This window comes from Bufo gargarizans, chromosome 7 (genome assembly GCF_014858855.1).
Source record: "Bufo gargarizans isolate SCDJY-AF-19 chromosome 7, ASM1485885v1, whole genome shotgun sequence".
Lineage (NCBI taxonomy): Eukaryota > Metazoa > Chordata > Amphibia > Anura > Bufonidae > Bufo > Bufo gargarizans.
This window is the reverse complement of record NC_058086.1, coordinates 65,894,496-66,038,674: the sequence shown is the minus strand read 5'-3', so window position 1 is coordinate 66,038,674 and position 144,179 is coordinate 65,894,496. Positions and strand designations below refer to the sequence as shown.

The following is a 144,179-nucleotide window of genomic DNA, read 5'->3' as shown; positions in this document are numbered from 1 at the left end:
GTAATTGGCGCAGTGGCCGCACTTGCGTGATGCACTTCCCATTCATTTCTATAGGACTAACGAAAATAGCTTAGCATGCTGCTTGGTTATTTTCAGCATTCCCATAGAAATTAATGGAGGGAGGCCACGTAGGCGCTGTCTGCTCTCCTTCACCTTGTGGGCTTAGTTATAGAGATAAGCCACCAGCGATATGCCACCAATGTCTGAATTAGGCCAACCCCTTTAAGTCCTTAAGGACAGGGCTCATTTTCACCTTAAGGACCAGGCCATTTTTTGCTTACCAGTGTCATTTTTATGTGTGAATAACTTTAAAACGCTTTTACTTATCCAGGCCATTCTGAGAATGTTTTTTCATCACATATTGTACTTCATGACACTGGTAAAATGGAGTCGAAAAAATTCATTTTTATGTATAAAAAAAATACAAAATTTACCCAAAATTTGGAAAAATTAGCAAATTTCCAAGTTTCAATTTCTTTACTTCTATAATACATAGTAATACCTACAAAAAAAGTTATTACTTTACATTCCCCATATGTCTACTTCATGTTTGGATCATATTGGGAATTACATTTTATCTTTTGGGGACGTTACAAGGCTTAGAAGTTTAGAAGCAAATCTTGAAATTTTTCAGAAATTTTCAAAAACCCACTTTTTAATGAACAGTTCAGGTCTGAAGGCACTTTGTAAGGCTTACATAATAGAAACCACCCAAAAATGACCCCATTCTAGAAACTACACCCCTCAAGGTATTCAAAACTGATTTTACAAACGTTGTTAACCCTTTAGGTCTTCCACAAGAGTTAATGGCAAATGGAGATAAAATTTCAGGATTTCATTTCATTTTTTCCAGTAACAAAGCAATGGTTAACAGCCAAACAAAGCTCAATATTTATTGCCCGGATTCTGTAGTTTGCAGAAACACCCCATATGTGGCCGTAAACTACTGTACAGGCACACGGTAGGGTGTAGAGGGAAAGGTGCGCCGTGTGGTTTATGTAAGGCAGATTTTGCTGGACTGGTTTATTTACACCATGTCCCATTTGAAGCCCCCCTGATGCACCCCTAGAGTAGAAACTCCATAAAAGTGACCCCATCTAAGAAACTACACCCCTCAAGGTATTCAAAACAGATTTTACAAATGTCGTTAACCCTTTAGGTGTTCCACAAGCAGGGCCGCCCTTTGGGGTGTGAGAGCTGTGCGCCCGCACAGGGGCGCCATGGCAACAGGGGCGCCCGGCGGCCCACACAGCTCGCAGTCAGTCTCTTACAGCAGGCGGCCCGAGATTGTGTGAGGCAAGCCTGGCGAACTGAGCCGCTGCAGCTGTCAGGTTCCGGAGTGTAGAGGAGGAGCTTAGGGGGTGCAGGCGCAGGGTCCATGTGCTGCACCTTTACAGAGAGCTGCGGAAGGATCCACTCAATGTGTGAGGGCAGCGGCCGGTGCTCTGCAGAGAGGGAGGGAACAGAAGACTTCAAATAGTGAGTACCTGTTCTTATTGTTTTATTTTTTATTTTTTTTTTACCAAATATCTTTCATTAAATGGGGGCAGGGTCTAATTAAGGGGGGCAGGGGACTGGATAAGGGTGACAGACACTGGGTATGATTAAGGGGGCAGGGGAATGGATAAGGGTGACACACTGGGTATGATTAAGGGGGCAGGGGACTGGATATGGCTGACACTGGGTATGATTAAGGGGGGCAGGGGACTGGGTAAAGGTGACAGGGTATGATTAAGGGGGGCAGGAGACTGGCTATGGGTGACACTGGGTATGATTAAGGCCCTTAATCATACCCAGTGTCACCCATAGCCAGTCTCCTGCACCCCTTAATCATACCCTGTCACCTTTGCCCAGTCCCCTGCCCCCCTTAAATATACCCTGTCACCTTTGCCCAGTCCCCTTCCCCCCTTAATCATACCCAGTGTCACCTTTACCCAGTCCCCTACCCTTCTTAATCATACCCAGTGTCACCCTTACCCAGTCCCCTGCCCCCTCAATTAGACCCTGCCCCCTTAATAATACCCAGTGTCACCCAGAGCCAGTCCCCTGCCCTCCTTAATCATACCAAGTGTCAACCAAAGCCAGTCCCCTGCCCCCCTTAATCATACCCTGTCACCTTTACCCAGTCCCCTGCCCTTCTTAATCATACCCAGTGTCACCCTTACCCAGTCCCCTGCCCCCTCAATTAGACCCTGCCCCCTTAATCATACCCAGTGTCACCCAGAGCCAGTCCCCTGCCCTCCTTAATCATACCCAGTGTAAACCAAAGCCAGTCCCCTGCCCCTTAATCATACCCAGTGTCACCCTTATCCAGTCCCCTGCCCCCTTAATCATACCCAGTGTCTGTCACCCTTAATTTAAGGGGGCAGGGTCTAATTGAGGGGGCAGGGGACTGGGTAAGGGTGACACTGGGTATGATTAAGAAGGGCAGGGGACTGGGTAAAGGTGACAGGGTATGATTAAGTGGGGGCAGGAAACTGACTCTGGGTGACACTGGGTATGATTAAGGGGGCAGGGGACTGGGCAAAGGTGACAGGGTATGATTATGGGGGCAGGAGACTGGCTATGGGAGATACTGGGTATGATTGTACTTGTTTGCACTTGCACTTAAATTATCTGTAATAAAAAAAAACAGTTTGTTACAAAGATTATTTTTCTCTTTGTGTATATTTAGGTGAACGGGGGGAGGGCCACAAGATTAGCTCGCACAGGGCGCCTGAACATCTAAGGCCAGCCCTGTCCACAAGAGTTATTGGCAAATGAAGATAAAATTTACGAATTTCTATTTTTTGGCAAATTTTCCATTTTAATCCATTTTTTCCAGTAACAAAGCAAGGGTTAACAGCCAAACAAAACTCAATATTTATTGCCCTGATTCTGCAGTTTGTAGAAACACCCCATATGTGGCCGTAAACTACTGCACGGGCACACAGTAGGGCATAGAGGGAAAGGTGCGCCGTGTTGTTTTTGGAAGCCAGATTTTGCTGGACTGGTTTATTTACACCATGTCCCATTTGAAGCCCCCCTGATGCACCCCTAGAGTAGAAACTCCATAAAAGTGACCCCATTTTGGAAACTATGGGATAAGGTGGCAGTTTTGTTCGGACTATTTTTAGGGTACATATGATTTTTGGTTGCTCTATATTACATTTTTGTGAGGCAAGGTTACCAAAAATAGAAATTCTGAAATTTCATCTCAATTTGCAATAAACTGTTGAGGAACACCTAAAGGGTTAATAAAGTTTGTAAAAATCAGTTTTGAATACCTTGAGGGGTGTAGTTTCTTAAATGGGGTCACTTTTATGGAGTTTCTAGTCTAGGGAAACTCTAAATCTGCCTTCCAGAAACCATACGGCGTTCCTTTACTTCTGTGCCCTGCCGTTTGGTCATACAGCAGTTTACGAACCACATATGGGGTGTTTCTGTAAACTGCAGAATCAGGGTAATAAATATTAAGTTTTGTTTAGCTGTTAACCCTTACTTTGTTACTGGAATAAACGGTTTAAAATGGAAAATTTGCCCAAAAATAGCTGTTTTGGCACCGTTTTTATTTTATTTTTTTGACCGTGTTTAGGTTTAGGTCATGGGGTATTTATATAGAGCAGATTCTTACGGACGCGGCGATACTTAATCTGTCTACTTTTTTATTTTATTTAGGTTTTATACTATATTATCCTTTTGTAAACAAAAACTAAAAACATTTTTAATATCTCCATAGTCTAAGAATCAGTTTTTTTTTTTGTTTTTAGCCGATTATCTTAGGTAGGGGCTTATTTTTTGTGGGATGAGAGGACGGTTTTATTGGCACCATTTTGGGGACATATGACTTTTTGATCGCTTGCTATTATACTTGTGATGTAAGGTGACCAAAAAATAGCTTTTTTTTGCACCGTTTTTATTTCAGTTTTTTGACCGTGTTCATCTAAAGGGGTTAGGTCAAGGGTATTTTTATAGAGCAGATTCTTACGGACATGGCGATACCTAATATGTCTACTTTTTTTATTTATTTTAGTTTTACAAGATAATATTTTAAAAAATAATAATTTTTAGTGTCTCAGTTCTGAGAACCATAGTTTTTTTCCGATTGTCAGTGGCTAAATGGAATTAAAATTGGGGAAGGGAAATATAAATTAAGTGCTCTATGGAAGTGTTGTACTCCCTGAAGCAACCGTCAATGCACAGGAACGGATGATCGGGGCACGTGTCACACAGAGTTGTGGTGTCCTTCCGTATCCCCCTCCTGTGACACACTCTGCACCTTTTTTGGGTCCGTCCCTTCTTTCCAGTATGGGGGACCACACCTGGAAAGTGTTGGCCAGGGACGATCCGGGCGCCTCCAGTTCCCGAGGTACTCCGGCCTGCTCTTTCCCGGTCAGAAAAGATCAGGGCCTTGAGGACTGCCTCATAGAACTGCAGGAATTTGTACCATGCCCGGGTTTTGCGCATGGCATTATATGGCTTGAGCACTTGATCAGAGAGATCAACTCCTCCCATATACCGATTGTAGTCGATGATACAATCGGACTTGAGGACCGTTGCCGCGGTACCTCGCACAGGGACAGAGGTGATGCCGTTACCGTGAATTGTGGACAGTACAAGGACATCCCTCTTGTCCTTATATCTGACCAGCAACAGGTTTCCACTGGTAAGGGCACGGGTCTCACCCCTGGGAATAGGTACCTGGAGGGGTGGGTAGGGAGGCCGCGTTGATTTTTCCGCACCGTCCCACAAGCGGACGTGGATCTGGCGGCGAGGGACTAGAACAAGGGAATACTAGTATAAAAGATATCCACATACAGTTGGGAACCTTTATCTAGCAGTGGGTGCATAAGGCCCCACACAATTTTCCTGCTAACACCCAGAGTGGGGGGACATTTTGGGGGTTGAATACGGGAATCTCGCCCCTCGTACACATGAAACTTGTAAGTGTACCTTGAGGTACTCTCACAAAGTTTGTACAGCTTCACGCCATACCTCGCCCGCTTAGAGGGAACATACTGGCGGAAAAGGAGTCTCCCCTTGAAAGCAATGAGAGACTCATCAACCACGACCTCCCTTCCAGGTACATAGGCCTCCAAGAATTTGGCCCCAAAGTGATCAATGACCGGCCTGATTTTGTACAAGCGGTCATAGGCAGCATCACCTTGGGGGGGACATGCTGCATTATTTGCATAATGTAGGCATTTCCGGGTGGCATCAAAACGGGTACGTGTCATGGCCGTACTGTAAAGTGGGTTCTGGTAGAGGACGTCCCCACTCCAATAATGCCTGACACAGTTTTTTTGACTAAGCCCATGTGCAGCACGAGGCCCCAAAATGTCCTCATCTCGGCTGCAATGACCGGATTCCAGCCACTGGCCCTAGCCAAAAAGGCGCCCAGGTATTGAGCAATGAACTGTTGGGCATACAGGTTTGTTTGCTCCACCATCAGATTCACAAAGTGGTCACTGAAAAAAAGACTAAAATGGTCATATTCAGTGAAGCCCACTGTGGGAATCTGGATTCCTGGTTGGCCTACAAAATCAGGAATCACAGGCTCAAAATGCTCTGGGGTACACCAGACTAGTTCACCGGTAGGGGGCTCAGGTGGCCTTATCTGGTGGGCCGGAAAACTAGTACGAGCCCCAGAGCTGCTCGTACTAGTGTGGGCCACAGGGTCCCTAGCATGGCGGTCCCCTTGCTCCACCTGGCAGCGTCTCGCCGCCTTGGTGGCTCATCATCGATAGATGATGAGGACGCGGATGACAAAAGGAAAGTGGGGTCATCCTCGTCCTCACTCGGGCTCTTGGAGTCGGAGGCAAGCAGGGCGTATGCCTCCTCGGCCGAGAACGTCTGGCGGGCCATAGGGGAGTGTGTGCGTGCGTGGAAAACTTTATTCAGTGTGCGTGTGTGTGGGGGACGGGTGTTCACGGACTTTGCTCTAAAAGAAAAAAAAGATTCAAACGCGCTGATCAGCGGGACTTATACTTTTTAAACATTGAGGGAATGCCCAACTGTGAAAGTAATGGTGAAACGTTCACAGTCTACTGCTATAGAAAATTTAATAATGTGGAAGGGGAGCAGTAGTAATCATTAAAACATAACTTTTAATATATAAAGGCAAAAAAAAAAAAGCATATAACAATGCCCCACGGCTTCAACACGTGATGGGTGGGGGCAGGGACCTATTCTGTTCCTAGTAGTTCCTAATCAAGCTGTTAGACCCTAATGACCTCCTAATACAGAGTCATCGCCCTGAAAATAGCGGCCCCATCCGGAACCTTGTCCTGATCTCAAGGCCCTAGGCAACCCTCACGCTGTAGTACAATATACATGCTGAAAAGGTGGTATTTTGGATAGAACCAGAATCTCACCCAAAGAAAATAAATAACAAATATAAAGTGCAAAGAAAACAATAGAGAAGTGCAAAAAGAAACCTATAACGTGTTCCAACGCATTTCATCTAATTATTGTTAGCCCCAGAATCATCAGGGGATACGGGGCTAATGTCTCCTGAAATACAAACATATAACAGGAGAAAGATAGAATAATAAGTACTGGGTATCTTCATATAGGCAAAAAGGTATATCCATATTCCCCTATATAGAAACCAGCAATGCACTTACTTATAGCAAGGAGTGTAGGTAATCTCAGAAGTCCTTAAAGGGGATGCAGAGTCGCAATCCCACTTATGTCATAGATTTGAACATGCATGTTATAATGCTCTTTAGGTAGGTAGGACGCTACCTGGTTTTGAGTGTCCCTAGTTAATTGGCGTCTCTAGCAGCTATGAGCCGTGCATCGCGCTAGTTTTAAACAAACAGGCCCGCCCCCATTGTGTCACATCAATGCGCAAACGTGTTGCAAAAAATATGTGAATAATAATGAAGGAGGTCAAAGGGAGTGTGAACGGGAGCGTCAAGTTACTGAACAATTGAAGAGGGGGGGCGGTACTCAGATGTAAACACATCCCTCTCACACTGCCCTGTCATTCCGTGGGGCTGAATCATTATAATGCGTCTAACTGTCAAATAACATGAAAGGCGCTATGGGCAGATAATAGACATTAGAAGGCCGGTCCTCTCGCTGATTGCTCACCACAAGACGTGGTAAAGATGTGGAGATAAAGAAATAAAGTAGTGTCTCAGATAAAACACCCAAAATGAAGTTGTTCATTAAGACCCAACTCTCCCTTTGTAGTATACCTTTGTCCCAATCACCACCACGAGGTGATTTACGGACGCGTTCTATTCCCTTGAATTTGATGGCGGTTGCTCTCCCCTCGTGGACAGCATGAACATGTCTGGCGATTGGGGACTCCTTATTGCAGACATCATTGACATGTTCCCCAATACGGCGACATAGTTCCCTACGTGTTTTTCCCACGCATTGTATGCCACATTCGCACGTCATTAAATATACAACTCCCATTGTAAAACAATTTATGATTCACGTATATAATGAATATCTTCCATGTTGTTACTGGTAAAGGATTTCCCAGGTTGTATAAAGTTTCAGAAACTGCAATTACCGCACCTAAAGCAGCCTTTAACTGATTTCTCAAGCCACATTCGTGGTCTATCCTGTGACATAAAGTGGTTATGTCCCTATTAGTCTAATCACATTGGGAATCTCTTGATCTGAAAGTGCCGTAGGGTGTAGTAATGTTGTACGAGTTTGTTGTAATGCCCGCTGGTAAGATGTACGTACAGTTTTGTCTGGGTAACCACGTGCCTAAAATCTCGCTCTAAGATCTCTAGCCTGATGTATAAGCTTGGTTTGATCAGAGCAATTACGTCTCAGTTTTAAATACCGTCCAGTGGGAATTCCGCGTTTTAGTAAGGTGGGATGGTTGCTTTCCCATCTTAGGAGAGAGTTTGTCATGGTGGGTTTACAATAAATGGTAGTGTCGAGGCCCCCCTGGTCATTTATGGAAATTAAAATATCCAGAAATGGTAGGCTATCTTTCAAAATCACAGACGTGAATCGTAGGTTCACATCATTCATGTTTAATCTCGCGACAAAACCCTCAAAGTCACTCACTGTCCAGTTCCAGAAACAAAGATGTCAGCTATGAAGCTGGACCAGAGGACAACGTTGTCAAGTCCCTCAATGGGGACCTCTCTGAATACAATAGTCTCCTCCCACCAGCCCATGAGTTAATTTGCATACGATGGTGCACATGAACTACCCATCGCGGTACCCCTGAGCTGGTGGTAGAGACATCCGTCAAAAAGGAAATAGTTCCTAGAGAGGATAAATCTCAAAAGCTTTAATACAAAAGCATTATGAAGTAGGAATTGTTGACCCCTGGCCTGCAGATAGTATGCGGAGGCATGTATACCCTCCTCATATGGAATTGAGGAGTAAAGTGCCTCCACATCTATCGAGGCCAGAAACCAATCCGGTTCCACAGTAACCCCCTCTAGTTTAGTGAGGAGGTCCCCCGTGTCTCTGATGTCTCTGATGAAGGTAAACTCTGCACAAAGGACCGCAAAATTTGGTCTACATAGACTCCACAGTTCTGCGACAAGCTGCCCACTCCTGACACTATAGGGCGGCCCCTCAATAGGGTGGTGCCCTTGTGTACCTTTTGGGAGGCAGTAAAACGTTGCAGTGACTGGATGGAGAAAATGAAATTCTTCCCTCAGTCAGCAGGGAAGAGCGAGCATCGGACGTCACTGGGCTCGGCGCATGCCCAGTGACGAGGATGAAGCTCCTGCCCTCAGTCTCCTGCTGATCGCACAGGCGCAGCCCTCAGTGGGTACTGCGCCTGTGCGAGAGTTCGTTCGGCGTGAGGGAGGGGGAGGAGAGGGAGGAGAGGCTGTGGCAGGCTGGGGGCGGCGGTTAGACAGTACAAGGAAGGCGGGCTGGGCACTGAAAGAGGGGCGGTACTGGGCTCTCTAAGAAGAAAAAAACGCCCCTCTGGGCACCTTCAGGACACATTTCCTTATCAATCAAAGTCGTTTTTTGCAGTAACTGCTGGACGGATTTCAAGATAAAAGAGCACATCCTAATTCAGGTAAGCTGTGCTTCATGGCTGCTTTAAAATCGTTTTTTGGCTTAGGGGAGGTGACAGAATCCCTTTAACATATTGCCATGGCAACTGACCCTCCCCACACAGTAGACCCTATATAATGTCCACCAGTCCTCATAACTTCCTCTTTCTTGGCGAATGCCACCTCTACCGGAACCGATACTGGAAACTGCAAACCCGCAGAACTGGAAAGCCGGAGGGACAGCCACCAACTCCATTCACGGAACAGACGGAAACAAGGAGTCCTCCGTAACTGCCGAACTGGAACAGGCAGAAGGCACCCCGTATGAACACCTGGATGTAAATCGCCATCCTATTCAACCTGCAAGAGAATAAAAATGCATAAAAGGAAATGTTCCATCCGCATCAGAACACCTGCAAATATGTTAAGCAATCAAACGACAGTAACATGAATCATCCAAAATGACACTGTACATAATAAATAATCAATAACCCAAGTGAGGGAAAACACAAAGGGAGGGCAATACTCGCCTCCGTGTCTTTCATAAAATCATGACTTTACGTCATAGACTAGTAAAATCCAACAATTTTATTCCAAGACACGGAGGCTCCTATTGCAAGTTTAAAGCTGCATGACAACAGAGGAAAAAGCATGACTAGCAGGGCGAAAGTAAAATTCCTTAAAAGTTGAAACTCGAGACCAGTCGGCAATCCTCATAATGTCCTCCAAGCGAGCTCCAGACACCAACATAGAGGTGGAAGCTGCACTCCTAGATGAATGAGCCGTGAACACCGAGGTATCCACGCCTGCCAAAGACATACACCATTTAACCCAACGAGCCAGCGTGGGAGTCGCAACCGGAGCAAAAGGGCGCCGATAAGAGAGAAACAACTGAAAACTGTCAGCCGACCTATGCAAAGAGGTGCGAGCCTCATACTCTTGGAGACAAGCAACCGGGCAAAGGTTCGGAATGGACGGAAAGCTGGGATAAGAGACCGAGCGAATATGCGTTTTGGTTCGACGTGAAATATTGAAAGTGACGCCCTCCGGGGAAAAGGACCTGGCATCGAAATCCAATGCCCTGACATCGGAAACCCACTTGCAAGATACCAGGCAAAAAAGGGTAACCAGCTTGGCAGAGAGCTGGCGTAGAGAAAGCAGAGAGTTAGACGGCCAAGCCGTGAAAAGAACCAAGACCAAGGAAACGTCCCAGGTGGAAGAAAAACGCGGCCGAGGGGGCCGCGACATACGCGAACCTTTAAGGAGACGACATACCAGAGGATGTTGCCCCGCAGGACGACCCTCAAAACCCTGATGGAAGGAGGAAATTGCGGACCGAAAGAGGTTGATGGTACGGTACGCCTTACCCGCCTCGAATAAAGAAGTCAAAAACTCTAAGACGTCAGAAACAGGAGCTGAAAGGGGATCCACACTCCGTGTGACGCACCAACTAGTCCACGATCCCCAGGCCGCTCTATAGGCTCTTCTGGTGCCAGGAGCCCACGACTGCTCCAAGAGTCTTCTAGCCGCGTCCGAAAGCTCCTCGCCTTGTCTGAAACGCCTGATACTCTGCATGCTAGCAGGCGGAGAGATCCCTCCAGCAGGAGCGGGTGTTGCGCGCCCCCGGCGCCTAAGAGAAGCCCTGGAAGATCCGGTAGGAGCAACGGTGGTAGGATGAGCAGGTCCAGCAGGTGAGGGAACCATGACTGAGAGGTCCAAAACGGGACAATCAATACTAACTCCGCTTTCTGCCAACGCACCTGAGACAGGACCCGTGGAAGCATCGCAAACGGTGGAAATGCGTAAAGTAGAGATCCGTGCCAATCCTGCAGGAATGCGTCCACAGCCTCTGCGTCTGGATCCGGGCACCAACTGAAGAAGCGTGGCAACTGAGTGTTCAACCGAGAGGCAAACAGGTCGATACAGAACGGACCCCAGAGGGAGGAGATGTGTGAGAACACCAGACCATCTAACCTCCAATCGCTGCCATCCCTGAGATACCGAGAGTTCCAGTCCGCCAGGACGTTCTGCAGACCAGGGAGATACTCCACCACCACCGTAACCTGCTGGTTGAGACAGAAGGACCAGAACTCCTTGGCCAAGTGAGATAACATGCTCGAACGGGTACCTCCCATGGAGTTGACATATCGGACAGCCGACACGTTGTCCATGCGGAGGCGAATGCAGGCACTGGCACTGTCCCTGGCAAAACTGCGGATGGCAAAAGAGCCGGCCAGGAGCTCCAGGGCGTTGAAATGGAGAGAGGCCTCCTCCTGAGACCAGGGACCTCCAGTGGAAACTCCGCCGCAGTGGGCCCCCCACCCGAGCAGTCTGGCGTCGATGGTGAAATCCGGACGAGGACCGCAAATCGCCTTCCCATTCCACGCCTGAAGGTTCGAGATCCACCAACGCAACTCGTCCCGAGTCTCGGAATCCAGCGAGATCGTATCTGCGTATGAAGCTCCGGTCTGAAGGTGAGCGTGCTTCAAGCGCTGAAGAGCTCGGTAATGGAGAGGAGCCGGAAACACCGCTTGAATGGATGAGGAGAGGAGTCCTATAATCCCCGCCAGGTGGCGAAGCGTAATCCGAGAAGCAGCCAGCGTCTTGCGGAGCTCTTTGCATATGGACCGGAGTTTCGCCAGAGGGAGGCTGAGAGTCTCTGAGACGGAATCCACCGAGAAGCCGAGGAATTCCATAACTCTGGAGGGGTCCAGGGAGGACTTCTCGTAGTTGATGAGGAAACCTAAACGGGATAGGAGGTCCATAGTTACCTGTAACTGTGAGCGGAGAACAGCGGGGTCCTGGGCCATGAGAAGGAGGTCGTCCAGGTATATGATCAACCTGATCCCGCGACTGCGGAGCCAAGCAACCACCGGGCGCATGATCTTGGTGAAGCACCAGGAGGCCGAGGACATGCCGAAGGGGAGACAGGTGAAACGCCAAACCTGATCCCTCCATAGGAAGCGGAGGAGATCCCTGGATGGCGTCGAAACCGGGACAGTGAGATAGGCATCCTTCAGATCTAACTTCACCATCCAATCCCCCTGAAGAAGGAGATCTCTGAGTAGGTGAATACCCTCCATTTTGAAGTGCCTGTAACAAACAAACCTGTTCAGAGGTTTGAGGTTTATGACGGGGCGCATCTGCCCCCCTTTCTTTCGAACCAGGAAAATACTGCTGAGCAGACCCACCGAAGGGTGCGGAACCAACTCGATTGCGCTCTTGAGGAAGAGGTCTGTGAGTTCCTTGTCTATGGCTAGTGACGCAGCCCCGGAAGCTGGAATAGGTGGGGGAGCAGGGAGATGAAAAGGGGACTGAACCAGTTCTATCTGGAAACCCTGGATAGTGGCTAACACCCAGCCGTCCGACGTGATTGATTCCCAAGCATGAGAAAAAAGTCGGAGTCTGCCCCCTACACGAACTGGAAAAGAACGAAAATGAGAAACACTTACCAAGGGGACGACGGAACCCGGAACTTCCTCTGAACGGTCTTCGGCTAGGAGTACCTCTGGATGGAAAGAAACTCTGTGATGGCCTTGCGTCCTGGAAGGAGGGTCGTTGAGTAAAGGGTCGTTGACCGTAGGAGCCTCTGCCCGAGCCCCGGGCATGGAAGGAGGAGCGGCCGGCAGAACGGCCCCTGAAGTTGCCGGCCCTTGAGGAAAAACGGCCCTGGAATACCTTCCTCATGGAAGATTGGGCCTTGTCAAGAGCCGTAAAGGCTCCCACGAATTTCCCCATGTCCTTAATAAAGGAATCCCCGAACAGGAGACCCTGAGCAGCACTTCCGGCCTCAGTGAGGGACAAGTTCACTAATTTGGGCTCAATCTTAAATATAATAGCCTTACAGCGTTCAATAGACAGGGAACTGTTCACGTTGCCTGCTATACAGATGGCCCTTTGTATCCACCCCCGGAGTTCCTCCGGGTCCACAGATGTGTTGGACTCTCTGGCGATCTCAGCCATCTCGAAGATTTTGGCCAGTGGGCCGAAAACGTCCAGGAGCTTGTCCTGGCACGCTTTTAAGGCCGATTCCAGGCCCCTTCTGGGGTTCCACCCTGATTTTGATAAGAATTGGATCATTTTTGGATCCACCGACGGGGTCTCACAAACCTTATTCGCCACAATGAGTCTAGGGCATTCCGCTTTCATCTTGTTGCGAGCCTCTTTAGACAGAGGGCAACGCACCCGAGCCTCTAGGTATTGTGCCACATGATCAATGGGAAGCCATTCGGCAGATCTAGGGTGGTGGAGACTGTCGGAGTCAAAGAGAGGTTCTCCAAGAGGGTCGGTTAGGATGCCCGAAGGCCCTTGTATAACGTCAGAGGACGAAGCGCCCGGAGGCGTCGGGGTGGGAGCCGAAACAAGGTCAGCAGGGGCAGAATCGGACAGCTCGTCCTCAGGGAAAACCATGTCCTCAAATCTCACCTCCTCATCAGAGTCGACCTCAGAGTCGATCCCAAGCTCAGGGTGTGTTCTCGCACACTTCCAATTCCACGCCCGTTCTGCCCGGCGGGATGAGGCTCTTTTGCGCGATAACGGGTGGCATTGGACTCACCAATCACAGTGGTTCTGAAGGTGTGAGGTACAGGTAATTCAGCTTGTATTGTGTCACTAGGGACACTAGGGCGTGCTGAAAGGGCATCAGAAATGGACCTAGTGAGGGTAGTGGTAACAGACCCCATAGCAGCCATGATGGCTTCAGAGACGGACCGCTGAAAGGCTTCCGCAGAGAATGCGGTGCCAGCAGCTGCAGGTGCAGGAGAAGACATCAGTGCGTCTCTCCCTGTCTCAACCGTCTGTGAGGGATGCCCAGTATGAGACATGATGTTGTAGAGAGGTATATCTATATGTGCCCAAGATAGTGGCCAGCAAGAAATATCAGATGGGTGATATATGTATATATGAGGCAGGTCAGCGCAAAGGGGGGAGGAAAAAACCCACCTAACAGCAGCAGAACCGGAGGCACACAGGGGGTAGTCAGCCAGCTAGTGTGCGCGCAGAACAGCGTAGGACCGGAACGAACGCAGGGCGGAAGTGGGCGTGGCTACAGCCGGAGAAAGCGCCGCGCCAGAGGGAAGAAATAGGCAGGAGCCGAAGAGAAGACTACAAGAAAATGGCCGCCGAGAACTCCAGCGGCCGAAGTCCCGCGAGATCGCGGCCCAGCACCAGGCTACCGGCTGGATACGGGGAAGACAAGCGGTAAGTGATAGACACAGAGCGGGCGCTTGGCCCCCACCAGGAAAGAGAGGGGGGAGACGGGGGAAGCCGGGGAGGGGGAGAAAGGACAATAAATTTAACCCCTACGACCCCCGAACCCGCTCCCAGAAGGGAGACAGAAGCGGGAAGGGCACAGGGAACAAGATGAGAAAAACGGCAGATAAAACCTAAAAGAAAACCTATATAGGAAATTCCTAATATAAATAAATGTCCCCCCCCCCCCCCCACACACAACAAGGCTAATGGTGGAAACACAAGCACAAAAAGAATTACAATACTTCACATAGATGCTGCAAGATCAGAGTATACTTAGCTCTTGGCAGCAGCAAAGAAAGAGGAAGTTATGAGGACTGGTAGACATTATATAGGGTCTACTGTGTGGGGAGGGTCAGTTGCCATGGCAATATGTTAATGTGTTCCATTTTTTCTTTGCTGCTGTGGTTGTCAGTAAAGGAAGATAAAGCAATAGGAGCCTCCGTGTCTTGGAATAAAATCAGACATCACATAGTACATTACAATCTCTATCTAACAAAGCTGGAACCAGCCCTGTACCTCACATGGATCCAGAGATCTCCCCAGTCATTGCTCTGCTGGCAGCTCAGGGGGCGTGTCCATTGTGCTGCAGCTCTCTTCCTATCACAGCTCAGGAGGCAGCTGAATGCAGGATGAAACTGAGCATGACCGAGCCGGACAAAGAGATAAGAAAAAAAGCAAACACCAGGTGGCGCTATACAGATACATTTTATTGAATAACATAGTGGCTATACAAATTTTTTAACTACATGCAATCACAAAAGTATTCAGATTCAGGGGCTGGTTCGAAAACTGTAGAATATTATCCATGGGACAACCCTTGTAACCCTGAATAGACACCAAAGTCTTCTGACTTTAAAGGGCATCTGTCAGCAGCTTTGCACCCATGACACTGACTGACCTGTTACATGTGCACTTGGCAGCTGAAGGCATCTGAGTTGTTCCCATGTTCATATGTGCCCGCATTGCTGAGAAAAATGATGTTTTAATATATGCAAATGAGCCTCTAGGAGCAACGGGCGTTGACATTACACCTAGAGGCTCTGCTCTCTGCAACCTCTGCACTTTGATTGACAGGGGCATACAGTGTAGATGTCGTCACGCCTGGCCCTGACTTCTCCTAAAGTCTCGTGCTGTATCATGCGCTTCAGTATCCAGCACAGGCGCAGTACAGGAAAGAGGCGCACAGTGCAGAAGAGAACGGCTGGTGATCCTCTATCCTGTACTGTCCCTGTGCAGCACAGTGTGATACTTTAGAAGAAGTCAAAGCCAGGCATTATGGTGTTTACACTGCCTGGCCCTGTCAAAGTGCAGAGAGATCAGAGCCTCCCCTGTTGCTCCTAGAGTCTCATTTGCATATATTAAATCATTTTTCTCAGCAATGCGGACACATATGAACATGGGACCGACACAGATGCCTTCAGCTGCCAAGTGCACATGTAACAGGTCGGCCAGTGTCATGGGTACAAATCTGCTGATTTGTGCAGGACACAAGATCAGCATTCAGGGACCGCATGATGCCAATGTCTGTAAACCGTAGCGGAATATGTCAGCGCTATAGACAGTGAGTGAGTAAAATAAATATTACTGTAGAAACTATACAAAGAAATAAAAGGGGAATGAAGTAGATTTACTGTATCTACTCCACACTCGTCACTACTTTCTTTAAAGAGGGCATGGTGAGGGCAGGGCAATTAGTCCCTGCACATTTATTATCATTTACGCTAGTATTCTGGAGTATATGATGGCTATAATTTAAGCCAGTTACGAGCTGGCATAGATTTCAGTAAGACGGACACACTGCCAGAAGATGCGCTTAAAGGCGGTGTTTAATATTGATGACTTATCTTCGGGATCTGATCGGTGGGGGTCTGACTCACTGCACCCCCGCCAACCAGCTGTTTGAAGAGACCGTGGCCTGTGACATCAAGTCCATTGATCAGATGGCCTGGGCTCAGCTCAGTCCCATTCATATGAATGGGACTGAGGTGCAATACCGCTAACAGCCACTATGCAATGGACGGCGCTGTGCTTGGTATGCTGTGAGGAGGCCGAGGCGCTCACCAGCTGATTGGCATCGGACCCCCACTGATCACATACTGATCCTGAGGACAGGTCATGAGTATTAAACACTCAGACAACCCCTTTCGTTTATGACCTCATCATTAATAATGTAATATGCGATTGATGAATTATACCAAACACTTATGTCATGTATAAAGCCTGTGATATGAGACCCCGGTAATGCTGTAGGTAGGTAAACGTGAAGACGCCATTCATCCCCCCCTTTCTCCGCCACCACCACCTTAATCTTCTGGCTGAGACGCTGACTGTAAACTGCAAGGGAAAATGTAAGTTACATTGCATGGTGACAACTACAACATATTACCGCCGTCCTATTACGCCCGTTCTGCCGTAAGGTAGAAATCAAACGGTCTCATCAAATAAATCACATGCTTCATTTTGCTTGGATGGGGAACGAGGACGCAATTACACTTATGGATACAGGAATGGCTCAGGGACATTCCAGCACCACGGACAGCAGACGCGCTGGATGCACTGTACATGGCTAGCAGAGCTTGCAGGCACATTACTCATTAGGTGGAAGTGACTATGCTGCACAAAATCCAGCTCATTGTCTGACGGGCAAATGATGTGAGTACCAGTGGGATAGGTAGGGGGTCTGGTTTATGTACACGTGAAATGTTGGCGTACGTCCCTGAGTTTGTGTATGAATGATTAGCTTGGTTGTTTGTGCTTGTGATAGGGTGATTGAAGGCCTTGCTCAGAGGAAGGGGCTGATCTCTCAGTGGTTCTAATATTATTTCCCTTCATTGGACAAATCCTAAAGCTGGGGGAGGGGTGGATACTGCACATTCCCATGTTTCTGTCTTCGGTGAAGGTGGAAGCAGCTGCATACAGCCTGGGAAGGAGGATGCATTGACCTCCCTTGCAACAGGAGAAGAAGCAGACATTCTCTGGACGCAGGTGAGGAGCATGTTTCACAAGGATGCCGACAGCCCGAGTGAGTTTATGTTTCTGTCCGACATGGCGTTTGTTTCTTCTTCTGTCATCGTTTCATTCTTTCTTGCATTACAACTGTACAATGACATAAAATTCACATCTGGCCTTATGCATTCACTAGACCCTACTGTACATATTTGCAGTATTAACCCCCTCCACCACCGCTGCCCGATGCCTGTGCAGATAGGAGGTTGTAGACTCAAAATTGTTTATTAACCAACATCGTTAGCAAAACGGTAAAGCAACAAAGAAGAGGTCATTCTGATTGATCTACCAAATTTGAAATGGAGACAGAATAATATATAGAATTCATGAGTATAGTCCACGCAGTAAAGCTTGATGTGAAGGAAGCATGCCAAAATCTAGAGGAGAAAGTATAGTCAAGGCTCATGCATCAGATGTGGCACAGATATCTTGCTAGTGTGTAGTTTCCTTAGGTTTTTCTTGATCTTGTTTCTTTCATATATTTAATTTTAATGTGATTACACATTAGACATGAACTGAAATGAACCGTGCCAGTTGTGTTTCTCAAGTCTGGAATCTTTAGCTGTCGCTGGACATGGCCAAATTGTTGTGCCAACTGAAAATAATAATGCTGGTAAATTCGAAATTGACCAACTCACTGATTTCCAATCTCTAGTAATAGATACAAATTTACAAATGATCCTCAAGTTGGACAGATAGGTCGCTCATGACTAGTTGTGCTCTTCTCAAATGAAAGTTCGTATCGACGTGACATATGGTGGCAGATTTATCATAGCCTGGTGGCGTATGTTGGGCTATGATAACCAGGTGCGATGCCAGATGCTATGTCTGATTTATGATGAGGTGTACCCCTTTTACCCATTTGGGGATGAAGTACAATACCAGGTACAACCTAAGCTGTGTCTGAACCAAGGCACTCCACCAAGTGTCACTGCCCCTTCCTTCTTCTACTCAGTACGAGTCCCCTACACATTGATGTCCTCTCAAAGGTTGGACCATCAAAATGTATTCCTTTATATGTGGTGGGCAACAAAAAGGTGAAAGGGACCACATATTAAGCAATATGCCTTGCTCCTAGTTCTGATCTACCCCCACCAGGGGCAGATTGGCCATAAACCTTACAGGGAAATTTCCCAGTGGGCCAATGCCCAAGGGGCCACCGAGCCCTCCTCTCTGCTGCTGACCGGGTACATAATGAGCTCTCAGTGGTAATTAACGCTGTGAGAATCAGATACTCATGTACCTGGCTGGTGAGCGCACATGCCCTCCTGAATTCAACTGCTGTGCCCGCATCTCACCTCCTATGCCCCCAGCTCCATATCTTAATCAAAGAGAACTGGATGAAGAGTGCAGAAAATGGCAGCTATTGACCAGCTCTTGAGGCAATATATTGTGTTGCACTGTGGTATATGGTTCTGCTGGGACGGTATTTTGCTCTATGGTATTGCTGACCCAGCTCACTTGTGTTGCCCCACCTTCTGTTAATTTGGACCTTCCCTACAACATAGTGGCCACTTTCAGGTTTTTTTCCAGGGCAATTTAAGTTTCCAATCCATCCCTGCCCTCCACCAAGGATGGGTAGACATAATCGTTAATATTTGCTTATTGTGATAAGGTAGAGCCAAGAGTAGGATCACACCACCCATTGGGGAAGGTGATATGGGCTACCTTTAACTGTGGTCCCTTTTCTGTGGAGCCACTATTAGCCTCAGAGACTATGTGTATGGTTCTTGGAAACCATACACATAGTCTGAGTGTTCTTGGAAATAAGTGTATTGATCCTATAAGAAGGTTTGTGCTTCTAGGCTAGTGAGAACAGGGTATCATAAGGCCTCATGCACACAACCTTTGCTTGGGTCTGTGTCGGATTTGCGGATAACACATGGACCCATTCATTTTCCGTAAAAACAAAACGCGTCCATGTGCTGTCTGCATCCGTGTGGCCGTTCTGCAAATTATAGAACACTTCCTATTCCTGTCCTATTTACTGACAAGAATAGGCAGTATGTCCGCAAAATACATACATCGTGTGCATGAGGCCAGAGAGCATGACTTTAACATATCATTTGTGTCAGGGAGACACCATACAGGATGAAGATGGAGAGGGAACAAGGAAAAAAAACTAAAAGCTAGGGAAGAAAGAAGGACACCTCCTAGTCAAATCCCTAGCTGCAGTCCTGACTGGCTATCAGTATGAACAGACCCCACAGGTAGATGAGCTCATACGCAGGAGTACCTAGAGTCCTAACTCACCCTATAGGACCCTGGCTATAGTGACAGGACTGAGATTACCTGTTCCTCCAGAAAGGAAGGACGACCAGGAGTTTCCCTCAGGTCTACAACAAATGGCAGGGGAAAAATAACACACAGATAAACCAAAACAAAATGCAAAAGAGAAAGGAAACACCAAATTTACCGTAGCTATGGCAGTAGTTACAGACTGCTACCCTTAAAATGTAGCCAGGTTTTAAGGGTGGCAGTCTGTGACTACTGATTTTTCCTAAACCACCTTTGTAATATTATACAGTACCCACAGACTGGTGTTTGTCTGAACTGTGAATCCAAGTAGCTATGGCAGCAACAGGAACTCATCCGAGAACCAAACATCAGTAGACCACAGATACCACTGAAACTATAGACCGCACAGTATTGTGGGAGAAGCAACTATAAATAAGGAAAGTTAAATGACCACAATAGCAACACCTGGAGGTTAGAGGTGTGGCCAGTATCAGAAACAACACAGATGCCTATTAATCCACAAGGAAACCTGTCAGATCAAAGCACGTGTTGCCAGTCTCACAGATCTTCCGTCACCCACTTCGTGGGGACGTCCATATGTCTAGATACGTCCGTGACAATCAGATTGCTTCTAAAGCAGAGAGCAGTTTTTATACACATCACAAATTTTTCTGTTCCAGTCACAGGATAATGTAAATTCACGTACAAGTATGTTCATCCCCACCTGAGTTCATCTCCTGAAGTGGATATAGTATATAATAATTATATCCTACTTACAAGTCAAACAGTTTCCTGTATTTCCTGAACATCAGTCTGCATGGACAGATTTGCGTAACTAAAGCCCATGGGTGAAGATCTTAGTGCTCACAGCCGCACTCTGTGCACGTGTCACACGTAATATTAGAAATCTGTGTAGCTTGCTCATTCACGTCACTGAACAGATTACGCTCCTTTCATCCTACACATTGCGTCCACAGTTCAATTCAGCTTACATCAGTTTAATCTGCCCCAAGAGTTCATTCTTCTTTGCTTATTAAATGAACAGGCACGTTGTACAAGTAGTGACTATGCGTCGACCTCTGCTTCTATAAAAGGAAGCCTACTAGGTCTGCAAAATAAGGCCTGTCCGTGTATGTGGCCCTTAAAGAGCACCTGTCTGCAGGATCAACCCTATTAAATCAGGTATACTGCCCTGGAGGGTTGATTAAAATGAGACCTGCCTTCGGTTGCAGCGTTTCCATCTAAAAGCCCTAATTTGCATAAATAATAAAAGTCATTTTTTTCTCTGGAAAACTGATTTGAATGAGGTATCCTTTTAATCAGCATGCAAGAGGACAGCCTGCCGAAGTTCATTGTATCTGGCATAGACAGCTACAGCCTTTCCCTGCTGGAGCCCATTGACTATAATGACACCCACGGGGATCCCGCCTGTTTATAGCATTAGTGCCGAGAATCGGACAAACAAAAACTAGTGCCAAATCCCGGCACCAATACCGGAAACGGGCCGGATCCCCATCGGGTATCGTTATATAGTCAAGGGGACCAGGCAGTGCTGGATGATTTTAATGCTAGTGTGAAACGAGCCCTACCTGTAACCATTAATTACAGCAGCACATTTTCTAGTAATAATAATTTATTGCATTAAAGGGGTTGTAGGGATTTAATAAACGTGGCTGCTTCCTTCCAGAGACAATGCTGCTGCTGTCTATGGCCTCCGTCCAGTATTGTAGCTCAGCCCCATTCAAGTTAATAGTGTCCGACTCCCACCAATCAGATACCCATTACCTATCCAGAGGTTAGGTCATCAGTTAAAAAACACCTTTAAAAACCCCTTAACCCATAATGCTGTATATACACGGCGTTATGCACCTGCGAGTGTATGGAGTGGGCCGTTGCAGCGGGTGCTGGCTGTATCATATAGCCGGCACTCGCCTTATGGTGGCACCGGCCCCGGCTACAAAAAAAGAAGGAAATGTATAAATCTCTCTAACTTCCCCAAACTGCACTGTGTGAACAGCACTGAAACATTTAAGCCTTATTTGCAGTGTATCAACTTTTCACCCTTAGGCCTCATGCACACGGCCGTTGTTTTGGTCCGCATCTGAGCTGCAGGATGTCTTCCGTTCCGTCCCTCGTACGGTATTTGACCGGACAAAATACTATATTTTTTCTGGACAAAATCCTGGAACAATTCCACACTTGCCGGATCTGGCATTAATTTCCGACTAACGGATTCGGGAAAAAAAGCTATCCGTTTGTATGCGGCTTGCCTGATCCAGCAGGCAGTTCTGTTGCTGGACTAGCTAACAACACTAGTGTGAAAGTACCCTAGGGCTACATGCACACGACCATTGTGTATTTTGAGGTCCGCAAATCGATGGCGTCCGTCCGCGTTCCGCAATTTGCAGAACGGCACGGACAGCCTTTAATATAACTCAAAGCGTGGACAAGAATAGGACGTTATATTTTTTGGGCGGGGCGACGGAATGGAGCAACGGATGCGGACAGCGTGGAGCCAAAACTGCGGCTCAGATGCGGACCAAAACAACGGCCGTGTGCATGAGGCCTAAGGGTGAAAAGTTGATACACTGCAAATAAGGCTTAAATGTTTCAGTGCTGTTCACACAGTGCAGTTTGGGGAAGTTAGAGAGATTTATACATTTCCTTCTTTTTTTGTAGCCAGGGCCGGTGCTACCATAAGGCAGACCAAGCGGCTGCCTTAGGGCGCACCCTGGGGGGGGGCAGAAAAATGTGACATGGAGGGGGAGAAATGTGACATGGAGGGGGAGAAATGTGACATGGAGGGCTGATGTGACATAGGGGGTGATTTGGCATGGAGGGGAAGAAATGTGACATGGAGGGCTGATGTGACATAGGGGGTGATTTGGCATGGAGGGGAAGAAATGTGACATGGAGGGCTGATGTGACATAGGGGGTGATTTGGCTTGGAGGGGAAGAAATGTGACATGGGGGACTAATGGCTTACGTGATGGCATGATGGATGGAGGCTGATGGCTGACATGGTGGCATAATGGCTGACATGGGGGGCTGATGGATGGGGGCTGATTTCTGACATGGGGGTCTCATCTGAGGTCTGATTAACATTGGGGGTCTGATAGGAGCTGTGAACTGAGGTCTGATTAACATTGGGGTCTGATTGCTGATCTTTTTCTTATTATCCTCTTCTAAAACCTAGGTGTGTCTTAAAGGGCTAAAAATACGGTCCTCAAACCAGCGATTGTCTGAAGCAGAGAGAAGATACCAGGACCACACAGAGGAGAAGGGGGGGGGGGGGGAGCGCCAAAATGTAGCTTCGCTTGTGTTGGCAAAAAACCTTGCACCGGCCCTGTTTGTAGCCAATAATATGGCATAACGTAAAGTTGTAACTGAATACTAGTATAGATATGTAGTGAGAATTCCACTTTCATGACCCCGCTGTGTTAGACAGGGAGCTGTCTCTTTAATAGAGTGCTCTGATTGGATGATTGCGACTTCTTTAAGCTACACCATAATATCACCTTTTCTGCTCTCTGCTGATGCAAGTCCCCAGACACAAGATATGCTCTTGATTGATGTTACAGGAACGCTAACATTTGTACCTTTCACTTCCTATCATGTGCCTGACTGCCCTCCGAATCTTTCTCGATAACTCGCCCCGATCAGAGCTCCCTGGAGACCGAACAACCATTTAACAATCTCTTGCCAAGCTTTCAAAAACATCATAGTACATTTTCCACGCTACACTACCATAACTCTTACATTTTTTATATCCCATTTGTAGACCAGTATACATTGGAGCACTGGTATGTAGTTTAACTGTGCATGAAGATGGAGAAGAGCATCTTCATGTAAGGCCTCATGCACACGACAGTTCCGTTGTTCCGTGATCCGTGGCCGTTTTTGTTTCCGTGTGTCTTCATTTTTGGAGCATCTCCAGACATGAAGGAAAGTAAAAAAAAAGCTAAGTCAAGTTTGCCATGCAAATGATAGGAAAAAAAACGGACGCGGATGGCAATCTTGTGTGCCTCCGTGTTTTTTCACGGACCCATTGACTGGAATGGGACCCATTCAAGTCAATAGGTCCGTAAAAAAACACGGAACCGTTGTCTGTGAAAAAAATAGGACAGGTCATATTTTTTTCATGGACTGAAAACACGGATCAAGGACGCGGATGACAAACAAAGCATTAGTGGAGTTTTCCACGGACCTATTGAAAGTCAATGGGTCCGTAGAAAATCATGGAAAACGGAACAACGGACACGGGACACAACAACGGTCGTGTGCATGAGGCCTAAAGATGTCCTTCAGCATCCATTGGGCTGCCGAGTTTCTGTAAAGGGGTTGTCTCACTTCAGCAAGTGGCATTTATCATGTAGAGAAAGTTAATACAAGGCACTTACTAATGTATTGTGATTGTCCATATTACCTCCTTTGCTGGCTGGATTTGTTTTTCCATCTCATTATACACTGTTCATAGCAAGAGGTTATGACCACCCTGAGATCCAGCAGTGGTGTTCGTGCTTGCACTCTATAGGACAGAGTGCCAGTCTATGCCCACTCTCGCTGTCTCGGCTACCAGAAAGGCCGACAGTATGCAAGCACAACCACCACTGCTGGATTTTAGGGTGGTCGTGACTCCTGGAAACGAGCAGTGTATAATGTGATGGAAAAATGAATCAAGCCAGCAAAGGAAGCAATATGGACAATCACAATACATTAGCAAGTGCCTTGTATTCTCTTTATCTACATGATAAATTCCATTTAAAGTGAGACAACCCCTTTAAGGGTCCATTCACACGTCCGCAATTTCGTTCCGCATTTTTCGGAGCGGAATTGCGGACCCATTCATTTCTATGGGGCAGCACGATGTGCTGCTCGGATACGGAATTGCGGACCCGCACTTCCAGGTCCGCAATTCCGTTCCCGAAAAAAATAGAACATGTCCTATTCTTGTCCTGAATTGTGGACAAGGATAGGCATATTCTATTAGTGTTGGCAATGTGCGGTCCGCAAAATATGGAACGCACATTGCCGTGGATCCGCAAAACACGTTATGAACGTCTGAATGGAGCCTAACTCAGTTACACAGTGCAGATAGACTTCTAGCATTATGTACCAGGGGGGCAATGATGTTCCTACAATAGACAACTGGATAAATCTACTATAAGCAGGACAGTAAGAAGACGATGTCAATGTATATATATATACTGTATATAGGTTGACTTAGGGCTGCAATTCTCCTTCCACCGTAAATTATTCTCATTTTTTTCTACCAAGTGGGTCAGCTGCTTCTATTCCTTCAAAGTCATCCCTAATCCCAGTAGGCAGATAGAGAACTGTGAACTCCTGCATCTATATTGGTTAGTCGTACCTTGTAAATGCAATGTCCTCTGTTTTATGTGCCATATGAGCAGACAAGTAAAAGAGGGTCTCGCCATAACCACAGCAAATGGATCTAACAGCCATTTCCTAATTTTCCGCCCCAATGAATTAACTCCACCAGTCAGAAATGCCCATATTCTCCATGAACTCTCTTTATCAAAGCACAAATTTTTTTTCTTTTCTTCCATTATTCTGTATTTCTACATATACAGTACCTGGGCTAGATCTTGTCTTTCAATACGATAAAGAGAAACAACGCGTTTGTCCATCTCTTGTTATATTCTGATAACTATAGCTGCGGGGGGCTCATCCGCCACCATGCCGCAGACACGAATAGCAGTGTACTGAAGTGTGACATCACTGCTTATTATTATATCTGTGCTCATTACCTCTATACTGTGACATCACTGTGTGCATTATCCATGTACTATCCATTCCCCTTTTAGTTGCTGTCTTCCCTTCCCTGGTGTTGGAAGGGTTAACTTCCTTCCTAGTGTGTGTGCACTGGGTGTGTCTGTGTGGGTGTGGCTACTTGGGCCTATATAGCCTCTGCTGAGAGCAGTAGTCAGAGGGGTACTTCAGCCATGGTCTGCTGGAGTCGGCCTCCTACTTTATACCATCTGCCAGTGAGGGCCACCCTTGTGGTCATAGATGTTTATATGTTCAGTTGATGTTGTATTTTGTTATTTAATGCAGCTATGGATCTGTGTTCCTGTGTGTGTATGTGTGTTGGCTGTGTCCATTTAAGTATGGTGTGGACATCAGCATGTCAGCACAGGGATCCAGTCAGCAAGGCTGTGGCAGGTAGGTGGAACTAGTGCAGTTCACCTGCCATATCCATAGGTCTGTTTTTGTACCCCTTCTCCTTGCAGCTTGGCCAGTGAGACTCCGGTTCCTCCGTGCCTAGGAGGAACAGGTCGTCTTACCCTGCTCCTTGTTCCAGGGCAATCCTGAAGGCTAGCCGGGAATATTAGGTTCCAGTGTATGAGCCCTCCTACCATCAGGGTTGGCTCATATGGTTAGGAGTCAGGGTCAGGTTAGTGACCTGCTCCCTAATTCTGTCGTCCTGGCCGAGCAGCGACTAACATCTTCTGGCATCGCACGGCTGAGGTTATGGTGTAGGCAGGTATGGTGGGAAGCTAAATCCCAGTTCCTGGTGGGGCTTCTATGGTGGAAGTATAGGAGGGATGCTAATCACCTTTATGACTGTGGCGGGTAGACTGGACATTGTTGGTAATGGTACATGAGGTCATCCACAGGTGGCTAATATAAAAATAATTTACCTTAGGCCTCTTTCACACGACCGTATGGCTTTTCCAGTGTTTTGCGGTCCGTTTTTTTTAACAGATCTGTTGTTCCGTTTTGTGCTTCCGTTTCTGTTCCGTTTTTCCGTAGGGCATATACAGTAATTACATAGAAAAAATTGAGCTGGGCATAACATTTTCAATAGATGGTTCCGCAAAAACGGAACGGATACAGAAGACATACGGATGTATTTCCGTATGTGTTCCGTTTTTTTGCGGACCCATTGACTTGAATGAAGCCACAGAATGTGATTTGCGGGCAATAATAGGACATGTTCTATCTTTCAACGGAACGGAGAAACGGAAATACGGAAACGGAATGCATACAAAGTACATTCAGTTGTTTTTTTTTGGAACCATTGAAATGAATGGTTCCGTATACGGAACGCAAAAAACAGCCCGTAAACGAAAAAAAAAATGGTCATGTGAAAGAGGCCTTAGGCTACATGCCCACGACTGTATGTGTTTTGCGGTCAACATTTTTGCGGATTCATTGTAATAATGCCTATCCTTGTCTGCAAACTAGAAAAAAATAGGACATGCACAATTTTTTTTGCTGACCCATTGAAATGACGGAAACAAAATACGGTCGTGTGCATGAGGCCTTAGTGTGACTGCTTGTATTCAATGGCGCTGGATCACAGACACCTGTCCGTGTGCGCGCCTTTTTAAAATGTATGGGATCCCGGGAGCGCTGGTCACGTGATCCGGACGTCCCACGACGCCGGCGGCACTGACGTGCGTTCCACCTGTGCGTCATCTGGCTCCGGATTCCGCGTCCAGCGCTCCACGGGACCACACAGAGGAAGTTAATGAGGGATTATACAACATGGACGTCTCGTGATGAGAGTGGTGCTAGAACGCGTTCCCCCTGGGCGCCACGTGATCCCAATCTATATGTTCTGTATACCACTGTGGTTGGCAATAAAAACTAGATAGTAGGGTTAGATTTATGTGTCTCTGGGTGTATACAGACAGTGCTTCTGCTTATATATGGTATACACGTAAGGAAAGCCCAAACTGGGAAGAAAACAAATATTGATAAAGCATTGAGCACATGAATGTATAATATTGACATATTTCATATTGGAACAACCATATCCTACACTGAAAATACCCTAAAGACATTTCCTGATTATAAGGATAGGTCTGAGCCCTCCCTAGGTCTGAGCCCTCCTTTTGGACAACCAATGGCAGTCGTCAGGGATGTATTTTGTGCTGCTGAGGCAGTATATTGAGATGCACTGTGATATTTGGCTCTACTGGGGTGGTATAACGTGCCACCATATGGTATTGTTGGCCCTGCCTTCTGTAAATTTGGACAAAATGGGTCCACTTTTATTTTATTTTTTTTCAGGGCCACTTTCCGTTCCCAGTCTGTACTGTTGCGTGATTGCTATTCCTGTTTTGTCTTCGTACCGTGACATAACTGGGACTATCATGCCTGTTCTGTTACTTCACTCTGCTCATTACCTATGTGCTGCGACATCACTGTCTTCATTATCCTTCTGCAGGTAATGAATTAAATTAATTACATTTAATTAACCTTGTATTATGACATCACAGTTTTTTATCCACGTGGGATCATTTTGTCCATAATTAAGGTTGCTTGTGCAGTGACATCACTATGGGCAACTTTAGGGGAGTAATTATATGAGGTGCAACAGTTTGACTAACGGTTCCTCTGCCAACCTAATACTATAAATTACAAGTTGGGGGAGTAAACACTTTGGGGGGTTATTTACCAACAGAAATACATCTATATTAGATGTATTTCTGGCGCAGATTGCGGCGCAAAGGTTTTTTGCACTGCAGTGTGCAACTTTTCCCCACTCACACAGGTCTAAAAAAGTGGCTGTGGCGTCGGCAGCCCTGCCCATCTCATTCATCATTTTCTATGCTTGTTTTTCTATGTTGCATGGTCTAACGCTATGGGAGTTACAGCGCAGGGTTTTTAAGACCGGCATTTTAGACCCCCTTTGTATCTGATGGAGAAACTAAATGCTACAGTATCAGATTTCTGGTATTGATTGCAGCATTTGTAATATTACTTAATTATTGGTTCACCTTGCATGGACAGTTTCAATTTCAGATTTGTTCCGAATGTATAATGTCAAATATACCAAGGTTCTCAACAGATAATGTACAAATCATGAAAATACAGTCAGGTCCATAAATATTGGGACATCGACACAATTCTAACATTTTTAGCTCTATACACCACCACAAAGAATTTGAAATGAAACTAACAAGATGCACTTTAACTGCACACTGTCAGCTTTAATTTGAGGGTATTTACATCCAAATCAGGTGAACGGTGTAGGAATTACAACAGTTTGCATATGTGCCTCCCACTTGTTAAGAGACTAAATGTAATGGGACAGAATAATAATCGTAAATCAAACTTTAACTTTTTAATACTTGGTTGCAAATCATTTGCAGTCAATTACAGCCTGAAGTCTGGAACAGACATCACCAGACGCTGGGTTTCATCCCTGGTGATGCTCTGCCAGGCCTCTACTGCAACTGTCTTCAGTTCCTGCTTGTTCTTGGGCCATTTTCCCTTCAGTTTTGTCTTCAGCAAGTGAAATGCATGCTCAATCGGATTCAGGTCAGGTGATTGACTTGGCCATTGCATAACATTCCACTTCTTTCCCTTAAAAAACTCTTTGGTTGCTTTTGCAGTTTGCTTTGGGTCATTGTCCATCTGCACTGTGAAGCGCTGTCCAATGAGTTCTGAAGCATTTGGCTGAATATGAGCAAATAATATTGCCCGAAACACTTCAGAATTCATCCTGCTGCTTCTGTCAGCAGTCACATCAATAAATACAAGAGAACCAGTTCCACTGGCAGCCATACATGCCCACGCCATGACACTACCACCACCATGCTTTACTGATGAGGTGGTATGCTTAGGATCATGAGCAGTTCTCCTTCTCCATACTCTTCTCTTCCCATCACTCTAGTACAAGTTGATCTTGGTCTCATCTGTCCATAGGATGTTGTTCCAGAACTGTGAAGGCGTTTTTAGATGTCGTTTGGCAAACTCTAACCTGGCCTTCCTGTTTTTGAGGCTCACCAATGGTTTACATCTTGTGGTGAACCCTCTGTATTCACTCTGGTGAAGTCTTCTCTTGATTGTTGACTTTGACACACATACACCTACTGTCACGGCTGAGGATGGGGATAACCCTCAGCCGTGCGATGCCCGAAGATGTTAGGCTGCTCGGCCAGGACGACAGGATTAGGGAGTAGGTCACCTCCTAGAGCGTCCCTAACCTGACCCTAACTCCTTGCTGCATGGGCCGACCTTGAAGGTAGGAGGGCCCATACTCAGGAACCTCGGATCCCTAACTCACCCTCCGACCGATACCTGAACTAGGAGTCAAGGTAAGACGGCCTGTTCCTTCTGGACACGGAGGAACAGGGGTCTCACTGGCCAAGCTACAAGGAATGGGGAAACGCATACAACATTTACAAACATGACCTCGTGCACAACAAACAGACAAAGGAAGTGCACACAAACACACGTTGCCAAGGGCAACCGCACGCATGCCTGTTGTCCGCGGCAACGCACCTGAGGCAAACCACTAAGTGCCCCCAGCTGCGGTCGACACAACACCAAACCGCGGGCAACTGCATGCGGCTCCCAAGGAGTCACGACCATCACCAAGGGTCGTGACACCTACCTCCTGGAGAGTGTTCTGGCCAACTGTTGTGAAGGGTGTTTTCTTCACCAGAGAAAGCATTCTTCAGTCATCCACCACTGTTGTTTTCCGTGGTCTTCCTGGTCTTTTGGTGTTGCTGAGCTCACCAGTGCGTTCCTTCTTTTTAAGAATGTTCCAAACAGTTGTTTTGGCCACGCCTAATGTTTTTGCTATCTCTCTGATGGGTTTGTTTTGTTTTTTTCAGCCTAATAATGGCTTGCTTCACTGATAGTGACAGCTCTTTGGATCTCATCTTGAGAGTTGACAGCAAAAAATTCCAAATGCAAATAGCACACTTGAAATGAACTCTGGACCTTTTATCTGCTCATTGTAATTGGGATAATGAGGGAATAACACACACCTGCCCATGGAACAGCTGAGAAGCCAATTGTCCCATTACTTTTGGTCCCTTAACAAGTGGGAGGCACATATGCAAACTGTTGTAATTCCTACACCGTTCACCTGATTTGGATGTAAATACCCTCAAACTAAAGCTGACAGTCTGCAGTTAAAGCACATCTTGTTCGTTTCATTTCAAATCCCTTGTGGTGGTGTATAGAGCCAAAAATGTTAGAATTGTTTTGATGTCCCAATATTTATGGACCTGACTGTATATCACACAGAGGCTTTTAGAGTCTCTCTAAGATACTTATTCTCCTTGTGAAGGAGACTTTACAGCAATGCTTCCTGGGAAAAATAGCTTTTCTACCTCCCGAAGAAGCCAGCCATTGAGTTGCATGGTGGGAGGATGCTGTCTGAGACTTTTCTCCTGAACGTTACCTGCATATAAAGACATAGGGTGTGCTGTGATCTGGGGCTGCTGCCTTTTGAAAGAAAACCAGAGTACGAAATGTTCTTAGAACTGATTCTATAGAGAACTGCATTGCAGAACGGAACGAGCTGGCGGGGAGTAGAGGAACAAGAGGAAAGGTGAATTAAGGAGGATGGATTGGTATTAGTGTGAAGGCCATTGAGAAAGATGTCTAGTAGTCTAGACAGGATGTGATGGGGGCATGCACTAGCATTGTTGTTCGGGCACAGGGACTGGCAAAGACTTTGACATGTGGTGTGAGAGAAGAGGAGGAATCAAAGGTAATACAGAATCAGCGAACCTGTGAGCATTTGTCAAACCCTCTACACAAGAAAAGTGATGCCAAAAAGCGACAAGTTTTTCGCAAGCCCCCTTTAGTGCACTTGTATTGGTCCCACAGTCTGGCTATGTTAACCCACCTACAGCATAGTTTTTTTTTGTCTAGGGTCTATTTACACTTCAAATCAGCCCATGAATATAGTATTCCAGCGGACCCTGCATTTGAGACCTTATTGTGGTTTTTGCTGCTGTATATGGGACATTTTTCCTGCCGTATTTGCACACAGTGAGAGGAATTTATCATTTACTAGTTGAAAAAAGTTGCAAACCTTGTGTTTGCAACTTTTTAAACACACTGTGCCTAAATTTAGATGCAAGTGGCGTTTCTACGTTACCCATGCCACTTTCCCAAAAAGAGGGAATGGCAAGGGTGGGGAGTGGTGAGGCAAGGGGGCCCAGCAAATGTATCTTCTTTTACACCAGTTTTCTGGCTTAAAGAAGACTGAAATCTACGGCAGTTGAGAGGAGCATCCTCTGGCAGTGCAGGGGATTATCACTGACCAACGTAAAACACCATTCTATGATAAACTCTCCCCAGTGTGTCTTACCAGTCATGTTTTCTTCATGGCATTTTTCCCCTGTAGAGAGGAGATGTCAAAATGCTTTAAAAAATTGCAAAAGCTCTAGTATACTGCATTTTTTTTAAAAGGAGAGAGACAAAAAATGCCACCTAATTATCAAAAATTCCAGTAGCTAAAAAGAAAGTTTATGTGCTGTGTTTCATATTTCCATAAAATATATATAACATGCCCTTCCTACCAGCAGTGACTGAGGATTAGCAGTGATGTGGTGTTTTTGCACATGTGACCGCTGAGGCCCATAAATGGCTGCAGCCGTCTCGTGAACAAGAACGAGTCTCCGTCATTTCCAGTCTGCCAGTTATCACCGGCAAACTGGAAGTGTTTTTTATTTCGACAATACTATAAGGTTTAAAATTAAATGCCATATATTGTCTTGTAGCAGTCACCAGAGTGATAACGCTCCTATAAAGATAGGTAACCCATTCTCATTTGACTACTGCTGTGAGGGGCAGCTGTTATCTGTTAGAATATTAGTAGGTGTAAAATTGGGATGACAACATGACAACTCTATTTTCTTCTTTATAGTCCTAGATAAAGATGTCCACAGAATAGCACTGCACTTACCAGTGTAACGTGTGACCAGGGGCGTAACTACCATAGCGGCAGACCATGCGACTGCTATGGGGCCCAGGGCAAGAGGGGGCCCAATTGGGATCATCAACTCTTCTACCAGGGGTGAAAACTTGGTCAGGACTCTACCCTCTAAAGGAAAAACTGTTAGCAAATGATGCAGTGGAAAAAATGGCCCAAGGGTGAATGAAAGGGGTTTAGGTGGAAACCCTTCTGTTCTGTGTGGGAGGCCTGATTAGATTTTTGCTATGGGGCCCTTACTTCTCTATGTGACGCTCTAACTGAGTCACTAATCCCATTTCCTCTCTGGCCGCAGTGAATGGTCTGACTAAGAAAGTCAAGCGAGGCCGTTTGCTGTGCTTAAAGTCTGAATAAAGGAGAAAGATAAAGAGCCAGGACAGGAAGTAGAATACACGGAGTAACTTCAAAAAGGATATCCAGAAAACCATCCGCACGTTTTCTGTAAAAAAATAAATAAAAATACATAGAATATTCACTAGAGATGAGGGAATTTCCCATTTTGAAATTGGTTCACACTTCGTTTGGTGGTAAAAGGTGAATTGCGTTATGGATTCCGTTACCACGGACCGTAACGCAATTCCAGGTCAGTTTCTAGGAAATTTTACCAACAGGGACGAACATTAAAAAAGCGCCCCCCCCCCCCCAAACATCAAATAACACTGACTTAAACAATGTTGTATAGCATACACAGCACAGAAAAGGTTTTGTCTGTCCATGGGCTGTGCCTGGTATTGCAGCTTAGCTCACTTCTGTTGAATGGAACGGAGTTACAATCACATCCATATCTCATCATAGGTAAGGGTGGTGGAGTTTCTAAACATGGACAGTGATGGTCAGTTCGCAGTGTTCGTCAGCGAACACATGCGGGCTGCCATCTTTAGTAAGGTACACTCACCCGTCCAGCGATGCACAAGTAGGCCCTTACCTGTGCCTGTGCTGGGAGCCGGTCTGAAATCAAATGTGGTCAGCGGGAGCTGGCAGTTCCGAGAACAGCCGCCGGGGGCCTTCATCGGGCTGTTCTCGGAACTGCCTGCTCCCGGTGACTGTATTTGATTTCAGACCGGCTCCTGGCACAGGCACAGGTAAGGGCTTACTTGTGCATCGCCGGACGGGTGAGTCTACCTTACTAAAGATGGCAACTGACCATCACTGATTATGGACAACCATTTTATGTATTTCTTTAAAAAGTGTCTGTAGAAACACTTATGCAATAGATTGTTTTCTAACTGTGTAGTTGTAGTCCAGTGGGTGTAGTAGTTCAAATGATGCCGTCCAATTGGCGTAGTTCAGAATGTGCCGTCCAAGTTGTGTTTCCACTCCTGATACAGAACCCGAGGATATGGAAATGCTACAGCTAACGCCAACGCTCTCTCCCACCGCTGAACTATACAGTCCAGTACCCTCCACTACGATCAGTGTTATTAAAAAAATATGAAAAGTGATTGTCTAGGATTAGAAAGAAACACATGCTTTTGCCCAGATTTTGTCTGTCCATGGGCTTTGCCTGGTATTGCAGCTTAGCTCAATTGTGTGAGGGCTTGAATTTTGTGTGACGCCTTGTGGTTTTTATTTTGGGGTACATAGCGCTTTTTGATTTCTTTTTGTTCCCTTTTTTTGGTGGCAAATAAACAAAAAGCAGCAATTCTGTCAATTTTTTTAAGCCATTGTTCACTGTGGCAGTAACGCAGCCAGCTGCTCTGACATGAATGCTTGCCTGTTGGCCAGGCTAAAAATGCTGCAGCATGCACTTGTTGTCTGGATGAACACCGACGAGTTTATGTCAGAACTTGTTGTGAGTGTATAAGCCCCTGCCTTGCACTGGCTAGCATTAGGCTACCTGCATACAATGTGGGTAGCATTGCTGTTTTCTCCATGGATTCTTGTGTGGAAAAAGCTGCAGCTTAAGGGCTCACAGTATACAGCGGGTCCCCAGTATACGGGCCCTAGTCGTTTGCGCACCGCATCACGAATGAAAGGTGTGGTGCAGAACGGAGGCATGGAACCCCACAGAAGCAATATGGAGTAGCGCTTCGGTGTGGTTTCTACCGCACCATAAAAAAATAGAACATGTTCTATTTTTTTGTGTGGTGTGGATGGATCAGTGGAAACCGCACACAAATTGCGGTCCAAATGAATGGAATGACTGGTCAACAGCTGTATGTATGAGCCCAAATACAGTACAAGCAATGCGTATGAGATTAGAAATCTCATTCATGTACACTATGCTTCTGGGACTGTATGATGGAGGGGCTGAAGGGAGGGAGGGGTAATGTGATTTACATGGGGCTGCATTGGAGGGGCTGATGTTATATACATGGCACTGTAATATAATATATATATATATTATATGCAGCATAAGTATACATATATAATATGAATATGCATGCTGCATAGCTGAATATATATATATAGTTAAGGCTGTTATCAGCCTGCATTTGTGGGAGCGGCGTCTGGCTACTTATTCCCCCAGCTATCGCTCAGCCAGGCGCCCGAGCCTCACGCCCCTCCCTCCCGCCCCTTTTTTCAGCTTCCATCGGGTATGCCCCCTTTTCCTTGGTGAACCCGCGCCCGTGGCTCCCGGCACAATTCAGCCACTATGTTCAGGGCAGGTTTCTCTGCGTACACCGACGTTTTTCCTAGCCCTGACCATAAATATATATACAGACGTGGACAAAATTGTTGGTACCCTTTGGTCAATGAAAGAAAAAGTCACAATGGTCACAGAAATAACTTTAATCTGACAAAAGTAATAATAAATTAAAATTCTATAAATGTTAACCAATGAAAGTCAGACATTGTTTTTCAACCATGCTTCAACAGAATTATGTAAAAAAATAAACTCATGAAACAGGCATGGACAAAAATGATGGTACCCCTAACTTAATATTTTGTTGCGCAACCTTTTGAGGCAATCACTGCAATCAAACGCTTCCTGTAACTGTCAATGAGACATCTGCACCTCTCAGCAGGTATTTTGGCCCACTCCTCATGAGCAAACTGCTCCAGTTGTGTCCGGTTTGAAGGGTGCCTTTTCCAGACTGCATGTTTCAGCTCCTTCCAAAGATGCTCAATAGGATTGAGGTCAGGGCTCATAGAAGGCCACTTTAGAATAGTCCAATTTTTTCCTCTTAGCCATTCTTGGGTGTTTTTAGCGGTGTGTTTTGGGTCATTGTCCTGTTGCAAGACCCATGACCTGCGACTGAGACCAAGCTTTCTGACACTGGCTAGTACATTTCTCTCTAGAATTCCTTGATAGTCTTGAGATTTCATTGTACCCTGCACAGATTCAAGACACCCTGTGCCAGACGCAGCAAAGCAGCCCCAGAACATAACAGAGCCTCCTCCATGTTTCACAGTAGGGACAGTGTTCTTTTCTTGATATGCTTCATTTTTTCGTCTGTGAACATACAGCTGATGTGCCTTGGCAAAAACTTCGATTTTTGTCTCATCTGTCCACAGGACATTCTCCCAGAAGCTTTGTGGCTTGTCAACATGTAGTTTGGCATATTCCAGTCTTGCTTTTTTATGATTCGTTTTCAACAATGGTGTCCTCCTTGGTCGTCTCCCATGTAGTCCACTTTGGCTCAAACAACGACGGATGGTGCGATCTGACACTGATGTTCCTTGAGCATGAAGTTCACCTTGAATCTCTTTAGAAGTCTTTCTAGGCTCTTTTGTTACCATTCGGATTATCCGTCTCTTAGATTTGTCATCAATTTTCCTCCTGCGGCCACGTCCAGGGAGGTTGGCTACAGTCCCATGGATCTTAAACTTATGAATAATATGTGCAACTGTACTCACAGGAACATCTAGTTGCTTGGAGATGGTCTTATAGCCTTTACCTTTAACATGCTTGTCTATAATTTTCTTTCTGATCTCTTGAGACAGCTCTTTCCTTTGCTTCCTCTGGTCCATGTCGAGTGTGGTACACACCATATCACCAAACAACACAGTGATTACCTGGAGCCATATATATAGGCCCAATGGCTGATTACAAGGTTGTAGACACCTGTGATGCTAATTAGTGGACACACCTTGAATTAACATGTCCCTTTGGTCACATTATGTTCTGTGTTTTCTAGGGGTACCATCATTTTTGTCCATGCCTGTTTCATGAGTTTATTTTTTTACATAATTCTGTTGAAGCATGGTTGAAAAACAATGTCTGACTTTCATTGGTTAACATTTATAGAATTTTAATTTATTATTACTTTTGTCAGATTAAAGTTATTTCTGTGACCATTGTGACTTTTTCTTTCATTGACCAAAGGGTACCAACAATTTTGTCCACGTCTGTATATAGTGTACGGCAGCCATTAAAAAGCAATTTCTTAATGCATTTAGTTTAGATTACATGTCACATAAAGCATGAGTGTTAACCCTGCTACATCCATACATACAAAGTTGGAAGGTTGCCTTGGGCATTAGAAAAGTATATATATATATATATATATATATATGCCGCATAGCTAATACATATATTTATTAATGTGACAATATATGTGTCAGCTATGCAGCATCTATGTGTGTATATATAGCAGGCTTATACACCTGCATACTTAGTACATATGTACCATTATGCTCAGCACTGTAACTGTACATATAAAGTATAATTATACTCAGTATATTATCTATAGTATTATCTGAGACTGAGTATAATTATATATACAGCAATAGCACCGAGCATAATTCTATATATGTAGATGTACTATGCAGCTGTATATGCCTGCCATACTGTATTTTTATCCTAATACTCCTGAGGACCAGAGGCTGACTCTGAGACCCTGGATTCTGTGCCAGTGAGTGAGCAGAGAGAGACTAAGAAAATGGCACCTGCCGCACTCTTCTGCTCCCAAGTTCACTCTTCTGCTCCTGCCTGAAGTAACGGACGCACGGAGCAGCGCTGTGACGTCATCTCGCACAACGCACTAGGCGTTACGAACATGCTGCTGCCAGGCCCTGCCCCTTACAACTTGTTAACAGGGCAGCCTGCAGCCAGAGATTAGCGCGATCCGCCATAGCGGAGCACAGTGGCACTTTTAGCTTAGCCTGTAAATAGATGCTTGAGACACGCGCCCCCGTGCGGTCGCACCCTCTCGCCCGGCTATAGAAACGGCCCTGCGCAATTCTATGACGGAATGCATAACGGAATGCCTTTAGAGACATGCTGTTATTCATTCCGTCATTATAGAAGTCTATGGGCTGCAAAACGGATCTGTCCCGTTTCCGTTATGCAGGGAAGTCCTCTCCATTATATCTCACTCCACCGCAAACTAGATCAAGTCTTGTCTTAAACTTTAGTCTTCCCATTGTGGCACATACATTATTTCCCGGTTTTCAGACATTTAGTTTACTTCTAACTCCTATATGTCAATGACGTTCCATTCTTCCTAGGCCTCATGCACACTGCAGAGCAATTTTCACGGAGGCTGCACAGCGGCCCATGTATTCCCGCAGCAGCATACTACCTAGCTGCAGGCTGTCATATGGGGAGCAGCGCCATGTATAGACAAAAGAAATGGTGCGGTAGTGTCATAGAGACATCAGTAATCAAAGTTCTGGTCCTCGTTTTGAAGGGCAATATCCGCATGGGGTTGTATGTTCAGGGCGGGTGTGTGTGTTACCTCTTGGAAATCTGGTTTTCTTCCATGCTCTGAAAACATAGGTAAATGGACACCTAGTACAGTCAGGTCCATAAATATAGGGACATTGATACAATTCTAACATTTTTGCCTCTATACACCACCACAATGGATTTGAAATGAAACGAACAAAACGTGCTTTAACCGCAGACTGTCAGCTTTAATTTGAGGGTATTTACATCCAAATCAGGTGAACGGTGTAGGAATTACAACAGTTTGCATATGTGTCTCCCAATGTAATAGAGGAAAGTAGTGAAATCATCAAGTGATTGGAATCTATGATAATAGCAATCTAATGATTGCATATTATAGTTCCCTATGGGAACTATAAAAAATACAAATAAAATAACTAAAGAAATAAAAAAAATACACATCACAATAAAAAGTGATCAAAAAGTTAAACACACCCCAGAATGGTATTTCGCTCCACAAAAAATGAGCCCCCATACAGCTCCGTACACATAATTAGAAAAAAGTTAAAAGGGTCAAAATATGGCGACAAAAAAATTACACTGATTTTTTTCCCACTTTTTTTTTTTATTATCACAACGTAAGAAACACTATACATATCAGGTATCACCAGATTTGTACTGACCTGTAGAATAAAAGTAACCGGTCAGTTTTATCGATTGGTGGGGATCGAACTTCGTAAATAAAAAAAACTTAAAACTGTGGTGGAATTGCTTTTTTTGCATCCCACTACATCATATGCAATACTAAATGGTGGCATTGGAAAGTCCAACTTGTCCCGAAAAAAAACAAGCCCTCATATGGCTATGTGAACAGAAAAATAAAACAGTTATAGCTCTGGGAAGGCAGGGAGCCAAAAACAAAAGCGCAAAAAAAAACTCCGGGCCTTAAAGGGTTAAGAAATGGTGTTGGTGGTGGTACCCAGGTGTAGGAATGGCCTAGTGGTATAGGGTCGCCTACAATGTCCCTTAATGTTTTGTGCACGTGTCACAGTGCTCCTACCTGGATACGCTGGACCCCAGGAGTTGTCGTCCCAAGCATAAAAAGGTTAAAAGTTAACTTGGGGGTGAAGAATAAATTGAGTCCAGACCTTGTGATGAAGTTGAAAAGCTGCTTTACTTTGCAAACGATTTACAGACTTTATCTTGGTTCCAGCAGGCTTTAGCATTAAAACTGTGGCAGGCAAACTCCTCTCTGCTACACCTGTTGATCTGCTGTACTGACAGGCTGGCTATAGAACTCAGCTTCTTCTTTATGCTGTACTTCACTTTGTAGTCTGGTCTATCTCTAGAATTGTCCAGGAAAAAACTCCTAGCTTCTGAGGCTTTAAGCTGTGGCCTCCATGTCCTAGCAGAGCTAAAGGTTCTCTAGCTGACTTGCCTTGCTTAGCTGGGGCACGTCCAACGGCGACGTGCCCAGCCCTTGCTTCCTTCCGCTAGCATGGGGTAAGCTAGACTGACCTCTAACTAACTAGTCCCCTCCCCTCCTAAGAGGGAGAGTTAGAATGGAAAGAAGGGTTCCATTCTCTCTACCTGTAGCTCTGCCATGCTTGCTGCCACCTACTGGTGAACCAGGTAAACTACACTTGAACATGACAGTTGCAAAATAGGAAATGCACAGTGTTTGGACCTGGAATAAATATATAGGTGACATACAGATTAACCAGTAAAGACAGTAGCAGGGTGCAGAAGTGGTAATGACACTCTGGGGCGTTACACATGCGCACATGTAACAGGTCAGCCAGTTTCATAGGTACAAATCTGCTGACAGGTGCCCTTTTGAAGAAGACCTGTGTGAACACCTGACAGGTCATTTTGGAAATCTCTAATGTATGTGGGGGCCTTCCACCTCTCTTCCAGAGAAAGAAAATCTTGGAAAAAGAATGATTGCATATGTTAGATTACAACCTGCCCAATCCTTTGTCCCTACAGGTGTCTGGCAGTTAGTCTGCTGTGGGGATTTGCTCTGGTAGGCGAAAACAAGGCTACTTTCACACCTGCGTTAGGTGCGGATCGGTCTCGTATCTGCACAGACGGATCCGCACCTATAATGCAAACGCTTGTATCCGTTCAGAACGGATCCGTCTGCATTACTCTGTCAAAAAATAGTCTAAGTGTAAGTCAAACGGATCCGTCCTGACTTATATTGAAAGTCAATGGGGGACGGATCCGTTTACAATTGCACCATATTGTGTCAATGTAAACGAATCCGTCCCCATTGACTTAAATTGTAAGTCAGGACAGATCCGTCTGGCTCAGCACCGCCAGGCGGACACCAAAACACTGCAAGCAGCATTTTGGAGTCCGTCTCCAGAGCGAATGGAGGCAGAACGGAGTCAAACTGATGCATTCTGAACGGATCTTTATCCATTCAGAATGCATTGGGGCTCAACTGATCCGTTTGGGGCCGCTTGTGAGAGCCTCAAACGGATCTCACAGGCGGACCCAGAAACGGCAGTGTGAAAGTAGCCTTAAACAGTGCAGTGTTTATTTACATAAACAGAAATGACAGTTCGTCGTCTTGGTGTTCATTCACACAAGTACACAGAACAAAAAACATTCACCTGGTCATCGGCTTTGGCAGTAGCAGTCCCCAACAGGCGTTAGAGCCTGCTTCCCAGCAATGCGGCTTTTTACTGGCTCTTACCTCACCGAGGCCAGGAATCTCGGTGACACATACCTTCCGTCAATGACGGACCCTTGCGCCTTCCTACACTGCCCATTGAAAACAAATATATATTTGCATGAGCCAAGCATGCAAGTAGAGGAGTCAGCAAGCCTAGCACACAGCTTTCTAAAGTCTATGGGAAGCCTACTACGGTTAGTTACTCTTAAAAAGGCTTCTGTCACCAGAATCATTGTAGTGAAACAGGTTGACCTGAGACATGTGTGCAGGTCAGCAGAAGCTTGCAGTCTTGGTCCCATCCCCACCTGTGGCTTTATTTCTGAGAAAACTAAGCTTTTAACGTATACAAATGAGCCTCTAGGAGCAACGGGGGTGTTGCCATTACTCCTAGAGGCTCCGCTCTTCCTGCCGCTGTCGTACCCCCTTGCACTTTGATTGACAGGGCCAAGCAGTGTAAACGCCATCACGCCTAGCCCTGATTTCTCCTTGTCTAGCAGCAGTGCCGTGCACAGTACAGAGGAAAACGATGATACTCTCTCCTGTACTGCACCTATGGCGGGTACTGCAGCGCATGCCAAAAGTGCAAGACTAGGAGAAGCCAGGGAGGGGTGCGATGACGTTTACACTACCTGGCCATGTCAATCAAAGTGCAGGGGGTACAACAGCAGCAGGGAGAACAGAGCCTCTAGGTGTAATGGCAACGCCCCCTTTGCTCCTTGATGCTTATTTGCATATATTAAAACTTCACTTTGGATGGGGATGGGAACAAGACCGCTAGCTTCTGCTGACCTGCGCACATGTCGCAGGGCAACCTGTTTCACTACAATGGTTCTGGTGAACGCACAATTGTGTTTTTCATCTTCGGCAAGGGCATCAGATACCTCAGTTCAGAGGCGTAGCTACAGGGGGATGCTACCTTACTTTCCCTTCTTTGTACGGTGGGGGGTTTCCCTCACTTCCCACCATGACAGTATGTCCCATAAAGGCCACTCTGTTTTTTGCCTTTGGAAGAGGGCTCAGCTGTATCCTCCGGAGGGAGGGTAAAGAGGAGTTACCGTTAACGGCGCGGTTCTTGGTAACAGGTGTTGCCATTGTTGTGAACCGTTGCTTGTGTTGGTGTCTCCCCTCTTCCGTTCTCAGTGGTTCCTTGCTCTTGGGCTGGTTGCTGGCACCATTCCTTTGGTGTGCTGGTTGGGGAATGCTTGCTGGCACCATTCCTTTGGTGTACTGGCTGTGTGCTGGTTGGGGAATGCTTGCTGGCAGCTGCCAAGAGTGTGAACTGTGTCTGAGATGGATGCAGTGTTCAGTACGGTTTCTCCTGACTGCTTGTCGGCTGGCTGCCAGGGGCCTAGTTGGTGGTCCTGGCATGCTGGCGGCAGTTTTGAGGGACGTGCTGACACCGAATCTGCACATTTTTTTCCTCCGTTATATTTTGGGGAGGGCTTTGAGGGGAAGCTTGGTGGTAGTTTGCCGTGACACTTTCGCAGCGCATGATGGTTGCCGGTGGCAACGTGTTGTTTGTTATGCATGCGTGTGCACTTCCCCTTTAAGGCTGTTTCCCTTCCCATTTCTGGTTTGTATAGGGTTAAGACGTGTGCAAGGTGGAGCTGGGTGTGGCCTCTTGGCTCAGATACCTCAGTTGCATAGCTACAGGGGGCACAGAGGTGGCAGTCGCTACCGGGCCAAGGAACCTAAGGGGGGCCCAAAGACCCTTGTGCCACATAAGAAGACAATGGTATTATAGAACGTGCATGCAGGTCAAGGTACACCTCTGGCTGGAGAGAAGGGGTAAGGTCAAGAATTTGGCATGGGGTGGGATGCCGTTTAAATTTTTGCCCCAGGCAGCACGAATGCTCTGTGCTTCTCTGCCCCTGGCCACAAAGCACTAAGGGAAGGGGGGCCCAAGCAGAACTCTTGCACCAGGGCCCATGAGCTTTTAGCTACACCCCTGTCACCGTTCATACTAAAATGTCTATTCCTAGTACAGAATGTAGCTGAGATGTTTTGTCACGGCTTGGTGGTAGTTTGCCGTGACACTTTCCCCATGCACGATGGTTGCTGGTAGCAACGTGTTGTTTGTTATGCATGTGTGTGCACTTCCTCTTTAAGGCTGTTTCCCTTCCCATTTCTGGTGTGTATGGGGTTAAGGTGTGTGCAAGGTGGAGCTGGGTGTGGCCTCTTGGCTCTTATTGTATCAAATGGAAATAAGGTGGCTCAACTGCTCAATGGAATGGCTGAGGTGCTGAGCTGCTGGTTTTGACTCACCCAGTCAAAAAAAGAGAGTAGAAATTAAGGAGATAGCAGGCATACTCATAAAATTGGATAAAATATGGTAGTTTTTATTTAAAATACTAAATTAAAATAAGTAGTGATATTTGGAGGTGAGTAGGTGAGAAAATCTGGGCACTTTGTGTGGGTGCCAGATAAGGGGTGGCTGGTACCAGGTATTTAATAAAAATAGATCCGTGGAGAAAAAAAGGGGAAAAGGAAAAATAGGTAGTGTTTAGTCCATTGAGGTAGGTGGTATAAAGAGGTTCAGTCTTTTCTGGTGGGACTCTAGTGGATGGGATATCCTTTCCCAGCAGTTAGTGGATATAAGTTGCGCTAAAAAGAAAAAATGTACAGTCCTATACAATAAAATCATGCACCATATGGTCCCATAGGTAGCGCTAAAAGGAAAAATGTAGAAGATGGGGAAAAAATGCACTGTCCTGTGCAATGTAAACCTTATGCTTGTGGAAAAAATACGACTCCTGTGGGGGAATTGGTGCTCTGAGCCTCGGTACGGCGTCCCGTACTGTCTTAGGTGATGTCTTCTGTCAGTGCTCCAACCAGTTGTTGCTTGCGGCTCTGTTCTCCGGCTGTCGGCGTCCCTCGTGGTATCCAGGCGCGAGCGCTTGTTGTTAGGTATATGCTGTGCACGTGACCTGGTGTTGGTCACGTGATCGGGATCTGCCGGGCCGTTTCGAGGGTAGCAATACAATTGGGGGAGCGCTTCTACTTCCAGGTTTTTCTTTATATGCTGCTATTGCTCTGTTGGCAATGTTCCTCCGTACTCCTTAAACGCGTTTCGGGACTTCACTTGGTCCCTTCATCAGTAAGTGGAGGACTTGCGGCGTCTGTCTGGAATTTATTGGCTGACCCATTTTGAATTAATCAATCAATTTAGGGTGCAACCCATCACTTAGGGTTGATTGGAAAGTGGGTTGTTCCTTGGTTGATTGAGGTAAATGTTTCATTCTAAAACGTCAGGATCTGACAGTGTAGAACCAGGAATAAGGTCTCTTGCTCTTATTGTTCTGAGTTGTGAGTCTGAGGGCAGATTGTCTTCAGTGTCTTGAGGAGCTGGTGCTTTTCCATCTGCCCAGTCCTTGAGGGCCACCTTATGGGACATTGATGTCACCTGATGTCTTCTGATAGCACTCCTTTGTGTCTGTTTCAGTTACCCTACCTCACTTGTATGTTTCTTGTGGGTTTATGTTTGGGGTTGTTGTTATGTCTGGTTTGGTGTTTCATGTCTAGCCTGTTTGGTGTTTCAGGTCAGCATGGATGCCACACATATCCTTTGTATGTCCTTTCCTCCGGAAGGGTGTCCATGGAGTTCCCCGGAGGGGGAACTACAGGCAGCTCGGCCTGGTGCCGCCATGGTTCTTGCCGCATGGTGGTCATGGTTGTTATTTCTGGTGTTTGTGTTTGGTGTTCGTGCTGAGTCCTGCCTGGTGTGTGTGTTTGGGCCTGTTACAGCTGTTTCAGGTAGGTGTCCATGTTGGTCCTGTTGGCAGTGGTGTTTTCTGCCTCTGGACACTTACCTGTCATGTCGAGAGTATGAGCCCCCCCTACCATCGAGGGCAGCTCATACAGTCAGGAGATCAGGGATAGGATTACCAGCTCCCTTTTCCCTGTTTCCAGGCCCAGCTGCTACTTTATAATCCCCATATTGTACAGTGGGGGGTTTCCCCCACCCCCCACCATAACATGTATTTGTTGTTCTAATACAAACCTTGTGATTTGTATATTGATTTATAGAACACTCCTGGACATCTATAGAATTTAGCAGAGGCTTTTCTGTGATCCAAGACAATCTGGCTGCTCTTCTTCTGCATCCTAGGAGCTTCAACCCATCAGCTCTACCTTGACCGCCAGTATTTGTGGTATGACTCATTTCTGCAACAACAATCATATATCTTTATTACGGTACAATGTAATTACCCCATGTTTATTGCACTAATATGTTTAAGCCAAGCAAACAATTCATGTTCTTCCTTAGACAAGCCTGTAGTGACTTCATGAAATAATATAGCAAGGGTAAATCAGTGCACCCAAGGAGACAGACTACATCTTCTCTCATGGGAAAAATGATATTTCTTAATGCAGGGCTGTATCCAAACAAACTAGAACATATTATAAATCTGAGAGAAAAGGCAGATTGCTATTGTATTCTTGGCCTTCATAGGGATCGTGTCAAGGACATCCGCACTTCATGAGAACAAAATTTATGTGGGAAATAATATTTATTAATGCATGGCTGTATTGTATTAAAAAATATAAAAATAGAAGAGGTAGATATTCTAAATTTGTAAGAAAAGGCAGATTGCTATTGTGTTCTTGGCCTTCATAGGGATCGTGTCAGGGACATCCGCACTTCATGAGAACAAAATTGCAATATCAGCAATCTACTGGAATGATCTGCACATCCAATACATTACAAACAGCAAGATAATGTTCTTTTCACCTATAGTAGCTCCTGAAATGTTCAATAGAAATTCAGTTGCCGTCAGGCCTTCCTGCACTCGGTTGCCCTCAGGCTTCTACATGAAGAGCATATTGTATACCTGATTAATGGGGACTTTCAGCCAGGAATACGGGTTTAATAAAGTCATGGTCAAGGAGAAGAAGCCACACTAGCAATAGTCAAGTCTTTATGCATTCTCATGTATGTCGCAAGTCGCTGAGTGCGTTTTAAGCAAATTTAAAATCTAAATTTTTGAAATGGTATCTTAACAGGATTTAACTGAATTGCTAGACACAGTGTCAGCGTACCAAATGGCAATTTAGCAATCTTAAATACAATCATAAATTCAGATTTAGACAAGTGACTCATCCTTATTGTTTTAAAGTTATCTAAAATATTCTGACTCAGTGATCATTTTGTAATGGACATTTAAGCCAAATTATAGATGATTACTTACTCCTTAGTACATCCTGGATTATAGACATCCCCCAAATGGGTTGAGAAACACCATGATGTATTGGAAGTATCTAATATGAGTGATGTGGATGAGATGTAACTCTTCTGTCTGTGCATGTGCTCAGCAGGTAGCAGCCAGCGGCTTTGTGTACTCTCCATAGTCTTATTTATACTGGATGCATTCATAACAGCTATGCATTGCAAAAAAGTATGTGTTTGTTAGTTTATCCTAGATTTAACTGTGAAGCCATTTAATATTTTAGTTGAAACCTGCTTTCATCAACTATGCTCCAATTGCCAAATCTGCATACATTTTAGGATAAAGATTTATTAGCCCCTCAGTTGTCACACATTGTTGATTGCCTCCAACTTGCGATTAGGGTTTTCTGGGCATCAGAAGTGCAAATTTTTGGCCTCTACAGCCATATTATTGGCTTCACCATCAGACTGAACAGAAATATCAGGCCCTATATGGGCAGTTTTTGATATGACTCCAACTTTTGTTTTTTGTTTTAGTATGAAAATATAATAACAAATACATTGTTTATATTTTTTCCCACCGTTGTGTAGATTCTAAGGTCCCATAGCAATAAGGGCTCATTCACACAACCGTATTTATGGGTCCACATCCTTTCTACAATTTTGTGGAAAGGACGCGGACCCATTTCAATGGGGCCGCAAAAGATGCAACAACATACCGCGTGCTGTCCGCATCCGTACTTCCATTCCGCGGCCATGCAAAAAAGATAGAAGATGTACTATTATTGGCTACAATTGCACACAAGAATAGGCATTTCTATCATATGGCTGGCCGTGTGCTTTCCGCAAAATGCATACGGCCGGTATCCTTGCTTTGTAGATCCGCAATTTGTAGACCGCAAAACACATGTTTGTGTGAATTTACCCTAAATCAATCTGAACAGAAAATAGTTAACCCCTTTCTTTTCATGCATTTTACACTTTTGTGACCAAGTAATTTTTTTAATATTTCTTTTTATTGTTGCATTCCAAGAGCTATAACTTTTATTTTTCAGCCGATGTAGTTGTACGAGGGCTTATTTTTTGCAGGACAAGTTGTCGTTTTTAACAGCATCATTTTGGGATACTATTAAATCAATGATTAACTTTTATTAACTCTTTCTCGGGAGGGATGAAAAAAGCCAGTAACACCACCATTGAGTTTTTATGTTGTCAATTTTGCAACGTTCACTTTTCAGCATAAATAACATGATAACTCTGTTCTCTGGGTCAGCACGATTACATAGATACCAAACAGATATACATATTTTTCCCACAAGTTTTACTATTTTTTTGCGTTGCTTTAATTTAGCTTATCTTAAAGGGGTTTTTCAGTATTTTGATACTGAAGACCCAGCCTCAGTACACTATCTGCCAGAACGTTGTAACTCTTGTAGATATATTATTAAATGCATATTTTTTATATTTAGGTTTGATGGGGGATTGTTCGGATGACAGCTGGAACTGTTGTGATCACAGGAGGAATCCTAGCAACTGTTATACTTCTATGCATCATCGGAGTACTGTGCTACTGCAGACTTCAGGTGAGTATTACCCAAGTAGACACCTTCTATTATTCATGTCCTGTCTATATAAACAAAATCCAGCTCACTGTATCTTGATGACCCCTCGTGCACGGAACAAACCAGGCAAGTCCACCAGACGTCAACAATAAGAAAAAAGTTCCAGCACTATAACATAAGTTTGTTGTAATTGCCTTTATTTCCAGTTGCACATTGACACATAGGGACACATCCTTTCACTCATGCACCGTTGACGCGTTTCAAACAATCTCGTTCTGAATGGTTACGTTTAAGAATGAGATTGTTCGAAGCGCGTCAATGGTGCATGAGTGAAAGGATGTGTCCCTACGTGTCAATGTGCAACTGGAAATAAAGGCAATTACAAAGAACTTATGTTGTGGTGCTGGGGCTTCTTTCTTGTTGTATTCATGCCTTGTGTCTGCACATACTGTAGCTCTTTGACACTTAAAGCCAAGGGACTGACCCTATTACATTTTTTCCTGTATTCTATACAGTATTACTGCTGTAAGAAAGACGAACTGAATGGGGAGGCAGAGGAGGATTCTGGTGACCGATCTCACTCACACTTTCCTTGCCATGACTGCTCTTCAGCCCACCTGGATGGAGGGTTCCCTCCATACGCAACCCCAACCTACTCTCCCTACGGCTCTCCATATATCATACGGACTGCAGATACCATGTGTAATGGGAGAGAGAGGGATTCATTCACTCCTACTCACTATACAGAAGCAGGACCCCTTCTTGTGATGGGGGGCACCCCTAGTCTTTCCAGAGGGCTGCAGGCTCTCAGTACACAGGTATGAACTGGAAATGACCAACACAACACGAGAGTTTCTATGTTCTGATCTTGCCAAGGATTTTACACCACTACTGTGGATCCACACAGGCCAGCTATTTTCATCGGCATTCCCTGAATTTTTTTGGGAACTAAAAGTTTAGTTACAATATGACCTGTAAAAATGGTAAATGTACATAACACCGCATTTCTCGAGGACAGGATTAACATTGCCATTCTGATCATGTGGAAGTTCAGGTGAACTGTGGAGAAGAACTCGTATTTCACTACCAGATTTGTGTTTGACTTTATTTTTTTCATGGAAAATGGAACAAAAGATACAACGTTTATGGGGTTTTTAATTCGACATCATTGGGGTGAATATGAATATTATATAGAACATTATGTAGACTTTTTCTTCGGCAACTAGACTGAAAGTGTGCATTGATCAGCTATAGTTGGCCAACTATCAGCATGGACCACAGTTATCACTTGAGATCTGATCTCAGTATGTATCAAAACAAACCCTAACAATCTACTAGTACAGGCATGCTCAACCTGCGGCCCTTCAGCTGTTGCAAAACTACAACTCCCATCATTCCCTGACAGCCTACAGCTATCATCCTACAGAAGGGCATCGTGGGAGTTGTAGTTTTACAACAGCTGGAGGGCCGCAGGTTGGGCATGCCTGTGCTAGTATATAGTGAGATTATGGTGGATTTCCTATACACCTATTGTGGACAGCGCATTTGGTGAACTTAACCAGTACTAAGCAGCAGCTGAACAATATAAACATAGCAAGTTAATATCACATCGTACATTGTAAAGCCACTTTGATGATAGCAGTTGAATCGGTCACCCCAAGTGAATTTATAGGCTTCTTCCAAATCATTTCATATATTAAACTACCCGATAATCTTGTTGAAAATATTTTATTTCAATAGTTTAGACCTGGACTAGATGGTGACTTCTGCTACATAACTCCCAAAATAAAGACTCAGCACAAAGCATAACCATGTACAATGGACTGTACAGGGACACAAGACGTCTACTGCAGCTCTGCATTAGGGAGGCTTCATGTGGGAACATATGTATGTTGGACATATTCTGTCCTTAAGTGAGGTTAGGACAAGTTTAAAACTCATCCCCTTACAACAGGATAGGGGATAAGCATCATATCGGTGGGTCCCATTCCCCCATCTGAATGGAGTCAGGTCACACATATGTGCTGCTGCTCTTTCCTCCTCTGTGAGACTGCTGGAACAAGCCAAGCGCAGTACTCTACTATCTCCAGCAATCCCATATAGAATGAATAGAGCTGCTCCATTCATATGGTGGTATTGGACCCGCTTTCGCGATTGCTAGGAACCTCAGCAGTCAAACCCCTACTGATGATCCCTTTACACTGCTCAGCTGAGAGAGACCTGCTTGTCAGTGAATGAGACCACTGGATTTACATGCAGCGATCTCCTCCACAGTCCTCCATTGCTCACCCTCATACAGAATCATTGTTTGCCTGTAGCAGAGGCTGTTTAGACATAAAGATCTGCTGCCGGCAAACAACGATTTAGGCGTCCGCACGAACAATCTTATTACCGCTCGTTCATTAGCGCTAATGCCATTGCTCACCCTCATACAGAATCATTGTTTGCCTGTAGCAGAGGCTGTTTAGACATAAAGATCTGCTGCCGGCAAACAACGATTTAGGCGTCCGCACGAACAATCTTATTACCGCTCGTTCATTAGATAATTGCCGGCACCTTTACATCGGCAGACAATGGCAAACGAGAGTTCCTACGAACGCTTGTTAGCGATGATCTGCCCAGTGTTCAGGCAGTAGAAAGAGGCCTTAAGGCAATGTCTGTAGGTGACAAAACCTCTGTAATATGATATGCAATAGAGCATGTCGCAGTTTTTTCTGTCTGATTCCATATGAAAGCGACATTGTTAAAGTGTGTTTCTTTGTGATGCCTTAAATGAAGGAGACACAGGTGTTCTGAGAGCTTGCCCTTTTCTTTCTTGCACATAATTCTAGTTAGCCAACAAAAGGTATTGCTTTAAGGCCTCACTCACACGTCAGTCTGTGATGACATCCGTGACAAGACGGTTAGTGGTTCATCTGTGAAGATGTCCATGAAGGATCCTTGCTTGGTCCATATTTCCATTTTTTGCCCCCCCCCCCCCCATGTGTCACCGATATTCCATGGACACTGCTCAGTTGAAAGAGCATCTCCTAGCATTGATCTGTGAAACGCAGATGAAAAATGGATGCCATCCATATTTTATCATGGACTTATAGACTCTAATGGGTGTGGTGGACAAAAATAGGGCATGCTTCTGTGGTGTAACCCTGAACCCCCAGACCTTGGTAAATCATGGATGTGGAGAACACGGACAGCACACATTCGTGATTTACTGACATCTGAATAAAGCCTAAATGAACTTTCATTAGAGGGTTTAGTCCCAGATAATTAGAAATCTCGGACAAGTCCTGGAATAGCCTAAAATAAAATAAAATAAATCATCTTGTACTCACTAAGTTCTCCAACATTGATCTCTGCAGCTCTGGTCCAGTCTTCCTGCCTCTGCTTGTTCACAAACTACAGTGAGGATGTGCCAGTATATATCCTCAGCGTGAGGACAGTGATTGGCTATAGTGGTGACATTTTCTACAACTGTACGTCACTGTGACAGGTATGAGCAGTTTGTACCTGATGAAGGGGTGTTTTCTGCCCTGAAACGCATTGTACCACCTGCCAAATTATTAAATCAAGTTTATATCGTTTTTTGTGCCGTGGGAGTTTCTTCTCTTTACTTGGACGTCACTGTGACATGGCACTGCTGAAGCCAATCAGCTCCAGCTCGTAAACAAGCAGTGGCAGGAGGACCGGACCAGCGCTGCAGAGAATGGCACTGGAGAAAGGGGTCAATATAGGGTGATGTTTAAAAAAAAAAATTTTAGGTTATTGCACAGCTTGTCCAAGATTTTTATTATTTCTGATGACCCCTTTAATGGCAAAGAAAATACAAAACTCTACTACTTATTGCATTTGAGTCAAATCAGAGCTACACTCAAGTACAATAGAGCTCCACTGAAGACTAGGAATGCCCTATTAGGCGCCATAAAATTTGGAGGTCAGCTGTGATATTATTATTATTTATGGCCATGTGTATGAAGCCTTATAGACAGTCATGCATTTCAATTCACTCTATGTGAATCATGTAACATTTGTGCGATATTTTTTCTGTGTTACGCTTTAATGTACATCATTTAGGTTTGTGATATTAAGTTTCCCGAGAAATGTCATGCAGCCAAAGTCACCATCTGGTCTGGGTCAATATATAACCATTCAGGGGGTGTTTGGTGTTATTTGCCCAGGTTCCCAAGATTTAAACATAGAAAAATATTTTAAAATATATTGCTAGATTTATGAATAAATGATATATTAAATGTATTTGTTTTCAGAGTGTATTCTTCAAAAATATAAAGTCGATTTTTTTATTTAATGTAGTTGATTTGAAAAAAGGCTAAAAAATAAATAAAATTAAAGGTGTTGTCCCATCTCACACACTGGTGGCATATCGCTAGGATATGCTACCAATGTCAGATAGGTCGGGTTTCGCTGTACCTATCTCTACAAAGGGGGCCCCCAAAGGAGAGCACGCCGTGCATGTTTTCAGCTTTTCCCAGGGCTCCCATAGAAGTGACTGGGGAGAGCCTGCTGAAGCGCAGTAGCCTCTCCATGTTTCATAAATAGTCAATTCAGCACTTCCATAGAAGTAAATGGAGGGTGGCTACACTTGTGCAGGTGTGCCCTTGTTCACTTTGGGGGCCCGATGTACAGATTAGTGCACCTATCGAATATTGGTGGCATATCCTAGCAATATGCTACCATTTGGTTCATAGGTTATACATTCTTAGAAATTCTAAAATTGTATTCTGTAGCAGAATATACAGGAATGGCAAAGACTAAAAACCTAAAAATCACAGGATATAGAACTTACTAAAAAGCAACACAGTAGTAAAAACATTTCAAGCTAAAAAGGACTCATTGACTCCAGCACTAAGGAGCAAAGGTGATCTTTATTAGAATTAAAAAAAAAATCCCAAAATGTTTAAATAGATAACCAATGTATATCTTTACGGAATACATCTCCTTATTGTAATTTCCAATAAAGTTACATCAATTTTCTTAAAGGGAATCTGTCACCTGGTTTGAGCATATTAAGGTGTTACTACTGCCATGTACAATAAAATACCTTATTTCTTGCTGTAATCTTCATTTTTAGTTTCATGGTTTCATTATCGATAAAATCTTTTTATGTTATGCAAATGAGTGTCCAAGGTGCCCAGAGGGGCGTTCTTATGCTCAAACCAGGTGACAGATTCCCTTTAAGTATGTTTGTGTCAATGAAGGTAAAATTTAAAGCATATCTCATTTCAAAAAATGACAATCCGTCCATGCATCTGGATATTTATGTGCAGTTACTGTGTGCCATTACTCTTGTATGTGTTGGGATCTTCACCACCCGAGGGTCCTTCCCAGGTGGGTTCTTCCAATCCATTGTGATTTGAAAACTAGTTGGCTTTCAGCACTCTACCCCACCATTCACCTTGTAGACCTAGAAGTCACTGTTTATGTAAGTAGTGGATACACTGCGTACTTCTAGGACCTCACTTCTCAGGAAACCTGGGGACACCTGATGGATCATTCATTACTCCTATATACAGCTGACCAAAAAGTGTAGAGAGAGGCGACCACCCATGTGCATGGTTCTCTGCACTAAAGCCTACAGGAATCTCTGTTTATTGTCTCAGTAGGTCCCATAGAACGCTCTCTCTTATGTGTGGCCACAAAAGGTGGTCAGGAGAGGTCTAGAGGTGGGATGAAGTCCTCCAGCAATTTTTTTTGCCAATGAGCCTCCACCAGCCTAAATGCCCTACTACATTGCTCAATGTTCAGGGAGGACGAGCGCCGATCGACGATAAACAGGTGGGCACTTCTTCACCTACCGGGACAAGCCCCACAGGTGAAGAAGTCCTGCTGATGAGACTAATTAATTCATTAGAATTGATTTGCTCTTCTCTAATGTGGACCAATTATCGGAAACGAGCATTACTATGAACACTTCTTACTGATAATTGGCCCAAAAATCAACCAGTCTAATAGGCACTCTGGTCCTGAGTAAGCCCATTTTGTTACAGTGTGCCTCAGGAGCTGGATAGACACACAGCATGTAGTAGTAAACTGTATGCTCAGCATAACCATTCAAATTTTCCAGGCTATCCCTCTACCATAGTCATGAAAATCCACTGCATTCATAGACATAATTCTTATAAAACAGTACAGGACATACTTTTACAAGGCCTAGCGTTCATTTAACTGTACTTACCATGGTAAAGAAATACAGTAACAGTTTTACTTGTAGTAAATGTTATTTAAAAAAAACATAGTCAATCAATACAGTAACTAAAATAATGGAAAAGCCATAGGTGCAGTGAATGAACAAGATAAAATATATGGAAAATGTCCTTGCAGTAACATAATATTGTTATACAGTGAATAAAATTACCAACACATAGTACATTAATTCAGAATAATACTGCTATATAATGGATACATATCCCTGTGTAGTGACCAAATAATACCACAATAGTCAAGGGCATAGCTAGAACTGACTGGGCCCACAACAATTTTTTTTTACAGGCCCCCCTTTCCTTCAGCCGCTTCCCCAATAGCTACACCACTGGCATTAGTGATTGTTTAGTACAACTATAAAGTAACTAAAAAATACTAACATTGGTATTTTGCTGTGGCTAAATAGTAGTCACCTATGTGTAGCTGAATACCAGCATACAGTGACTGAATAATACAACCATCATACACCACCATACAGTGACTGAAAGGTGGAATCCCATTGACAGAAACCAATACAGTATTGTGTGAGGGTGTGGAGATAAACGTTATACTAAAGTTGATGAAAATGGACACTTTCAACCATAGCGATCGTTCATCAGGCGAAAATTAACAACGAACACTCAGTTTTAGGCTAGTTTCACACTAGTGTTTTAGAGCTCTGGCAGTCTGTTCTAGCAGCTGCCTGAATGCCCGCTGGTCCCAATAACTACAGTGGGGACCGGTGGAGATCCAGCTGCAAATCGGCAAATGTGCAGAGAAACGGTCGGACTAAAACCACTGCGCGGAAGAGCCTGCTCGAGATCTCAAACGCTAGTGAGAAACTCGCCTTAGTCGACCAATGATATAGATCATTATCATCTGACAAGAAATTGGCTGTGTTTGAAATTTTAGTCCAATAATCAGACCAAAGACCTTACGTTCAAAGAAAGATTGTTTATGGATGAAAAATCCTTGAACATTCCCAGAAAGAGCTTTCACCCAAAGCCCTCTCTCCTTGAACATGCATGGCCAGCTTGAACAACTGTAATGGCCAATATGGACTAAAATGTGTATGGCCGTGTCTGCAACAAGATCGTTCACCAGATGTTTGTTCAACTTATAGCCACCCTTACACTCCAAAGTTCAACCATCCTTCTAATAATAAAGGTCCGTTCACCTGTACCCTAAAAGCTGTGGATTTTCCAGACAAATTTGTGCATGGAAAATCCAGAGTATTTACCAGTATCAGCAAAGGGGATGAGATTTTAACAAATCTCAACCATGTGCTGCAAACAAATTTCCACGTGTAAATTGATGTGTGGTGCAGACCTTTCTGCAGATTTCCTCCACAGGTTTCCCCTTCTGCAATGTATAGGTTGAAATCTGCAACAAATTATGTTAGTAAAGCCGCAAAATTCACAACTGGCTTTTTTGGTCTCCTGTGGATATAACCTAGCAGATGATTTAACGGGGTTGTCCAGGTTCAGAGTTCAACCCGGACATACCCCCCATTTTCACCCAGGCATCCCCCCATTTCATGCTCCAATGCTCTCCTTTGCCCTGCGATGAATCGCGCAGGGCAAAGGCAATTTTTGGAGATCCGGTGACGTACTGGGCTCTCCATAGGGACTGCTACGCGGAGGCTTCTGCCCAGCAGTGAGCCCTGTAATGTCACTGGCACTAATGGGCGGGCTTTTAGCACTGCCCTAGCCTTTAAAACGGCTAGGGCAGTGCTAAAGCCCACCCATCAGAGGGAACACTGATAGGCAGAAGCCTACACCTACTAGTGTTAAAAACATAAACAAAAAGCCCTTGCCCTGCGCAATGCAATCAGGGGGGCCGGAGGGGTGAAAATGGGGCTATTTCCGGGTTCAGCTCTGAACCCCGACAACCCCTTTAAGTACAGATAACCGAGTTCCAAACCTGATACAGAATGGAGAATATATTCTCTAAGCCATGAGACCTTACTATGGAAGGCAGTGCTCCCAATGACACATCACCTCCTAATTATCTAATCATTGATTACTGAGCAACCTGAGAAGAACATCAGAACATGTTTAACGGTGGCACTGAAAACACTTCCAAGTAAGTGGTTTGTGGTTAGCCTCCCTGGCCTTCCTTGAGGCTTGGTCAGTGATTCCCCAGAAGACACTTTCAGCAAGAACTGTCACCTTTACTGCACTGCGGACAGCAACCTCAGCCTGCATGTAAGAGGGTTGAAAATGATTGCACCCTCTTTTACAAAAATCGTATCCTTTGACTGTTTTTCGTCTACTTTATCTACTGTGAAGAATGGCAAGTGATTAGTATTTGATATGTTACCTCATGTAAATATGAGGCACTTTAAAATATCACGTATGATATGCCATTTTATGTGCCTTCATGTGTCTGGGAAGATGAGCTTGGTGTCTAATCTGCAGGTGTAGGCACCATAATACAGAGCAGAAGGAACTGGGCAGATTGATATATAATTTATGTAACTCTAAGACAGTAATCAATGGTGGATATTACTGGTAGACATTCACAGAAAGATACTGCAGAAAGACCTTAAAAGGATATTCCACTTTTAGACACTGATGACCGATCCTCCAGATAGGCCATCAATATCAGTTCAGTGGGGGGGATGACACCCAGCACCCCCAAGGATTAGCTCTTTTCAGTAGCTGACAGTACAGGAAACCAAACAGCTCATATATAGGTTTTCGAAGATTTTTTTACTAATGATCTTTCCTCTGGATAGGTCATCAGTATCTGATCGGTAGGGGTCCGACACCCGGGACCCCTGCCGACCAGCTATTTGAGAAGGCACCGGCGCTCGCAGTAGCGCAGCAACCTTCTCACAGGTTTCTCTAAGCCATGTGATATCACGTTCATCAGTCACATGGCCTAGGCACGGCTCAGCCCCATTGAAGTGAATGGGGTGAGCTGAGATATCGAATGGACGGCGCTGTGCTTGGTGAGCAGAGAGAAGGACGTGGCTAAGGATAGGTAAAGATCTCAGAAAACCCTTTTAAGCGGAAGGATCTGTCTACTGTGTAATGGCCGTGCTGGCATAGTGCAGCTCAGCTCCCATTCAAGTGAATAGGGAGATTACTACAGAGATTATCACCAGTTACTGCCACCAATCTAATATCCCTGACCCTACCTCACACACGGGCCAATTTCTACCAGATAACTTCCCTAGACTATCATTTTTTCATTGACCACCAGGGAGGCAACATGTTGTCTTGTCAGGAGGTTCAGAAATTCTATGAGCTGCCTGTATTCACATGGGTGCTGTAAGCAGTATTTATCTGGGTGCTGTAAGCAGTATTTATCTGGGTGCTGTAAGCAGTATTTATCTGGATGCCACGTATCCGGCTGCTGTATGGCAATTTTGTACTCAGTGCAGAAGTATTCACAAGGTGGTTTTTTAAAGCTGCCCATCTCGGAAACAGCGCCTAGTTCCAAAACTACCCTGCTCGTTACTGGCTACAGAGGGGAAAGTGGTTTGGGGTCACAGTCGCCATATGTGTTTTAATTATAACACACACAACATTTGACAGACTGCAAGAAATAACAAAGCCAAGACAGTAGGATGAGGTGATTTACTTGAAACCTAAAATTTCTGGCGAGGCTACAGTTGACTCCATTTCCCATCCTCTGCTCATAGTCAAAGGGGCCCAGGTGAGATATAAGGAGCTATTTTCAGAGTTTTTTAACCATAAACTGATTGACATAGCTGTCTCTCTGCCTGCCTGTTTTTTGACCAACAAGATTTTACAGTGAAAAAAACACCATGAAATAAATCACACTCTTCAGTTTGTTTATTTTATTTTGAATAATAAAATACATCTCTTACAGCCATTTTCATTAAAGAAGGAGTCACTGTCTCAAGAATATAAAACTAGAGTCTGCCATGGGCTATACAATAGGATGATGGAGCATGAAGATTTTGTTCTCATCTGTTAAAGATTTGTAGGTACTCCACCTGCATACAATCTGCTTCTCTCATGAAACTTGAAGCAGCTCTGTCACCCGGATCAACCCTATACAACCAGGCAAATAGCCTGGTAGGGTTTCTGACACTGATTAAAACAATACCAATCTGTTATCTGTAGGTAGCAGCGTTGTGGAGAAATTCAAAGTTTTCATAAAAAGCTAATGAACTGTTAGAGCACCAGGAGGTGGGCTTATGGGGTTCGAGCACCGCCCCAGCGACGCCCCTGGTGCTCCATAAGGACTCCTCTCTCCTTCAAATAAGGCTCCGCTCTCTTTAGATTGACAGTGCTAGACATCTGGTCTAGCGCTGAGATCTCGCGCCTCCACAGTATGAAGCTGAAGATGTGTGCACGTGCTGTTCTACAAAGTGAGTGCGCAGGCTGTCAATCTAAAGGGAGGGTGCATGATTTGAAGGAGAGAGGTGTCAGTATGGAGCACAAGGGGCGTCGTTGGAGTGGTGCTCAAACCACATAAGCCCACCTCCTGGTGCTCCAATAGCTCATTAGCATATTTATAAAAGTTCAAACTTCTCCACAACGCTACTACCTACAGATAACCGATAGGTATCGTTTTAATCAGCGTCAGCAACCCTACAAGGATTTATGCCTGGTTGTACAGGGTTGATCCGGATGACAGAGCCACTTTAAGGACTAGCCAATGGTCTGTGTACAACACTTGAAACTGGAGAACTCTGCTTGTTTACTAAAATCTCCAAACTTTTAACAAACTATGCATAAATCAATAGTACATGTGCAAATAATAAGCTTTGTAATATATATTATCAAAGAAAAATTATATTTCTCCATCTAGCAGCCAGGCTATGGGCAGCTATAATCTGATCCTTTATTCAGTCTGTCTTTCTTTCAAGATGCATTTAGCAGAGAAATTTACCGTAGGTTGAGGGGTAAGATAAGTGAAGTGGCATTTTTCTTAGGTAATATATATTACAAAGTTTCTTATATTCAACTGTACTATTGATTTATGCAGAGTTTGTTAAATAGTTTTTAACCATTTTACATATATTTTTTGTAAATCTCTTACCGTTAGACTCTACATTTATGTTCATTTAACATGTTTTTTGTACTTAGCCAGGACATGGTCAAGATCCTTAAGCTGCCCAATATCAGGGATCATCATTATGGTGATAATGTATAAAAGGCATTTATTAGCTGAAGCACTTTTAGGGCTCTGATACATAATGCATTACTAGGTGAAACCCAAGCATAAAAGATGCTTCAGTGCCCTTACCACAATCCATCCAGCACAGTGCTAGAAAGATAATCACTGAACATACTGCCAGTAAATGGCTACATAGTAGTCTATTCTACATGACATACACATGACTATTATCATGCTGTGCATGTTGTATGCCCAAAAGCAAAAAACATCTGTGAAGCTGGGTTCACATCACGTTTTTCCCCCATTCAATTAACATATACAGAAAACGTATACATTAAACAGATGCCTCAGACTGATGACATACAGCGGCATCCGTTCACCATAGAGCTCGATTGTAAAAAAAAGTATATGTTTTTTTCAATTGTAAAAAAACTAACAAAAAACAGACTCTGCAGGATACAAAATGTGGTGTGCTGCGTTTTTGTATCCTTTTTTCCTAACGTATACATCAAATGGAGGCATAAAACATGATGTGAACCCACCCTTAGACATGGTTTGCCCTTACACTGTAGATCCAATAAACATAACTCAATCAATGAAATAACATCAAATACATTTTAAAGGCTTTTATTGAAGGAGAATTCAGGAAATGGTAGAAATGATGTTTCCCATTGTAATTACCCAACAAAGAGTCCTTAAATGGAACCTACAAGGGCAAATTACGATTTGTTTTCTGATCATGTCCCCATACCTGCATTATGTAAAAAAGAAGTTTGAAGATAAATGTACTGCATGAAAATTCCCAGTAAGGAGTCATGGAGGTGGTACTACTACTGCCTGAAGAGTCACACTGGATTGGTCCCTAGGTAAACACCTCCTGGCTTGACTGATATCCCTACGGGTACGGATATTTTATTACAAACCTGCCCCAGAAGCATACAGCACATGTACGGCAACGGGAGATGTTCTGGCTGCCAGATCTGGTTTGTAAATCATCTCAGCCTGTTAGACATCAATCAGGTCAGGAGGGCATGGTTAGGAACCCATCCAGGGTGACTCTTCAGGCAGCAGCAACACAAAGGTGACATCTTACTGGTAATTTGCATGCAGCCAATGCTGGCTTCAAACTACTTTTTTCGATAATGCAGCAAATAATAAACATAGGGACACGTTAGTAAAAAGTCAACTGTGAAAGAATAAGTCTGGGGTGGCAATGTCGTGGTGTAAGCTGTCTTGACCACCAATCTTTAACAAGAAGTGTGGATAGCTTGGCCTGTTAGGATGCGGTTGTGTGAAATCAAAACGGAAAAAAACGCATCTGTCACTAAGTACATTGAAAGTCAATGGGTGACGGATCAGTTTTTTAGGCTCCTATAAAAATGGATCTGTCACCATTGACTTACATTGTTTTCAGGGCCAGATCCGTTTTTATGACCGGACACAACACCGCAGCAGTTGGAATGCTGCCGGAACAGATCTCTTTCCCTTCAGAATGCAAGAGGACTAAGCGGATCTCAATACCGGAAAACAACAACGCAATTATGAAAGTAGGCCTAAGACATAGTTATTCTTAGGGTATGGTCCTACACAGCCTTGGCCACATGCAGCCAGAAGCTACTCCCCTTTGCAGTTTTAAAATATACTGTTAATAGGCAATATCATGCAGCCATTAATAAATCTCATGTTGGTGTGGTTGTAGGTCACATGTGGCCAGCGACCATACCCTAACTAAAAAATTGTATCTACAAAAACTTCCCATTGGCACATGCTGGGGAAGATCATGATTTAATGTCCCTGACATCAGCACCCAACTTTGGTGACAATAAGAACAATATTACTATTATGCTATAGGTATTACAGCTTTCATTATTTTTAAAAACTTTTTGTTAATTTGGAGCACCTTAGAGCAGTAGGTTGCATTCAGTGGTTGCCCAGGTAAAGCTTAGGCAAGCGCTGATTTAAGCAGATCTTAGATAAGGCTTTGGTATAGAGTCCCTCTGCATGTGACATGTATACATCAGTAATAGCAGTGGTTGGCATGTTCTCGTATGACAAATGTTCACTAGCATGTGCAAGTAAGCAGGAAGCTAGTAAAAAGTAACACAACAGAGATCAAGACAAGACTACAATATAGAGAACTGTATGTTGGTAAAAATTTTATGAGTTTATTTTAAATGTATGTGGTATTATAATTTACGCAATCAAATTCTCTATGTATAAATGCACTTTAAATAGGTTATCCGAGATGCACCAAGATCCATGCGGCCACCACTTCCATGATCGCATGCCATACAGTCTAAATCTCTCATGCTTTGGCGAGAGATTCAGATTCACGCATGCGTTGCAGATGTAATCTCAGGTTGGGATCACGTGCCCAATGTATGGCAGGTCATCCCGGAAATGGCAGGCACGGAGGGTCCTGGCACACCTCGGATAACCCCTTTAAGGGTATTCTAGACTAAAGCATTTCTCACAAATCCATTGGACAAATGATACACCCTAGATCAGTGGGAATCTGACTGCTAGGATCCTCATAATCACTAGATCCCAGTTCCTTGTGCCCTAAAGCCACAAGACCACAGCTAGAGGAAGTATAAATCAAGCAGCAGTGGAGTATGTGCCCTGCCGCTCCATTCAAAGTTCATGGCACTGACAAAAACTGCCAAGAAAGGCGCTTAGCTGTCTTCACCAGACCAATGGATACTGAATGGAGCTGCAGGTACATGTTGGATCTCCGCTCCTTTCAAACTCTTCCTAGCAGTAGGTCTTGCAGCTGGCAGAAATAAAGGCTTGGGGTCCCCTGTTCCGGTAATGGGTGGGGATCCCAGCAGTCATATCTTCACCAAGCTAGCATTTACCTCCCATCCAATGGATAGGTCACAAAAGCTACAAGCTGGAATACCCTTTAACTGTTTAGACTCGATTACATGGAAATAACATCGAACTAACATCTCACTTCGAAGACACATATATAATACCAGGAACAGATTTGATTTGGCTATTCCGTGGTTGCTTAGTTAAGAATTGCTACACAGATTCTTCACAACCATTCTTATTTTCAGTTAGTCTCCCAAAAGGGGACCTGGAAGGGAGCTGATACTCACATAGAGACCACTGGTCTCCATAATGCAGAAGAGGACAGAGAAGGAAAAGCCAAAGATGTTTTTTCGTTCCTCTGAAGGGCCAGTCTACGTGAGTTCTACATGATCTCACAAGGCCCGGTCAATTCTAGCCTCTGTCTCCATCCAATACAGAACAGAATGGGATGCACTAGGGAACACTAATAAGCACACTGGCCACAGAAACTGACTAGAAATGCAAGATGTCTTTGTGCCTGCTATAATATAATGCCCATAGTAATATGCAATAAAAATAATATGTGAATATAGTATTTGTCCTTTAAAATAGCACCTTCAATGTCAGAAAGATAATGCAGCTGCTTATTGACTCCCTTGGGGTACAGGGCTGACACGGGCAATCTATGAGTCTCCTGAGCTCCAGCACACAGGGAGATGAAGATACACAGGTAGGGAAGATCTAGTGCAATAGAAGCCTCGTATTCACATAACAGCAGGTTGATGACTGCGCACCATTATTTATATTTTTTTATATAAATGAAGAGGTAAAAAAATAACTTCTGCCAAACACACCTTGTACTACCATCTAATACACCTCAAAGTATGGCAGCAGGGTTATCGCAATAGGAGCACCTGGCATCATCCATAATGTACAGAATTCACAAAAATAAGGGACAAACACTTCAAGAAAACCCAGTCAGGAGGTTTGTCCCCCGCAGGCTCGGCAGCAGGCCTTCCGGTAATACCAGTGCGAGCAAAGCTTCACCTTTAACACCAGGGAACAGTTAGCGGTTGCCTTGTCTTCACAGGTTTCATCTGGAAGAAACAAGACCATCGATGATCAAAATGTTATTACAATTACAGTGAGACATTTTTGAACTGAACAATTCAGTTTGGCCCTACTTTCCTTCTGATATTTTTCACTGTTGAGATGCTGGTTGCTAATTTTAACATTGCAAAGGATTTAAAGGGTTTATACATTTCTTTACTATAGATAGCCTATCCTCAGGACAGGACACATTCATATCTGATTGGCAGCGGGTCTGACACCCCACACCTCCTCCATCCATTGTTTAGAGGATGACTCTGGTAATTGCAACCCTGTTCTCTAAGGTATGCTCAAACAGTCCTAGGGACTTTCCTTGTTATTGTGTACAACTGGTGTCTACTACGTTGTAGCAACCACTAATGATCATTTATATGGTACCAAAGTAAGTCATTACTACTCTTCTGATGTGATATGGGCTCCTAGTTTTAAATAGAAGAGCACAGATTGGGAATAAGAGTGCTTACATATTGTTAAAGAGCATATTGGGAATAAGACTGCTTAGATGGGTCAATTCCAATCCTGCACCTTATACCAGGCTCCACATGTAATGACCTGAAGAGTCTGCCCAGTCTTCTTATACTTTGAGGGGGGAAAATAGGCCAAATGCTCAACATGTAAAATGAGTCTGGCACAGCAAATTTTATATTCACATTTAGCAGAGAATGTCATGTTCCTCTCAGTGTGATCGCCATTGGAATCATGCCAACCACAAAAAATACTGGGCTTGTATCTGATATTGCCAGACACATCTCAAGAACAAGAGGGTTGCTCTTTCTGGTAAAGTAACACAGTGGCTTTTCTATGCTCTCATGACCTGTGAGAACACTATGAGACCGTCCTGCACCAATCACAACCTAGACCCCCAACACAACACCTTTAAACCCACCATTCCGTAAGAAAGCCATCATGGTAAGCAGGTCTTTCCATATTGTAGACACAGGAGAAGAACTTACTAGCTGGAGTTGGTTGTGAGTAACAGTCTACATCACAGGGGGATTAACCTCTTTGAAACTGTGGTGAAGAGCGATCATGGCGCCTAAGGGTATAAATTAAGGATAGAGAGTCTATTTTTCACATCATCGGCAGCCCGTGCAAATAGCTTCTATGGGAACATAATTCATTTCTCAGAGGAGCTATAAAGCAGGAAATGGAATGCCTAAGGGGGCATAATATAAGGCACAGAAACTTTGTATGTCACTGTACAGGGTTTGAGGAAAAGTAATAGACAGAGCGGCTGTACTGTCACATTGATTTATTATGTGGATAGATAAGAGGGTAATGCATTAAATTGAGCAAACGTATTACTAAGGGCCCTTTTACACCGGCCAAGAATCAGGTCCAATATCAGAAACCAACACTAAAACAAGCACCTAAATCGTATCGGCAGCACATCATCCTGTGTAAACAGGGGAGATGCTGCAAACACTATGCAACATGAACGACTGTCGTAATGATTGTTCATAACCCCTTTCACTTAGCATCAGACCATGTTGAAGCATTTTAAACAACCACTGATTGACTTATATGTCGCCAATCCACGCTCATTTATTGCCCGGCACCAGCCTGTACGAGAGGACCTTTCATTTATTAGATACCTTTTTAACTTTCTCAGGAAAACTAAGGAAGGTTTCTAGTTTCACTCTTTAATCTCTGGATGCTGCATATAAACAGATATTGACCAAAGTCACTATATTGATGGGGACAAGGCTGTCACTGACCATTTGAATAGTTACTTTTGTTAATTATTTTTTTCAGAACGTCGCTTTTCAAATTGTAATTTGTATTATCATGAAATTACTGCTAGCTGCAGTGTTTTTGGAGGCTGATGCTTTTGGTGAGTGTACTTTCACACTTGCGTTGAGAAAATCCGGCAGGCAGTTCTGTCGCCGAACTGCCTGCCGGATATGGAAATCCGTGTGCAAACGGATAGCATTTGTAGATGGATCCGGGTGGCTAACGTTGTACCTATCCACAAGAAGGATAGAAGAGATAAAGATGGAAACTAAAGACCAGTTAACTTGCTTGACCTCAGTAGTAGTAAAAATAATGGAAACCCTCCTGAAAAATATGATGGTTGACCACCTAAAAACTAGCAACTTGTTGGGCCCAAAAAAGCATTGCTTCATCAAGGGCAGATCATGTCAAACTAACCTTACTGATTATTTGACTATGTCACAGCAGCTATGGACAAAGGTAGTTCCATGGATGTTGCCAACCTTGACTTCAGCAAAGCCACTGATACAGTGCCACATAAAGAGCTGATAGATAAATTATTGAACACTGAACTTAATCCCTCAGTGGATTTGCAGTTGGCTGATGAATAGACACCAAGGTGTTGTTAATGGTGTGCATTCTGAGGAGAGACAAGTTACAATTGGGGTACACCAAGATTCTGTCCTGAGTCTGATTATTTTAATATTTTTGTAGGTGACATGGGAGAAGGTTTGGTAGGCATCATATTGGCAGTTCTGTGTTAGCCAAGACTTCAGAAGAGAAGGATCTTGGGGTCCTGATATCAGTCAGTTTCAAAATGAGTGCTCAGTGTGGGCAGGCAGCTGGAAAAGCAACTTGGCTGTATAACAAGAGGTATAACCAGGAGGAAGAGAGATATTGTGATCCTGCTGTAAAGAGTGCTAGTGAGACCATATCTGGAATACGTGGTCCAGTTCTGGAGCCCCCACCTACAAAAAGACATAGATAAAATAAAATGGGTGCAAAAGTAGGCGACAAAAACGGTGGTGCGTCTGAAGCATAAGTCATATCATGAGAGACTTAAAGGACTTTGGGGTTCATTTATTGGTGTTTTAGACCCCATGCGACAACCACTTTTTTAGGCCTGGTGTGAGTGGGGAAAAGTCGCAGATTGCTGTGCAAAGTTCTCGATAGTAAATGACCCCCTTAATCTGTATAGCATTGAGGAAGGAAAGAATGATGAGGACATGACTGAAACTTTTAAATATGTTAAAGACTTAGGAGTGAAGTGTTTTAAAGGAAAAAAGTCAACACAAGAAGAACAAAGGGGCACAATCTATTATTAGTTGTGGGGTAGATCAGAACCAATGTATGTAGGAAATATGTTTACATCAAAAGAGTAGTTCAGGCTTGTAACAAACTCCCATCAAATGTGATTGGGAAATTGACAGTACGTGAATTTAAACATGCCTTGGATAAACACTTGTCTATCCTAAGATTAAACCCTTCACTACTGGACCACTTTTTTTACCTTAAATCCAGACCAATTTTTGCAAATCTGACGTGTCACTTTTTGTGGTAATAACTTTGGAATGCTTTTACTTATTCAAGCCATTCTGAGATTGTGTTTTCATGACAGTACAGTACAGTACTTTGTGACAGTGGTAAATTTGAGTCGATATAGCTTACCTTTTTTTATAAAATAATCAAAAATTTACCAAAAATTAGAAAAATTTAAATTTCTTCACTTTTAAGTCAGATAGTAATACCTCATAAAATGGTTATCAATCAACATTCCCCATATGTATGCTTTTTTAGATGTCATTTTTTTTTTTTAGGACGTTAGAAGGCTTAGAAGTTTAGAAGCCATTTTTTTAAATTTTCAACAAAATTTCCAAAAGCATTGTTTTAAGTACCAATTCAGATATAAAGTGATTTTGAGGGGCTTATGTAATAAAAACCACCCATAAATGACCAATTTTAGAAACTGCACCCCTCAAATTATTTAAAACTGATGTTACAAACTTTGTTAAAGGGATTCTGTCATGACATTTTAGGCCTATAACCTAAACATATGGCCAGGTCCGTACTAATACCCTGAATCCGAAACTGTCCTTATTAAATCTGCCTGTGGCTCTATTAGCACATAAAACAGGTTTTTATAACCTGTCATTCACCTACCTAAGGTGCCCAAGGTGCCCAAGGGGACGTCGCTTCATACAGTGTGCCCGGCTGTACTCATCTCCATCTGGTGCCCAGCGCCGCCTTCCCAGTTGAAATCACCGCCTTCCTCACCTCAGCGCCGCCTCCGCAATTGTCCGGTCCCTCTGCCAGATCCCGCGCATGCGCACTAGGCATAATCTGAGGGACTGGGCGATTGCGGAGGCGGCGCTGAGGTGAGGAAGGCGGCGATTTCAACTGGGAAGGCGGCGCTGGGCACCAGACGGAGATGGGTGTAGCCGGGCACACTGTATGAAGCGACATCCCCTTGGGCACCTTAGGTAGGTGAATGAAAGATTATAAAAACCTGTTTTATGTGCTAATAGAGCCACAGGCAGATTTAATAAGGACAGTTTTGGATTCAGGTTATTAGTACGGACCTGGAAAACTACACCCTTTAAAGAATATATTCAAATGGGTACTGACAACTTTGACCCCCTAAGCGTTTTACGGAAGTTGGAAAAACTTGGCTGTGAAAATGAAAAGTTTTGTTTCTTCCAGTAAAGTTGCTTTTGCCCCAAATGTTTTAATTTTCACAAGGGGTAACAGGAGAAAGAGCACCCCATAATTTGTTACCGATTTTCTAATGAATACGGCAACACCCCATATGTGGTGGTAAACTGCTGTGGGGGCACATGGCAGGATTCAGAATTGAAGGACACAGTGAAAGCATTGTTAAACAGAATAAAATCTTGTTTTTGTGTTGCCAATTTTTTGGGCGATTGTCTTAGGTAGGGGCTTATTTTTTGCAGGATGAGATGACGATTTGATTGATATAATTTTGGGCTAAATACGCCTTTTTTGATTGCTTGATATTACACTTTTTGTGAGGCAAGGTGACCATAATATGGCCTTTTTGACACTGTTTTTATTTTTTATTTTTTACAGCGCTCACCTGACAGGGTGGATCATGTGATATTTTTATAAAGACGGTCGATACGGACGCAGCAATACCTAATATGTCTACTTTTCTTTTTTTCCTTATTTTTTTCAAAAAAAATTTAACTTTATTTTGGCAAAAGAAAGCTTTTTTTTTTTGTAAAACTTTTTTTTTTACTTTATTTTTTTGTGCCACTCTGGGACTTCAACTTTTGGGGGTCTGATCCCCTTTACAATGCATTACAATACTTCTGTATTGTAATGCATTGGCTGTAAGTGTATTCGGGCTGCCTTCCCTGCCATTATATGGCCGATGGCCACCCCGCACCCAGCAGGATACCGCACATGTGCAATGGTTAATGCACCAGCATCGGTGTTTTCACCGATGCCGGCACATACAGCAGGGGTCCGGCTATCAGTGACTGTCGGACCCCTGCAGCTGATTGGGCAAGCGCAGCTGTACGGCGCTGGGATTTGTGACCCTGAGTCCAGCGCAGTATATGTACGGCGCTGGCATCCTACTGGTTAAGTGCAGAAGTGAGCAACCTTGATGTAATTTTCTGCTGTCAATCTTCTATGTTTCTATATGTAACTTAGTAAAAGTTAACTTTTTGCAAACACATAACTAATCTTCTGTAGCCATGTGTCTATAATTTCCTGTTGTTAGCTGGTATATCACAGAGTCTAGAAAGAGTACGTTGATGCATTAATAATATTACAGACACGATATTCTCGGCGACTTTGAGAGTGTGGGACATTTTCAGTTCTTTAGAATATTTGAAAGGTTAGAAAGTGGAGGTCACTGTTGGCAGCTATTCGAAAGCATGTTTATAAGGTGAACTACAGGGAAAATCAGATGCTACAGATCAGCAAGGAAGAGATGCATCAGGCTGGGATTATACAAAGAATCATGTACTGGGCTCTGACTGGCATAGGATACATATTAACAGGACCATGGGCAGATAGCACATGGCAGGTATGATGGTAACAAGTAACATAGTTTTGATTTAAAGATATATGACACTATCATTGTGATAAACCAGGCATCCTCAAATTGCGGCCCTCCAGCTGTTGCAAAACTACATCTCCCAGCATGCCCGAACAGCCTACAGGTATCAGCCTACAGCAGGGTATTGTGGGAGTCGTAGTTTTACAACAGCTGGAGGGCCGCAGTTTGAGGATGCCTGTGATAAACAATGCATACTTCAGCCATATGCTCTAATAACACTGACAATTACCAGATCTATGCCGCCACCTATAGCTGTAGTACCAAGCACCGCCACTATGAAATAGATGGAGCTGTGCAAAACAGCTGATCAGGGTCCTGGGTGTCAGACCCCCACAAATCAGATACTGATGACCTATTCACTGCTGGATTTTAACAATAGCTCGTAATTAATATTGACTCCATACACAAAATTTTTGGCAGGAGTATAAGGGCCCCACAGCAAAAGGGCTCACCCAAGTAAGATCTCAAACGAATTTAAGTTTTTTTTATTACCCGGAATCATTTTTTATTTTAAAAGAAATCACACTCCACCTCACCCTCATGCCTCATAAATACGGAGCTCATTCTGAACGCCAAAGGGAATCAACAAGGTAAAAGAGGAGAGAATATTTAAAAGAAGAAAAACTGCTACAAGAGGACATAGTTTTAAATTAGAGGGGCACAGGTTTAAAAGTAATATCAGGAAGTATTACTTTACTGAGAGAGTAGTGGATGCATGGAATAGCCTTCCTGCAGAAGTGGTAGCTGCAAATACAGTGAAGGAGTTTAAGCATGCATGGGATAGGCATAAGGCCATCCTTCATATAAGATAGGGCCAGGGGCTATTCATAGTATTCAGTATATTGGGCAGACTAGATGGGTCAAATGGTTCATATCTGCCGCCACATTCTATGCTTCTATATTTCTCAAGGTATTTATACCAGACAACTGGCAAAAATACATTGATAAATCAGTCCCCTTCTTCTCTTCAGTACTTACGGTAATAAAAACTGTCTGCCAGCAGCCACCACTAGATGGCGCTGTGTGCACTGAAATGTATAGAGTTACTACTGAACTCAGTAGCAGCAGGAAAAAGCTGTTTGCACTGTGTTCCATCTTGTGGTGGAGAATGCCGTTTTTAGGAGTTCAGTGCTAGGACCTCTCTCAGCCCTGGCCCCATAGCAATCAAGTGGTCCGCAGCCATCGTTCAGTAAATACGACACAGATTTTTTTATTTTTTTTGCACAATACGGCCAGAAAATGGAGAGAGTACGGTAACTATAATCTATAGTAAAATCTGATTTATAAGTCATAAAGGTAAAATATGACCAGACCCTAATTGTTCCATTTTCTGCACGTGCAAGAAAGCCACCTAGCCTCCAGGCACTGCTGTCCAGGCTCCATGCTCATCACTCTACTTGTGGTCATGAGGCATTTTTCCTTAATAAATGTTTAGACAACTACAAGCACCAGGTAAAGGATTTTTCAGTTTCAGTTTGCAAATTTTGAGATTTGGGATGGATGAAGACTGCGAAGAGGCAGGAGATGACTGCATGGAAAAGAACTGCAGGCAAATAAGATCACAGTACATATTTTGACAATACAAATGAAGCATAAAGACTGATAAACTAGTGTGCCCGAAGACAAATTTGCTGAGAATACACCCATGAAATTCAATGCATGTGTCTTATTTCCTCTGGGATATGTCATGTCAGTATGTTTAGATGTTGTCTGCGCACATTACCAGTATACAAACTGTTTAGTTTCCACTCATGTCATGTGTGGAGTGAAGCATCCAAATCTGTTTACTTGTATTGTCGTCCTTGCAATGTGTGTGGGTGTAATCTCCATGCACATCTCTCATCAGGTTCCGTCTCAGGCTCAGGGTCCGACTGGCCCCCCATAGAATTCTCCAGTGGGCCCAGTACCTGAAGCCATAGTGGGCCCCAAAGGTCCAGGGGAAAAAAAGTACGTTTGGAGCCACTTCCATTTAAGGTGACCATACACATTAAACTAATGATAGCCGAACTCTCGTGCATAAGCGTTGTCAGTCACAACGAAGGAGCAGCGAAGGAGGAGCGGTTACCGTGACTTGAAACAAGGAGGCCGCTGCCACCGTGACTTCAAGCATGTGTAGAGAAGCGCGCCGGGCAGGGGATAGAACAACGTTTTTAGTACATAGAAACATAGAATGTGTCGGCAGATAAGAACCATTTGGCCCATCTAGTCTGCCCAATATACTGAATACTATGGATAGCCCCTGGCCCTATCTTATATGAAGGATGGCCTTATGCCTATCCCATGCATGCCTAAACTCCTTCACTGTATTTGCAGCTACCACTTCTGCAGGACGGCTGTTCCATGCATCCACTACTCTCTCAGTAAAGTAATACTTCCTGATATCACCTTTGCCCCTCTAATTTAAAACTGTGTCCTCTTGTAACAGTTTTTCTTCTATTAAATATTCTCTCCTCTTTTACCTTGTATAAAAGTTTCTATCATATCCCCTCTGTCTCGTCTTTCTTCCAAGCTATACATGTTAAGGTCCTTTAATCTTTCCTGGTAAGTTTTATCCTGCAATCCATGTACCAGTTTAGTAGCTCTTCTCTGAACTCTCTCCAAAGTATCAATATCCTTCTGGAGATATGGTCTCCAGTACTGAGCACAATACTCCAAATGAGGTCTCCCTAGTGCTCTGTAGAGCGGCATGAGCACCTCCCTCTTTCTACTGGTAATGCCTCTCCCTATACACCCAAGCATTCTGCTAGCATTTCCTGCTGCTCTATGACATTGTCTGCCTACCTTTAAGTCTTCTGAAATAATGACCCCTAAATCCCTTTCCTCAGATACTGAAGTTAGGACTGTATCACTGATTTTATACTCTGCTCTTGGGTTTTTACGCCCCAGGTGCATTATCTTGCACTTATCAACATCAAATTTTAGTTGCCAGATTTTTGACCATTCCTCTAGTTTTCCTAATTCCTTTTTCATTTGGTGTATCCCTCCAGGAACATCAACCCTGTTACAAATCTTCGTGTCATCAGCAAAAAGACACACCTTACCATCGAGGCCTTCTGCAATTTCGCTGATAAAGATATTAAACAATATGGGTCCCAGAACAGATCCCTGAGGTACCCCACTGGTAACAAGACCTTGGTCTGAATATACTCCATTGACTACAACCCTCAGTTGTCTGTCCCTCAGCCACTGCCTAATCCATTCAACAATATGGGAGTCCAAGCCCAAAGACTGCAATTTATTGATAAGCCTTCTATGTGGGACAGTATCAAAAGCCTTACTAAAGTCTAGATAAGCGATGTCTACTGCACCTCCGCCATCTATTGTTTTAGTCACCCAATCAAAAAAATCTATAAGATTAGTTTGACATGATCTCCCTGAAGTAAACCCATGCTGTTTTTCATCTTTCAATCCATGGAATTTTAGATGTTCCACAATCCTCTCCTTAAGTATGGTTTCCATTAATTTCCCCACTATTGATGTCAGGCTTACTGGCCTATAGTTGCCCGATTACCTCCCTACTACCTTTCTTGTGAATGGGCACATTTGCTAATTTCCAATCTTCTGGGACGACTCCTGTTACCAGTGATTGGTTAAATAAATCTGTTAATGGTTTTGCTATTTCACCACTGAGCTCTTTTAATAGCTTTGGGTGTATCCCATCAGACCCTGTGACTTATTTGTATTAATTTTAGACACCTGACTTAGAACCTCTTCCTCTGTAAAGACACATGCATCAAAAGATTAATTATTCCTCCTCCCTAACTGAGGTCCTTTTCCTTCATTTTGCTGCATCTGCCTTCAGGAAGAAAGGCATCATCAGAAACACTCTGCTGGCTACACGCAGGTACTGCTGGCGGCTTGGGATGGTTTTGGGAGGTGACAGGTTCCCTTTAACAAAGAGTTCTACTCCACAAAGATCTTGATCCTATTATCTTTGCTATGGTGCCAAACTCTGTCCTTACATTATGTACTCACAGCAGCCTTAGTTGTAGGACTTTGCCATTGGGAACCTCATAAAAACCTCTGCTACATTCTTTACAGGTTCACATAAAATGGAAAAACATGTTTATAACAAGAACAGAATGCCATTCTTCTCAACTAGTATTTGAAAATACAATTCGGATGCCTTGCCAAATTTTACAAAGAAAATTGCTTTATGACGAATTACTTCACGTCACAAAGCACATTGTGGGTGCAATGACAGGGAGAGGCGATTGTGCCGCTTCCAGTCATTGTACCCCTCAGATGCCGCGTTCATACATGATCACAGCATCTGATTTACATAACAGTATAAAAAATATTAAAAAAATAATACTTCCCTGATCTATTTGCTTGCGACGGGGCCAGCCGCCATCATCTTGCTAGAAGAGCTGGCGTGAAATCTCACGCGGCCCAAGATGACATCACCAGCGCAAGGGATATTGGCCGAGTTCTTTAAGCAAGATGGCGGCGGCCAATCTGTCACGAGCAAATGGAGCAGGTAAGCATGATTTTTATTTTATTTTTTGCACTATTTCAGGTAAATCAATTTGTTACCATGAAGCACAAGGAAATTCGGCTTTGTGGCGAATTGATGGTATCCTGAAATTTGATTCGCTCAAAACTATTCTCAACAATGTCACAAGACTGGGCTCAGCCTATACACCATTCTACAAAAAGTGTGCAACTCAGGGGACATATTCAACACATAGTTCACAATGATTACATTAAAGAGGTTTTCTGGTAATAAATACTTTTTATCTAATGCTTGCAGCCTGCCTGCTGAAACAGAAAAATCATGCTTAGCTGCTTCCCGTCACTCCAGTCCTGCGCGCTGCCTCCACTGTGTCCATGTTCCAGTCCCCAGAACATCTGGTGCTGCATGGGCATGGTCACATATTATGCTGCAGCCAATGACTGGCTGCAGCAGGGATGTGTTGCTTGTGGCCACATCAACACTAAGGCCAGTTATTAGCTGCAGCAGAACATGTGACTATGCCCATGCAGCACTGGATGTAAAAACTCGGGACAGGCAGCACAAAGTGGTGGGGAGCAGGTAAGTATGAATCTTCTGTTTCAGGAGGCAGGCAGCCAGCATTAAATAAAAATTCTTACCCAAAAAAACCTTTAAAGAGAACCTGTCACCTGGATTTTGGGTATAGAGCTGAGGACATGGGCTGCTAGATGGCCGCTAGCACATCTGCAATATCGAGTCCCCATAGCTCTGTGTGCTTTTATTGTGTCAAAAAAACTATTTTATATATATGTAAATGAGGTATGTAAGAAGCCCAAGGAGCTGTTAATAACATCTCCGGAGCCCAGCCACGCCCACTGTGAAGTAGAACCAGCACCGCCCCGCATACTCCGAATCTCCTCTTTGCTCTCTGACATCACAAAGCTATAGCGCCGTAATTTTGCGATGCGCGAGCTAGCGCATGCGCAGTGTCGGCATAGTGTTCCTTCCCTGTGCTGGCATCAGCCTCAGGGAACGAACTGCGCATGCGCTAGCTTGCGCATCGCGAGATTACGGCGCTCTAGCTTTGTGACGTCAGGGAGCAAGGAGGAGATTTGGAGGATGCGGGGCGGTGCTGGTCTCCTTTTCAGTGGGCGTGGCTGGGCTCAGAGTCGGAGAACGCTGGACTCATCCCTGAAGCATGGAGGAGACAGGACTCATCTAAGGTTCATTTACATTTCTATAAAATCTTTTTTTTTTTTACACAATAAAAGCACACAGAGCTATGGGGACTGGGTATTGCAGATGTGCTAGCGGCGATCTAGCAGCCAATGTCCTCAGCTCTATACACAAAATCCAGGTAACAGGTTCCCTTTAAATAGGAACTTCCAGAATGAAAGACCGATGCTGCAGCATTGGGAAATATCAACAACCAGTTGTCAATTTATTCACACATTTTCAGGAGAAATAACATAATGACACAACACAGACTTCTAAGAAAAGGTACTCCAGCATTATTACTTCACGAGATAGGCAAGTATTTACAAAATGAGATACATCAATAAAATAAATTGACAACTGGTGAGTCAATATTGGTGATTAAAAAGAGTAATCAGAACGTAATAATAAAAAGAGTGATCAGAACGTAATAATAAAAAGAGTGATCAGAACGTAATAATAAGTCGTATTCCAATCTTAGACATTTCATAGGATATGCTATAAAGGTCTAACAGATGCAGACCTCACTTCTGGGACCTGAACCAATCTCCAGATCTGGGGTCAGGGGCGTGCACACTTGCTCGTCTGTTTTCCGATCTCCCACAGAAGTGAATGGAGAAAAAGGCACAAGCATGGCCAGCTCTCCATTCACAGTGGCTGCCTCACCAGGGTGGGATAGAGGTTGGAGGACTCCTGCTTTGGAGATGGGTAAGGGCCCTAGAGGTGGGACCCACATCTGTCAAACATGTGAAGAAGATGGGACTACCCCCTTGAAGAATCAGAGGTATGGCATGGGTTTTCTTACCAGGGGCCTCGGTGGGACATTGGTTAATATTGCAGACCTGTCCACTCTCTGGTTTAGCAGACTGGTCACATCCCTGGCTCAGTTCTTCTCCTTGATAACACTTCACATCTCTAAGCTGGTGTCCTGATCCACACGTCTTACTGCACTGTAAAAGAGACATAAGAAAAATACACCCACCTTTAAACACTGCAGGAGCTCTCATCTAGTAGGAGATACAGAACATTTATGTCAACCAGATGCAGTTCCATGCTGTGGGAACCAAAGTTCTCCTTTTCTCATAGAAGAGGTAAAATATGGGCACCCTGTGAGCAGAAAGCACCTAAAAAGACACTGGTGTACCGTGAGCCTACGTTATTAAAGGGGTCATGTCACTTCAGAAAATGGCATTAATTATGTAGAGGACATTAATACAAACTACTTCCTAATGTATTGCAATTATCTGTATTGCTTCCTTCCCTGGCTGGATTCATTTTTCCATCACATTATACACTGCTCATTTCCATGGCTCCGACCATGGTTTAAACCATCAGTGGTGGTTGTGCACTTTTTCCTATAGTGTGCAATCATGACCACCACTGATGGATTGCAGGCTGGTCGTAACCATGGAAATGAGCAGTGTATAATGTGATGGAAAAATAAATCCAGCCAGCAAAGGAAGTAAAATGGACAGTCACAATGCATTAGTAAGTGCCTTATATTAACTTTCTCTACACGACACATGCTATTTGCTGAAGTGACACAACCCCTTTAAGTCATATGTATGGCAGGGAGCCCGTGGGGCATCACATATGGAAGACAATTAGTTCAGCTCTCTTCACAAGTAATGTGGACAGATGACTTTTGGCGGGCCACAAATGAAGTGTTACAGTACATATAGAATAAAAGCCACCCTTTTTGGTGGAAGCTTTAGAGCAGATTTGTGCAATTAGAGACCTGATCTCTTCCCCAAATGTTTACATAGAGGAGAAGAACAACCAGATGTGAGCTGCAGACCTAAATCCTGCTTTTTGCATATCTCCAGCAGGTGCTAGAAGGGAAGAGATTAAGCTTATGTAAGTATACTACACCTCCTGGTCAACAGTTGGTATGCACTTAAAGGTCTTAAAGGACTGTGCACCTTTTTGGAGGGGGGGGGGGGTGGCAACTCCCCCTCTCCTGGGCAGACACGCAAAGAGAAGCATAGTACCTGCTTCCCAGCGCTGGATCCTTTGCCCCATGGCCTCAGATGTTCCTCTGGGCTCTGTGGATGTAAACTTACTGATTGACGCCGGGGGGTATTATTCTTACTGGGGGCACTAATGGGGAGCATTATTAATTCTGGGCGGCACTAATAGTGGTATTATTCTTAATAGGGGGTATTATTCTTACTGGGGGGCACTAATGGGGCATTATTCTTATTGGGGGGCACTAATGGGGGCATTATTAATTCTGGGGCACACTAATGGGGGCATTATTCATTCTGGGGTGAACTAATGGGACCATTAGTCTTACTGGGGGGCACAAATGGGGGGCAATAATTCTGGGGTGCACTAATGAGGGCATTACTATTACTGGGGGGCACTAATGGGGGCATTACTATTACTGGGGGCACTAATGGGCCAGTATTAATTCTGGGGGCGCTAATGCAGGCATTAATATTATTGTGGGGCACTAACAGGGGCATTATTAATTAGGATTAGGATTTAAAAAACAATGCGTGTCACAGATAGGGATCTAGAGGGGGGGCAGGTAAAAGGAGAAATGTTTCTATCCAATTTGGATTCCTCAATGAAGTGTATTTTTTCTGGAATTTTTAGCACTGCCAGGATGAGGCTGGATGATATGTTGGCATAGTCTGTTTCTGAAGGATGTCTAACCTGGCCCATAGTAGGATTGGTACAGATTTTCAAAAGCTAGCAGGAATCTGGTGGGCTGCTATTTAATACCCATTAGTGTAAGACCACACGATGCGGCTGAGCACGTGCAGCCAAGCCCATGGAGGTCACGGCAGAATGGCAAAATCTTGAAGCCATTAGCCACCGATGTAGGCCTTGCTCAACTGCGTTTAGCCGCACCATGTGGTTTTACCTGTATCACACTGTATAACCCATTAAGAACACTCACCGGCCCCCATTCGGTTGTTGTCCAGTGATGATCACAGGGTGGGCCCAGGCAGGGCTTCTCACTTGGAGGCTTGATGCTTTCATCACACTGGTTGGATTCTGCCGAGCACTTCACTTCTCTCTTCATTACTCCCTCAGTTCCACAGGCAGCAGAACACTGAAAACATAGGGTACAAAAAAGTTATATCTGTGGTATGGTGAGTTTGGAAAAGAAACCAGTGAGACTAAATGATGATGATAATATGATCCTTAGATGAATCCCAACTGATCCAATGTAAAAATATGCAATAAAATTGTGATTTACAGGAAAAAGGGCAATATACTATACTATAGTACAGTATATGTCACCCATCATGCCAATGTAGTGGTATCAGAAACAAAGGAAGAAAGACAGCAAGCCCCGTTGAAGCGGAGCGGAGGATGGGAGTGGTAATGGCTGCAGCAGTTATTCACAGTGGCAATCCTCACCCTGATGATCCGTAGGGCCAGACAGTGACAGAAGGGTAGACCCTTCCCTCCCTCGGGGCACGCCCCGCTGTTAGGGCACCTGCCTGATGGCAGCTGAGGTGCCCTTGGTGTTATGACTGGTTGTACAGGTGCAAGGCAGGAGATGTAGGTTCTGTGGCCAGCCTATGGTGCTGGAGTCAGTAACCAGGCCAGTTGTCGAAAATAAACAAATCTCTCTTTAGTAAAGTGCAGAATGGGAGTTTTAGTATATTCAACAGTATCAAAGACAGTCCCAAACAATTCACATTCCTAGATAGCAATGTATGGGTAGAGGCCAGGATCTGGACTGGGGTCAAAGTGTACCATCGCATTAGACACAGTATCTAATAATAAATAGGCAGGGACACAGCATGAGGTATACAATCATTGCCAGGAGTTACTGTATATACTTACATTACTGTAAGACATACACTTCCAACCGCATTTCACTGCTGTGAGGTCTGAAATAACGGGACACCGCTGCGCTCAGCCCACAGCTCACACTGCCGTCACATCAGGCACAGTATCCAATAATAGGCAGGGATACACCATGCCGCATAATAGTCAGCATTTGTATATCTAATAGCGTTTACCACTTCTTCTTGCCACATCCCTCACTGCCAGTATAGCCAGCGAGCGATCCCCGCACACTTCATACAGTAGCCAACAATAACAAGCAGAGATACACATGCCGTAGCATCAGCGGCATTTACATTATACAGAACTGCGCTGAACACCTCTCCCAGCCTACATAGACAGAGATACACATGCCGTAGCATCAGCGGCACTTGGATTATACAGAACTGCGCTGAGCACCTCTCCCAGCCTACATAGACAGAGATACACATGCCGTAGCATATGCGGCACCTGTATCATACAGAGCTGCGATGAACCCCTCCCCCAGCCTGTCCAATCCCTTACCATATCGCTCTCCGTCAGCTGAGTCATAGAGCAATCCTCAGTATCCAATAATCAAAGATAAATAAATAAAAGACACAACACTTGGCACTGGCACAATACAGTGCTGAGCACCTCTCCCTGCTAACACTCTCCCCTCCCGCATCCTCCTTAAACAGTTAAAATCATAGAGCGATCTCCGCTACATGAAATAAAATAAAACACTGATACACAGATAAATACAACAGATCGATTTATTCACTTATCCACCGACTCATTCATTTAAATTGTCTATCGATGTCATCCTCACAGTTCCAGCGTTATGTGACAGGGCAAGAGAGGAATGTCAATTACCCCGACCCTAACACACCCACGATCCTCCCCTTGGGCTGCGAAACCCATCTGTGTACATAGTCCTGACAAAGGGGGCAATCCAGCCCCAGAAACGCATAGACTGTTATTAAATAAAGGTCATCGTTTATTATTATAAACATCAATCCTGAAGTTTTTATTCATCCGAAGTTTTAAATTAGAGGGGCAAAGGTTTAAAAGTAATATCAGGAAGTATTACTTTACTGAGAGAGTAGTGGATGCATGGAATAGCCTTCCTGCAGAAGTGGCAGCTGCAAATACAGTGAAGGAGTTTAAGCATGCATGGGATAGGCATAAGGCCATCCTTCATATAAGATAGGGCCAAGGACTATCCCTAGTATTCAGTATATTGGGCAGACTAGATGGGCCAAATGGTTCTTATCTGCCGACACATTCTATGTTTCTATGTTATGTCCGAACAGCGCCTGAAAAGATCCTGAACCAATTTTTTTAAGTTATCCACTTTGCCTGTTGATTTCCCTGGAGCGAGCACAGAGGACCACGGCTGAAGCCTAGGACAACCGCCCGCTAATCGGGACACGAAATAAGCAGCCAAGCGATCTACAGTTGTTGTGACTCCTCACAACAACATCCGGTAAGCACATCCTTACCTTTTAACCTAACACCAAACAACTGATACCGCACATGTGGCGCCCTATTCTCCCTATTTTTATTTTTTCGCATACTTGAACTGGAATACTCAATCCTGAGACACCGGAGGACTAAAAGTCCCATCCTCTTTTTCTGGGAAGACCGAGCAGCCTGTGAGCGGTACAGTACACCAACCACCTACTATCCGAGTTAACATGGAATACTTTACCAAGAGAATACAAAATCTGATAACCCAATACACGACCATAGACAACAAAACCCACAAGGATATATCCAAAAGGAATAAAGTAGAGACCTTTGGGAGGGAGGATACAAACAAAATGCTAGACTTATTTAAGACTTTTGAAAACAACCTTAAAAATGAACTATTCCACCAATTAGATGTTCTTAAGAATATATTTACAAGAAAATCTAGCCGGGGATTAAGACTAGCCATACCACCAACATTTCCTGATGATACTGTCTTTAAATACAAGCGGAATGACTATCTAGAGAGCAATGTGCAGCGGGCCTAATCAGGATGCTTATGAATAAACGAGAAAAAATAACATTAACATAACATACATCAAAGATATAGAAACAAACATCCAATCTCTATCACAATACTCTAAACACCCTGACTTCATCACCATAAACCACAATCTTACAAATAGAATCTATCAGACACAATAGCCACAAAATCCCATAAACTACAAAGAGACAGAAAGGACAAAGATCAAAGATTCCTACCGTAATTGGAAAAAACAGAAACCATACACATCAGATGATGCTCCACAATCACTTAGTCCACATAACAACGAAAACATCACACAAATACGGGACAATAATCCCTGACACCATAATAATCCTACATTAAACTATCTGAGCAGGAAATATCCCACTCCTCTCCAACTTAACCAAAGGAGCCGCCACTTCACAAATCAGAAATATCATAAGCCACAAAACAGGGGCCAAAATAGACCTGCCAAGACTAATACCACCAACCCCACCAGGGGGGTCCCCCACACTACCCAACCAACACCACCCTGCGAGACATCAACTATGCCCCACCCAAGCCAACATCCAGAAAATACACACTCTCATCTTCTCCCCCCATCCAAAACCATACATAATTATCATAAGACAGAGACCTCCCCACCGAAAGAAAACACTAACACATCTACTCCAAACTTGGAACCTCATCCATCAATTACCGAAACCACGATACAGATTTATTTCTGGAACGATTTAGGGCCCTCAGGTCAAAATACTTAGAATTTAAGAACCGAATCAGAGAGGGCACATCCCAAAAAAAACTCCAGCAAATCCCATAGAGGACACACCCCATCTCATTGAATTTCCCTCTACTACCCTAGATTACTCATTAAAGCTACCAGAGGGAACCCCAGCTATAGATCTCACTCTGCATCTCCCCCCTCCCCTACCAGTCCCCAACCCCCAATCCCCACTGACCCATCAACATAGCACTTTGACAACACCTACCGTAAATACCATTGCTATCGACAATACCAGCTCAGCATCCTGCACTCTAGTACCTTTTTTATGTCCGGCTATTATGAACCAGTGCTCAACTCCAATCAACAAAAAAAATAAAACCCCAAGATCACACACTACTACAAACCAACACCCGGAAAAAAAGAAAAATAGACCTCGAGGAAAAAGAGGAGGCACACAGAAAACAAAAATTAGAAAAACATCAATAAATCCCACTACCATCAGACCAACCACAGACAACAATATTCAATCTACCATTAAGATCTTTAATCTATCCACATACAGACTCACAGCCCATGAAACCAAACTCTTACAAAAAGGCCTATCTTTTTACCCCCAAAATAGAGCAAATCCCCTAGAACTATAACTACATTTTGAAATAGAAAATACCAAAAACCTTCAAAATCATACCACAGAAAACAATCATACCAGTCCAACTTACAAACACCTATACATTAGCCCAAAGTCATAATTTTTCCCCCTACAGAGCCAGGGGCACATCATCCCTACCTTTTTCGAGCTAATCTCCCAGGAACTCAAAACAAAAATCAATGACAGTGATACCCTAAATTATAAAGGAAATCTGAGAAAAACAGAACTAACAGCCTTAAACAACCTAAAAAAAAATAATGACATAATCATACGCCCTGCCGATAAAGGCGGAGAAATCGTAATGCTGGATGTTCATGACTACGAACAAGAAGCCGAAAATATCCTCGGGGACCCCTGTTACTATGAAAAAATCAAGAACGACCCCTTCCCCGAAGTAACCAAGAGACTAAATCTACTAGTGAAAAATGCCTTCACCAATCAGTATATAAAGAAAAAAGAAAAAAACTTCTCAACACCCAAAACACCATGCATCCTATACTTCTACCATTTACCAAAAATACACAAAAATACTACACACCTGCCAGGACGACCAATAGTCTCAAACACAAAATTTGCCACTAGTAACTTATCACAATACCTTGACTTATTCTTACAGCCATAGGTGAAACAGTTGCCAAGCTATCTACATGACTCCAGCCAACTCATCCGGGAATTACAATCAATAGAGTGGCTGCCTGATTATGGTCTCCTCACACTTGATGTTACCGCCCTCTACTCTTACGCCACGAACTAGGGATCCATTGCGTTAAAAACACTCTCTCCAAGGATAAATCCCTTAAACCACGCCAAATAGAATTCTTATCAGAAGGTATTCGATTCATCCTAGAGAACAATTATTTCATATACAATAATAAAACTTACCATCAACGCACCAGGACTGCTATGGGGACACGAGTAGCACCCTCGTTCGCTAACATTTTCATGGGCAAATTCGAGAAACTACACATATGGGGGCACCAGACATACAAAAAGAGGATCGTCTACTACAGAAGATACATAGACGATTTGTTCATTATCTGGAATGGTGATGAGGGATCCGCCCTTGATTTCTGCAGTAGCCTCAAACTTACCAACTGGGGCATCACCTTCACACCCAAATTTAGTAAAGAAACAATATAATTTTTAGATATCATCATTTCCAACCAAGAGAATAAACTGATCACCAAAACATGTTTCAAAACCGGAGATACGAACAGTTAAATCCAATACACCAGCGTCCACCATAAAAAATGGCTTAAAAATATCCCCTACAGTCAATACAAACGCATTAGACGAAACTGCACTAACGATACCAACTTCACTACACAAGCAAAGAAACTGGAAAAAAGATTCAAAGAGAAGCAATATCCTGAGAAGATCATACGTGACGCATACAAAAAAAGCCTACAACTAACACAAGCAGAATGCCTCAAACCAAGTACAAAAGAACCAACCACTCTGAAAAACCTCCATTTCATCACACAGTACAACACATCAAACTCCATCATCTTACAGATCCTTCAAAAACATTAGCACATCCTACTGCAAGACCCAAAGCTCAAACAACACCTCCCAAACAAACCAAAAATCACATACAGACGTGCCCCTACCATCAGAAATCTATTAGCACCTAGCAAACCAAAACACCATCAGAAAGGACACGACCCCAAAAAGGACACGACCCCAAAAATACTAACAACGTGGGAAGCTACAAATGCAACACCCCACGCTGCCTCTGCTGTACAACCATCACACATAACAAAACATATTTCTCTTCAAATACGAACAAAACCTCCTTCATTATCAAACACCATCGAACATGCCAATCCTCATACGTTATCTATATGATCGAATGCCAATGTGGTTTGCAATACATAGGACGCACAACCCAACCATTACATTTTCGCTTAAATCAACACCGCCGCAATATACAAAAACAGTATGTCAAACATAGTCTATCCAGGCACTGCGCTAACACTCCAGAAAAAGAACAACAAAATCACGCCAATAGATTTTATACCCCTAAACCCATACAATAGACATCAGAAACGAGAAGTATGCTGGATCTACCAGTTAAACACACAATTTTTTCTAATCTAATTTTATTTTTATTTCATATTTATTATTTCGATTTTTATCCAATCTAATGTCTACCCTTCTATTGATTTATACATCTTCAACACCATGTAACAAACACACACACACTTACACCATATACATTTTCAATCTCATGTCACTGTTGTGAGGTATATACTTATCGCTGTGAGCTATATACTTACACCACTGTAAGACATACACTTCCAACCTCATGTCACCATTGTGAGGTCCGAAATAACGGGACACCGCTGCGCTCAACCCACAGCTCACACTGCCGTCGCATTAGACACAGTATCCAATAATAAATAGGCAGGGACACAGCATGAGGTATAAACTTATTACCACTTCTTCTTGCCACATCCCTCACTGCCAGCATAGCCAGCGAGCGATTCGCACACACTTCATACAGTAGCCAACAATAACAAGCAGAGATACACATGCCGTAGCATCAGCAGCACTTGGATTATACAGAACTGCGCTGAACACCTCTCCCAGCCTACATAGACAGAGATACACATGCCGTAGCATATGCGGCACCTGTATTATACAGAGCTGCGTTGAGCACCTCTCCCAGCCTGTCCCCTCCCTTACCATATCGCTCTTTTGATGCAAAGCTTTAAGTTAGGAGAACATATAGCTCCTCTAACTTCCGTAGCTAACACGCACGCTGACTGAAGTGGCGAACCTAAGTCCATCACCCAGATTTCTACAGGCATAGAGTCATGACTGTTAACTCTGACTAATCTATACAGAGCTAAACTGGGTAGTACAATACATTAGAACATTATACAATAAGAAACAATTTGCAAGTACTCTATTTTGGGATACTGAAGAGGCTATATCTCCAACCTCTGCATCAAGAAGCTGTTGGCATATCACTAGGATATGCCATTATTTTATGATAGGAGGGGAACCAACCTCTGGAACCTCAAAATAATTAATTAGCATTACAGCCGCATCAATGCGCAAGGAACTGCAGCTATCTCCACTTACTGGAGTTGTGCAGCAGGACCCCTGTCCAGTAGACATCTGGGAGCACCACTGTGCAGGGAAAGAGTGTAAGGGAGCTGCAACACTGAATCGGCACTCCTGCCCCTTTGCTCTAAGGCTCGTGGGGTCTCATAGGTCTGCCCCCATGATCATAAAGTGGTGCCATAAACTATTGTTATGCCATCACTTTATCAGATGGGAACACCCCTTTAAGCATTTATGTCTAATCAATCACCAATAAATCTGTCTAAAGGCATGTAAGGTCTTAAACATACCTCTGTCCAGTCTGAGACCTCCCATTGAGGTCCACATGGTTTATTCTTACATGCTTTCTTCTGGGGTGGTCTTGCTAGTTGGGCACCTTCACATTGCTCATCATAGACAGAACTGTCAAGCCCCGGAGCAAGCATCTTCCAGCAACGAACCGAGCGTACTTGGACTCCTTGACCACAGGTTCTTGAGCACTCACTCCAACCACTTGACTCCCATCTCCAAAAATAAATGAGAAAAACGAATGTAAGCCAAGAACCGAAGTACCTGCTGTAGAAATATGAGAGTCTTGCATAATTGCAGTCCTAAAGCTATAAATTGGTTAATTAAATGAAGTGGCTCACTGCTGACAATGGACGGTATGGTGCTACAAACTAAAGGTTGAGGACGCCACACCTCAATTGGAAGAGTACTTAACAAGAATATGGAAGCGAGCACTCAATTCTATGGCACCACTCAGATTTTATTATTAAAAATCACTAGTTAAAATAACATTAATAAAATGACATGAAATCAATAATGGTTAAAACAGTTGTAAAATATAAAACAATTACAATGGTCGACCGTGTAGACACTGAAAGAATAAAAGCTCCTACAGCATAGATTAAGGATTCCAATGGTGGTAGGTGAAAAATATGGGTGAATGAATAAATAAATAAATACAATGAATTAATTATATAGTGTTAAGATATAATACATAAACTTGAATGTGATGAATTCGTGAAAAAATAGTGAATAGAATAGGTGGACACTACTTGGAGTCCGGCGCGGTATAGCGCAATATGCTGAGTTGGTTCCTGTGGGGAAAATGAATGGGTCCGAGTCTATGGTGTTATACACCGCAACACAGAAAGCTTGGCTGTTTGGTAGTGCAGTCCCATAGCACGATGGTTATCTCGGCTGTAATCTTACCTCTATCTAGAAGGAGCCGTCCAGGGTCTGGTCTCCTATGATAAGGTAAAGTTTCTTTAGGACGATGAACAAACTGCTGGAAACGCCGCTCCGTCTCCGCGGCTCACAAACTCTGACGATCTCGCCCAAATCTCGTGATAATTCAAGCGGGACTTTCGTCCAGTGACAGCGCTTGCTCAGATCTCCCGGGCAGTAGAATCGACTCGAAAAAGCAGTTGTTGAATAATTATTCTTTAAAGCATGGCCATGCACAAAGTCCTTGTTACGCAGGTAAGTGCGGAGTGTCTATTACCCAGACGCGTTTCGGGATATTCCAATCGCTTCTTCAGTGGACACCACTGAAGAAGGGATTGGAATATCCCGAAACGCGTCTGGGTAATAGACACTCCGCACTTACCTGCGTAACAAGGACTTTGTGCATGGCCATGCTTTAAAGATTAATTATTCAACAACTGCTTTTTCGTGTCGATTCTACTGCCCGGGAGATCTGAGCAAGCGCTGTCACTGGACGAAAGTCCCGCTTGAATTATCACGAGATTTGGGCGAGATCGTCAGAGTTTGTGAGCCGCGGAGACGGAGCGGCGTTTCCAGCAGTTTGTTCATCGTCCTAAAGAAACTTTACCTTATCATAGGAGACCAGACCCTGGACGGCTCCTTCTAGATAGAGGTAAGATTACAGCCGAGATAACCATCGTGCTATGGGACTGCACTACCAAACAGCCAAGCTTTCTGTGTTGCGGTGTATAACACCATAGACTCGGACCCATTCATTTTCCCCACAGGAACCAACTCAGCATATTGCGCTATACCGCGCCGGACTCCAAGTAGTGTCCACCTATTCTATTCACAATTTTTTCACGAATTCATCACGTTCAAGTTTATGTATTATATCTTAACACTATATAATTAATTCATTGTATTTATTTATTTATTCATTCACCCATATTTTTCACCTACCACCATTGGAATCCTTAATCTATGCTGTAGGAGCTTTTATTCTTTCAGTGTCTACACGGTCGACCATTGTAATTGTTTTATATTTTACAACTGTTTTAACCATTATTGATTTCATGTCATTTTATTAATGTTATTTTAACTAGTGATTTTTAATAATAAAATCTGAGTGGTGCTATAGAATTGAGTGCTCGCTTCCATATTCTTCTAAAGCTATAAAGCTATGAAAAAGTGTAACAAAAGGGGAGACAGAAGGGGAGAAGCAGAATAGAAGAAAGGGATCAGGGTTGGACTAGCTCACTGGAGTACCAGAGAATCCTCCAGTGGGCATAGCCTCGGAAGTCATAATGGGCCCCAAAGGCCTAGGAGAAAAATTATATTTGGGGAAACCTTTGAGCTAATCACTTGGCACTAGGGTCTAAGACGTTATTTATGATATAGGGGTTTTGTCCCAAGAATAATTTCCTCTAGTGGGCCCAAGGAACCCCAATCCGACACTGGAAGGGATGTTGTTAGAAAAAGGTTGCCAGACCATCTCAGCCCACATTTTATCCATTTTCTCTTAGGTATGTAATCCAGGAGGCTACATCCTACAATTAAACATGATAGCAATCCAGTTATCCAGGTAAGTTCAGATTTAACCAGCTTAGTATTCATTGCTGGAGAACGATGAATGAAATCAATCTATCTGCACCTTTTGAGTCTTCTGAGGTGTTCAAAGTAGGTTGAAGTATATTACCAGGGCATAAAGTAGTAACCCTAATACAAAAATATGAGACTTTGGGACATTGACATCAGATGTGAGTTCTCACCCTCCTGACCATGCTTCTCACTGTTTATTGAAAAAAAAATTAAGAGATAGGCCAGGTGCCCCATAATAAGATGCTGCAGTTGCGAATTTTCTACCATAAGCATCCTTCAATATACTGAACATCAGCATTAAAGGGATTTTTCCTATCTAGACATTTATGGCATATCCACAAGATACTTTGCATTTTACACAAGTCCCAAAACAGTGACGGAGAGAGCCTCACATGATCACATCTATTGGGCATTTGTGGTATATCCAGTGAATATGCCATAAATGTCCAGATGGGACCACACTTTTAAGCTTCAATTAGTTAGCAATTTGTGGATTTCAAATGTAGTTACGCTATTATTTTTGTTTGCAAAAAGTATGTTTGGTTCATCTTTCACACATGAATGGTAAAGTACAGTGTACCCTTCTCCCATACCGTGGCATACACTCTCGTCCTATACAGAATTCCTGAGTAGGTTCTGGCCTTGTCAATGGATCGCAGTGTGACTCGTCTACTTCCCTTCCATCATAACGGATGCATAAGGCATATGCAGAACTGAGACCTGCAAACACATCAACAAAAATGGTTTCAGATGTTCAACCAAGCACAACCAAGATGTAGATCTTCGCCAAACTGCGCAATAAAGTGCATTTTAGGGTCGTAGCTGGAGGGCAACCAAGACTTGTTTCAAGGATGCCGAGAGCCAGTCAGTTTGCCTTGGTGAGGGTATTTAGATACAGGGATAGTGCAGCAAGCTGAACCTTTGCCCCTGGGGAAAGCTTAAAGGCTATGTACACCTTTAGGGGCATTTTTTTTTAAAATTATTGCATTGTACTCATTTTGAGCTAAAAAATAATTCTTTCGATTTTCTGTCTTTGCCGTCAGACCAGGAGCTGACGGCTCCTTATCTCTGCTCTATGCCATTATAAACACTCATTAAAGCCAGTTCAATTCTTATCTTACTGATAAGAATGTAGCTTAAAGAGGACCTTTCACCGATTATTACATTGTGAACTAAGTATACAGACATGTAGAGCGGCGCCCGTGGATCTCACTGCACTTACTATTATTCCCGGGCGCCGCTCCGTTCTCCTGCTATGCCCTCCGGTATCTCCGGTCACAAAGTTATGGTAGGCGGAGTCTGCCCTTGTTCTTCTGTAGCGCTGGCCAATCGCATTGCAGAGCTCACAGCCTGGGAGAAAATAACCTCCCAGGCTGTGAGCTCTGCGCTGCGATTGGCCAGCGCTATAGCAGAACAAGGGCAGACTCCGCCTACCATAACTTAGTGACTGAAATCTCCGCCTACTATAACTTAGTGAGCGGAGATACCGGAGGGAATAGCGGGAGAACGGAGCGGCGCCCAGGGATAATAGTAAGTGCAGTGAGATCCCCGGGCGCCGCTGTATATGTCATGATACTTAGTTCACAGTGTAATAATCGGTGAAAGGTCCTCTTTAAATAAGTGTTTATGACCTTAGGTTCATTAGATGACCAGCACAAAGCACACAGCTAGAAAAACAGTTAACCCTTTGAGACAGAACAGCTCAATATTTTTAATAAAGGCCAATTGAAAAAATTATTTTAGCCAAAAATGAGTAACATGCAATCATAAAAATATGCCTCCTAAGGTGCACATAGCCTTTAACTTTGGCTCTCAGGGCCGGCGTCAGCACCCAGCAAACCCAGGCCACTGCTCCTAGGGGGCCCACTCAGGTCTACGCGGAAGATCGCTGTACGGTGAATCCCCCAGTGCTACTGAAGATCGCTTTACGGGGAATTCCCCAGTGTTACTGAACAGACAGGACTCTAGTTCCCGGCTTAGGAGTCCCTGCTCTGACTCCATATATGGCTATGTCCATATATAGAGTCAGTGCTATGAACATAAATAGGGTATCCCCAAGCATTGTCAGTATGCTTGAGGACACCCAGTGTATCTAATTTAGCCTCTATTTATGAAATGTTTCTGCCAGGATTTGAAGCTCACAACCTTCTACATTAGAGGCAAGAACTTTAAGCACTGAGCTATGGAGCTCAATGCTAAACTGTGCTAGAAAAACCTCATTGTAGTTTCTCATGTATTAGGTATTCCTATATAGCAGAAGTATAATTTTATAATTTTTTTTTTTAGTAATTGCAAAAAAATGTATGGCACAAAATAAATGTGCAATTATAAAAAATATACAGTATTTTTCGCCCTATAAGACGCACCGGCCCATAAGACGCATCTAGATTTTAGAGGAAGACAATAAGAAAAAAATATTTTTCATTACACCTAAGGTCAGACCACCAATCAGACCCCCAATGTTAATCAGACCTCAGCTGACAGCCCCAATTAGACCCCCAATGTTAATAAGACCCTCAATCAGGCCTCAGATCAGACCCCCATGCACGCAGCCCCCAGCCTCATGTATGCAGCCCCCAGCCTCATGTATGCAGCCCCAGCTTATGCAGCCGCATCTTATGCAGCCCCAGCTTATGCAGCCGCATCTTATGCAGCCCCAGGTTATGGAGCCCCAGCTTATGCAGCCCCAGTTTATGCAGCCCCAGTTTATGCAGCCCCAGCTTATGCAGCCTCAGATCAGATAAAATAAAATAAAACACTTTCCTCTCCTGCTCCTGGACACCACCGCTCCACACCACCCGCGATCTTCTTCCTCCTGCTGCCGGCTGTGCTGTGAACCGGCGCGCACAGCGTGACATCACAGAGCGCCTCACGCTGTGCGCAGCCTGCACAGCCGACAGCCGAGGACCAGGATGCGGTGAGTACAGAGTCTTCACCGCTTCCCGGTCCTCCGGTACTAATGAGCGCTTCCATAATGGAAGAGCTCATTAGTATTCACCCCATAAGATCCAGGGACATTTTTTCCCCACTTTGGGGGGGGGGGGGGAGTGCATCTTATGGGGTGAAAAATACGGTATATATATATATAAAATAATACTTCTGATATATATGAATGCATAATATGTGGGAAACTACTGAGGTTTTTAGCCATAATATATGTACAGCAGGCTAACATGAAGCGCTATAGCCCAGTGGTTAAGGTTCTTGATTTTTTATGTACAAGGCTGTGGCTTCTACATTAAAGTAGAATCATTTCATTAAAGAAGAATCATTTCATTCAGCAGAATCATTAAAAAAATAGAGGCTAAATAGACACACCAACCTCTTTAATTTGTGTAACTATTATTTTTTGTTGGGAAAGGGGGCAACCCTAACAGAACCCCTGCTCTCCGGTGACCCCCATAACTTTTTTATAGTTATGTCCACGGAGATGTGTGGGGGCTCATTTGAGGGAAATCTGTCTTTTTTGACAATACCATTTTGGGGGGTGTATGACATAATCACTTTTTAATAAACTTTCTTGGGAGATAAAGTGATGAAAAAATGGCAAATCAGACTTTTTTTTTCTGTTATATCCTTCACCATATGGGCTAACTTTTAAAAAAAATATTTTATTAGTATGGGTGTTTTCGCATGCAACGATGCCCATAATGGTATTCTTTCTTTGTTCATTTTTATTTTCGGGAAAGTGGGGTGATTTTACAATATTTTTTTTTTTATATTTTCAAAACTTATTTTTTACTATTTTTAAATTACTTTTCATCAGACTGCAACTTATACAGAATAATGGAAGTTGCTCCATTATTCTTTATAGAAATCAGTATTTCACAGTTTAGTGCTGCCACCTAGTGGTCCTGAACTGGGATATACTAACAATGAGCCTGGAAGCCTAGTACAGGCTGCGGCTCATTTTTAGAACAGGGTGCTTTTCCTGATCTCTGCTAGGGGAAGGAAGCCCGCTCTTCCGTTTTTTAACACTCTCAGATGCCGTGGTGACATTTGACAAATTAGGGCCGTCTGAGATTTATCGAGCAAGGGCCCACATGAACCTGAAGCCAGGCCCTGATGTATATAATCACATAATACATATTCATAAAAAACTGCATAAATCAAGTGGTACTCCACATTTCTATTATATAGTCTATGTTACTCTATGCGCATATCAGTTGTCTATAAAGTCCCCACCGCTCATCCCCAATGCAGCCTATGGATACAGCACATCTTACTGCGCCAGTATTTCACCTGTATCTGTGCTATTCCGAAGACCCATTACCTGAGCTGCAAGTGGAGCTGCATGGTGAATAGGCAGAAAGTTTCCAGCGATACATATCGGCCCGGCTGATATCATGACTTGATAGCAAATCACTACAAACAAGAATATATGTGGAGGTCAGACAACAGGAACTTGCCATATGGGTAGACTCTAGAATTAAACATTTTGATTACTACGATGAATAATGATCCTTTAAACTCATTACTTTTTAAACACCTTTAATGATGGCAAACCTTCCCAAAAACCACCCCTAACAGAAGACCAACTCTTTAACTAATCCAGATTTCAATGATCGATTTTCACATCAATTTTATACTATGCATACTGACTGAGAGGACCATCCCTTTAAAAGAACATGTCTTAATGTAATGTTAAAGGAAATGTTTGATCAGAAAATGACCTGTTGTTTAAATCAAGTTTTTATGTTAAACATATTTTTTTTGTTGACTTTTTGGTGATTTTTTTCCCCATATTACTGTCTATGGTTAAATAAAAATTCTGCCGTTTTGACACTAGCCACTAGACCTAAAATATGACTTCCTATTCCTTGAGAGCAGTCACACAGGCCATAGACACAATGGACGGGAGGGGACATTGACTTCTATGGGAGAGATTTCTAGGCACTCTCTTTGACCTGTACAGTCAGGAGGGAGGAGATAAACTGCGATATCACACATTATTAATGGTCGATCCTGTTATTTTTATAGAGGTGTTACTTATTGTAATTTTGCGGTTGAAAATAAATACTGGAAAGTTACCTGAACAAAACAGGGAATCAAGATGTATTATTAGGAATAGTGGCCAGTGCATAAATTGCTGAATTCTATACATTTTTTAATATAGACACATAGAAAATGTAAAAATAAATAAATTTAAAAAATCTCATTAAAAATTCTATTAAAAAATATATATTCAAAAATATATTTAACATAAAATGTGATTTAAAGTGTAACTGCCATTTCACTACCAAAAATGAAATTCGTAACATATTTAATGCTGAAGGGAAGATATTCATTTTTCAGCTAATTTTACCTTTCTGATGTCTGTAGCTGTAGATGTAGCCCTTAGCAACCATATTTCTCTGTGCCTCTATTTCAGCAACTTCCTAAGATGGCCTCTGCTGCTCTTCCTGTGATGATCTTTGCCCTTCCTTGAGGCCATCCTGTATCTCCCTCACTTCCCATAAACCCTTGCTCTCCTCACATCAACTAGCAGGACCAATCAGAACACAGATAACTTCCCACAGTACCCAGAGCAGTGTATCCTCACATACAGCTAACCAGAGACAAGCCGCCCTGCAATTACATTAAATCAGTAAGCATTTCCTTTAACCTCTTAATAGCCAGCTTATATCTCTGGTTTGGTACCAGCTAGAAATATGGGCTTTGTATTGTCTGAAAGCTGACGGACAATACCAGAATGACATAAATCTGTTCAGTACAGGGGAAGATATCAATGATAGAAATCGGGATGCTGTGAATAAAGCTTGAAAGTAAAAGCAGATTTTACCCGTGATTATTCCTAACTCTATTTCTAACAGTGATTTCTCCTCTGTTGCTTTGACTAGAGCTGTCATTCTGGTCTTGTATGAAAGCCTGGACTGTCAGCTTGCAAACAAGACCAGTTGCATATTAGTTGCTACCATTGAGAAGATATTACCACCTAAAGCAGCCCTCCTTCCTCCACTTTCTGCCTCAGTCCAGCTCCAGGCTGTCAGGGCTGAGCTCCTCCTCCCAGAGCTCATCCCTCTTGTTATAATACTGAGAAGACGGACTGCACATGGCAACGCTGTGAGATGAGAACTGCTGAATAGGAAAGTAGCATGCATTTGTGGGAGTTATTAGCAGGTAAAACTGAAAATAATCAAATTTTAAAGCACAAAAGCACTTATACAGCAGGGTGTACTATACCATTAGGGAATAAAAAATGAAACGGCAGTTACACTTTAAACAATAGGTCATTTTCTGATGAGATGACACATTCACATTAAGTGGTCATCTCAAAGAAGTTCACTTGATATAGAAGTTTTATTACATATTTTACTATGCTGCTGAATTATATACGTAACGAATGGTTGGAAAGGGTCAAAGTGAAATAAGTCTCTAATTCTTGTAGTCAAGTACTTTTCATCAAACGCAGAATAGTCCTTCACAGTCCTTCAGAGTTGTCTTTCTAGAAAACTCCTAAAGACGTCAGTGATGGTGGCAATGGCCACATGATGTATCACGTGATCACTAAGTCCATAGTGTCCCCTATCAGTACATGCACAGACTTATACAAGCTGTCACCAAGGCCTCATGTACACGACAGTTGTCAGCCGATGTCCGTATTGAGGCCTGCAAAAAGCGGGTCTGCAATAAACGGGCAACGGCCGTTTGTGCACTGCATTACGGATGGGAAACCATTCATTTGCTTGAATTTTTTTTTAAAAACGTATCCGTTCACTATGGAACTCTCTGCCTGAGGAGGTGGTGATGGTGAGTACAATAAAATAATTCAAGAGGGGCCTGGATGTATTTCTGGATGTATTTTCATGGCTCCTAAATGGGAATTATTACCGTAGGGCCTGGATGTATTTCTGAAGCGTAATAATATTACAGGCTATAGCTACTAGAGAGGGGTCGTTGATCCAGGGAGTTATTCTGATGCCTGATTGGAGTCTGGAAGGAATTTTTTATTCCCCTAAAGTGGGGAAAATTGGCTTCTACCTCACAGTTTTTTTTTTGCCTTCCTCTGAATCAACTTGCAGATAACAGGCCGAACTGGATGCACAAATGTCTTTTTTCGGCCTTATGTACTATGTTACTAGTATTTTAAAAAAGCGTATACGTTTACTGGACTCTGCAGGATACAATAGCGTGGTGTGCTGTGCTACAAGTGCCAGTTAAGGATGGGTTCACATCACGTTTTTGCCATTCGTTTAATGGATACCTTTTGGATGCTTTTGGATCCTGCAGAGTCACGTTTACTGGACTCTGCAGGATACAAAAGCATGGTGTGCTGCGCTTTTTGTTTCCTTTTTTTTTTTTTACAACGTATCCATTAAATGGATGCCAAAAATGGGATGTGAACCCACCCTTAACTGACACTTGTATATGTGTGCACCTGTGGAATAGCAAGGGAGGGGCTGGAGAGGCGGTGGCCCTGTGACACCAAATTGCAAGGGGTGTCTGGAGCTGGCAGGCCTGGTGTAACGGGCCTGGGCTGACACTGTTAAAAAGTGACTGCCATAGGCTCCCTGCCCTCTCGCAGGCTGCAGGCCTAAACCAGCCTGTGGTCTATGAGAGAGCTGGGCACATGAGTCATCAGGACGCATGCAACTGGCTCTCTCGTGGGCCACAGGCCCAAACTAGACTGCAAATAAGGGGCTGTGGATAGGAAACTCATAGGAGGAACACAGAGCAAGGGGCGCAGGGAGGGGGCTTGTCCGGCTGGGGCCTAAATGGGAAGACTTATTACTCAGTGGGGCTGGAGGCATGGCTCCTAAATGGGCATTATATTCAGTTGGGCTGGGCCCTAAATGAGGAATATTTTTAGTAAGTGGGGCCTAAATGTGGATTACTACTGAGTGGGGTTGTGCTCTAAAATGTGCATTATTACTTTGGAGGCCTAAATGGGAAGTATGGATCCAGACGGTGGGGCATGGTTCTATAAAAAGACGAGTATCCACAGGTTACAGGGAGCAATTCTTAGCTTACCCCGGGTGCTGGCAATCCACACTACACCACTGGTGTGCACATGCGCAGCTAGAGGATGCTATGGAAGGCATGGTCGTGATATATTATGGTACTGTCACCTCCATCACCACCGCCTGCAACTCTCTTTTTTAAGGCATACACCAGGTCTGTTTCTTTAGCTAACCAGCCCCTTTACATTTGTTGCCTGTCTATGCTGTATGTGTGTACTAGGACTGAATAAAATGAACTTGTTGACTTAAATGTTAATATATTAGGGATATATAAAACACACACAGTATACCCATTTATGTCCAAGAACACTGTGCACAGCTGCGTACCTGCTGAACCCGGGAGCTTGGAGCGGCTCTGTCATGGGAACTGATCCAAGATGTTCATAAGCAGCTGGCAACATCAGGCTGTCCCTGAGTTGTTCTGCTTCCTGTGTGGACTCTGCAAGGGTTGGACCCCCAGGACTGCCACCAAAGAGAGACTGGCAGAGAGCAGAGTGGCTGTGTTGATCACAAAGTCTCCATAATTCACTCTGCAGTAATCCCTGAGGAGCATCTGTGCTGGTCTGGAGGCCTGAAACAGGGAAATGAAGGAGTGATGACATTTGCACAGTGTTTGACATTGCATATGGAGAAGGGTGAATCATTTCGCAAAAAAATCCAAGAGGAAAGGCCAATGTTCTTGAATACTGTACAGTGAACGTATCGGCATGTGGGTTTTATTTCTTTCAGAGATAAACAATATGAATCTACTTGCTGATGAACATGTGGATATGTTTCTAAGAGCAATGCTGCAAGAACTTGGGGGGTCATTTATTAAGACCGGAGCTTTAGACACCAGTCTTAATACCCCCTTTAGCTGGCGATGGATGCCGGCCTCTACATAACTTCGGCGTATTCACCACCTGTCTAAATCTACGTCAGCTCCCTTGCTGGCGTACATTTAGACCATTTTCTACCCCTAAAACAGGCGTAGAAAATGATAAAAGAGACGGCTTGGTCAGTAAGGCCAAAAACAGGCTGGTCACTAAGGGGTCCTATTCACTTCAATGGGAGTAGGGCTGCAGTAACTACAACATAGACGGAGCTGTGCAGTTTCAGCACCAGAGTTACCACTAGGTTCAAATCCAACCAAGGACAACATCTGCATGGAGTTTGTATTGTTGTTGTGTTGTGTTTGTGTGGGTTTGCTCCAGTCACTCTGCTTTCCTCCCACACTTCAAAGACATACTGATAGGAAACTTATATTATGAGCCCCATTGGGGACAGCTTGATGCTGATGTCTGTAAAGCGCTGCGGAATATAGCAGAGTTATATGAGTGCATAAAATAAAATGTATGAGGATGAATGATCGTAGTAATGAATGTTCAGCCCCAATCACTGCAAAATGTAAATGTAGCTAACAAGTGGGCAATGATAAGGAACAAACATTCATAGCAATGGTTGTTCCTGATCACTGGGCTTCATGTTTCCCAGACCTGAATCTAATAGAGAACCTCTGGGACATTGCGTATCAGTGCTTCCGACTTTGCCAAGTAGTGCACCAGACTGTCTAGGAGCCCACCGATATCCAGGTCTTAGAGGAGATCTGCCACACTACCATCAGGAGCATGCCCAGACATTGTCTGAGGCACATGGAAGCCGCCAGACACACTACTGCAGGCATGGCCAACCTGAGGCTCTCCAGCTGTTGCAAAACTACAACTCCCAGCATGCTCAGACTGCAGCAGGGCATGGTGGGAGTTGTAGTTTTACAACAGCTGGAGAGCCACAGGCTGGCCATGCCTGCACTACTGAGTCATGTTATGAGTTGCCATGAAGTAATTCATGCAAAAAAGATCTGCCTGTTATATGAATTCTTTTTTTACTTTGCTTTTTCAAGGTGATTTGAAATGTGGTCGCTGATTTTGGTTTCCACTGACCATTCATATTTCATCTTGTTCTTAATGAATGACACAATGTATATATCACGGGACGCCGATGAGGCGCCCGCTCTCCTTAGCGCCGTCGGTGTCCCGCCTTTTTGCAGGAGCAAGGACACGTGCTGCTTCCTCGTCTCCTAAGTAATAGGGGGCGGGACGGGTCTCCTCAGCGCGGCTGGCGTCCTCAGTTCCCCTGGCAACCAGGGGAGGTCTGAGCACCAAGCTGGCATGCGGTGCTCAGCTGTATTCAGCAGCGTGGGTCATCCACGTCATATGACCCCAGCTAGTCAGCATTTAACAGGCAGCCTGCTCGCCACAGGTCGCCTGTTAATTAGGTTCATTTGCGATTCTGTAACCTGGTATACTTACCTGTTCCTGTGTTCCCTGACGATCCTCTGCCTGCTCCTCGTGTACTGCGCTGCTCTCCTGGTATTCCGACCCCGGCTTCCACCTGACGATTCTCTGCGGACTCCTGTGGTACTTTATTACTCTCCTGGTATTTGACCCCGGCTTCTCCTGACTATTCTCTGCTTACTCCATTTGTACTTTGTTGCTCTCTTGGTATTGACTCGGTCCGTTCACTATCCGTTATTTGTCTTGTCAGTCCTCCCAGCAGGTATTCTAAGCTAAGGACTGCCGTCCAGTTGTCCCCTGTCATCGGGACTTGCGAGTCAAGTAGGCAGGGTCAGGGGTGAGGGTGGAGCGCAGTGGTCACTATCCTTCCCCCTGTGTGTGTGTGTACGTGACCGTTACAGTATATTATTAGAGATATTCAATTTGAATCTTTCATTCATCAAGATCCGATGTATGATTTAAAGGGTTTTCCAGGCTACAGATATGGACGATCCATCCTCTAAATAGGTAATCAATATTAGATCGGTCCAACATCTAGCACCCCCAACGATCAGTTGCTGTGGGTAGTCGCCAGCTCCGAAAACTATATAGTGGACAGAGCTGGAGGCAGACAGCTCTGTAGACAGTGTAGTGGCCATGCTGGGGTACTGCAGCTCCATTTAAGTGAAAGGGAGCTGAGCTGCAGTATGCCAGTGCTGAAAGCTACACAGTGTATGGAGCATTATGATCTGCTCCACACACTGTATAATCTCTAGTGCCGTGGCTGCCCAAAACAAGCTGATCAGTGGGGTGCCAACACCCAGCACCCTACTGATCTGATACTGATGGCCAATCCTGATCATAGGTCATCAATATATATAACCAAGACAACCCGTTGAAGTCCCCTTTTCTTGAACAGTGCATGACCTTTAGAGTTTATGCTCCATTAATGAATGTTAAAGAAGCACTCCCACAAAATGTTTTATTCTCTGAACTGTTAGAGAAGTACATGTAAACTGTGGCGAAGGTAACTTTCCTACCAGTGACTGTATTTGTGAGTTATAACCTCCCTTCTGATCCTTAGCTGTGTCATGTGACCAACGCTCTGATCTCCAACTGACACAGGACAGAAAGTCAGTTATTTCTCTAATCATTCCTATGAGACTGACATTGAGGCTCCCATAGGAATACTGTACATAGAGAAACTGTCCTTCTGTCCTCACATAAGATGCTGTGTTTTTTGGAAAGTCAGAGTGTTGGTCACATGACATAGCTGAGGATCAAAAGGGAGGGTATAACAAAAAATACAGTCTCTGGTAAGAAAATTACCTTCAATACAGTTTACATCATGTTTCTTTCTAACAGGTCAGAGAATAAAATTTTTCTTTAAACTTACCGTCTGTTTGGTCTTCTGCTATCTCTTGTTCTTTCACAGCTCCGTCTTGATGTACAAATGATCTTTCTGTGTCCTCAGTGTTCCCCCAGTTAAAAGTGTCAGTAGACTCAGGCAGATTGCTCTCAGACTCTCCCTGAGCTCCACTTTGTATATTACTTGGAGACTGAGCAGCAGACTGTATTGGTTCGGAAAGAAGAGGTAGGGGTGCTTCTGGGGCACGAGGTACCGTGTATTCATATGTAATGTGTGGACTCTTTCCATTGAAGTTATAATACTGAAAAAACATAGATGAATTAATATTTTGTAAAGATTAGTGATGAGAATAGAAACATTTACCAAACATTTTCATTTTTCTACAGCAAAATATCATGGAAACGTGCCATGGACATATACCATAACCAGAGGTGTCCACAATTATATATGATGTTTGCATCCTCATTACTCCACCCACATAGGATGATTGACAGCTTTTTGTGTAGAGGCACTGATACATGGAGAGCTGTCAATCACCCTGTGCGTAGGTGGGGTAATCAGGACTTTCACAGTGTGTTCTAGGAGTCCTGTCAGGATTTACTCTGCTCCAAATCACATAAACCTATATATTCCAGAGCTCAGCTTCTCTCCTTTCGTCTGTTATCACAGGGCAGCAGAAATTTATGGCATATAGATGGATAGGATATGCCATGAATGTCTCATAAGGATGCGTCCCATTTTAGGGACCCATTTCTTATCTCCAGAAGGGGGCCCAAAGTGAAAACAGAGCAAGCCGCGCATGGCAGCCACCCTCAATTTACTGCTATGGGATGTCTATAACACTGGCTCAGCTATTTTTGAAAGTCCCACAGTGGTGAATGAAGGGGTGGCTGTGCTTTCACAGCTTGCTCTTCATTTACTGCTATGGGACCTCGATAAATAACCAAGCAAGGTCGGTGTGCTCTCCATTCACTTGGGGACCCCATTCTTGAGACTAGAGCGGGTCCCAGAGGGGGGATCGCGCCTATATAACATTTATGGCACAACCTAAAGTGTCCTCGATGGGACAACCCACTTAAATTTTTTGGGTAGGATGTAAGAAGCTGCTCTATTACTCATTTACATGATTTGTTGGCCTCTAAAGCAGTTGGTAATGTTCTGAGAGTTTGTTCTCTCTGGCAACCTAACCACATGTAGCTAACAGTAACTGGATGGCAACTTGCCATAAGGAATGTCAAATCTTCTACAAACGTTCTATACTCATAAGAAATTTCCCAAACTTAAAGATCTAGTGTAGAATATAAAACGGTTAGAGCGATCTCTTTCATTCTGTGACCCAAACAGATCAGTATGAGTACCAACACATTGTAGTTCTCCGGCAAGAAAATAACCATTAGTATTGTCACATATGAAACCATGCTCTTCAAAGATCTTCTCAAGACTGTATTGAGAAGTTCTTAACATCAACTACATATCTGATTTTATGTTTATAAGCTTGCAGATAGGCTGGGGTCTCACACACACACCATGACACTGAGGGACTGGTTGGTTGGCCCTGGTGTAGTTAGGTATTCCAGTCCCTCACTGTGTACATTTGAAGGTCGTCGATACTTGACCAAGGTCCCTGCAACGCGAAAGTTCTGAGGATTGTCCATCATCATGTTTCCATTAATGTAGAAATTTCCAGCAGAGTCTGCAAGAGCTGAGAAGATGAAAAGTATATGAAATAGAATAAGGAAGGGAAATAGTAAGAAATAAAAATAATATAAAATGGATGTAACGTAATAAATGCTTACACCAACTTGTCTCCATGTGCCCAAGGATCCCCAGCCCTGACTTCAAGATCGCGCTTACCTGTTTCCGCATGGTGATTATTAACACTTTCTGTACATTTAAAACATGTTAGCTCAGTTTGAGATGTCAGGAACCTCAATGCATGTTCCCATGCAAGGTCAGGCTGCAGCACAAGAGTATCAGAGGACCCTTCGATAGGCACAAGTTCAGACAAAATAATAGGCTCCTACAATAACAGGGGCATTTTAGGGTCTTTCATTTAGTTAGGCCCAAGGTACTCCCCCTGGAAAAATAGGTGTGCTGGCTTACACGTGCACGTTGATGCAAAGAGAATAGAGGTTTGCCTTTTTAGTAGTAAAAACATGCTGAAACAATTAAAAACCAATTAGGAGCCATAGAGAACCCCTTTAAAAACAAGGCTAACAGAACTAAAAATGGATAATTAAAACAAATGGAGACCCTTGGAAATACTTCAATATAATTAAAACCCCTTATCATTAGAAACACTGTCTCTCTTTCACAAATGTCAAACAAAAAACCTCAAACAGCTGATTGGCGGGGGTACCGGGAGTTGGTCACCCACCGATCTCGTAATGGCTAACAGAAATAAATGCTGAAGTGTACATCTCTGGACAAATATATAGCGTTCACTGCCTGAGAAAGACGTTATCCAACTGGTGTGTGGGTGGCGGCAATACAACTCTAAACGCCAGTGGTGGGAGAGGGAACCCAGTGATTCTGGTAATTAGTTCCCTCTAAGTGTGCAGGGACAATGCCCAGTGCAAGCCCCTCTGGTAGAAGTGTGGTGATGCTTGCTGTGCATTCACACAGTGCTAAGTACGCACTAAACCCCACCAAATTATAAAGCACCCCTCACAGAGTTGGCTACAGACAAGGGGATACTGAAAACCTTCTACTCAATTACCCCAGTAGTGCTCAACGCGTTTCCATTGTATATAATTTCATCAGGAGCATAATCTATGGGGAATATAAGGGAGAAATCAGGAGGGAGACCGCAGCACTAGTGGAGCACAGCGGCGTCCAGTGGAAACGCGTCAAGCACTACTGGGGGTAACTGAGTAGGAGGTTTTCAGCATCCCCTTGGCTCTAGTCTCGTAGCCAACTCTGTGAGGGGTACTTTATAATTTGGTGGGGTTTAGTGCGTACTTAGCACTGTACGAACGCACAGCAAGCATCACCACACTTCTAACAGGGGGGCTTGCATTGGGCATTGTCCCTGCACGCTTAGAGGGAACTAAATACCAGAATCACTGGGTTCCCTCTCCCCACCACTGGTGTGTGAGGTTGAATTGCCGCCACACACCCACATTGGATACACTGGGGTGTGTGATAAACTGGTTGGGCCAATATACCCCTATACTTTACAGGTGACTCAACCCCTTACGCTTTTGTTCTTTCCTCCAGTCCCTCCAGCAGTTACCGCATAGCTATCTATTATGTGCAGAGTGGCTACACCATTGCTGGTTTTACATTGGGACTTGGAGAATAATCACTGCCGGTTGTAAATATTCTCCGTCTTTTATCAGCAGTTATACCAATAAAGATTTATTATTATTTTTTTCTTTTAACGTCTTTCTCAGGCAGTGAACGCACCCACCGATCTCCTACCATATTGACGACCTATCCCGAGGATAGGTCATCAATATGTAAATCCTGGAGAACTTATTTAATTTTACTATCTGGACAGAGAATTTCAGTCTTTCACTCTCACCTAGAATATTTTCAGTGTTTCTCTTTTCTGTGATAAGAATGTCAAACGCCCCGGCAGGAATTGTTGTAATAAGTGCATAACCTGGAATATAGAAGAAAAAATATATAAAAGCAATTGCATAACGTGATGTTTAAAAGTTTGTGAACCCTTCAGAGTGTCCATATTTCTGCGCATATTTGACCCTAAAACTACATCAGATTTGCGCACAAGTCCTAAAAGTAGATAAAAATCACCAAATCAAACAAATGAGTCAAAATATTAGACTTGGTCATTTATTTATAGAGGAAAATGATCCGATATCATAATTTTGTGATTGGCAAATTATGCTGGCTTGAGATATTTTTATTGTACACTGCCCATTTCCAAGGGTTGCGACGACCCTGCAATCCAGCAGCGGTGGTCGTGCTTGCATTCTAGGAAAAAGAACTGGCCTCTCTGGTGGCCGGGACAATGGGAGCGCACATAGGCACGCATACACAGCAGCTTCCATCCTGGCCGTCTCATATCCGTGCTGCAGCAGTGGCCATCACCCCTGGAAATGAGCAGTGTATAATGCCCTGGAAAAGTGCATGAAGCCAGCAAAGGAAGCAATATGGACAATCACAATACATTAGTAAGTGCTTTGTATTAACTTTGTCTACAGAATAAATGCCATTTGCTGATGTGAGACAATATTTATAATGATGATACTGTGTGTTTCCACAAAATGATATTGTCTCAAATGCACTGACACAAAACACATTGATGGCACCTGGAGAAATTGATCTTTGCCTAAAGTGAATATCCACTTTTTAATACCATATCATTTTTAGGCCCAAACTACTAATTTCTTATCATGCCTTTATTGCAGTTGGCAGTCCAAATCCCATACGTAGCCATAATGTTAAAAGGGGTTGTGCCAAGTATTAAAGTTATCTGCTATCCACAGAATAGGAGTTGACTAACTGATTGGTGCAGGTCCAACTATTGGGTTCTCTACCGATTCCAGAACAGAGGTCCTATTCCCCCAGTATGAGTCGAGTGACAGGTCTCGCTTGCTCCCTGCTGCTCCATTCACTCTCTATGGGACTGCTGAAGATGGACTGCATTCAGTTATTTCCCCATTCCCATAGAGAATGAACGGAGTGGAAAAGGGTGGGGGAAGAGGACTGCCGTTCTCGGAATCTGTGGGGGTCCTAGTGGTCAGAACCCCACTGATAAGTTAGTTATCCCCTATCCTGTGCATGACTTCAGTACTTGACACAACACCTTTTAAACGATAAAATTAAATGCAGCAACCACTAGGAGGAGCCTGGGAGATTACTGTATACTGCTTTACTATTAAGTTCCTGAACTTGCCCTAGTGGTGGCTAAATGTTATCATTTGACTCTATGGGGAGATTTTTTTTTTATATTTATGCTATCCTGTGCCTTGGGGGGATATTTGCCAAATTTATTAAGAGGCAAAAGCCACAATATCCCATGACTAATGTAAAATATGGAAATCAGACATCATATAGTACATGGCAGTTTCTTTCTATCAAGGCTTCAACCAGCCCTGTACCTCACATGGATCCAGAGATCTCCCCATTCATTGCTCTGCTAGATTTATATCAAGCTCACAGCTCAGGGGGGGGGGGTGTCTTTTCTGCTGCAGCTCAGGGGGCGTGTCTGTGCTCTCCCTATCACAGCTCAGAAGGAAGTTAAAGGATGAAACTGAGCATGTGCGGCCATCTCAGACAAAAGGAAAAAAAAGCAGGTGGCGCTATACAGATACATTTTATTGAATAACTCAGTGCTTATGCAAATTTTTTAATTACATGTAATTCCAAAACAATTTAGATCCAGGTGCTGGTTTGAAAACTGTAGAATATTTTTCACTGGACAATTCCTTCAATATTTTAGGAGCATCTCTGGCCCTCCATTCACAAGAAAAGTCAAATCTACACCACCCAGGCACTGGTATAGCGCTATAATTTACACAAGTTTATGGTAAATTTGCTGAGCCACAGGAGGCCCTGCCCTTCCCGCTAAGTCCCAACACTTCTCTCATCAGTTTTGAAAAGTTGCAAAATTTGCCATAATTTTCCCCTTTTTACACCATGAAAGTGGCAAGAGTAAAGTAGGTAAAACTTTAGCAAAGAATTTTGGACCAATATAAATTTTTTGGTCTAGTTAAAGAGGATGTCCCATTAAGACAAGGATAGGATATAACTGTCTGATCAGCAGGGGTCTGACCATTGGGGCCCTCTTCTAACACGAGAATGGGGTCCCTTGCTCACCACTGAACTCAATGTGAGTGGGTGCAGCCCTGAGTACAGCGCATATGGGTGGCCGCCGCTCCATTCAAACTGGGAAGCACAGGCCCATGTTCTTGTGATTGCCACTCAGACACATACCCTACCCTGTGGATAGGGTATAAGCTGTCTTAATGGGACAACCTCTTTAAGAATACCCGGGTAAACAGGCTCATTGATGCTTTGCTGGATTGACACTTAAAGAATGGGCATTCCGTCCATTCATTCCCAATACCAATATAACACTACAAGAAAGCCATAAAGATTCTGATCAGTGTAATAAAACAGAAGGACACATTACACTAAATGTAGAAATTACACTGTACTTTGATTGACAGGGCAAGGCAGTGATAACATCATTACACCTGACACTGTAAATCACATTAGAGATAGCGCTGCAGTTGCAGAGACAGCAGAGCCTCTAGGTGTAACAGTAACGCCCCCATTGCTCCTAGAGGCTCATTTGCATATATTAAAACATAATTTTTCTCAGCAATGAGGACACATATAAGCATGGGACCAACACAGATGTCTTCAGCTGCCAACTGCACAAGTAACAGGTCAGCCAGTGTCATAGGTACAAATCTGCTGACAGATGCCCTTTAAAATATTTTTTACTTTATAGCACTTAACTATTACATTTTGGTGTCACGCAGTTGCAAAACTTACCCAAGACACATTTCCTAAAGCTTCCCGAAACCCTATAGCATGTACTTCCATCACCACCGCAAACACCACATCTGTCCAGGGACCTGGATGAATACAGCTTTCCATCACATCCTACTGGCTGCACATAAGGAGAGATACATGTGTATGAAGTATGAAAACCACAATATTGACTATAGAATATAGGACATAGACATCAAAAATATTCTAAAATCTACAGATGTGTTCACTGGGCAATTATTACATCTGTCAACAGAATTTCCTGCATAATTTACAGGCAAAGTATGAAATAGGGTAACTTCATTCTGACATTATATACTATACACCTAAGCGTTGCATTTTTTCAGGTAAAGTACGAAATAACCATGAACCTTTAGGGCGGGTTTACACGTCCCAATGTAACAGCCGATTGCCGGGACAGTCGGCTGCTTGTTCAGTGGAGGAGACCACTGCATTTACATGCTGCGAACTCCTTCACTCTATGAGGAGGAATGATCGCTATTGCAATCGCTCATTCCCATACAGCTGCATTGTTTCTGGGCAGCAGATCGCTGTTTACACAGCACAATCTGCTGCCCAGTAATGATAAATGGTGTTCCTGCATGAATGACAGGATCACCTGATGAACGAGCGTTCATCTGGTGATTGTCAGCACATTTACAAGGGCAGATTGAGAGGAATGAGTGTTCACAGGAACGTTCGTTCCCAATAATCTGCCCAAATATCTAAATCCACCTTTAGTGTGTGCTCCACCGGCTCTAACTATATATAATAAAGTTTAAAGGCTAGGTGGAGGCAATTATATTAAAATAAACTAAAAAATAAATTCAATTGGTCTTTATTAAAATTTGTGAGCCCCTTTCTCTGTACAGCCTTGAGATTCTCTAGTAACAGGGTCTGTATTTTTACTGTTTCCAGTTAGGCAGCTCCTTATCTATCTGAATTCTTATCTAACTTAAAAGAATGTGTTTTTGACCTTTTAGTAACTTAAAGAGAAGGTTTATTAGAAGACCGGTACAAAGTGAAAGTACAATGTACACATCTAGACAAACCGTTGTGACAGAACGGCTGAATATTTTTAATCAAAGACCAATTGAAAAAATGATTTTTAGCCCAAAACATAAAACATTTCCCCCGAAAGTGTACATAGTCTTAAAGGGTTTGTCCACTTGCAATAAAGAAGTGTTCATTATTTACCTGGCATATTCCACCACAGTGCTCCAGTTCTCCTGCCAGGATCTGTTTACCTGGCTGCAGCAGTGATGTCCAGTCGACAACACTTGACCGCTACAGCCAATTACTGGTGAATCCCCTGAGTTGTCTGATTTCCTTCAGGAACCAGACAATCCCATTAACTCTCCACATAAGAAATCCTAACCCTGAGGTAGATTGTGTTATACCTGACGAAGGAGCCCATCTGGCTCTGAAATGCGTTGTTTTTACACAATGAAGCATCTATATTGGAATTTCCTGATGAGTGCCTCCCTTCAGCAGCACCGTATCTGTTCCCTAAAACCTCAGGTAGTGAGAGGCAGTGGATAGTATCCCTATATGGCACAGAAAGTGTCCCTAATTGGCATGCACATTGTCCCTAATTGGCAAGGATAGTGTTCAGAATTGGCATAGATAGGGTCCCTAATTGGCGTGAGTATTGTCTCTACCTGGCATGGACAGTGCCCTTAATTGGAACAGACAGTGTCCATAGTGTTCACACCAATCAGGGACAGTATCCAAGCCAATCAGGGTCACTATTCATGCAAATTAGGGAAAGCAGCCACGCCAATTAGGGACAGTATCTATGTTGTCTCCCTATCTTAGGATCAGGATTTCTTGTATGGGGTTCCACCAGCTCAGTGTACGTTAATTATCTGTATTAGGTACAGACAATTAACTTATACTGAGCTGGTGGAGCCTGATTTTCTCAGTCCAGCTTTCTATTTTATTTTTCATTGGTTGGGCTTTCACAAGTTCCAATCTCTTAATTTATCAGAAAATTTTTGTTTCATTTAGGTCTCAGATATCAGTTTGAGTGCAGATGTAAAAAAAAAGTGCCCAAGAAATGTCTCTGTTAAAAAAAAAATGTACTAATTAATTCAAAATGTCGAATTTTAGACTAGACTTTAGAAGACTAGAATCTCTGCAGTCTATTATATTTTTAATTAGTTTGAGTTTCCCAAGTTTCATTTAGTTAATAATAAATGGCGGTCTATTATATAATCCTAGGAAAACCTGTGTAAAGTATATATTTGCAGAACAAAATTAACTTATTTTATACTTTGCCTAAAACTTGCGACGGATTGAACATAGGTCATCATGCCACTTATGAGCTCCACAACCCCTTCTAACATCTGATCGACAGGAGTGCTGGGAGTCAGTTCCCCAACAATTTGAAATTAATGATCTGTTCTGAACATAGGTCATCAAGTTCTTGGAAGTGGAAAAACCCACATGAGCTTTGCAGTCCCTTCTAACATCTGATTGACAGGGGTGAAGGGAGTCAGATCCCCACCAATCTGAAATTGATGACCTGTCCTGAAGATAGGTCATCAAGTTCATGGAAGTGGAATACCCTGCATGAACTCCAAAGCCCCCCTTCTAAAATCTGATCGACAGGGGTGCAGGGAGTCAGATCCCCACCAATCTGAAATTGATGACCTGTCCTGAAGATAGGTCACCAAGTTCATGGAAGTGGAATGCCCCACATGAGCTCCACAACCCCCTCAAACATCTGATCGACAGGGGTGCAGGGAGTCAGTTCCCCACCAATCTGAAATTGATGACCTGTCCGGAATATAGGTCATCAAGTTCAAGGAAGTGGAATACCCCGCATGCGCGCCGCAGCCCCTTCAAACATCTTATCGACAGGGGTGCTGGGAGTTAGATCCCCACCAATGTGAAACTGATGACCTGTCCTGAGGATAGGTCATCAAGTTCATGAAAGTGGAATATCCCTTTAAAGAGTTTAAGCTGATCATCAAAATCTTGGTAACAGATAAAGCTGGCTTTCACTGTATGGATGTATAAAATAACCATTCACAAAAGATGCTTGTGATGTATACAGCCCCAGAGGTACCTCACATTTGCCGTTGATACAAACTCCCTGATGTGTCCGGTCTCTACAGCTTGTTCCATCATGGGCTGGTACCAGTAGTTGTCTCTCTCTGGTGGTACTGGTGCACTGAAGATCACACGGCTTGCTGGAAATGCTGGTGTAGTCATCTAATAAGGAGAAAGTGTCATTTTCTGCTAATTAAAACGTCACAGATTTCACAGGCCTCCCTCATCAAGTCCCTGTTTCTGAAGGAACTATTACCAGTCTGGGTCAGTTGTCACTAAAGAGGTCAGCCAAGTCAGTTTTTGGCAGTGAAATCGCACTATTTGACTTGAGTTGTTCCCATACCCTTAAAAGTTGTCACATTCACCCACCTGGATATAGTGGTACCCAACGGTGATACAGTTTCCCAAAGGCCTTAGCATTGAAGGCAGAGCACTGATACTGTTTGAAGCTTGCAGATCCAGAAGGACAAAACTGGTGAGAAAGAGCAAAACCAATGTTACGTTTTAGGAACTACATACATTCCTCATGTGATAACAATTGTGGAGCATCTATTCTTATGACTGTTGTGCCGTTCCCATGAAGTTGTGCCCGTCATACCCAAAAGCATTCAAAGAAATATTATGCACAAATTGGCGTAGCACAGCTTGCAATTCTGTAAAAGGGGCGAATTAATACAAATCTTATTCCACTTCAAAGGCCCCGCAGAAATCTGTGGCATGACTCCAGGCTACACATGCTTGTGAATGAGCTAGCCGTAGTTATGCGGTGTCCATACAGTGATATATGCGTTGGGCAGGATTATATGTGGGTAATTACATGCTTTATGAGGAGTAATGACAGGGCTACGTGTGGATAATTACAGGCTTGTACATCACAGTTATGTAGAAAGCGTAATGGCTAACAATCGCATTACACTCGCTCATTCATTCGCCCGAGTTACAATGATCAGTTACAAACAGTTGTCTGCAGTTTACAAAGGACCCAGACCATTTGCTTATTTAGTGATAGACACTATAACGACTTTACTGTAATACCGCTCACGTTTCACTACAACCCCCCACCTCCCAACTTACTACTCTGCAGAAAATGTTGGCACCTTACAAAAATAACTCTGTTTTGGGTGAAGAGGAATGCAGACTGTGCTATGTATAGTTTATACATGGGTTGGAGGGGTCATAAAACAAGTATACGGATGCTATAAAGGGGCACATGGTGATCTTATAGTAGATATGCACTTTCTATGGCTTAAAAGCAGCCCGTCTCCTATTACCACTGAACTAGGGGCTACCCGTGGTGAAAACAACCACCGCAGTTCGAAGTCTATGGTAGCTCTGTGATCGCAGTGACTTGTATATATAATAGAGGGTCTACAACAGATTATAATGAAATAAAAAGAAGGAGCTGCAGATCAGAGGTGGTTTTTGTTAATGTGATCCTGTGACCAAAGATGAAACGCGTGCTGTAGATCAGGGGTAATGGAGAATTGCAGTTCAATTTTCTTGCTGGACATCACTGACATGCAGTATGTCCTACATCTTTTACACTGGTAATACCTTAGGGTATTTAGAAAATGTATCTAAAGGTGAAGCTCCACTTTTTAGTAACAATGATTAAATAGCATGTGTTCACACCACAATGGGGCAGATTTACTAATCCTATAGATGGGGTAAACTTAAAGGGGTTGTCTCATCTGAAACAATGGGAGCATATCGCTAGGATATGCCCCCATTGTCTGATAGGTGCGGGTCCCACCGCTGAGACCTGCACCTATATCGAGAATGGAGCCCCGAAAGTGGTGGAGGGCGAACTGCACATGCGCACCCGCCCTACATTCATTTCTATGGGTCCGCCTAAAATAGTCGAGCACTGGCTATCATATCACACCATACGATAACAAACTATAAATAAAAATTACATTATAAATAAAACTGTAAATAAAAATAAAAGTATACCGACGTTGGCTTAAGCTAGGTTTACACCTGCGTTATGGTATTCCAGCAATCTGTTTTGGCAGAGGAGGAGACTACTGGAATTACCATATCTGGCACAGCCGGACACTCTCGTGGCCCACTGTATCCCAATTCACTATAATGGGATCGATCCTGGCTTCAGCATGAATGCCAGTTTTTACTCTGGAAAAATACTGCTGCATGCTTTTTTTTTTTCAGCCTTGCTAGACATCTTACATATACCATTATAGTGAATAGGTATCCGGCGGGCCACGGCAGTGTCCGGTTACGCCGGATACAGCAATTCCGGTACTCTTCTACTCTCCCAGAACAGGATGCTGGAATGCTAATATGCGAATGTAGACATAACCTTGCTTTGAGACAGAATTTTACACCGAAATTGTGGTGCGATTTTGGAGTAAGATGTTGTAACTTACAGTAGGCCCTATCCCTGAAAAGCCCTCTCTACTTTCCTGCTATACACTGTTCCCATTTTGAAAGAGTCAGAAACATTTGGAGAAACTCTAGTTCCACCAAACTGAGCCAATTTTTAGACTGGAGCAGACACATTAGTAAATCTGGGCCAATGTGTGGGCTTCAAATCGTTATACAGCACAGTCTACTTAAGATGTGCATAGAGCTTCAATATCTCCTTCAGCTGATCCCAACACCCCCATACTCGGTTCGGCTCAGCATGTATGTGTTCTTATATATATAATAGGTACTGCGCGACGTATACCCCCTTAGTTTTCCCTGCCTCTCGGCATTACAAAGATCAGCAGTATATATTTAAACAGAAACTAGTAGATGCTCCACGTGAGCACGAGAAAGCGGTTCTTTTCAAACAGCGAGCTTTGCCACCGGCCGGGGCAAGCTCTGAAGTCTACGTACTATCAACCTAAAAATATTTTAATAACTACTAGGGTCCAGCCCCCTATACCTTTCCCCATCCCCGACGGCACTATAGAATAAAGAAAAAAAGAAGACCCAGAAAATCAAGAAAGACGCAGGAGAAACAGCCCTCGCAGATGAAAACCCAAGATAAGGTATTCAAAAATCTACTAGTTTCTGTTTAAATATATACTGCTGATCTTTGTAGTGCCGAGAGGCAGGGAAAACTAAGGGGGTATACGTCGCGCAGTACCTATTATATATATACTATACACATCATTTATTTGATTCCCAACGGTGGCGATACCGTTGCGGTACCGCAGCGTCAGTTACATTCACTGTGCCAGCGCCGGTGTATTTCCAATGTATGTGTTCTTATTGGGGAGAGAAGATAAATCTGCTATCCGACACCTCTGAGGACAGCTTAGTTCCTTGGACAACAAAAGCATTGGGTCTACTCCGTTTCCTGCTGAAGGCTGAAGTCACCTGTACTGTGCATGCGTGCACCGTTGCTTCTCTAATCGGCATGCACAGATTACTTCAGTTCTGGCAAGCACCAGGGCTGTTCTGCGTGTGCACTGATTACTGAAGCGACACCGCACGGCAGTAACATAGGGCTAGGCGTGACTACATTGATGCCTGCCCCTGTCCCTCAAAACTGGGGGGGCAGGAAGGTCAGGGGTTTGGGGCGTGGTTTACAGTACAACGAGGAGCAACAGTGATGCCCACTTTGCACCAACCAGCTAATTTGCATGTGATAAAAAAGATTAATTTCTTCCGAAACGGGGCCAACAATCAAGATAGGACCAGGAGCGTTTTACTCACAGGACCATCACACACCTAACAATTCATTTACATGGAGGTACATGGTGACAGTTTCCCTTTAAATTCACCATTCGTTCAGTACAGGACAGAATTAAAAAGTGGCATACAGTAATAGGACGAGATCTGTCAACAGCACCGTTCTCACGGTTTCCTTGTAGCAAAAAGAAAGTTTTTCTAAAAAAAAAATACAAATGCACTACATCCTGAGAAAATTGTAGGTGTTACCTGTCTTATAGGAATCCTTAATTACAACATAGCCCATTCACATTGAGACTCGTATTAAACATTTTGCTGGTTGTTAGTGGAACCAGTCAACAGTCTGTTGACAGATACTTTCCTAACAAGTTAGCTGAGCATCTCTAATTCCCCCCCATCTGATTGTTGTACAGTGCTTGACGTAAAAAGTACATTCTCAATAATTTAACTTACCCGATCCAGCCTTAGAGAAGAACTGAGCCAGCAGGAGATGCATTGAAATGCGAGCTCAGCAGCCGGCAGAATTGTGTTTATTGCCATAAGCTCTTATCAGTCATTAATTGTCTGTTGCCTACCTGTTTCTGACACAGCTGATATTGCCTGGCCTGACCTCCACATACAGTGTTATCCTGTCCAGCAACTGTTTGGAGTCTGTGGGAAATAAAAAATAAAAAAATCTTCAGATCAAAAAAGAAATCATTTGTCTGCATCTATTAAAAACTTGAAGTTGTCGGCATTCTGCATATAATGTCCAGCAGGTGTCTGATACTTGATAGTGACAGTACAGTAATTATCATGTATATTTAAAAAGTGCAGCAAAAAACAACAAGGTGTCAGCTTGTGTATGTGATCATATGTTAGTTGGTTCTTCTTTCAGAAGACGATTTATTACATAGAAATGTTACTGCTATTACATATGTGGCGAACTACAACTAACAAGTTTCAATGCCACAGTCATACTAATATAAAAGTAGAGAGATCCAGCCCCAGGGACATCCAGCAGCTGTGTCTCATCCAGTTAGCCATACTCACCCGCAGCACTGACCTGAGAGCATCCATTTACTTTCTGAACCACTAGATGGTATTTAAAGTTTTTTTTTAGGGGGGGAGGTGGGTTCTGAGGCTTTCGCCTCATGCACACGGTTGCCCATTGCCCGGCCGTGCCCGTATTGCAGCCCACAAACAGCGGGTCCGCAATATAAGAGCACCGGATGTTTGTGGGCCGCATCACGGAATGGATCCACAATGCGGAAGGTGCGGTGTGGAACGGAGGCACGGAACCCCACAGAAGCACTATGGAGTGCTTAGGTGGGGTTTCTCTCCATGCTTCCGCACCGTAAAAAAATAGAACGTGTTTTCACTCATTCATCGGATGATCGGTGGCACATTTAGATGATTATTGATGCGTCTAAATGCACCTTAATTCTTTTATGGCCTTCACCCATAAATACTATGACGCACTGAGCCAATTAGGTAAATTTCAGGATGTTTGTATCACTGATATACTAGGACCAACACAGGTCTATGAAATGATCAATGCATAGTAACCCAAAGGTTTGCAATGATGCCTCGCAGCACAAGTCCTGAGGTTTTATCTGACCAGAACAACAAATGCCCGGGCGTTCTCTAGTTCCCAGGGACCTCCGGATTGCACAACATTTCAAATGCATTTTGATTCTTCAACTGAATTCCTATGAACTCTTTCTTAGTCTATATGCGTGTGTGAAAGCATGAGATGGGAACGTTAGTCTATTAGCCCCCAGTCATAACTGATCTGTGGAGTATGATACAAAATGATATATACTAAGAATAATAACATACCACTAAATGATCCATATTTAATATGACTATTACCTGATCCAACCAATTTATCCAGTCTCCGGAACTAGTCTTATGTTTTTGGTCATCAGAGAACCTTAAGAAACTGATTTAGGGCTCATGCACACGAACGTATGTATTTTGCGGTCCGCAAAAAATACGGATGACATCCGTGTGCATTCTGTACGGAACAGCTGGTCCTTCATAGAACAGTCCTATCCTTGTCCGTAATGCGGACAATAATAGGACATGTTCTATTATTTTGCGGAACGGAAATACAGACATACGTAAACGGAATGCACACGGAGTAAATTCAGTTTTTTTTGTGGACCCATTGAAGTGAATGGTTCCGCATACGGTCTGCAAAAAAACGGACATGGAAAGAAAATACGCTCGTGTGCATGAGCCCTTAGGGATGAAATTGCAATTGGTCAGGTTAGGCTGGGTTCAGCTTTCTATCATCTGCTTAGCAGATTCATTTAAGGCGCTAATCGCATATTGTTTTTAAAGTACATTTAACTTATTCATAAGGCCGGGTCACATCACTGTTTGTTTTTCCGTTCTTCTGGTCCGTCAAAAGAACAGAATAATAAAGAAAAAAACGGATCCTATACTTAAAGCATGCGTTATGCACATTTCACATCTGTTCTAACCATTTCCATCTGAGATCCGTTATTTTAGACAGAGAAAGTTTCTGCATCCAGGACCTTTTTTCCACCTAAAGTAACAGATCTCAGACAGAAATGGATAAAACGGATGCCAAAAATGCATAAATATGCTTAAAATACAGGATCCGTTTTTTGTTTATTTTTCTGTTCTTCTGACGGATCAGAAGAACAGGGGAAAAAAATGGTGATGTGACCCCAGCTTAAGACTTTTCTGAAAAACGCTTACAAACATGCAAGTTTACGATTATCGGTCAAATTTTTTTTTAACATATACATTTAACAGATGTAGATGTGTTTTAATATGTTTGTGCCCAATGAAGTGTCTGCAAAACTGATGCAAACAGATGCCCTTTTGATGGCATCCGTTTGCATCCCTTTTTTGAGTATCTGTTAGGCTGGGTTCACATCACGTTTAGTCTTACGTTTAAAGTATACAAAAAACGTGTAGTTAAACAGACGCCTCGGGCTGATGCCTTACAGTGCCATCTGTCACCATAGAGTTCCTTTGTAAAAAAAATATATATATACACAGTACAGACCAAAAGTTTGGACACACCTTCTCATTCAAAGAGTTTTCTTTATTTTCATGACTATGAAAATTGTAGATTCACACTGAAGGCATCAAAACTATGAATTAACACATGTGGAATTATATACATAACAAACAAGTGTGAAACAACTGAAAATATGTCATATTCTAGGTTCTTCAAAGTAGCCACCTTTTGCTTTGATTACTGCTTTGCAAACTCTTGGCATTCTCTTGATGAGCTTCAAGAGGTAGTCACCTGAAATGGTCTTCACTTCACAGGTGTGCCCTGTCAGGTTTAATCAGTGGGATTTCTTGCCTTATAAATGGGGTTGGGACCATCAGTTGCGTTGAGGAGAAGTCAGGTGGATACACAGCTGATAGTCCTACTGAATAGACTGTTAGAATTTGTATTATGGCAAGAAAAAAGCAGCTAAGCAAAGAAAAACGAGTGGCTATCATTACTTTAAGAAATGAAGGTCAGTCAGTCCGAAAAATTGGGAAAACTTTGAAAGTAAGGGCTATTTGACCATGAAGGAGAGTGATGGGGTGCTGCGCCAGATGACCTGGCCTCCACAGTCACCGGACCTGAACCCAATCGAGATGGTTTGGGGTGAGCTGGACCGCAGTGTGAAGGCAAAAGGGCCAACAAGTGCTAAGCATCCTTCAAGACTGTTGGAAGACCATTTCAGGTGACTACCTCTTGAAGCTCATCAAGAGAATGCCAAGAGTTTGCAAAGCAGTAATCAAAGCAAAAGGTGGCTACTTTGAAGAACCTAGAATATGACATATTTTCAGTTGTTTCACACTTTTTTGTTATGTATATAATTCCACATGTGTTAATTCATAGTTTTGATGCCTTCAGTGTGAATCTACAATTTTCATAGTCATGAAAATAAAGAAAACTCTTTGAATGAGAAGGTGTGTCCAAACTTTTGGTCTGTACTGTATATATATAGACGTCAACGTATAATTTTTTTTTACAGGACTCTTTAGGATGGAAAAGATGGAAAACCATAGGGGGTCATTTATTAAGACCAGCGCTTTAGACACCGGTTTTGATAAACCCTATATCTGGCAGTGGATCCGCCGAAGTTATGAAGAGGCGCCGACTTCTACATAACTTCGGCTATCCAGCGCCGATCTAAATGTAAACCAGCTTCCTTGCTGTTTAAATTTAGACCATTTTCTATGCCTAAAACAGGCGTAAAAAAAACATGAATGAGACGGGCCTGACAGCCCTTCCTCGCCACTTTTGTAGAGTAGGCAGGGAAAATTAGCAGATTGCACCAGAAATACGCTGATTAGTAAATGACCCCCGTAGTGTACTACACTTTAGCATCCTTTTTTCCCAATACAGACCAGAACAGTACACGTTCTGTAATTTGCCGAATGGCTAAACCAAATACGCACGTCATGCAAAAAATACGGATGTATGCATGACCCATAGAAATGAATAGGTCAGTGTGCTATCTGCAAAAAATGCGTATAGTGCACGGATGAAAACTACAGTTGTGTGCATGAGGCCTGAGGAAATATCTTATTAATCTACGCCTGAAAGAAAAAAGAAGGTAAAAACATTTGCTATCAAAATGGGAACCAAAATCCATTATGTGAAAGCAACAGTATAGTGTAAGGATGTGTAAGATCACCCACCTCTGACGTAAGCAGTGCCTTTCTCGAGACATTACTCCCCCTCCACAGGTTCGAGAGCACGTGGACCATGAACTCCATTCTCCCCACCATTCAGTCACATCTTCATCCCACACCTCACTGCTGTCCTGACAAGACCAGAGAACGTCAGCAAAGAAAACAGCACTGCTGCCATGCAAGAGTAGTCATTATAAGCAACGTGAGAGAAGAGTGTGATATCGGTAATAATAAATCCATGCCGACCAAATTCTAACTGAAATGCAATAGAAACCAGATACAAACCTTGTAATACAGAACGGCAATAGTAAAATACAATGCAATCGGAAAGCCTTCAGACCCTTCCACTTTTTTGACATTTTGTGGCCTTGTGCTAAACGTTTTCCCCCATCAATTTTCTGTCAATATCCAAAAATAAGACAATAACACAATTTCTGAAATGTTTGCAAATTCATTAAAAAGGAAAAACTAAAATTTCACATGGACATATATATTCAGACCCTTTGCAATAAAACGTAAAATTAGGCTCTGGGGGCCTCCCATTTCATCTTTGATTTAAGTCCACCTGTGATAAATTCAGCTCACTGGACATGATTTGGAAAGACACAGCCCTGTCTATATATAAGGTCTCACAGCTGACAATGCATATCAGAGCAAAAACCAAGACACGAGGAGGATGGAACTGCCTGTAGAGATCAGAGACAGGATTACGTGGAGGCACAGATCTTGAGAAGGTTAAAAAAAAATTCTGCTGCACTGAAAGTTCCCAAGAGCACAGTGGCTTCCATAATTATTAAAGGGAGCCACCAAAATATGAAGTTATACACCACTTACATGGCTCTCTAGCACACCTATCCATGATTCAAATGGTACCTTTGTAATTTTCTTCTGACTTTCACCAGCAGGAAAAAACGACGTTTAATCCATATGCAAATGAGGGCTCGCAAGTGCCCAGGGGCGGTGTTCGGTGTGTAGGAGCCCAGGCTGCTCTGCCTTCCTGTTACATAACTCCTCCCCAGCCTCTTCCTTGGCCTGCCCTGCAAGTCCCTTGCTTCATCCACAGGACCGGCCGATATCCTGCGCGCGGGGGCATGCACACTGTGATGCCCATTGTGGGCACGGCATCGCTACATGTAGTGTGCATGCGCCAGCAAACACCGTGAAACCAGTGACAAGGGGGCGGACCAGAAGCAAACAGGAGGACTGGAGGCCAGCGCATGCGCACTACATGTAGCGATGCCGTGCCCATAATGGGCATCACAGTGTGCATGCCCAGGCCAGCGGTGCACTGCGCGTGTGCGCGGGATATCGGCCGGTCCTGTGGATGAAGCAAGGGACTTGCAGGGCAGGCCAAGGAAGAGGCTGGGGAGGAGTTATGTAACAAGAAGGCAGAGCAGCCTGGGCTCCTACACACCGAACGCCGCCCCTGGGCACTTGCGAGCCCTCATTTACATATGGATTAAACATAGTTTTTCCTGCTGGTGAAAACTATTACAAAGGTACCATTTGAATCATGGATAGGTGTGCTAGAGAGCCATGTATAATGTCATATTTTGGTGACAGAGTCCCTTTAAATGGTAGAGGTTTGAAACAACCAGCACTCTTCCTAGAGCTGGTTTGCCCTCCTCCCCAAACTAATTGGGGAGAAGGGCCTTGGTAAGAGAAGTGACCAAGAACCCAATGGTTACTCTGGCTGAGCTCCAAAGATCCTGTGTGCAGATGGGAGAAACTTCCAGAAGGTCAACCATCACTGTTGCACACCACAAATCTGGGCTTTATGGCAGAGTGGCCAGAATGAAGCCTATCCTCAGAATAAGGCTAGATGCACACAACCAGATGTGTTTTGTGGTCTGCCCAAAAAAAAAACGGATGACCTCCTTATGGCATCAGTTTTTTTGGTGGATCCATTGTGACAATGCAAAACGGACAAGAATAGGACATGTTATATTTTTGTTGCGGGGCTACGGGACGGAAATACAGATACGGATAGCACATTCTTTGCGGACCCATTAAAATGAATAGGTCTGCATCCTATCCACAAAAAAACGCAACGGACAACGGAACAAAATGCGTTTGTGTGAATGTAGCCTTAGGGCTCATGAACACGCATGTATTTTCTTTCCGTTTCCGTTCCGCTTTTTTTGCAGACCGTATGCGGAACCATTCACTTCAATGGGGCTGCAGAAAATACAGAAGTTACTCCGTGTGCATTCCGTTTCCGTTCCGTTACAGCTGGCCCCTAATCGAACAGTCCTATCCTTGTCCATAATGTGGACAATAATCGGACATGTTCTATTTTTTTGCGGAATGGACATACGGAAACGGAATGCACAGGGAGTACCTTCTGTTTTTTTTGTGGCCCCATTGAAATGAATGGTTTTGCATACAGTCCGCAAAAAAAACTGAATGAAAATACGTTCAAAGTCGTGAGTAAAGGGTCTAAATATTTATGTCAAGGCAAGACTTTAACTTTTCCTCTTCAATGAATTAGCAAAGGTTTTAAACATTCTGCTTTTCCTTTGTCATTATCGGGTATCGAGTGCAGAATGATGGGAAAAACTTGATTTTTTTATTGAAAATGTGAAAAAAGTGAAAAGATCTACAGACTTTCCAAATGGATTTCGCATGCATTTTCAATGAGCATATTTTTATCATGTTCACTAGTTCATTTTTAAAGAACATTCCCAATTAACAGAAGGTCTGATTTCACTTGCTTCAGCAGTTGCATGAGTAGGATGGAGTTCAGTCTGGACAACGTAACAAGCGTGTTTTAATATTAAGGGATTGCACATGCAGTCAGCTTACGCCTGATATTAGACTGCAGCAACCTAATATAAGTATATGGCAGTGGAAGTCCAGAAGTCAGCATTTCCGGAGAAAAAAAAATTGCAGTCCCATGTAAAAAATCATGTTTGACCACACAAGACTTAAAAATGCATATGGGGACCTAATGAATGCCCTCAGGGTAAAGACAGCCTGAACGTGTTTCCGTTTTCAGCTTCAAAATGTACAATGCTTTGTTCGCCCAATGAACTGTGGAATACTTCCCCAAATATCTGTACACTCAGTTTGCTTTAAAGAAGACCCGTCACCTCTCCTAAAATGTCAGTCTTAGTAACTACTTGCATCTCCCATGTAATAACCATTCTGGAGAATCTATTCTTATGGCTCTACGTTGCGCCATTCCTTTATTATTCCTACTAGAAGTGAGCAGTATAGGTACTGGAGGGTGAGACCAGTACTGGGTGTGTCTGACTCTGTCCAATTGGTGCTACTGGTGTCAGATTGTGCAGATTCACACCAGCGGCAGCCTTCTCCTCAGGCTGTTCCGGCGGGTGAACAGCCTGCCGGATCCGTGCTGCCGCTACTATAATGGGGGCGGGCCGGAGTTCTGGCGGCATCACGGCAAGCATGCTGAAAGGCGCCTGGAACAAAACTACGACCAGGCTGTCCACCCGCCGGAACAGCCTGCCGGAGAAGGCTGTCACTAGTGTGAAAGTAGCCTTACACAGGCAGATGATCAGGCAAACATTCGCCAATTGAAATGCTCATTTTCCTGTGTATAGGTTCCTAGTGATCAGCTGGTACGGAAACCTATGTGATAAAAGACAAAAAAAATAAAAAAATGCATGTTGTGTTTAAAAAATAAGGTAAAAATGGTCAAATGCAACACAAGAAAATGGCAGGAAAAATGCTTTGTGCTGTATTTCATAATGCACTGTAGGCACTAAAAGAACCTTTGGCTGCAGTAAGAAACACTTAAGGGGTTGTCTCATCTGACACAATGGGAGCATATCGCTAGGATCTGCACCTATCTCCTAAACAGAGCCCCGCAAAGTGGTGGCTGGAGGACTCCGGTGAGGCCACCGCCAAACTCTCTCCCCATAGAAGTGAATGGGAGCGCACTGTGCATGACCGTCCACCGCTCCTATTCACTTCTATGGGCCCAGCTCAGCTATTTTCGGTGGCCACATAGAAATTAATGGAGGTCAGCTGCAGCTGCGAAGTGCACCCTCCACCACTTTTGGAGCTACGTTCTTACACCTATCAGACAATGGGAGCATATCCTAGCAACAGAAGATGGAAAAACGAATCAGGGAGATTTATCTACCCCATACGCCAGTTTTCTGGTGTGAAAAGGTCGCAAACCCAGGGTTTGTGACTTTTTAAAAGCCATTGCGAGTAAATGTAATCGCAATTAGCGTTCATGCTTCCCTCTCCACTTTCTGAATAGGGGGCGTGATGCGGGCGATGTGTGGGGAGGGCCAGTTATCATCATTGATGCCAGTTTTCCGGTGTAAATGATGACTGTAGTCTATGCCAGCTACAGACGTCTCTTTCGTCATAAATTAAAGGCATCCTCCAGCAGATCAGGGGGATAGCAAGATATGCCAGTCTTGATAAATATGTCTTCATAAATCTAGCCTAATGTGAAACCCCACTTAAACAGCAGCTTAAGTATGGGGCAGACATGCCTTATGTGGACCTGTGAAGTTGCACCAAGAAGCCCCATCACCACCATAAAAAAAAAAAGGTTTCCCTATGGATTGTTAAAGGGGTAGTCCCATCACATACAATGGGGGCATATTGCTAGGATATGCCCCCATTGTCTGATAAATGCGGGTCCTACCTCTGACACCTACAACGAGAACAGAGTGAGGAGAGCTGTGGCTGGAGGAACCCAGATTTCGCAGGGTCCGTCCACCACCAAGCGCTGCTCCCATTCCTTTCTATGGGGCAGACGGTCCCATAGAAATTAATAGAGGCGGCTGCACATGCACAGTGCGCCCTCTGTTCATTTCCCAGCTCCGTTCTCATTGTAGGTGAGGGTCCCAGAGGTGGGCCCTGCACCTATCAGACAATGGGGGCATATACTAGCGATATGCCCCCATTGTGTGTGATGGTAAAACCCCTTTAAAGAGTATCATGGCTCACAATTACCGGTGGATCACAATCCACCATACAATAATTGGTACATCATTGAAGGACCTCCAATAAAGGAGCTCTTGGTTGGCTAATATGAGATAGTTCTCTTCCTTCCCAATGAGAGCTCATTTGCATACTTCTTACCATGAAGCATTACCTGCAAGTAAGTCTTCATACAATCGCAAGATCTCTTCATTGAGAACCATTACCTCTCAAAGCACAGGCGCCCTTTGCTGACAGCTATTTGTCATGTGTGGCCAGCGTTAGGCTGAACAACTATCTGTTGACCTTCACATCCAAAGATATCACAAACTACATTCTTAAAGGCGTCTTCCAGGAGTTTTATACTGTTCACTTATCCTATGTATAGGTCATCAGTATCTGATAGGTGGGCGTCCCACACCAAGGACCCCCACCAATCAACTGTTGGAGAAGGCGAAGCGCTGATAGTATCACCATGGCCTTCTCTCAGCTTTTCCTAGGCCAGTGACGACACGTTCATCGATCACGTAGCCTAGGCGCAGCTCAGCCCCATAGAAGTGATGAGGCTGAGCGTGATATGAAGCACAGCGCCGTCCATTGTATAGCGGCTGTGCTTGATATCGCGCTCAGCCTCATCACTTCTACGTGGCTGAGCTGCGCCTAGGCTACGTGATCGATGAACGTGTCATCACTGGCCTAGAAAAAGCTGAGAGAAGGCCATGGTGATACTATCAGCGCCGTGCCTTCTCCAACAGTTGATCGTGACGGTCCTGGGTGTCGGACCCTCACCTATCAGATTGGCAAGCAGGGAAAAGGCAGTGGCACTCACAGGAGCATCAGCGCCTTCTCAAAGAGTTGATCGGTCGGGGTCATCAGTATATAAGTCTCGAAATACCGCTTTAACCAACAGTTCTTCACGTCTTGTCCATGTAGGTCACTCCCTGACAATAATTAAAAGGGGTTTTCCGGGTGTCTAATACTGACGACCTATCCTCAGCTTAGGTCATCAATATCGGATCGGTGGGGGTCCAACTGCCAGCATCCTCGTCGATCAGCTATTTGAAGAGGTTGCGGCACTCCAGTCTCTTCCTAGGCCATTGATGTCATGTTCATTGGTCACAAACTCGGCGCAGCTCAGCCCCATTCAAGTGAATGGGGCTGAGCCGCTATCCCGAGCACAGGCACTATCCAACGGACGGCGCTGTGCTTGGTGAGCTGCAAGGAGAACTGCGGCCTCTTCAAACAGTTGATCATGGTGGGTGCCGTGAGTCAGACCCCCACCAGTAAGATACTGATGACCCATGCTGAGGCTAGGTCATCGATATTTAACACCCCTTTAATTAACCCACCATATTCCAAGCAGTGACTGCCATATACCATTGTTATGGCGTTTAGTAGGAGAACCCTCCTAAAGTAGTTGCAGTGCCAACCCAACCTATCCCTCTTTTCTTTTGCTGCTTTCATGGTGGCAAAAAAAAAAAAAAGGGAGCTGAGCCATCCATGCCAGGAATTTATAAAACAATTAGAGAGAGGTGAGAGCCGAATAAAGCACAGGATTCCCAGAAAGAAAGAAAAGCCATCATATTAGGATTCATTAGAGGTAGGGACAAGGCTCCCTAAGTGTAGGTCATCTGTCTTCCCCCTTTTTCTCTTCCTCCTCTACCCCCAGGCCTGGTGGTGCTAGAAGCTGTAAACCTCTCCTCTCGCAAAAGCGTTTGATCTCCTACTTAAAAGGGACGCCAGCAGAGTTAGAGGTTCCACTCCTTCAGTGCTGGAGGGGCAAGAGCAGAAGGAAAGGATTAAGAAGATGGTGTGAAGTGATAGATGGGGGATGAGAGGAGACGGAAAAAAATGCTTGGTAAATGCTGACAGATGAAGCACTGGGGCCACAGCTGGATGACGGGTGCTCCTTCCAAAATAATAATAATTTAAAAAAATAATTAAATATCTCTTGTTCCGATAAAAAAATGAGTTAATGTATGCATCGCTAGGGCAGAGTAGCTGAATTTGGAGGGGGGGGGGGTCTGCAAAAAAAAAAAAAAAGGTCACGTGACTTCTATGCTAAGGGTAACCTGAGGTCTTACAATTCACAAACCACTGATTTTGCAAATTCCATGGTGATTCTGCACAATGTACACAAATGGAGGAATATCGTGTGGCTCAGTAGTGCAGAACCTGAAAACTCGCTGCCCTCTGGGCAAAGGGAATTTTTTTTTCTTTCTTTTTTAATGAATGTAATTTATACGCTTTCTGAAGATTAGACGTACACGCGGTGCCGGGGGTATTCGTGTTGTCATCTGAGGATAAAATCCCATCGCCTGTGTGCTGTAAACTGAGAACTGCAAAGTGTGACCTGTGAATCCGGGGTTACGCGTCACGCATGATCCGCTCACTCATCCATATATATTCGCAGAACTCGCAAAGGTCTTAAAGGGGTATTCCAGTTTTGTGATATTGATGGATTATCATCAGGACAGGTCATCGATATCAGATTGGTGGAGGTCAAACTATCAGCACCCCCTGAAGATCAACTGCTTGAAGAGGCCGCGGTGCTCATGCACTCGCTGCGTCCTCTTCAATATCTACCTGCACGCCGTCTACATCGTAGCGGCGCTATGAGGTAATTACACCGCCCTCTCCCATTCATTTGAATGGGATGAACAAAATGTGCCGCCACTACAATGGAAATGGTATGCAAGTAAGCATTGAAGGGGACGCAGTGTAGGCGGAGATTTTGAGATTCTTCTGAGATTTTGACCTCCACCGATCTGATATCAATGACCTGTCCTGATGATAGGCCATCAATATCAAGAAACTGGAATACCCCTTTAAGATCTTCGCAAGTTCTGCGAATATATATGGATGAATGAGTGGAACAGCTGATCTTTGGGGGTGCCAACAGTCTGATATTGATGACCTGTCCTGATAATAGGTCATCAATATCATGAAACTGGAATAGCCCTTTAAGACCTTTCCGAGTCCTGCGAAAATATATGATCTTCGGGGGTGCCGACAGTCTGACCTCCACCAATCTGATATTGATGACCTGTCCTGATTAGGATCTGCAGGGGTGACGAGAGTTGGATCCCACATCATCAATTTAAAGGTCATCAATTTAAATTGACTAGAAAACCCCTTTAAACACCACTTATTGAAGGGAGCACACATAACACTCTATGGAGGAGAAGTTTGAAGATCCAGGGCCCTGATTCACAGGGGGAGATTTATAAAGACTGGCGTCTCCTGCGCTGATCTTGATATCCCCTGAACTGACGGAGGATGCTCCTAATTTATAGTGGGGCCTCGTCATATATTAGGCGTATCCTCTAGCAGTACGTATACATGATCTGAAATCTACAGCTCTAATTTTGAGCTGCGGCAGATTTCTGCGTTTGTTTGTGTCAGAAAACTGGTGTAAATGAAGATAAATGTGCTGGACCCCCGAAGCCCCCCTGACTAACGAACGATACTTGCGACAATATTTTGTCACAATGTCTGTTAAAAAATTGCAAAGACTATGTGGAAGATTTATCAAGGCTGGTGTTAAGGAAAACTGGCTTAGTTGCCCATAGCAACCAATCAGATTCCACCTTTCATTTTTCAGAGCTCCTTTGGAAAATGAAAGGTGGAATCTGATTGGTGGCTATGGACCACTAAGCCAGTTTTCATTTTACACCAGTTTTGATAAATCTCCCCCTATGTTTGTGATTTTTTTTCACCAGAAAACTGGGGAAGAAAGATAATAATGTCCCTCAAAAACTGTTAATAGAGCCCTGTGGCCATCACGTGATTTATAGTACTACCATGCTCCTATGTGGCACCTGGGCCTTAGTGTGACCACATCCTTGGCCCCTTCTTCTAGTATACCCTAATGTCTTCCATTAGTCGCTCTTGTGAGGGCTGTACGAGACAGGGGGCCATGTCATGTTTACATACATGTTGCCCATAGTAACCAATCACAGCACAGCTTTCATTTTTCAAGGGCACTATAAAAAATGAAAGAAATGCTGTGATAGGTTGCTATGGGAAACCTTTCAGACAGTTATAAATCTGCCCATCTATAGAGATCAATATGTCTCAAATTTGCAGAGACTGTCCCTAAAAAATTAGCAGCTCACAAAAGGGATGGATCTTATGGATGCCCCTGCTGTAAATGGGTGGCCTCATATAGTTTGGGGGGTGTTCTTGGGAGTGGAGACAATTTCTTAAATGGATAAAGATATGAGCTTATAATACCCAAGGGCCAAATTTTAAGGGTATGTTCACACGATATGTAAATTGGAAGAGGACTAGTACTGGCATTATGGCTGAAAGATTAACCAGTATGTGGGTGTCCCATATTCCCCAAGACAGATTATGCCATAACATGACCCAGCTCCTCAGGCAATGATATATCGCACCTTAGTAGTTAACCAACACTTTTTTTCTGTGCGGAATAGCAAGCTTTATTTAATTTATAGTGCCACTCGGAAGGCACGACGCAAGTCACAATGCAGGATGAATGAAATTGCATTCAGAAATATGCCCCATTCTACGTACTATGGAGTTTACAGTGCTGATAATAAGAGATACATCATTCAGATGTTGTGGATGTAGCAGTGCCGGACCTGTCATTGTAAATGCAGTTCTGAGTTGAGATATAATGCAGTGAACTTACCTGGAGTCCTATGTAAACCCCTTCTAGGACTTTGTGACATCTTATAGTTGTACTTAATGATGTACATGTATTACAGAATAAAATAAAATGGTGATTTCCACAATTGTATTAACAAAAGTATCATAATAACTTATTACAGAAGAAAAATGGTGCATCATATTGTAGTGGCCCTGTGCTATGACAATAGACAGATATTAGATGGATAGATAGATATTAAACGGTAATAAATAGACAGATAAATAATGGATAGATTGATAGATAGATAGATAGATAGATAATGGATAGATAGATAGATAGATAGATAGATAGATAGATAGCTGTTAGACAGATAGACAAATGATAAATAGATAGATAATTGAACACTAATAGATAGACATATAGATAATAGACAGATTAGATAGATAATAAATAGACAGACAGAATGATAGATAGCCAGATATATAGATCATTGATAGCTGTTAGACAGGTAGATAAATAATTGATAGATAGATAGATAGATAGATAGATATATTAGATATATACAGAGATAAATAGATAGATAGATAGATAGATAGATAGATACAGAGATAGATAGATAAATAGTTAATAGATAGATAGATATCTACAGAGATAAATAGATAGATATAGATATTAGATATATACAGAGATAAATAGATAGATAGATAGATAGATAGATAGATAGATAGATAGATAGATATTAGATATATACAGAGATAAATAGATAGATAGATAGATAGATAGATAGATAGATAGATACAGAGATAGATACAGAGATAGATACATAAATAGATAGATAATAGATAGATAGATAAATAGATAATAGATAGATTGATATTAGATAGATACATAGATAAATAGATAGATAATAGATAGATAGATAGATAGATAGATAGATAGATAGATAATAGATAGATAGAAAATAGATAGATACATAGATAAATAGATAGATAATAGATAGATAGATAGATAGATAATAGATAGATAGAAAATAGATAGATACAGAGATAAATAGATAGATATTAGATAGATAGATATTACAGTATATATACAGAGATAGATATTAGATAGATAGAGAGATAAATAGATAATAGATAGATATTACAGTATATATACAGAGATAGATATTAGATAGATACAGAGATAGACAGATATTACAGTATATATACAGAGATAGATATTAGATACATAAATACATAGATAGATAGACAGATATTACAGTATATATACAGAGATAAATAGATAGATATTAGATAGATAGATATTACAGTATATATACAGAGATAGATATTAGATACATAAATACATAGATAGATAGACAGACAGATATTACAGTATATATACAGAGCACTATGTGGCCATCTCAGTCCTGGCACTTAGACCCTTGGCTCCTTCACCCCCTCCACACGTGCAGTACGATCCGTACACGATGCTATAGGAGCCCCCAGCTACCTGCAGCCATCTCCTGCCGTCCTAGCCACTTCCCCCCGCAGCCCGGTGCCCTCCATGTCACAGGGGCAGAGCTGTGCCCCCCTCTATAGGCGGCATTAGTGTTACCTTAGAGGTGGAGGATCCGGGGCTCGGGCACAGCAGGATGAGCAGCAGGATGAGCCCGGGGGGGCGGCGGTGAGGTGCACACATCCCTGTACTGCAGCAGGAAAAGCCTGGGGACCGGCTGGGGCTGCCCGCTCCCTCCCCGCATGGCCAAGTAATTACAGGCTCTGAGCTGTGTGAGGCTGGGGGAGCTCCGGGACAGGGGGAGGGGGAGAGGGGGCACAGGAGGGACAGCGAGAGGTAGACAGATAGGAGGACAAGGGGGAGGCCTGGGGTGGCCACTTGGAGAACCCCGAAAGGGAGGACATCACACCCCGAAAGGGAGGACATCAGACCCCGAAAGGGAGGACATGGTGCCGGTGACAGAGGTGCACAATAGTTCAATACTACAGAATACAGTACAGATTGTGAAGAGAGAGGAGCTGAGGCTGTATATAATTATATATGTACTACAGCTGGTAAAAGTTATACACCTTCTGGTATATCATATATTACAAGATGTATAACTTATACCATATACCTACAATATGTACATATATAATTATATACAGGAGATGCCCAGGTTATACCAGCATGATCCATATCACTATATACAAGAACAGCCGTAAATATATAATTATATACAGGAGATACCCAGGTTATACCAGTATGGTCCATATCATTATATACAAGATGTATAACTTCTACCAGCCGTAAATATATAATTATATACAGGAGATACCCAGGTTATACCAGCATGGTCCATATCACTATATACAAAAAGATGTATAACGTATACCAGCCGTACATATATAATTATATACAGGAGATACCCAGGTTATACCAGTATGGTCCATATCACTATATACAAGAACAGCCGTAAATATATAATTATATACAGAAGATACCCAGGTTATACCAGCATGGTCCATATCACTATATACAAGAAGATGTATAACGTATACCAGCTGTACATATATAATTACATACTAGAGATGCCCAGGTTATACCAGCATGGTCCATATCATTATATACAAAAAGATGTTATACGGTATAATATCTTCTTGTATATATATGGACCACGCTGATGATATAACCTGGGTATCTCCTTATATGATTATATATGTACAGATGGTATGTACAGATTAATATACCAGAAGATGTATAAGTTATACCAGGCCAGCTCATATATAATAATATAGAGAAGTTACCAAGGCCAGATGGTAACTAGTAGTACCTGGGCCTAGTGCCTAGTGGGCTGGCTGGCTCAGGCTGAATGCTGCTGAATCGACTTGGCAGTGGGCCAGGGCCACGAGCCTGAACGCTGGAGGCTAGCTGGGCTCACTGTGGGCGGCATGCTCTGGCTGGGTGGTTTGAGGTGTCTGAGACGCTGAGTGACTCAGAGTGAGTGCTGCAACTGGCTGGCAGAGAGAGCGAGAGCAATGGGGGTGAGTCACTGTGCAGTATAGAGTCTACAGTGGGCAGTGGCAGACTAGTAGTGTGGCACCCGCGGTGAGGTCCCGTCCCGCGCTCCTCTGTTCCCGAGTCCCGACTTCCCGCCTGCACAAACCAGAATTGGGCGGTGCAGCTGCAGCGCTGAAAATGTTGTGACGTCACATAAATGCGCAGTGTGATCCAAACGTGCTGCCAGGCGCTGCCTATTACCAATTGGTACTTAAAGTGACCATGCCTGAGCGGACCCGCCGTCCCATCAACCATAACAACAAAAAAGGAGGGCTTATGGCCGTCTGTCCTGGCCTTGCGCCAGACGGAAGACCAGGACTCTAAAAACCGGACTGTCAGGCCTAAAACCGGATGTCTGGCCACCCTAGGGAGGCCTCAGGGATGGGGCAAAGGAAAACTACACAGGGATCAGCTGATGGCATCCAATTTTTTAATTATATGTCATTTTTTAATCAGAGCCAATCAGAAACTGAATGAAAATGAAGTATAAAGTTTGCCAAAATCCACCACCACTGTCAAGTCCAGCACCGCGGTAATAATCCACAGCCGCTGTCAACTGCTGTCAAAAACCATGACCGGAAGGATGAGGTCCACCAAAATCCACAACCCTGGTCAAAATCCACCAGTAGTGACATAATCCACAACCACTTTCAAAATCCACGACCACTGTCAAAATCCATGACCATCAGCACTGTCATAATCCTGCAAATAAATATTCCTAATATTTATTGTATTTATCATTGAAAAAAGCTACCAATAAATATGCTACTATACCAAGAAATACTCTTCCCTTAAAATAAATATTTTTATTAGTTCATATTAAAACATCAAAAATAAATATGATATTGGGTCAACCAAACTTTCCTACAGTCGGTTATCACAAGTCAAAAGAAAACTATCAACTATCCAATCATACTGTATGTACACTGTGACTACAGTGTAGCTACAGTATCTACAGGAAAAATGTGCTAAAAAAGGTAAGGTTGCTCCAATGCTAGTAGAAGTATTTGTGAAGAAATTGGAATAAATCAATGGGGGGGGGGGGCACTCATTATTTGGCAATAATATGGGCTGCTATACATAAGAACAATTTATTAGTAAATATATATAAAAAAAAACATAAAAATGATACGTGGCATATAAATAGATTACAACAGGAACGACTGCATACAACTCTATAAAAATAAAAAGTTCCTTCTGGAACAATATAGATAGGATGTTGATCTTCTGTATATAAATCCCGTGATTTTCAATGGGATAGTTGATTTTGGCGAAGTTTGTATCAAGCACGCTGAGATACGTACTGATCCTCACAATATAAATATATGCAGGGTACCTGGTATATATCACCCGTGCACCGGGGAAAATAATGCAGTGTTTGCCAGTCCCTGAATGTCAATTGTATCCAGGTTTAAACTTATACATTGGTATATGGGGTAATGTACTTTACCACTCCGCAGTTTCTTCAAGGCTCCGTGGTCAAAGGCTGGCTGAGGAGCGCGGGATCCAAATTTTACTTTTTCCTGCGAGGAGCTATGTGGCATCGGAGCCTTGAAGAAACTGCGGAGTGGTAAAGTTAACTCTAGGACTGTTTAAAGCAGGGGTGCACAACCTGCGGTCCGGGGACCACATGTGGCCCTCGATATCATTCTGCATAGCCCCCAACCATCTGGTGACAGATAAGTATGTCTATGTCTTTTGGTTGCTCACCATGCATTTTTTATGTGTTCTCCTATTAGATTGGAATCTTAGGGTGGGATGTGACCATTTATAGCATATGCTGTATGTATAATATGCCATAAATACAGTATTTTAGTTGGTAATACCCCTTTAACTTTTATTTTCGTCCCTTGGGATTCTTTCAGTCTGACAATGTGGGCCCCGACCAGTTGTGCACCCCTGGTGTAAAGGGAATCCTGTGGTAGTTTGGTAGAGGAGGAACCATCGTCTGACTCTTTTGATAGTTTAGGTTGTGCTCCTTGGTCCAACAAAATTCTTTATACTCGGGGGCAGCTGTGAGACTACAACTCCTAGCATGCACAATTACCCATAAAAATGAAAGGAGGATTGTGGGAGCTGTAGTTTCAGAACAGCTGGAGTGCCGGAGGTTGCTGATCCCTGATCTAGTAGAACCCTCTAGAGAAGCCATTGCTTTGTACTTTGTGGCAGAACCATTGCTGAGTGATGTCTTCTATAAGAAGAGGATTAAAGGGCGTTGTCACTGTTGTCTCTCATAAGCATCTTTATTTGAATGCAAAAAATGCCTGACAGTAATGAACCAGGAAATATCTATATCAGTCATGCTGAAAGAGACATATATATATATGTAGTGTTGAAATGTCCTCCAGGCCCATGGTTAGCTATTTCTGTCAAGTCAGATTCTGATTTTGCTATTCCAGTGTCTAAGGATAGATATGGGTTCATGAAGAGGAGCTGAAGTGTGGGTGACACTGGCTGGAGTCTAACAAATGAGTTTTTGCTGGTGGAGGAGGAGAGGAGCCGCGGAGGAAGTAAGTGTATGACAGTGTATGGGAGCACGGTTATATGGTCGCTATCACTGCCGCTATTGTATGGGCATACAAGTTTAAGCTAATATACAGTCATGTGAAAAAATTAGGACACCCTTTGAAAGCATGTGGTTTTTTGTAACATTTTTAATAAAAGTTTATTTCATCTCCGTTTCAACAATACAGAGAGATTAAAGTAATCCAACTAAACAAAGAAAACTGAAGAAAAGTCTTTTCAAGATCTTCTGTAAATGTCATTCTACAAAAATGCCTATTCTAACTGAGGAAAAAGATAGGACACCCTCACATGTATTCCCTCTTAAATTGGCTCAGATCTCACACAGGTATATCACACCAGGTGCACATAATTAGTAGATCGTTACTCTGCATGTTGAATGAGGCTTGCCCTATTTAAACCTCAGACATTTAGTTTGGTGTGCTCCTGACTGTTGAAGTGAGAGTGAGCACCATGGTGAGAGCAAAAGAGCTGTCAGAGGACTTCAGAAAAAAGATTGTAGCAGCCTATGAGTCTGGGAAGGGATTTAAAAAGATCTCAAAAGATTTTGAAATCAGCCATTCCACTGTCCGGAAGATAGTCTACAAGTGGAGGGCTTTCAAAACAACTGCCAACATGCCCAGGACTGGTCGCCCCAGCAAGTTCACCCCAAGAGCAGACCGCAAGATGCTAAAAGAGGTCTCCAAAAACCCTAAAGTGTCATCTCGAGAACTACAGCAGGCTCTGGCTACTGTTGATGTAGAAGTACATGCCTCTACAATCAGAAAGAGACTGTACAAGTTTAACTTGCATGGGAGGTGTGCAAGGAGGAAACCTTTGCTTTCCAAGAGAAACATTGAGGCCAGACTGACATTTGCCAAAGATAAAGTTGACAAAGACCAGGACTTCTGGAATAATGTTCTTTGGACAGATGAGTCCAAAATTGAATTATTTGGACACAACAGCAGAGGACATGTTTGGCGTAAACCAAACACAGCATTCCAAGAAAAGAACCTCATACCAACTGTGAAGCATGGAGGTGGAAGTGTCATGGTTTGGGGCTGCTTTGCTGCAGCAGGACCTGGTCAGCTCACCATCATAGAATCCACGATGAATTCTACTGTGTATCAGAAGGTGCTTGAAGAACATGTGAGACCATCAGTTAGAAAATTAAAGCTGAAGCGGAACTGGACCATGCAACATGACAATGACCCAAAACATACTAGTAAATCAACCAAAGATTGGCTGAAAAAGAAGAAATGGAGAGTCCTGGAATGGCCAAGTCAAAGTCCAGATTTGAATCCCATTGAGATGCTGTGGGGTGACTTGAAAAGGGCTGTACGTGCAAGAAACCCCTCAAACATCTCACAGCTGAAAAAGTTCTGCATTGAGGAGTGGGGTAAAATTTCCTCAGACCGATGTCGAAGACTGGTAGATGGCTACAAGAACCGTCTCACTGCAGTTATTTCAGCCAAAGGAGGTAACACTCGCTATTAGGGGCAAGGGTGTCCTATCTTTTTCCTCAGTTAGAATAGGCATTTTTGTAGAATGACATTTACAGAAGATCTTGAAAAGACTTTTCTTCAGTTTTCTTTGTTTAGTCGGATTACTTTAATCTCTCTGTATTGTTGAAACGGAGATGAAATAACCTTTTATTAAAAATGTTACAAAAAACCACATGCTTTCAAAGGGTGTCCTAATTTTTTCACATGACTGTATGAATTCAATAAACAGCCAATTTTCAGAGGGCAATGATATGGAGTATGTTGTCATACAGGGACTTTGTACCATTTCACTGTACTAATCGGGTCCTGTATGTCTGTACTAACTGCACATGATATAGTGGTACTAATGGAGCACCACCCATAGCACTGTTCATAGTATGAGGCTGTTATATTTGGCCAGTGTGAGGCATTGTGGCACTGAATGTAACAATTATGTGACCACTGTGTGCCATTCACTACCAATAGTGGGGCTATTATTAGAGAGAGAAAGAGAAAGAAGCTAAATGAAAGAGGAAGAAACTGAATGAAAGAGAGAGACAGAATGAAAAGAGAAAGTAGAATGAAAGAGAGAAAGGAGAATGCAAGAGAGAATGAAAGAGAAAGAAGAATGAGAGAGAAAAGGAGAATGCAAGAGAGAATGAAAGATAAAGAAGAATGAGAGAGAAAGGAGAAAGAGAGAAAGGAGGATGCAAGAGAGAATGAAAGAGAAAGGAGAATGAGAGAGAAAGGAGAATGAGAGAGAAAGGAGAATGAGAGAGAAATAAACAGAGAGGGAGAAAGAAAGAAAAAAGAAAAGAAAAAAAAAAGAAGAAAAAAAAAGAAAATAAATACCATTTAATACCAATAGTAGGACTATTTTTTGAGAAAGAATGAAAGAAAAAATAAAAGAAAATGAAAGAGTGAGCGACAGAACAAGGAAGGAAGAGTATACGCAGGGTTTGGGGTATGCTGGGCAGATAAAAATCATTATGAAACTGGAGAACCCCTTTAAGCTTACTGTAAATCATCTTAAAATGAAACCAAACCATTCTATAAAAGCACAAATTACATGAAATGACTTTCTGTTCCCTTTAGGAGCTCAGCAGCTTTCTCTATCTATAGACTGTTCAGTACTCAGTCAGTTTCAGAAATAAAACAGAACCTTTATTTATTTGACAAATATTTACATTTAAGAAGTTTCCATAACAGTAAAGACGACTACAATAAATAAGTTACATTTTACATAAATCACACAACGCGCCAACGTGATTTATGTAAAATGTAACTTATTTATTGTAGTCGTCTTTACTGTCAGATACATAATAGACGTGTGTTTATTGCAGCCATCGCAGTCCAGGATATGTGATCTGATATTGTATGTTTTTGGTTTAGGACTCCCAATAGCTGCCTCCTCCCGCAGGTTTTCCAGTCTGTCTGTAAGCCCCCAGGTCTTCTGTATTAGCAGCAAGGATGAGGGGGCTGCTGATGTGACTTCCCTCTGTCAAGCTTTCTGCACAGACGAACCAGAAGAATATCTCTCCGAAGAGCATTCACTGGCAATGTCATGGACAAGAAGGTTACACTGTAAAAATTAAAGGATGCTTAGTAAGATAAGACTTGTTAAAGTAAGTAATACCTCCAAAGTACCCCCCACTGTTTACCTACTTCAAGGGGGAGGCTGCTCTTCAGACTTTGTCAGGGGTGGGAGCCCCCTGGTAGCAATCAACCATCCACCTCCCTCCTGACCAAGGAATTATTTAAAGTGGAATCAGGTGGCTGACACTGAGCTGTGAGGGGGAGGTCTGCGGCGCACATGTGGACAGCTGATCTGACGTCCTCACTATCCCCTGCAGATAACTGTCTTCATCTGGTCCATTTCAGGCATCTGTCTCTGGACCAGTTCCATATGGTTGACGTTTCCGTACACTTGTGAACACAATCAGGAATAGTACCTACCCCGCAGAACCCATGTCATGTCGCCTGAACATATGTTATTACATTATAAACACATGAGTGACTACATCACAGAGAACAGTAAACGGGTATTCCGGTTACTATAAGTTATTACCTACCCACTGGATGGGATCGGACCCCCAGGATCCAGAAAATGGGAATCCCGTTCCCCCGTTGTGCCACTCCATTCATTCTCTATAGCAGGGATCAGCAACCTCCGGCACTCCCATCATGCACACTTGCTTGGCTGCTCTCTAAACTCCCACACAAGTGGAAAGAGCATGCTGGGAGTTGTTGTTTCACAACATCTGGAGTGCCGAAGGTTGCTGATGCCTGCTCTATAGGATTGTAGAGTATTCCTCTATCCACAGGCAAGTGCTGTACTCCGTTATCTCCAGAACTCCCATTGAGATGAATGCACCGACACACGCATGATTGACCTTTCGCCCCATTCATTCGGGGAGGGAACCCCGCAGGTTACAGGGTACCCATTCTCGTGATCAGTGCAGGTCCTAGTGGTAGGGTTCCCTCACGATCTAATACTTATCTCCTACCCTGTGGATAGGGGATAACTTGCTACAACTGAAATACGGCTGCTGCCAAACTTTTTCATGGGGGAACTTTTTATGGTCTTGTAAAAACCGCAAGAAAACTCATACATTTTTTAAAACCTGTTTTTTGGAGTTGTTGTTCTCAATCCCAGTGTTATAGCAGCGCGTATGGAACCACTGTGTTGGCCAACCGGTTTGACTTAGGGCTAAACCTAAGGGCAGTCCCCAAGTACAGGGATCTGAACTTCGCTGTAGGGAACCACCAGAAAGGTACTACCTGGAATAGTCCCGATGTGGATGACAGTTGACCCATGAGGGGATCAAGGTACCAAGTAATAAGGCAAAAAAAAGGCCGAGGTCAGGGCAGGCAGAGTTCGTGCAAATTTATGATACTGGTCTGAGGTCAGGGCTAGCAGCAAAGGGTCAAAATGATAACCAGGTGCAGATCAGGTCAGGCAACTAAAAGTCAAAACGATAACCAGGTGCAGATCAGGTCAGGCAACTAAAAGTCTAAATCCGGTAAACAAGCACAGATAACTACACTGCAGACAACATAAAACAAACGCCTTATCAGGAACTTAGCAAAGTAGGAACCTAATTGCTCTGGCAAGGAAATGAGGTCAGAACCACAGACTTATAGCAGAAAGGCGATTAGCAATTAGAAGCAGCAGCACAGAGCAAGGGTCGGAGGGGAGTGGTAGTGAAGGTAAAAAATGGGAGTAGTGTTCACTGAGTAATCTTCCTAATAGAAGTAGCAGAGCAGCGACGGAACCCAACCTGTCTTCTGTGTGCTTTCCGCATCCGTATGTCCGTTCCACAAAAAACTAAACATGTCCTATGCTTGGCTGCAAACGCAGACCACAGACCCATTGAAGATGGGTCTGCAAAAAAATAAATAAAAATAAATGCAACACGGACATCAGCTGTATTTTGCGGACTGTAAAACGCATACTCTTATCGTGCAGGCCCCAAGTGTTACATACAAAATAAACCCGCTTAAAGGGGTTGTCCAAATCATAAAAAAATCCCAGACGATCCCTGCAATAGCATGAAGTAAAAATGTATCTTCTACTCATCCCCTTCTCCAGCATCGATCCCTCCTGCCTTTGCGGTTATGCTGAGGATAGCAATAGGCTGCAGCGTTGACGTTCCATACTTCTGCACGTCATAGGTCAATACAGATATCTGAATGGGACCTAAACTTGTACAGTTTCTACGTTACTTCTAAAGCAGTCCATATTGTCTATCGTATTCTGTTAACTTAAAGACAGCCTCCTGGTCACATCACTGTATGTATTTTTGTGTTTCTCGCCTCCAAAAATGATTTCCTTCGAAATGTCTCTTCTTCATACTGTGCCTTGTAGTCTCTTCCTGTGTTTCTTTCTCCAGCTGGCCATTGCTCTTGAACCAGATGTCTCTGTTTGACTGAAGATCTTCATCTCCTGAAGTTCTTGCTCTTGTAACGCAGCTGATAAATCCATCATCTTATTGTGAGTTGGGATTTCACTGTTGATAGCTTCTCCATGTGTGGCCGAAGAGAGTCTGTCTGTAAGACGGTATGGAAGGGGGGTGCCGCCATTATCTCTGAAGCCCTGTTCTTCCTTGCACGTCACACCAGATCACTGTCGTTTTCTGGACTGTGGGAAATCAAACTGGTCTGTCCTATATACAGTCAGGTCCATAAATATTGGGACATCAACACAATTCTAACATTTTTGGCTCTATACACCACCACAATGGATTTAAAATGAAACAAACTAAATGCTTAACCTGCAGACTGTCAGCTTTAATTTGAGGTTATTTACATCCAAATCAGGTGAACGGTGTAGGAATTACAACAGTTTGCATATGTGCCTCCCACTTGTTAAGGAACCAAAAGTAATGGGACAATTGGCTGTTCAGCTGTTCCATGGCCAGGTGTGTGTTATTCCCTCATTATCCCAATTACAATGAGCAGATAAAAGGTCCAGAGTTCATTTCCAGTCTGCTATTTGCATTTGGAATCTGTTGCTGTCAACTCTCAAGATGAGATCCAAAGAGCTGTCACTATCAGTGAAGCAAGCCATCATTAGGCTGAAAAAACAAAACAAACCCATCAGAGATATAGCAAAAACATTAGGCATGGCCAAAACAACTGTTTGGAACATTCTTAAAAAGAAGGAAGGAACGCACCGGTGAGCTCAGCAACACCAAAAGACCCGGAAGACCACGGAAAACAACTGTGGTGGATGACCGAAGAATTATTTCCCTGGTGAAGAAAACACCCTTTACAACAGTTGGCCAGATCAAGAACACTCTCCAGGAGGTAGGTGTATGTGTGTCAAAGTCAACAATCAAGAGAAGACCTCACCAGAGTGAATACAGAGAGTTCACCACAAGATGTAAATCATTGGTGAGCCTCAAAAACAGGAAGGCCAAATTAGAGTTTGCCAAACGATATCTAAAAAAGCCTTCACTGTTCTGGAACAACATCCTATGAACAGATGAGACCAAGATCAACTTGTACCAGAGTGATGGGAAGAGAAGAGTATGGAGAAGGAAAGGAACTGCTCATGATCCTAAGCATACCACCTCATCAGTGAAGCATGGTGGTGGTAGTGTCATGGCGTGGGCATGAATGGCTGCCAACGGAACTGGTTTTCTTGTATTTATTGATGATGTGACTGCTGACAAAAGCAGGATGAATTCTGAAGTGTTTCGGGTAATATTATCTTCTCATATTCAGCCAAATGCTTCAGAACTCATTGGACGGCGCTTCACAGTGCAGATGGACAATGACCCAAAGCATACTGCAAAAGCAACCAAAGAGTTTTTTAAGGGAAAGAAGTGGAATGTTATGCAATGGCCAAGTCAATCACCTGACCTGAATCCGATTGAGCATGCATTTCACTTGCTGAAGACAAAACTGAAGGGAAAATGCCCCAAGAACAAGCAGGAACTGAAGACAGTTGCAGTAGAGGCCTGGCAGAGCATCACCAGGGATGAAACCCAGTGTCTGGTGATGTCTATGCGTTCCAGACTTTAGGCTGTAATTGACTGCAAAGGATTTGCAACCAAGTATTAAAAAGTGAAAGTTTGATTTATGATTATTATTCTGTCCCATTACATTTGGTCCCTTAACAAGTGGGAGGCACATATGCAAACTGTTGTAATTCCTGCACCGTTCACCTGATTTGGATGTAAATACCCTCAAATTAAAGCTGACAGTCTGCAGTTAAAGCACATCTAGTTTGTTTCATTTCAAATCCATTGTGGTGGTGTATAGAGCCCAAAATGTTAGAATTGTGTCGATGCCCCAATATTTATGGACCTGACTGTATGTAGCATCCTCGCCCGCACGAAAAAGAGTGGGGCTCAAACATTTACACTCTGCAACCCACAAAGTGGGCCTAGGCAGGAGCGGCCACTTGTTCTCCAATCATTATGTCTTTCTAACAACCCACCAGTTCCCTCAGTCCCTTACTGACAGTATGGGCTGCATTAGGGGGTACTGGTGTATCTACCTACTGGGCTCAAGGGCAGATGCACAGTTTGCCCATATGATAGTTTGCCTCAATCTGTAACCAAGAAGACACATAGGTCTGCACAGAAGCTGTATATACTTAGGGCCGGCGTTAGAGAGGGCAAACTGGGCAACTATTCAAGACCCACATCCACAAAGGGACGCCTTACAGTAAGCTTTCTCTGGGCCTCATGTCTCCTCAGGCAGCAGACTATGGCCGGGGCATGGGAGCCTATGGTTCCCGCCTCCGCCTGTGCAGAAGTAGAACAGCGCAGGTGGCCTTAGGACTTAATCACGTACAACTGCATCCTGGAGCAGCTGATCGTGGGCATGCCGGGTGTCGGACCCCCACCCATCTGATATTGATGACCTATCCTGAGGACAGACCATCAATACTGAACTCCTAAAAAATCCCTTTAACCAAGGCTATGTGCAACGTTTCCTCTGTTTTTAATTTAGATGCAGTGAAGAAATATCCGATAAGAGTCCTAATAATGGCTACAAACTGCACAGCAGCAGCGTTCTTTCCTTTTTTCACAACCTGTGTATGACTCTGTTCACATCTGCATTATAGCTTCTGTTATGACCGGAGTCACGATGCTGTGACAGATCAGTTGTATGACGGTTCCCTGCAGCATCTGACGGACCTCAATATCTTATGCTGGAGTCTGTAGAGCTCTGCAGAAGGTGTATGTTGTCTTGATAGAAATATCGCTCTGCAGGCAGTGCTATCTTTACTGTAAACAATGCCAGAATTTAGATTAGAAGTTCCTAAATGGAGTTTCCATCACAGATGCCTAAAACCTAGACAGGTAGAGCAGACATTGAACTGTAGGGGCATGGTTTCTTATACTCTGCTAAAGAAAAAGTCTTCCCTCTGGTGGTAATTTTTTGTATTACATCATAAAAACTACACATGACGGATATATTACCAAAAAATAATATTAAAAACTACAAATGATAAATATATCATGTTTCATGTTTATACCTGCATTGCAAAGCATTTTTGTAAAAATAAATAAAAATAATAAAAAAGTAAATTAGAAAAGTAACTAGTTTCTTATGCTGAATTGCAACATGTGAACACAATGTTTATTGTTGGCACAACCCCTCTAATTGTGAAGTTACAGTTTGTTACAGCATGGCTGCCTGTATCTAGGGGATGTTGTCATGATGTTAATAAAGTTAACTGCGGGGACTGACAGACATGATGCCGTAGGCAGTTATACTGTATATGGTACGTTCCGCTCGTCAATATTATACAATACACCTGTTGGTCACCTGTTGTTATAGTGTTACCTGAAGGCTAGGGATCACATGACACGTGGGTGGTGCTAGCTATAGTGGTCTCCTGGTTGGATGCTACATCTGTCACTCAAAGGAGAGGGCCGGTAAAGCAGCTTAATGCAGGTAGCACTTCACAGTGAAGCTCCGTCTGCAGGGCTGTATGCTTGCCTACCTAGTGCTGTCAGAAGTATAGCATCCCTTTAAAAGGGTTTTTCAAGATTTTTATTTTTTTATTGATGACCTATCCTCAGGATAGGTCATCAGTATCTGATAGGTGCGTGTATGACGCCAGGGACTCTGCCGATCAGCAGTTTGAGAAGGCACCGTTGTTCCTGTGAGCTCCACGGCCTTCTTGCAGCGCACCAAGCACAGCGCCGTACATTGTATAGTGGCCGTGCTTGGTATTGCAGCCCATTCACTTCAATAGGGCCGAGCTGTGCTCAGGCCACGTGACCGATGAACACACTGTCCCTGTCCTAGGAAAAGCTGGGAGAAGGCTGTGGCGCTACTGCAAGCGCCGGTGCCTTCTCAAACAGCTGATTGACGGGGGTCCCATGTGCCGGGATAGGTCATTAGTATAAATATAAAAATCCTGGAAAATACCTTTAATTTTCCATACATTGTGATTATTCCGGTGCAATGCACCCCAATGGCTCTCTGAAGAATATTTATAGAGCCATTGGGATGCATTACACAGGATGTCTCAGCCTGCGTAGGGTGGGGGAGCTACCTGGAGTGGATGACTGACCAGCGGCTGTGCCCACAGAGGGGAGTGGTGCGGCGGTGACCAGGGATCGCTGCCATAACAGGTATTTTTGTTCAGCTCTCCTGACCCCTCCCTAGTGAAAGATTCCCTTTAAATACATGTACAGTCGTGGCCAAAAATTTTAAGAATGACACAAATATTAGTTTTCACAAAGTTTGCTGCTAAACTACTTTTAGATCTTTGTTTCAGTTGTTTCTGTGATGTAGTGAAATATAATTACACTTCATACCTTTCAAAAGCTTTTATCGACAATCACATGACATTTATGCAAAGAGTCAGTATTTGCAGTGTTGGCCCTTCTTTTTCAGGACCTCTGCAATTTGACTGGGCATGCTCTCAATCAACTTCTGGGCCAATTCCTGACTGATAGCAACCCATTCTTTCATAATCTCTTCTTGGAGTTTGTCAGAATTAGTGGGTTTTTATTTGTCCACCCGCCTCTTGAGGATTGACCACAAGTTCTCAATGGGATTAAGATCTGGGGAGTTTCCAGGCCATGGACCCAAACGGTCAACGTTTTGGTCCCCGAGTCACTTAGTTATCACTTTTGCCTTATGGCACGGTGCTCCATCGTGCTGGAAAATGCATTGTTCTTCACCAAACTGTTGTTGGATTGTTGGAAGAAGTTGCTGTTGGAGGGTGTTTTGGTAGTATTCTTTATTCATGGCTGTGTTTTGGGGCAAAATTGTGAGTGAGCCCACTCCCTTGGATGAGAAGCAACCCCACACATGAATGGTTTCAGGATGCTTTACTGTTGGCATGACACAGGACTGATGGTAGCGCTCACCTTTTCTTCTCCGGACAAGCCTTTTTCCTGATGCCCCAAACAATCGGAGAATATGACTTTGCCCCAGTCCTCAGCAGTCCATTCACCATATTTTCTGCAGAAGATCAATCTGTCCCTGATGTTTTTTTGGGAGAGAAGTGGCTTCTTTGCTGCCCTTCTTGACACCAGGCCATCTTCCAAAAGTCTTCGCCTCACTTTGCGTGTAGATGCGCTCACACCTGCCTGCTGCCATTCCTGAGCAAGCTCTGCACTGGTGGCACTCCGATCCCACAGCTGAATCCTCTTTAGGAGACGATCCTGGCGCTTGCTGGACTTTCTTGGACGCCCTGAAGCCTTCTTAACAAGAATTTAACCTCTTTCCTTGAAGTTCTTGATGACCCTATAAATTGTTGATTGAGGTGCAATCTTAGTAGCCACAATAGCCTTGCCTGTGAAGCCATTTTTATGCAACGCAATGATGGCTGCACACGTTTCTTTGCAGGTCACCCTGGTTAACAATGGAAGAACAATGATTTCAAGCATCACCCTCCTTTTAACAGGTCAAGTCTGCCATTTTAACCCAATCAGCCTGACATAATGGTCTCCAGCCTTGTGCTCGTCAACATTCTCACCTGAGGTCCTATAACCCCTTAAGGACACAGCCTTATTTCACCTTAGGATCAGGCAATTTTTGCAAATCTGACCAGTGATAACTTTAAAACGCTTTAACTTATCCAGGCCGTTCTGAGATTGTTTTTTCGTCACATATTGTACTTCATGACACTGGTAAAATGAAGTTAAAAAAAAATCATTTTTATTTATAAAAAAAATACCAATTTTACCAAAAATTAGAATAAAATTGCTAATTTCCAAGTTTCAATTTCTCTACTTCTATAATACATAGTAATACCTCCAAACATAGTAATTACTTTACATTCCCCATATGTCTACTTCATGTTTGCATCATTTTGAGAATGGTATTTTATATTTTGGGGATGTTACAAGGCTTAGAAGTTTGGAAGCAAATCTTGAAATTTTTCAGAAATTTTAAAAAACCCAATTTTTAGGGACAAGTTCATGTCTGAAGTCACTTTGTGAGGCCTATATAATAGAAACCACCCAAAAATGACCCCATCTAAGAAACTACACCCCTCAAGGTATTCAAAACTGATTTTACAAACATCGTTAACCCTTTAGGTGTTCCACAAGAATTTATGGAAAATAGAGATACAATTTAAAAATTTCACTTTTTTGGCAGATTTTCCATTTTAATAATTTTTTTTACAGTTACAAAGCAAGGGTTAACAGCCAAACAAAAGTCAATATTTATGGCCCTAATTCTGTAGTTTACAGAAACACCCCATATGTGGTGGTAAACTGCTGTACGGGCACACGGCAGGGCGCAGAAGGAAAGCAATGCCATACGGTTTCTGGGCAGGTTTTGCTGGACTGTTTTTTTTGACACCATGTCCCATTTGAAGCCCCTCTGGAGTAGAACCTCCATAAAAGTGACCCCATCTAAGAAACTACACCCCTCAAGGTATTCAAAACTGATTTTTACAAATGTTGTTAACCCTTTAGGTGTTCCACAAGAGTTACTGGCAAATGGAGATGAAATTTCAGAATTTCAATTTTTTGGCACAGTTTCCATTTTTATCCATTTTTTCCAGTAACAAAAGCAAGGGTTAACAGCCAAACAAAACTCAATATTTATTGCCCATATTCTGTAGTTTACAGAAACACCTCATATGTGGTCGTAAACTGCTGTACAGGCACACGGCAGGGTGCAGAAGGAAAGGAATGCCATACGGTTTTTGGAAGGCAGATTTTGCTGGACTGTTTTTTGTTTGTTTTTTACACCATGTCCCATTTGAAGCCCCCCTGATGCACCCCTAGAGTAGAAACCCCCAAAAATTTACCCCATTTTAGAAACTACGGGATAGGGTGGCAGTTTTTTTGGTACTAGTTTAGGGTACAATGATTTTTGGTTGCTCTATATTACACTTTTTGTGAGGCAAGATAACAAGAAATAGCTGTTTTGGCACCATTTTTATTTTTTGTTATTTACAACATTCATCTGACAGGTTAGAACATGTGGTATTTTTATAGACCAGGGTGTCATGGACGCGGCGATACCTAATATGTATACTTTTTTATTTATGTAAGTTTTACACAATGATTTCTTTTTTGAAGCAAAAAAAAAATCATGTTTTAGTGTTTCCATAGTCTGAGAGCCATAATATTTTCAGTTTTTGGGCAATTACCTTGGGTAGGGTATGATTTTTGCGGGATGAGATGACGGTTTTATTGGCAATATTTTGGGGTGCGTGTGACTTTTTGATCGCTTGCTATTACACTTTTTGACATGTAAGGTGACAAAAAATGGTTTATTTAGCACAGTTTGTATTTCAAATTTTTTACGGTGTTCATCTGAGGGGTTAGGTCATGTGATATATTTATAGAGCCGGTCGATACGGATGCAGCGATACCTAATATGTATACTTTTTTTTATGTTAGTTTTACACAATAATATCATTTTTGAAACAAAAAAAAATGATGTTTTAATGTCTGCATATTCTGAGCCAT

At 43.5% G+C, this 144,179-nt stretch overlaps 1 protein-coding gene across 1 annotated transcript; it reads right to left on the bottom strand.

The window, feature by feature from the left end:
* Positions 1–61,444: 61,444 nt before the first annotated feature.
* Positions 61,445–136,756, bottom strand: LOC122944162 (ADAMTS-like protein 2). Its single transcript, XM_044302393.1, has 16 exons — positions 136,625–136,756; positions 116,230–116,354; positions 112,137–112,212; positions 108,289–108,391; positions 107,936–108,081; positions 104,866–104,983; positions 101,921–102,001; positions 99,921–100,096; positions 98,422–98,695; positions 95,101–95,344; positions 91,086–91,177; positions 87,406–87,532; positions 84,310–84,523; positions 76,716–76,871; positions 74,613–74,757; positions 61,445–62,344 (listed from the first exon to the last, which is right to left on the bottom strand). Exons 1-16 carry the CDS (start codon positions 136,754–136,756, stop codon positions 62,226–62,228), a joined length of 2,328 nt encoding a protein of 775 aa, XP_044158328.1. The 3' UTR covers positions 61,445–62,225.
* Between the last annotated feature and the right edge of the window lie 7,423 nt (positions 136,757–144,179).

What these genes read in the sequence shown, in the direction of transcription:
- LOC122944162 (XM_044302393.1), bottom strand. Translation starts at nt 136,756, where the DNA reads ATGATGGATTTATCAGCTGCGTTACAAGAGCAAGAACTTCAGGAGATG. An exon ending in ATCAGCTGTGTCAGAAACAG is followed by an intron (nt 108,392 to 112,136) that starts GTAGGCAACAGA and finishes CTTTCTCACCAG; the next exon opens with TTTTGTCCTTCTGGATCTGC. An exon ending in ATGTCCCACCGAGGCCCCTG is followed by an intron (nt 62,345 to 74,612) that starts GTAAGAAAACCC and finishes TGTTTCTTCCAG; the next exon opens with ATGAAACCTGTGAAGACAAG.